Source organism: Acinonyx jubatus, chromosome C1 (genome assembly GCF_027475565.1).
Source record: "Acinonyx jubatus isolate Ajub_Pintada_27869175 chromosome C1, VMU_Ajub_asm_v1.0, whole genome shotgun sequence".
NCBI classification, from domain to species: Eukaryota; Metazoa; Chordata; class Mammalia; order Carnivora; family Felidae; genus Acinonyx; species Acinonyx jubatus.
This window is the reverse complement of record NC_069381.1, coordinates 202,553,258-202,689,903: the sequence shown is the minus strand read 5'-3', so window position 1 is coordinate 202,689,903 and position 136,646 is coordinate 202,553,258. Positions and strand designations below refer to the sequence as shown.

General features: G+C 44.8%; 1 protein-coding gene and 1 long non-coding RNA gene across 2 annotated transcripts; one reads left to right on the top strand and one right to left on the bottom strand.

Annotated features, from left to right (window-relative positions):
• The first annotated feature begins 17,660 nt into the window (after nt 1–17,660).
• On the top strand, nt 17,661–113,903 carry PAX3 (paired box 3). The gene is made up of 9 exons (XM_027049566.2): nt 17,661–18,161; nt 19,450–19,685; nt 20,999–21,128; nt 22,277–22,411; nt 82,489–82,694; nt 92,070–92,235; nt 93,330–93,544; nt 111,538–111,784; nt 112,284–113,903. The coding sequence occupies exons 1-9, from the start codon at nt 18,077–18,079 to the stop codon at nt 112,316–112,318; spliced, it is 1,455 nt and encodes a 484-aa protein (XP_026905367.1). The 5' UTR covers nt 17,661–18,076; the 3' UTR covers nt 112,319–113,903.
• Nucleotides 68,245–74,586, bottom strand: LOC113596414 (uncharacterized). Its single transcript, XR_003417149.2, has 3 exons — nt 74,167–74,586; nt 72,057–72,112; nt 68,245–68,340 (listed from the first exon to the last, which is right to left on the bottom strand). It is a non-coding gene; the product is annotated as an uncharacterized LOC113596414 (long non-coding RNA).
• Nucleotides 113,904–136,646: the final 22,743 nt, after the last annotated feature.

Sequence of the window (136,646 nt, the reverse complement as noted above, 5' to 3'; positions counted from 1 at the left end):
CTCTCTCTCTCTCTCTCTCTCTCTCTCTCTCTCTCTCTCTCTCAAAATAAATAAACTTAAAAAGGCAGTCCTTCTCTGGCTTGCACACCTGCTCAAGAACTTATGGTTTCCATGGTCCAGGTTCTGCTTAGGTTCTGGAGCATCAGGTTAGAGTTACCATCATGATTCTGTAAAGCCTACATTTCAAGCAAAAGAAACTCATCTTGCAGGTCATAGATTAAATACTCAGCCTCTGAATGCAATACGATTTGTTGAACGGTATCCATATCTAGAAAGAACATTGGTGTGGGATCTAAAGACTATGAACAGCACCCAGGAGATGTGAGTCCATACAGGCTCTCTCTTTTCTTTGAAAGACCTGGTGATTAATTTAACCTCTTTGAGCCTTGGGCTCCCTCTGCTACAAGATGGGAACACCACATATCAGCCCTGCTTACTTTATAAGACTGGCTTAAGGACTTGTATACAACACGAGGGCATATGAGTGAAAATGCTTTGGAAACTGAAGCCCTACCTATTGGGATGAGCATTAGGTGTTGTATGGAAACCAATTTGACAATAAATTTAATATAAAAAAAAAAAAAGGAAACGGAAGCCCTGTGTGGATCTATGGCCTTGTTTTCACTCAGATTTCCTAGGGTCTAATATCATCTCTCCAGAGAGGTCTGCTGTGATCACTCCATGCCAAGGGAATATCTACCAAAATTTTTTTTTTTCTTAGCACTTATTACTGTCTCCAGTGGTCTTATTTAATGGTTACATGTTTTATCTAAAACTCCAGGGCAGATCTTGCCCTCAATTTCTAAGCGCAGGATCCTTGTCTGGTCACACACTTTACCCACAAAACCTTAGTCAGCCCTCAGCATATGGTAAGTGGCAGAGTTTTTTAAGTTGGCCGAATGGGACCCCCTGGACTGAATGTTAAGCAGCTTGATTCCCCTTAATAACTCCTGAGACCCTGGGGGGCTTAGGTAAACAGTTGCTTTTCCTGATTTCATAAGAATTTTTGAAAGGTGAAAAAATATACTGGAAAACCACTTTGATTTTTCAGAGCAATCAGTTCATTGCAGTGAAAATCCTAAGTGTGTTATATTCAGTGACAGTGGAGAGGTTGAAGGACATTTGGCCTCCATTTCGATCATTTTCTGCATTGTGAGATTTCAAGGTATGCCTCCTTTTGGCTTCCTTCTTTTACGACCATGACTGCTCAATCTCCTCCAAAGCTAATAGCACCTGCATTGGTGGGACATGTTTACTGGGCAGTGAAATTTCCTCACAACACTGAATTTAAATTTCTCATTGTTCGTTATGTGCCTTTTTAATTCTTTCATCTTTGCTATTTTAAAAATGTACCCTTCATAGATCGGCTAAATTTAAAATCTTAATAGCTGAGTAACCCCCCCCCCCATGATTCCGTGACCCAACTCAACCTCTTTAATCATTTATTTCCCATTAGCTAATATTTGTGTTTTACATTTCTGCCATGATACACAGTTGATTAAATTCATGTATTAGGCAATGAATTGCATCCCTGCTATGTATGCATTTACGTTTCTTTCCCTTTGAAACAATATGTTTTTATTGTATGCATTACAGTGTAATTTTGAGGAATATCTAGTATTTACTACAGTAACTATTTCTAAAATAAAGGTTAAAACTGACTGCAGCCAGATCTTAATTTGAAATTATATGAATGGGGAAAGTGTGAGAGAGATTTTATCTATCTTTTGCTAGATCTCTTTTGATTGTCCATTTAAGAAAAGCTTGGTAATGTATACCATAAACATGTTTGTCTCCATCAATCAAACTTGAGGCTTCTGTCCTCTTAGGGAAAACTAAAATGTGCTCAAGAGAAGCAAGTTTGTTTCTGTGATACATTTACCATCATTCCTGATTATAAATCAGGAAGAAAGAGTGTTTAATATTTACATTTGGGGAAAGCAAAAGTGTTCCATATCCAATTTCCAAGAATATTCCTAGGAGCTCAAGAAGAATGTGTACACTTCCTTTAGAAAAAAAAATGTCTTTCATGTAAAATTGGATTTTCTTTGGTTTAGAAATACCACATCTCCATGGGGTGGAGTAAGGGAATGTTGAAGGCAGAAGAAAGAAGGTAGAAAAGATGCAAAAAGCTTCTCCCCGCTCCTAATATTTAAAAAACACATTTCAAAATAAAGAGGAGAGAAAGTGTTTAATCACTTCAAGAACAGAACACTAGGTATGATCTTGACCAATTAATATTTTTTAAAAAACCATGGCAATCCAAGGGCGGCTCAACTATCTCCCACCACAATGACAGACTTATCTGCATCGTGTAGAAATAACACATTTATAAGTCTACTGTGTGTGGGTTTAACAATAATTTATTGTCAAACTTGAGTGGTAGAGAACAATTACACCTGACTTGTAGTTTGGGGGAAGAATTGACTCCAAGTGAGAAATAAACAGTTACTGCCCAGGAAGAATGTTTGGGACCAATCTCTGCACAGCAACTGATTTGTTCATTGAGACCATTTCTTGTTAAATTCACCCGCAGCAAACTTATCACCCGATGCGAACCTTAGCAGAAGTTCTCAACGCTGACAGCAGGTTAGAATTACCTGGAGCTTTAAAAAAAAAAAAAAAAAAAAGGCACGCGTCTGTCCCCAGAGACACATAGTTAATTGCAGGAGGGGAGGCGCATCAGTATTTTTAAAAAGGCGCCCCAGGTGATTATATTGTGCAGCGAGATTTGAAAGCCATTGTATTTCACAACGTTTTTATTGAAATACGACCTTCTCCTTAATCTCACTTTAATGAACTAAACGCCACCAGGTCTCTTAGAAACTGGGAGACTGTGGAAAAATGCTTGGATTTTGCAAGTGGTCAAAATTTAGCTAACTGGTTTGGGTGACTATGTAATCGTTGGTTTTGGTCTCTCTCTTTCTCTCGGTCTCACACACACACACACACACACACACACACACACACTCTTGTTGACTTTGTGTTCCCAGGAAAGTTAAGCAAATATTTGCATCTCCATTTGACGTGCTGTGATCTTTCCTAATGCAGGGCGGGTGCCGCTGCGACTCAGGGCCCCATAAGACTCCCCTGTTCCTGCAAAATGGGTGAGTGCTCTCCAGGACCCCTGAGTCATCAAAATTCAGTGACAGTGTGAGGATTTGAGGGAGGATTATGTGGATAACCAGGAAAGTCTCGAGGTTAAATTAACAAAACCTTGCCAGTGACAGCTGTGAGTGTCATCGCCAGTGACAGCTGAAGGAATCTGCTGGTCGCCAATAGGATGGTTGTGGAGCAGATCTAGTGGTGTCATGTTTTAAAACATTCACTAGGAGAACTATTAAATGCTTTGAAAAGACCCTTCGGAGCAGTCATTCAGCGTGCAAATTAATTCCACGCTGTTGGATCCAGGTGTAAATGGATTTGCTCTGAGACCCAGTTTGCTGCCCGGTGGGTGGGAGGGTGGGGATTACCTCGATTTCTCTCCTTCTGGACTCGGACGCCCGTGGTGGCTCCCAGTTGAGCCGAAGGGCTCTGAGGCGGGGGAGGGGAAACAGGGCTGTTGGAAAGCAGTTGGCAGTCCCTGGTTATTCCCAGGGACCGCCCACCCCGGGGGGCCGCCACCTGGACAGGTTCCCTGGGGACAGGTCCTAGGGCGGCAGGGGGAATCCCGCATCCTGGGGCTGGCCTGAGTCCCTCATCTCCAGTAGCCTCCTGGGCTGGAGAGAATCTGAGGCAGCTTGGGGTGACAGGCTGATCCCCACAAGGCTGGGGCCAGCCACTGGAGCCTGTCCTGTTCTCAGTCCCTTGCTCCAATCCTCTGCCTCGCGCCCCGCGCGCACTTGTGATCCAGAAAGGCAGACAAGAGAAGCCGGGATGAAAGGCACAAGGACGCTCTCAAGTGACGGCTGGTTTCGCGCAGTTTGGTGGTGGTGGGGACCAGTTTGCACTGTATCTTGTCGACCCCAGCATCCAAAACCTCCGCTCAGTTTGTTTGTTTGCGTTTGTATGGAACCTGGTCTTCAGCCCAGCCCTAACGCCCTGGATTTTGTGACTGCTCCTCCCGCATTGCGGGGCTGAAAGTCTGTTATTTGTGATCCAATGATGTATTTACCATCCCTGAATGCCCACATGACCTTCCCAGGGCCCTAGTCAAAGCTCTGAGTTCGCACCTGTTCTTAAAAATAGCGGAGAAGCTCAAAATATGGAGATAAAGAAGAAAAGAGACGCAGAGTGGGATGGCCGTCGCAGCCTGCGAAGGACTTGGAGTGGTGTTAGCTCAGTCCTTCCTTCCTCCTGTGCTTTCTGGACTGTCCAATACCCCCATTCCCCCACAGCTTTCAAAGACACAAAAGGTGTCCAGACCAACACTGCCTTTGTCCGGGACAGGCCAGCTTGTCGCGAACGTGAAGGGTGGGGGCTTGGAAGTACCTGAAGAGTCCTTGGGTTTCCTCTAGTCAATTCCTTGGAGTTCCCCCCCCCCCCCGCCCACCGCCACCACACACACACACACACACACACACACACACACACACACACACACAGATGCCGCACCAGCTTCCCACCAGACTTTACAGGACCACCTGTCGGTCCAGCAGAAGGCGAGGTTCGCCCCTGGGCTGGGAGCCTAGGAGGACTTCATAAGCCCCAGTGACGACACGTTCCAGATTTATAGCCAGTCTTCAGGGAGTCAGGAAGACTTGGATTCTTTCTGCAAATATTCAGCCCGCCTACCACATGTCTGGCCCGAATTAGAGGCGGGTGGATGATACCAACCTGTCTCAGGTTCTTCTCCGCATGGAATATAGGCTAATAATTTCTCCCTGGGAGTAAGAAAAAGGGTTGGTTAACATAAGCAAAAATTTTCAGTGGGATTGTATCATTCAGTACGTTTTAAAGGGGGAGTGAGATGGAGTAGATTACCACATTCTTTTCAAGAGAGAAAAGATAGGGCGGTGCCTCCCAGAAACATTAAAGGTAACTTTAGTTGAAATTTATTTACAACCAGAACAAAGCAAACAAAGGAGAGGTTAAGTATTGGGCAGCCCCCAGATCTCATCCCTTTGGGGTTTAATCAGAGTGGTGAAAACCTAGGGCTTTCTTTTTTTTTTTTTAATTAATTTTTTAAATTTTATTTTTTTAAGCAAACTCTCCTCCCAATGTGGAGCTCAAAGTCACCACTACTCTGAAATCAACAGTAGCATTCTCTACCCACTGAGCCAGCCAGGCAACCCAGAAACCTATGGCTTTCTAACTGATCAGGACTGTCAACAAAATGCCCTGGGTTCAAATCTTAGCTTTGCCACTTCCTAGCTCTGTGGCTAGGGCAAGTTAATTAACCTCTCTGTGCCCTCTTTCCCTCATTTTAACTAGATATGATCTGGTTATTTGGAGAAGTCGTAAAACTGTAAAGTGCTTTGAACAATGCCAGCACCTTCAAAGTGTTCAATACTATTATGTAATACATATATAGCATTATATAACATATAATAGTACTATAATATTATAGTAACATAATAAGCATAACATAGTAATATAATGTGATTATGTAGTATTACTATTATATATTTATGTGATGTTAATGTATCATTGTCATCGAGGACTGTTGTCACCGCATAACGGACTTACGTTCTCCCGAAATATGTTCGAATTCTTCCAAAACAGCTTATTCAAGATTGGGAATCCAAGAAGCTGGTTCAAGATACACTAGGCCTTCCAAGGTCTCATGCTGCCAACCCCAGGCCACTGGTCCTCAGAGAAGTCTCCTGGAAAGTGTGGTCCAAATCCTGGGAGGGAGGCTGAGAGAAGGCAGAGCAGTCTTTTGTGGTAGACAGTGGATGAGGGAATCCCTTTCCTTGGTTCCTCCCTGGCAACTTCCGTAACTGATACTTTAAAAAGGTTTGTTTCAAGGGTTGATTTTATTTATATCCATCCTTTCTCCCATCACCCTGCCCTTCGTCAATGTGTAAGCTGGCAAAACTCCAACCTGCATTTCATTTATTTTTGACATAAATGAATTTGAAAACCTTGGGAGCAAGCCACATGGAATTATTCTTAAGTCAATATTAAGCAAGGGTATATGTGACATGTCTGGCACATAGTAGGGTTACAACTATTGTACTCCCCTTCCTAATGTCCTTTTCTCCGTCTCACTCCCCTATATCCCGCTATCCCCAATATACAAGTGTGCCCTTCATGCTCACGTATTCTGGAATAGTGAAATGGGGATTCTGGTTACTTCCAGTGCAAATGTGTCCTTCATATCAGAAACAGTCCTTCATCATTGTCTGGTATGAACCCACCTTGATCGACACCAATTGGGATTCATTGTATCAGAAATATCTTGGAGCGCCTCTGTAGCTCAGTCGGTTAAGCATTGGACTTTTGATTCCGGCTCAGGTCCTGATCTCACCGTTAGTGAGTTCAGGTTAGTGAGTTCGAGCCTTGCATAGGGCTCCATACTGACACTGCAGAGCTTGCTTGGGATTCTCTCTCCCTTTCTCTCTCTGCTCCTCCCCACTCTCTCAAACTAAATAAAACTTAAAAAGTGATTTTTTTAAAAAAAGCAGTATCTTAGTCATACTGTTTCTTCTGCAGTCATACTCTTTCTCCTTCCCTTCCTCTCTCCCTCTTTCCTTTCTCTTTCTCACCTTCCCTCTCTCTCTCCCTCCTTCCTCTCCCCTTTTCTGTTTAAAAAATGTTTAATGTTTATTTATTTGTGACAGAGAGAGTCGGAGCATGAGCAGGGGAGGGGCAGAGAGAGAGGGAGACACAGAATCCGAAGCATGACGCAGGGCTCGAACTCACAGATCTTGAGATGGTGACCATGATGCTCAACTGACTGAGCCACCCAGGTGCCCCACCCCTTTTCTGTTTTAAAGCAATCTTCTCCCTTTCCGGGAGTTTTTTTTCCCCCCTATCCCAAGCCTTCCATTCTGGTGGTACTTCCTTCTTTTTGAGCCCCCAAAGCTTCTTTCATTTCTCCTTCCCAGGGTGACCTGCCACTCTGGTCCTGAATGCCCCAGGGTCTGGCTCCTGCCTTCCTGGGTCACCCCCTCCCCCCCCCCCCCCATGAAACCACACTGTTGGCTCTTTTAAAACTGGGGCTTCCTCACCAATCAGACGAGTAGAGTGCAGCCCCTGCCCCCAACCCCAGGGAAATGTGACCTTGTTCTGAGGGACCTGAAAGTATCATTTCTATTCCAGGGGTGACTCTTACCACCCCATTGCGACAGGGCAGCCTGGGCTTTCTGAGACCCTCTTCAAACAGCTTTGGAGATTGAGAACTTAGGTCTGGAGATGCCATAGGGATTCCCTTTCCACGTAAGCCTGCTCAGCTTCTCCTAGTTACACAGTTTCTGTTTTTCTTCTCTGCTAGGTAGCTCCAAAGTTTTGTTTCATTAGTAGTTTTTGTGGTAAGAACTGCTCCCTTTAGCTGGGCGGTATATCTGCACCCTTCTGAGAGAGCTGTGGCCTCTTTTCCAGCCCCCGCTTCAGGGCTCCAGTCTGTTGCCTCCACTTTATCTGTTGGGTCCCTCGGTCCCAAATCTCCGCAGGGAAAAATGTTTTCCAAGCCTTTCTATCAGTAATTTGTGGAGCCTTGTGAAGACACTCTCTCCTGAATGTTCCTGTTTTCCATGTATCTCAGAAGACCACCAGCTGGAGAATGATAACTGGTTCTCTAGGATATTGGGTTTCTCTGGAGATTTCCCTCTCCCATTCCCCAAGAGGTGGGGGCAGCTGCCCAAATCACCCAGGAGACACATACATGTCTGTCCCTACGGTGTGAAACAGGGCACTTCTAGCTCTTCCAACATTTCCCCTGCCTGGAAGGAATTTCCTCCTGTTTGGGGATGGGAGTGACAGGTCCAGTGACGGGGAGTCAGCCGGAGGGCCTAGACAGGAAGAAGCCGGGCCTTCGTTTTCTTTCAAATAAAAATACAATTTGCAGACAATGGGGGCCAAGCTGAGGGCCCCCAAACCCGTGGATTTTTGAGCCACAACTATGGGCTCAAGCTGTGGGAAGGGAGGAGACCAGGAAGTCCCAGTCTCCGGACCTCCAGAGGTGACATCTGGCTTCCTCCCGGAGGCAGAGAGAGGGTTGGTCCTAGGAAGCTTCCACCTGTTTGTGAGAAGATTCAATCCTCCCTGTCACTACTTTGGTAGCCTGAAGGAAGTGTCTTCTCAGAAAGAGGACATCTGCAGGTTTGGCTGGCCAGAGCTTGCCCGAGTTTTCCACGGCTTCAGAATGCCCAGTCACTCTGTCACTCACTACTGTAGTCAGTGTACATGGTTCCTTCACTCCATCCCTTTGGCCTTATCCTTCCCCAGATGCTCCTTCCTGCCCTCCCTTCTCTTCAGCAAGCTACCTCAGAGTATCTGCTCAGGCTTCTGTGGCTGAAATAACAAGGCCCCCCACCCTACTCCAGCGGTTTATGCCCACCCCTCCTCCCCCAAGTCCTTCAGCACCTCCAGACTGAGCCACATTCTTGCAACCAATCTCCTGACCTGTGGCATTTTTATTCTTTTTAAAAAAATTTTTTTTTAATGTTTATTTATTTTTGAGACAGAGAGAGACAGAGCATGAACAGGGGAGGGGCAGAGAGAGAGGGAGACGCAGAATCCGAAACAGGCTCCAGGCTCTGAGCTGTCAGCACAGAGCCCGACGCGGGGCTCAAACTCACGTGACCGTGAGATCATGACCTGAGCCGAAGTCGGCCGCTTAACCGACGGAGCCGCCCAGGCGCCCCTTTATTCTTTTTAGTTATTTTCTGGACGGTCAGCTCTGCTGGGAGAAGGATGACTTTGGTCTGTTTCCAGGAGGAGTGTAGCCCCAGCGCTTGGAACAGCACGCCGTAGAAGCTGAATAAGTATGTGTGGAATGAATGAAAGTTCTTGCGTGCGCCCTGTGATCTGCTCTGAGAACCCAGCTGACCATTCAGTGGGAGATCAGGGGTAGAATAAAATAATCAAAACCACACCAGGGAAAGGCTTCAAGGGCCAGTTTTGCACGTGTCTTGGGCCCTGGAGATGACCAGGGAACAAAGGAGCCTGAGCATTTAATGAGAACTTTCTGAGGGGCTCGTGAATGATTGAATGGGAGAATGTCAGACACCAGAGTGTGCCAGGTCTGGGCACGAAGGAGGCAGTGGGGAAGAGGGCAGTGCTCCGGGCCCCGCTAAAGCTGGGGAGGGTGTTGTTAGCAGGCCACTGGCTCTCATACCTATTGGCTCCCCCAGTGCGGGCTTCTCTTCAGGCCAGTGGGTCCCAGGGCTGTGAGCCAGGGCTCTGCGGTTCCAGGGACCCTGCTCAGATGACTGCGAGGTGCGACTTTCCACTTCCGGGGGACCCTTCCTTGGGCCAAGATCGCCCAAAGACGCAAGGGCGAGCAGGCCAGTCCTTTGGAGGGCGGAATCGACTGAGGGCCCGACCTCTGACGCCAGGCTTGACACAGCATTAATAACTGGGCGGCAAAACCAAGAAAGGGAACTAGGAATGGACCCAGTGTCCCTCGGGGTCGGATCCTCGCCATCAGAACGCAGAGAGCCCAAGAAGAGAGCTTGCACAGTTTCTACCTCATCTGTTAAGGCCTCTTCAGAAGTCACTGTCCTGTTAGATTTGTGTCCCCAAATCCTTTTTTAATCCAGCAGAATCTCTTTAAGGGGAAGAATCTCAGCCCCAATGGTCCAGGCTCAAGGTACAGAGAGGACAGGACCAGCAAGATGGAGTTGGAAAGATGGGGGTGACAGGGGCTCTGGCTCAAACCAACCCCTGGCCACGTAGAGAGAGGTGGTTGCACAAGACACGCCTTCCCAGGGCACTCTCCGGAGTGAGCATTGGGTCCTTGCCCTCAGAGTCCAGCAGGGCTGCGGGGAACCTGAATTTGTCGACCTCCATCTCCAGCCAGCTTTCCCACGCGCGACCTGGAGGCTCCGACCTTTCCGGATTTCTCTGCCAAGAACTGGAGCCTCGATACCCCACCCTCATCCCACGTACCCAAAGCAGGCGTCTTCTGACCCCCTCCGTGCCCAGTAGTGGGCCACCTGGGCAGCTTCTAAGATCTTCCCAGTTCCATCCTCTGGGCAGCTTTCCGGGCATCCTTGGGGCCTCTGGACTGGGTTTTCTGTCCCCCAGGCCTGTCTCCTCCACCCGGGGGTAAACTGAGCGCCCCCAGGATTGTTGCTGAGCGCGGATTTGGGGTCCGCAGAATCGAGTTTTCTCCGGCTCCGCCAATGAGCGTCGGAGGCCAGAGGGTAGGGAACCGGTGTGCACCGGGCTAGGGAACGGAGGGTGAGGGAGGAGGAAACGGGCCGTGAGTGTGTTGACGCCACTGTGTGTCGGTTTCTGTGAGTGTGCACGAGTGCGTGCCCGGATGGGAGCGGGACTGGAGTGGGGGGACGGTCGGGCAGGTCCGGCCTCGCGCGCAGAGGGCTCTGTGGGGTGCGAAAAGACCTCCTCGCGGGGATCCGTGGGACGCCACCGCCCCACGGAAGGTGGACGGAAGGGAGGAAACGCCAGCTTCTGGCTCCTTCTCCAAAAGCGCTCTGGGAAGGGATTAGGCGCCCCCTGTACTTTCGCTTTGGGCGTGATTGATGCGAACGGCTCTCCGAGGGCCGCGCAATTAATAAAGATTACGCTCGTTTAGTCGAAACGTCCCTCTTAATTAATGGAGAGAAGGGCGCGAAGGGTGATTTATTTGCATTTGCAACACGCTTTCGGCCTCACGGGATTTGCGGCGAGGGCGGCCGCTGGGGCCCAGGACTAATTGGCTACCACCCGGTTGAGGCCGACTTGTTCCGGACCGAAGTGTCCCCCATCCTGTTCCACTCACGTCGCCGCCTACGGGACCTACTCCCCGGGCCTTACACCTCCATCCCCCTAACTCCGTCTGAAACCACCCCAGATGCAGGTGGGCTTCCCTCCCTCGAGAGCACTAGCCCGGCCCTGGCGGGCACTCCCTGCCCCGCACACTCCCCGTTGCGCCTCATTACCGCCCCCCTCAACGCGCTGGAGGGGATCTCCGGGAGGCCTGATCACCGATCCCCGCCGGGCCCCAGCTTCCGACGGTGCCGTCAGGGAGGGGTTGAGGGATGGAAAGGAGCGCTAGCTTCGAGTCCCCCAGGCCAAAGGGGCTCTGGGAACCTACCCGCTACGTATGAATGTGTGATCGTGTGTCTGAATGTGTGTGGGTGAACGTACGTGACTGTTATGTCTGTGTTTCTAAGTATCTGAGTGGTGCGTTTTCCCTAAAACACCACTCTCTCTCCCGCCTTGCTGTCCACCTGCTACAGCCCCGGCGGGAGAGGGGAAGTGCAAACTTTCCCCGAAGCTAGCCGCGTGAAAACACTCTGGCTTTAGCCGGAGACTTTCTGCCCCTGGGTGGGGGGAGCAAGCGCTTCCCACCCAGCAGGGGCGGGGGGGGGGGGGGGCGGAGAGTTGGGGGGAGCTGCATGGCCGCGTGGAGGGCGCAGGAGTCAGGAAGAGGCTTCAAAGGTTTCGGTAACGACTCTTCGGCCTTTATTTATGCCCCTATTAATACAATATCCATCATGGAGATATCGATCTTTATCCTTTAAACTGATACGCTAGGAATCAATTAGCCATGCAGATTACATTTCCTACATATCCAAATGTTAATCTTTCAGTCTCTGGGCCAGTGATATATATTTTTGCAGCCAGATAGTATTAGATTTCGTTTAGAAATGGGAAGAAGAAAAAAGGCTCTCTGAAGCGCATTTCTCTTGGGGCTACTTGTCTTAACTCTTGGCCCCCACTGGGCCCTGGGGGTCTGGGGGCCAGGATACTTCTTGGAGTTTCCCGGGGCAAAGAAGCAAGACCGCGACGGCGACCAGCGCGCAGGGCCACCGCGGGGACGCGGGACAGCTTTCTGTGACAGGACTCTGGGCCGCCGGTTAGCGTCAGGTCTACACTTCTGGTGGGGGCTCCTTCCAGCTAAACCACCCTGTCTGGCAGGCCCCTTTCGATCGCTTGTGGCGTTCTGGATGGTCAGTTTTCATCTTTTCAGTTTCCCCTCCAGGGTTCTCCCATCTCCAGGCTTCTAAAATCAAAATTATTCTTCTACTCCTCACCCCCCAAACCCAAGGCTAGTTTAAAGGTCCATCTCCAGAAAGAGAAACCTAATTTAAAACACGAAATCAGTGTTTTCCTGGGGGAAGGGAGATGGAGAGAAACTTTAAGGTCTACGAAGGAACGTAATGGGATTCTTGATGTTTAAGAAATTGGAAGGGTTGAGGCAACCTGTTTAGCTTGTGGTGATTTCTCTCCTCTCCTCTCCTCTCCTCTCCTCTCCTCTCCTCTCCTCTCCTCTCCTCTCCTCTTCTCCTTTCTTTTTTCCCCTTCCTTTTCTTTTTTTTCCTTTTCATTTCTCTCTTCTTTTCTTTCTCGTTCTGTCTTTTTCTCCTCCTCCCTACGAAAGGCTGGTGGAGTCAGGAACGGATGCATCCCGGGGCGGGGGTCCCCTCCTCTGTGCACGGTGAGCTCCCACGGGCCACAAGGAGGCAGGGTGCATGCTGCATGCTTCCTACTATTTTCCTCCAGTCCCTGGCCCCAGCCGGCGTGGCTCTGGGAGCCTCGGCCTCTTCCACCTCCCCCCACCTGTTGCGCTCACTGCTGGGAGTTGGCTGCACAGTCTCTCTCGCTCCAGGCGAGATTTTAATCCCTGCGGACTGTGGGTCCTGGGTTTACTCACAGCTCTGCTGCCTTAGGCTCCCGTGCCCTCACTATCCAGTGCATCCTGGTTCAACTAGACACCCAGGTCTGAACATTCTTCTCGCAGATCTCTCTTTTCTTGCTCCTTGCATCCGCTCCGTCCCCACCCCCTGAAATCCTTGTCGGGGAGAAATTTCCCGCGGGGCTAAAGATACGCAGGCTGAGGAGCTGTGGCAGATCTGAGCTTTGGCTCAGGCAGTGGGGCCGCACAGAGTCAGACCTGGCCTGATCCAAGTGAAAGGCCTGTTAGCTTTCCCCCACCTCCTCCACTCCCCTCCCTCCTCCCACCTTCGTTTCCCACATCCCATCCCCCCCACTCCAGGAGTTCCTGGAATGGTCATTTGCCTTGCCGGTTTTTTTTTTTTTTTTTTTTTTGGCCTCAGGCGTCAAAGAAACCCTACAGACCCTCCAGCCTCCCGCAGCCCTCCTATCAAGTTCTCCAGCTCTACTCCCCCACGTCAGATCATCTGCCTCTTTCCCTGGGCACATCCAAAGATGCCCTGCCAAGACCCCTCAGTCCTTACCCCCAGGCAAACACCGTGCTTGCTCACAAGCTGAGCAATTGTCCAATTAATCAACCCCCCTCCCTGAGCCATGGATTCTCACCGAGTTGGGCAGAGCATTTTTGAAGATTAGAGAGGACATATTCTATTTTTTTTTTTTACAAGACGCTTCCCCCCACCCCCAGAGAATTGGGCTCTGGCATCTTGTCTTCCTTATTTGCATAAAAATAATTTTTGTAGAGCCAAACAAACGTCTGTAGGAGACAATTTGCCGAGAGATTCATTCTCTCCCTCCCTCGCTGCCGTTAAACTTTTTTTTTTCCTTTTACATCTCTCTTCTTCCCCTCCTTTCCTTTTCCTTTCCTCGTTCTCCTTCTTGTCTTCCCACAAACCATATGTTCTTTATTGAGAATCCGCTCACACGTTCCCGGCCGCTCCCCCAGCCGCAGCGGCACCGCAGGGGCAAAATCACTGTGGTTGGCGCACATCACATTTCAGTGCGGCGCCCAGATCCCCATCCAGTCCCTAAATCCGACCTCATCCCGACTGATTTTCCAGTGGGGGAGAAGAGCGGCGCCAAAGTTTTTGACAAACAACTGCGGGGGGCCCAATGATGGTCGCCTCGCCTGGCGCTGCGCGGGACGGCGGGTTTAACCCAAGCATTCACCAACCCCGGATCCTCGCATCCGGCCAAGACGCGCGTGGTCCAGGACTCAGTGCTTTGCATTTCCCTCGCGTGAACGCGGGGCAGCCTTTCTGCGAAATTGAGGGCTTCGTGGTGTTTGCTCAAACCACAGACTGCAACCCCGGGTGGTGCCTGGGACCCGGCGAGCGGACAGGCGCGGCCCCGCGGGGCTACCACGCCAGGCTGCAGATCCCGTGGCCCTCCCGTTGGGGCAAAAAAGGCCTGGGTGGCTGCGTGGCAGACGTCCCCGCCCGCGCCACTCAAGAACAGTGTTTTACACAGATCATAATTTTCTTAAGGCCTTTGTCTGGCTAGAATGAGGTCGCCTCTTCGAGGCCAACAGAAGTCCGAGGTTCATGAAAGGCTGGGTCCACAAATGCGAGAGCTGCGCGCTGAAGGGCGTCCTGCGGCCCAAAGCAGATGGCACCGGACCGCGACTGGACTGTTGATCCACACATCCAAACCCGGGAGCGGGAGAAGCTTGTTCAAGTGAATGCGGCACGCTCGCCCCAGGCTTGGACAGGCAGCCAGCTGTCTATTTCACCTGACGTTCCTCTGAAACTCGGGGCAGAGGAGGCATTGGCGAGTTATCCTTCTCCCCTGCCTCCCACCATTATCTTCCTATTGCCCTCAAGGCTTCAGTGGCATTTTGCACGTGCACAGATAGCACGGGTGGACACCACGTTCGTTCTTGAAACTGTCGTAGAGACTTTCCTGCCTGCTTTCTGGGTAATTTGTCAGCCTGGGGAAATGATGCTGCCTTCCAAACCTGCGTTCAGTGCCGCAGGGCGAGGGCGCTTGCCTTCCAAGACCCACTTTGGGGCCACTTCTTTGTCAATTGGCGACTGTATCGCGTCCAGAGGCGGCGCGGTGACTCTGGCTCAGAGGCTTGGGAACGGGGACCGGGCCTGGGTGGACACTCCCTTCCTGCTCCGGGGAATGGGGGGGCGGGGGTAACTTCTGCTTCCGGAGAGACTTCTGAAAGAAGGGAGGCACGAGCTTCGGAGATAGGGAAGGAGTGGCTGAAGTGTAGAACCGGGGTTCGTTCTCGAAACCAATCTGGAAAGCCGGGAACCACCCCACCCTTCCGCGACCTGTTGCGCTCGTCTATGTCCAGGCTCCGGCTCCGGGCCTGGTCTAGTTTGGCTGCGAGTGGGCGCCACGGGCCCGAGAGCTTCAGCCAACGTCGCTGTCCCGGCCTTCCCTGGTCGGAAATCAGGGATACCAAGTTCAAGGAACTTGGACTCCCGAGGTCTTTGGATCCAAAGTGGCCCCGCAGCCCTAATGACCCAGCTGCCGGGAGACTGAGGGTGCCCTCTCACCCACCTCTGAGTCTCCCGGGTCCTCTGACCGCCACCCGCTGGAGAGGGTATGAGTTAATCAGGCTACAGAAGAAGAGCTCTCCCGCAGGGGAAGGCCGGGGAGTAGAGATCCTGGAGCTTGAGGCCCCCAACCCCGCCCACACACACCCTCGTGGCCTCCATTTGTACATTTTTATAGCAAGTGGTGGTCGGTTTATGGATGCGCACATACTGGACTGGCTTCCATGGGTACTTCCAGATCCAGTTCAACCCGCAGTACCTCCGTTCCACGATGCCCCTGGCCCTGCCGTTCAGGGTTGCTGGACGCGCAACCCGGGAGAACGAGTCTGCAGCCCACGCACCTTCCCTGATCTGCAAGATTTGGGGAAGGAGAACATCCAGCCGGAGCGCGCCGGGTCAGCGCCGCGAGGGTTTGGAGACACAGCCCTCGGCTCAGATACAAATGAGACTCAGTCCCGGATGTTCCTGGGTTCCTTTCAGTGGCGAGTTGAGTCCGCATTTGCCCTCTTAAAATACACCTTGGGTACCTCCCTCTTCCAACTACCGCTGACCCTAGAAAGTGCCCTATCGGCTCCACTCAACTTTTTAAAGACGGAAAACTAAAAAAAAAAAAAAAAAAAAAAAAAAAAGAATTTCTAGCTCGGGGGTTGCAATCCCTGAGAAGTGGCTTAGGAAGAAACAAGGACACGGATTTTGGTGATCCCCAAAAAGGAAATGAGAACGTTTTCCCCTTGACAAATTGAATCATCTTGTGTAATATCAGGTTAAATAGGGCTTCATTTTAAGCGGTGACTGTCCTTTGTACTATGAATGCACGTCAGCCCCCCCCCCACTTTGGGGAGTGAGGAGATGTCCAGACTTTTTTCCGTGTTTCCAGAGGCCTGTCTCCACAGCTCGGAAGGTCAGTCAAGCCTTTTAATGTTGAAGCCCAGCCAGCCGAAAACTGCCTGCTTTTCCCACTTGCGAGTGGATTTTTAAAGAACCAACTCCCAGAAGGTTGAGCAGTTATAAGCTACCCACCCCCCCACCCCATCTTCCCTTTTGAGTTTGCCTTAATTAGGGGGTGGGGAAGTGGGGTTGGGGGCCGCCTTCACGTAAAAACTGTCAAAGGAGTTGGGGGATGGGGGACCTAGAGAGAGGGGTGGAGAACACCCGCGCAGGAAAAATTCAAAAATCGTAAAAGGAAAAGGGGGAACATGAAGCCCAGAAGTCATTGTTTCCTTTATTTCAAAGGGAAAAACCTGCCCGATTCTCATCCTTTTGATTGATTAAGGCCCTGAATACCTCGCAGCCCCAGAGTGACAGTCCTTGAATAGACTTCAGCGAATAAAGCGCAGGCAGAGCGCGGGGCTGGCACTCGGGGTGTAAAGGAGGCGAGTTCGCTGGCACTTACCAAGTTATAAATAAAGGGCTATGCACAATGGTACCTTCTCTAAGGACAGACAGCCTTTACAACACTCCTGGCGTCATATCCTGCTGGGGACACTTCAGCTCCTAGCCAAGACTTCGCTCCTTTTATTTTTCCAGCAGTTTAGTCTGAATACCATAATAAATTCCTGAGAACAAACGCAGCAGCCGGGCAAAACTTTAACATATAGACACATCTCTGCTGCCGCATTGGGGATCCATACCTCGAGATTTAGAGCTGGGGCTTCCCAGAGTGGGTTTTTCAATCAAAAGGTGGTTTTCTTCTCCCTCCCCGCCCCAGACTTCAACTAGCGAGTCCTAGGGCCTCCCCAATGGCTGCCGAAGCTCCTCACCACTCCTGCTCCCAGACCGAGAAGACAAAAGAACTTTATCAGCACACTCTGGACTCCTCCTGGGAGGAACCCCACCGGGAGGACCCCTATAACAAACCTAGGCCAAAGGGGCATTGACCAGAAGACGGAAAGCTAAACAAGGAGGGGGGGCAGGCGGAGGGTCCCAATGCCTTCTTATTGGAATTGCGCCCCTCCAGTGGTTGTAAAACAAAAACAAAAACAAAAAAAATTAGAAAAAAGAGTCACAGAAAAATAGAGACATAGAGAGACAAGGAGACGGAACGGGAAGAATAGAGTCAGAGACGGAGAAAGCCACACAGAGATACACAGAGGGAGACAGAGACAAAGAGAGCAATAGAAAGTCAAGGAGAGAGGGACACACGTGAAGTGAAAAAAAGAAACAGGGACTCCTCTCCTCTGAGCAGCTGCCACCTCCCTCGGGCTGTCTCTCCCAGGTTCCACGGCTCTGCCCTTCTCTTCCGGGGAAGGGGAGCAGCGTGGGTCCCTCTCCGGGCCGGCCAAGGCCTTGGCACCGCCGGGGATGGGAAGAGAAAGTGGCCGCTGTCGCCCAATCAGCGCGTGTCTCCGCCACCCGGGACGGTCTCCCCGTCGGCCAATCGCAGCTCAGGGCTCTTGACCAAGCTTTGGGTGAAAGAACTAATAAATGCTCCCGAGCCCGGATCCCCGCACTCGGTGTCACGACGGGAGGAGATTCAGGCCGGCCGCGCTCCCACCCCCACCCCCCCCTCCCTGGCTCGTCGCGGCGCTCGCAGCCCCCTCCCCAGCGCCCCCCGCCGCAGGGCCACTCGCTCAGACTCAAACCAAACTTCTCCGCCCTGGGCTCGCGATCCCGGACTCTGGGGCCTCCCTGCCCGCCCCTTTCCCCGGTTCCTTCCCGAGCCGCTCTCTGGACGACGAGCGAGCAGCCCTCCTGCCCACGTCCCTCCCTCTCTTTCCAGCCTTTTTGGGGAGGGGCTCCCCACGCTCGGGGGCAGTTCCCGAGAGCCGCCAGCACCGCGCTCGCCTTTCTCTTTCGCCTTCACCTGGATATAATTTCCCAGCGAAGCTGCCCCCAGGATGACCACGCTGGCCGGAGCCGTGCCCAGGATGATGCGGCCGGGCCCGGGGCAGAACTACCCGCGCAGCGGCTTCCCTCTGGAAGGTAAGGGTGAGGGGGCGCCTCAGCGCCGCGCGGAGCCCGGGGCCCGAGCCGGGCTGCTCCAGCGTCTCCACAGGCTTCCTCGGCGTGCCCTGGGAGCCCCATTCCCTGGGTGCCCCGACCGCCCCCCCCCCCCCCCCGAGCTAACAAGTCGGGGAGAGATCTCCGCTCGATTTTCTCCCTGCAAACAGAGCGCAGTTCTTTCTGCAAACCCTCGCGAAGCTCGGCGGCCAGGCCTGCTCCGGGCCGGTCCACTTTCCTCTGCTGTTTTGCAAGTGGGGCGGCGGCGGCGGGGAAGGGATGGACCGGCTTCTGAGCGCCAGAAAGCACCATCTCCGCACTTTGCCCACTCCAGGGCCTTTCAAAATTGTCGCGGCTGCGCGGACATTTGCTAAGCTCTTGTTAGTTCCGAAAGAATTTTCTCGCCGGCCTCAAAGTGCAGTGGCAGGAGCCCGGTGGCTTCGTGCTTGGAATTTTTAGTATTAACCGATTAATTAATTAGAGTTCCATTCATCTCAAGTGGCATTTCGAAGTTTCCATAAACCCTTTTGGGGGAACTGCCTTGCAGTCATCCAGAAGGGAATCCCAAGGCAGGAAGACTTTGGATAGTCGAAGAGGTTGGGGCAGCAAGAGCAGGAAGCTGATCCAGAGGTGTCCCCCCTTCAGGCTGGGTCTGGAGTAGAATGTCATACCTAGAGCATGGATGGAGGTGAAGGGGGCTGCCTGCAGACCCTGCTGTTGTCTGGGTCCCCAGGTGTAACAGGTGACTCGCTACCACCTTTGGGGACCCTCTTTGACCTTTGGCTGCTGCACTCTCAGCCAGAAACCCCAAGGGCTGTCAGCTCCTCTGAGTCCCTTAGAAAAGGAGTGGTTCCAATTGAACGGGTTTCGGAGGAGTGGAGTTCAGGAGGCTAGCGTCTGGGTAACCTTCTCTCTGCCTGGATGCTGTTTCTCGAGCAAGCTTCAAGATACTGGCCCGAGGGTCTTCCCTTCCAAGGATGCCACTTTCTCCGGGCCCAAAAGGAAGACAGTTTCTCTGGGGCAAGTTAGTTTGCTGTCGTTGCTCCCCCTTCACACAAGATTATGTGCCCCCGAATTGCTTAATACTTTGAACAGATGTGATTGGAAGAGGGGCTGGGGCTGGGAGCCGGCTGTCTTGCATTTTCAGCTGTGGCTGTAACACGCGGATGGTCCCCAAGCGTCAGGAATTAGGTGGGCTCATCTTCCCGGCTGCTCTCTGTTCTCCAGAAGTGACTTTTCCTTTGCCTCTCTTTTCGCCTTCCGCTCCCAGTGTCCACTCCCCTCGGCCAGGGCCGCGTCAACCAGCTCGGTGGTGTATTTATCAACGGCAGGCCACTACCCAACCACATCCGCCACAAGATCGTGGAGATGGCCCACCACGGAATCCGGCCCTGCGTCATCTCCCGCCAGTTGCGCGTGTCCCACGGCTGCGTCTCTAAGATCCTGTGCAGGTACCAGGAGACCGGCTCCATCCGTCCCGGTGCCATTGGTGGCAGCAAACCCAAGGTGAGTGCTGGGGCCTGGCCCCGGAGGCCTCCAGGCCTGTGGTCTCCCCGGTTAGGGAGGATCGGGGCAGGGGGCAAGGACGCTCATCTGGGGCTTTCCAAGGAGTTATTTTTCAAGACTAGAAAGAGGTGTGTGGGGGGTGGGGTGGGGGGGGGAGAACAAGGTTGCTGCCTGGGCGCTGCTCCTTGGTAAACACTAAGGGAAAACTCCAGCCTTTTTGCAAAGGAGATACAGCATTTTTAAGAATGTCCCGGAACCCTAGAATACTCATCAAATTATTTTAATAGGCAAACACATGAAGCATGCAACTGTGCGTGCCCACCTGTTGCTGGTTTCCCAAGAATCTTCCCAGCTCCGACCCACTTTTGCCAGATCTAAAGAGCCACTTTTGGTTTTCTAAATGGTTTCTCTCCCACCTTCTGTCCCCAATCTCCTCCAGTCCAAATTGTCTCCAGGGAGTCAAAAGCTAGGGTGATTTGTTTCCTTTGTAATGGGCAGATTACTTGGCATTAAAAAAGCAGTTTGGTACTATCCTCAAATTATTTTGGTTCCTTTTAAAAAATGAAGGAGTCACACTGGCTAAGACTCAGTGGGAGGGGATTGCAGTGGGTCTGCCTTTTCTTCTGGATGTGGGGAAAATCCAATATAATTTTCTAGTTGCCACGGGGCAAAATTGAAAGGAGGATTCTGGCAAACCGAAGACTTCCAAACACCCTCCTTCCTCCCACTCCTAGCTCCCTTTCCAACCTCTCCGATAATCTCTAGAAACAACTTTTATTGAGAGAGAAAAAAAAAAAAGACCCAGTGTTTCAAATTATCCGTATTTGTTTATCCACTCTGATTTTTTAAAAGCCATATAATCACCTTTTACATTGCATTCTGCTCTTGAGGGTAGCTAAAATCTTGTGCTTATTTTTGGAGAGGTGCGAGTTGTAGCTGTAACTTGATTTTCCTGCTTCTCCTTCAGACATTCCCCTTTTTAGTTTCGTTTTCATGTTTCTGTGTAAGAAGTTGACTTTATTTTCAGGGATCAGAAAGTAAACCCCTCTCCCCCAAGATGTTATAAGTCTTCTTAATTTATCCTAAGTGCCCAAGCTTACCTAGGGAGGAACAGGGTCGACAGGGGTGAGGTGATCTCATTTCTACCCCTTCCTAAAAGTAAATTGCTCCAGAGAATGAGGTCCTTTTGCTAACAAGGGGGACCTTCCCAGGGGATTCAGGAAGGAGCATCCCACCGGGCCTGGAGGCGATGGGGCCACCACATTTGGCCCAGAGTCCTGGGTACCAACGCCTGCCTGCCTGTTCTCTTAAAGCAGGTGACAACGCCTGACGTGGAGAAGAAAATTGAGGAATACAAAAGAGAGAACCCGGGCATGTTCAGCTGGGAAATTCGAGACAAATTACTCAAGGATGCTGTCTGTGATCGAAACACTGTGCCCTCAGGTACGAGGCCCATTAACATCTTCCCCAGGCGCCAACGTCAGTCGCTATTCCCCGGGCGGGTCATCCAAGCCACAATCACCCCAGAGATCCATCCGGGCGATCGGGAGGCAGCCCCTCCCAGGGCCCTGAAACATTCACGAGCCAGACGCGCTCTGGGTGTTTTACCCGGGGAGGGCACAGCTGCTGGTCCTGGGGTTGAGAGACCGCCAACGGCTCCCCAAAGAGGATTTCTGTCGAGGACGAAAGCAGGAAACGCGAGGCGGAGGCCAACTGTTTATTAATATTGATGTTCCCTTTTAAAGAGAAACAAATGTTTTGGTAACCCCAACCGAAGGGAGATGGGGCCGCGCCAGCCCAGGCTCTGCCTAGTGCGCAAAGGAGGGGAGGCTTCGGCAACGGCCCGGCTTTTTCCCCGAGAGTCCCAGGGACCATCCGGCGCCCCCGGCAGCCGGGGGAAGGCGGAGAGAGGGGCGAACGCAGGGCGAGCGCGCGGGAGCGCGGGAGAGTTTGTTTTTAATTATAAGGAAACTCCCTCCCCCCCCCCCCACTACCCCTGCGAGAACGAGATATTTCAGAGTATGGATTTGTTTACCAGACTGGAATCTGGAAAAAATAAATGGGGGAGAGTGCATTTTCTTTTGATTTTTTACAATAGGAAACGATTCTGCAGTTGAAATTTAAACCCTTTATAGCCTCAAAAAAACGTTGAATTGCAGGGGACGGGTCCGCTGTGGTTCTTCCTCCCTTAACGCGAACCGAGGGGGTCCAATACCCAGGTGGTGGTAGGGGTGGTGGGCTGGCCGGAGAATTCTCTTGGATTGGAGATCCAGAGCCCCGTCTATAGGGTCAAAAAGGGGAATGCTTTCTGCCAAGAGGGACACAGACGGCGGTTCCCGGCCCTAACTTGGGAGGTGCGGGCTTCCCAGGCTTCGGGCTCCCAGTAGCTCCGCGTAGATAGGTGCAGACTGTGTGGTGGGGGGATTGGAGTGGGCGGGTGAATGGGGTGGTAGAACCACGAAGACACAGGCGAGGAAACAGGCGAGTTGTGCAAGGCAGCCTCTCTACGGCTCGGGTCGGGGGTTCGGGGCTCCTACGGCCCGGCCTGGCACGGCTCAGTCGTCCGCGCTCCCTCCCCCCCCCGCCTCCAGTGAGTTCCATCAGCCGCATTCTGAGGAGTAAATTCGGGAAAGGCGAAGAGGAGGAGGCTGACCTGGAGAGGAAGGAGACAGAGGAGAGCGAGAAGAAGGCGAAACACAGCATCGACGGCATCCTGAGCGAGCGAGGTAAGCGGCGGCGCGCTCGGGCGGCGCACGGAGGCCCGCGCCTCGGCCACGTCCGCGCTCTGACGTCGGCGCCCAGAGCGCCGGCCAGCTCCCGCTCGTGTCAAGGTCTCTCCCTTGGTACCCACTGCACCGGCGTACGGAGCATTCACATGAAAGACCAGAGACGCACTTGAAATTAAAACAAAAATCTCTGGTCTTTTTTTTTTTCTTCTACTTTGTAAGCCTTTCTTCTGTACCAGCCTCAGCCCCTTGGAGTCTGGAACCGCGAGCTGCGGTTTGGTGAAGGGCTTCCCACTTGCCCTCAGGTATACAGGACCAGGCGTGGGGGGTTGAGGGGCTGGGGACAGTCTGTGAGTCCCCGGAGGCTGAAGGAACTTTTGCGCCCTCAGGGAAGGCCCAGATTTCCAGAGTTTCCCATTATCAGAGGAAGGGCGGGGAGAGAAGGATTCAAAACTCTTTGGCGCAGCGGGGAGGGGGGGGGGCCAAATTCCACGCCATCGGTTGCCTTCTACATACATACATACATGTAAGTTGGCTGTTTTGTGCTTTAAATTGTTTTTCAAATGCGACAGGGTTGGATTTCTGTGTGTGTCTAGGAAGTAAAACCAGCCTAAGATGTGGGCTCTTGGGCCCGCCGGTTTGGCACCCAGTCTCCACGGGAAGGTACAGGCCACCTGCTCCCTGTTGGCTGTGACCTGGCATCATCAAGAGAAAGTCTCTCCTTTGGAGCCATAAGTGCGGCTTCCTTCTCATATACCTGCAGCACCTGGTCTGGAGAGCCTAAAGGTGTCCCGCCCCCGCCCAAGGAAAGGCAGCCCCCCAGGGGAGGCAGAAGTTGAACCAGAAAGGGGTCACTGCAGCAGTTTTCCCGTGAGCAGCTTTGGCCTTGGGGATGGTTGCACCTCTTCAAAGGCATGGACGGTCGGGAGGCACCTGGAGTCCCAGCCATGCCTAGAGTTCCTGCTTCTGGGCCTGGACTTTGGTGGGTAGAGATGAGTTTTGACTTGCCTTAGAAGGGCAGGCGGCTCTCCAGATGGGCTTGAGCACCCACTGTGACTTCCAGAGTCAGGACTGTGGCTTCCAGAGTCAGGACTGCGGGTAGAAAGCTGGTTATTGCTTTTGCCTTCATTGCCCAACCTGGCGGATGGCAGCAGCTTTGCGAACCGAGGCAAGCTCTGTACACAACCTTGAAGGGACACTCAGATTTAGATGTTACAAACCCAAACAGCAGATTTCAGGGATACACAGAAGCCTAGATGCTCCGGTACACACGGACAACCAAGAAAAGACACCCCCAACCACGGCAGGGCGATACACATGCTGTTGTTTCCCTCCCTTTAAAGCCGGGGACTCACAAGGTCTTAGTCTAAGCCTCTCCTCTGGGAGGGGTGATTTTCTGCTGTAGTCTCTGAGGAGACACCCCAGCTTTTATTCCAGACCTAGATGGAGCAGAGAGGTACTGGTGAGGGAGGAAGGAGAGGAACCAGCTAATCCCAAACCCAATGGCCCCTGCGGGCACAGGGGCAAGAAGCCCAGAGCTATCAGAGAGGCTCAGGAAGGGGGGGGGGGGCACGGCTTTGCTACTTGTTGCTGGAGGCACCGGCGGCCGAGCGGCCGCTCCCTCACAGCACAGGCAACCGAGGCCCAGGAGACAAAACGCCCCAAATGAGCTGGTCAAACATTTGTACAACTTTTCCAGCTTTTACAAAGAAGGCCTTCTCTACACAATCTACACTTGGAGATGAACTTGGGAGACAAAGCCTGGAGAGTCCATTGAAACTCACACTTTAGCTCGGCCCAGACAAAGCTCCAGCTCGAAGCAGCTTGATGTGAACAAAGGAAGGCAACCTTTTTATAATTCAAGGAGAAAAGAAGAGAAAACAGCCCCACAAAGGGCTGAGAATAGACATTATGGGCTTGCAATGAGGGATGAATTATTCAATGAGCTCCAATAGTTGCTGCGCCAGGAAGTTTTATGGACTCTCCAGCGTGGAAAAAGTGGCTATTTCACCTACAAAATGTTTCTAGTCTTTTGGGCCGTCTAGCTGGGCCGGCTGCCATTCAAGGGCGATTGCTACCAGTTTTAAAATCAGAGTATTCTCCCCAGCGGGGGCTGTGCCGTTGAAAACACACACACTCCGCGGAGGCTGAAGCCTAATTTAATTTGGGGTTGTCAGAGAGGATACAGCGACCGTTTCTTTAGCGGCTCTAGCTCCCTTTCCAGATAAGCCCTGGAGGGCATATGGGGCCCAGAGAAAGGACAAGTGTAGGAGTGAAGTATAGTTTAAAGGGAAATCTAGGAACCTAAAAAAATTACCTCTGTTCTTTGGGCACCAAAAGTCATCGACTGCCCCCGCGTGTAAAACGGGATGAATGTTGATAAAGGGGTCTGAGTTCTCTGGGGGAGGGGGAGGAGGCTGGCCTAGAAAGGACCTTTGGGTGCTCTGAGCAGGGGACGCGCTCTCTCTGGAGGTTCCAGCTTCCTTGCGGGGCCGGGAAGGGGGGCGACGGAAGCTGAGACTGGCTTTCCAGGAGACGTCTTTCCGCTTGTCAGACTCGAGGGCACAGGAAGAGAGGCACCCTGAAAGAGGTCAGAACTGCCTTCGTTTTTCTCCAGCGTTTGGCCTTTCTTCTAGGTGACCCCCTTTACCTTCTCAACTTTCCCTCGTCCCTTGCCCAATCCAAGGGCGGCGCGGCGTGCTGACTCGGCTCGCTCAGGCCCTTGCGCCCTGGAGCGCACTAGACGCTGTGCAGCCCTCCTCCGTCCGTCCTTCCAGCTCCTTTGCCCGGGTGAAAGGAGAAAGCTGGGAGGCCGGGGGACAGCAAACCGCCCCCCATCCCCACCCCCACCCCGCTTGGTCCCGGCCCTCCGGCCAGCACCGTGATCGGAACAGGCGCAGTCGCAGGAGCCAAGCCCCGGTCGCAGCATCGGGGGCTGTGGGCACAGCCTCCGCCGCGGCCACTCAATGGGCGCCTCTGTTCCTCCCCCAGCGCGGCGGAGCGGGCCCGCGGGCGCCGTCACAATGGGTCGGCCCCCACTCCTGCGCCCTGCGCCAAAGCGCCGCGCCGCGCCGCCCCCTCCCTTGCGCTCCGGCCGGCTCGAAGCTTAGCTCGCCGGGCTGCAGCCGACTCAATTGCCTCCTTTATGTCCTTCTCACTTTCATCTAGACACAGCCCGCCTCCCCCCCTTCTTCTCCTTTTTTCCCCCCTCTCTTGCCTGAGGCTCACATTAGTGAAATTTCTGCAGCCTCCCCCCATTTTTTTCTTATTTTAAAGAAAGCCCTTAACACAAAAGCAGTGACTAATCAATAGAAAGTGCTCCTTCATCATCTCCTCCTCCTCCTCCTCCTCCTCCTCCTCCTCCTCCTCCTCCTCCTCCTCCCTCCCTCCCTCCCCCCTCCTCCTCCTCCAGCAGGGTGACGCTTTTCCTGTTTGTGAGTTTTGGGAAACATTTTTGCTTTGTGCCGTAATGGAATTAGAGGACAGATGAGGACTGTAAATGGACACGCGACGGCAAGACTCTCGCTTAAATATTTAGTTGCAACATTACAATTACCGACTTGTTGCAGAGGCTTTGATGTGGCAGTTCGGGAGTGCGGGGGGGGGGGGGGGGGGGAGAGGCCAGATTGCCCAATTGATGTTTTGATTGAGGCTGGAGATACACTTTCCTAGGACTTTCCTTTCCCGCTTTAAAAATCACTAGTGAGTGTGGGAGGTTTGCAACAGTTTCAAAGATTGAGCTCAGAGACCGCAAGCATAGGTCGGTTGGGGCTTATACTCCATTCATATCTCTCCCTTCCTATTTGACATTTATGAAAAGCAGGTCTGTGTGGTTTTGTTTGTTTGTTTGTTTGTTTGTTTGAGAAAGTAAAAGTGACCAAAGTTTTGCTCGTGTCCCTTTTTGTTTGAAACCTTGTGAGCTTTTCTGAAATAACTAGGACGCTGTCAGTTTTTCGGCGGGGCAGAAGCTAAAGCAAGTAAAAACGCACAGAAGTTTTAAAGGCCCTTGAAATATTTCGTTTCCAATGGAATCATGAAAAGAACACTTTATCATTGACGGGGGCGCTACTGAAGTCGAGAGGAACGAAGGCCATTTCTTCCCCCCGACTTAGCAAGGGAAGGACGTTTTGGCGCGAGTCAAAGCGGGGGAGGGGGGGAGGAACTTTCCCACAGACTGAAATCCCGGGGTATAAGATCTTAGGTTTGTGGCATCGGAACCTTTATTAAAGTGGACAGGCCACTCTCCAAGTCCGTTTGTCAGAATCCTCAATTTGACCCCAATGTCGCCTTCTAGTCTTTTGAGTGAAGTTTATGTTTTCTGAAGTCCTTAAAATACGCAACAAGGAAATAGCACCCATGTAAAAGTGTATTGGAAATATCAGCACTTGAATTAAATTAAAACACCAGGCTGGGTCCTTTTCAGGGACGTAATGGTAGCGATTTTCCTGTTGGAACGATGAGAGAGAGAGAGAGAGAGGGAGAGGGAGAGGGAGGGGGAGAGAAAGAAAGAAAGAAAACAAAAGAGGAAAGAAAAAAGAAAACCACCAGAGTTCAGATCTTTGAAGGTTTTTCTTTTTTGCTTGTTTGTTTGTTTGGCTGCTGTATGCTTACTTTCTGGCCTTATTGAAAACATGCAGATTTTCTAATTAATGCTTGAAATCGTATGTTTATTTTGGGGCTTGATTTGATTGTTGATAGCACCGGAACGGGGACTAGGGGCTTCAAGTGCGTAATAATTACTGAAGGGTCATTTAAGAGTCCCCAGGGCTTCGCAATAAAACCCACCGGGGCGGTGAGGCGGAACCAGCAAGTGCCCCGCGGTTCAGGAGAGTGGGATATGTGGAAATCAATCAGGTGAATAGGAGCGTTGCCACTGAACTCAATTTCCATGAATAAATATGTTTTCAAGACAAAAAAAAAAAAAAAACCCTCCTAACCATAAGGTTAAATGTTTAAGCTGCGCATAAGTAAATAGCCAATGAAAGTTAAAAGTCGCAACATCAGCCCTAAACAAAGAGTGAGACAAAGTTTGTTCAGGACTGAGGACAGAGAAGGTTCAGTTCGGTGGGGTTCTAGACAGGTAACTTATTTATGTGGGTAAATAAAGATTAAAGAACCATTAAGAATGTACATATATAACTAACAAGACACTAACAGGCAATTAAGCAGTCAGTTTAATGCCTTATCTCACTGGCTGCTCTGGGGTTGTTTTACAACTAGGAATTAAAATCTGAAAAGGAAGTTTTCAGCAGCTCTGGCCAAATATTGATTAAGTAGCTGTTTGTTGATAGCATTGTTACGCATTAAAAGGCCGGGATCGCGGCCCCTCAGTGGCCATCTTCTATTGTGAGGGATTCTTAACCACAGAGATCAAAGCGGGATCATTTCAACTTATCTGTCTTGGAAAATCCTCCTTTTCCTCTGAAATCTCTAAGGAGGATTGGCCAAATTCTCTTTAAGAAATAGGAACCCAAACCAGTTACACGTCGTAGGTTTGTAGAGAAGAGATTCATGGGGTGTTTTTAATTATCCTATGGTGATTTCTTGTGTAGAGCTTAGGCTAAGATGGTGAATTTATCATCAAATAGATTCTCATTTTTGGAGGGTGGCCGGAGGCATGGCACCTACCATTCTCTCATCCCTAAATTTCTAAATGTGGAACTTGCTTTCGCCGAAGTTGCCCTCAAAGCTGGAAGGATGGAAAGGAAAGAGGTCAGATTTTTATGTAAAACTAGGTGAGGACTAGTTAAATACCCAGGAATCTGGGAGTTACACTAAGTATGTTTCTCGACATGTGCTTCTATATTTTTTGTTTACATGAGTCTCATGCATATTTTTAACCCTCTATAATGTAGGAGTCGATACGTATTTGTGTATAGTTTGTGCATCGTTGGAGTTTATTTATAAGTTGCTCACTATGAATTATGCTGGCAGTAAACTATATCCAGTTGCGCAAAGTAAAGACTTATTTGTCCAATGGATTACACTTTCTAGAGTCATCAGAATTTGAGATAATAGCACAACCTCCCAATTCTTATTCAGCCCTTCTGTTTAATGCTAGGAAAAAAATTTCCCTGAATGATTTTATGACTTTTTGGCTGTTGATGTTTAGATGAACTATTAGACTTTTTTTTTTAAGTTTAAGAATTCAACATATCTAGATAAATTTTTCTTTTATTATGAGAGTTAAAATTCCTGCAAGACCTTTTTTAGAAATACCATCTCTGTGCTTAATTTGCAAATTCCAACAAATCACTCTGAGGTTGTGAAATTTATGCCAGACTCAGGCTTTGGCTATTCAAATATGCATCATGGATCTGTCTTTCTGAATCTTCTTCTCTGGTTGTGTTCATTGAAGTCCTAAATAATTGTGCATAGGGCTTTATTTTATTTTATTTTGTTTTTATTCTTTCTTACTCACTCTTGAACAAGATGAGTCTTGATGTACAGAATTACTAGTGGATATTTTCTATTCTATTATCATCTCCCAATTAATTAATAACCTACCTGTGCTCAAATGTTCTTTGATGTAGTCCCAATCATTCAGTGTAGAGCAACTGCCTGAAATAGATTAAGCTGGAAGTGTGAGTCAGCTCAGATCTGTTATGGTTACCCTGTCCTGGGTCCAGATGCAGCATTAGGGCGTTCTTTGTTGCATACGTCATATGTGCATGTATATGAAATATACATATGGAGCTTAAGTGACTGTTCCCTCTTGGGTATCAGGCTATGTATTCCTATACTGTGAAGGCGGGGGGCAGCAGAATCGAGCTCCAAACTGGGTCTGATCTCAGTACCAAGGCAGAATTCCTGATATGAGAATTGGCTTGTGTCAATTATATCTCAATCAAGTTGGGGGGAAAAATACATTTTTATATTATTGTAAAAAAAAAAAAAAAAAAAAGGATGGGTTGCCTTTCACCGAGGAACTATGATCAGAGAAAGTGGAAGGGAATTTCAGAAGTTGTCTTTCTCTTGGAAGATGCACAGCAAATCAGGAACAGAGGACCATCTTCTGCTCTATTGGGAAAGATTTTCTTGCCCTGTACCTGCCAGTCTCTGGTGGAGAGGGTCACAGTGCACCTTTCAGCTCTGCCTTGTGGTGTCGGGCCAAACACTGAGCCTCAAAAGCATGGAACTTTTGCTGGAATCAAGACCTCTGTCTTCTAAGAAATCTTTCTCTCAAATTATCTGTATTAGGATTATGCTCCCCAAACATATAATTTCCAGTTTGTTACTGGAACACGCACAGTTATCAAAATGCCCATTAATATTATAAAACATATGTTCAGGGGAGAGGAGTTAGAAACGTCATCATTGTCAGAAGCAGATATGAAAACCATGCAAAGCAGTTGCTGAGGACACTTGAGGAAAGGTTTTATGAATTCGTATCTTCAATGTTGGTTTTCCTTCCTTCCTGATAAAAACTAAGACTAACAGACTTCTGCTATGGAAGTGACCACTTCTCTTTAAGGTAGAAGAAAGTGCCTCATCATAAAGGGTGATGCAATGCACATTTCTCCTAAGAAGGGCAATCTTGAGAAAGAGTTTTATCCTGCACATTGCATGTAGCAAAGTTTGTAGCATTTTGATTTTTGTTGCAGGACTTTAAGTAAACAACAACAAAGAAACTCTTCTCGTTGGGGTGAAGCAACTTGATCAAAGTAGTCTTGAGTTTTTATGTCCTCCTTACTGCAGTGATTGAGGAATCAATCTCCCTCAGTAAAACAAGTTAGAAGACATGACAGGCAACAAGAAGCTAGCTGTATATTTGTCTCCTTCAACTATATTTTGGGATTTTGTGACTATATGTACTTTCTTTGGCCAGATTCAATGCATCTACAACAGTATATTAACATAAAATCTCAGTTCTAGGGGGGTAATCAATGGATTCCATTTAAAAATAGCTGTTCAAAACGCTTTGTGACGAGGATAGGAGAGACTTTTCTTGGCTGAGGGAGAGGAAATACCACTAATTTTCAGCATTAACAAATGTCCAGGGTCATATTGGGAATTCAAATAGTATAGTTTTACGGAGGCTTAAATGTAAATTTTCAGAATTTTTATGATCGGCTGGTAGGCATATTTCTGGAAACTGCCGCAGAATTAAATGTCCTTGCTTTTATGTCGTTAGATGGAAATAATAAGTAAGTTAGGGTAGAATAGTTAAGAAGAGAAAGTTAATTGCTGTGCAATTAAACCAATGGGATTGGTTTGGTTTTTAATGTACTTTTATAGTAAATATTTACATGGTCACGCACAAATTTGCATTTTTAATAGAAAGCTTGCATTTGTAGGCTGGTGATTTTATAGGTACACAGCAATGCTAATAGTACAGTCAATATATACCCTTCTTATCTATGTTTTTTGGCAAACCCTAATATAGACATGACTTATCCAGTCGACAGGCACTTGGGCATTGTATGGGGATATTAATATCTTCCTTATTTTCCTTATAGGGCTTATCTTTTTTAAAAAAACATTTTTTAAATGTTTATTTTTGAGAGAGAGAGAGAGAGAGAGAGAGAGCGAGCACAAGCAAGGGAGGGGAAGAGAGAGAGAGAGGGAGACACAGAATCTGAAGCAGGCTCCAGGCTCTGAGCTGTTATCGCAGAGCCTGAGGCAAGGCTCAAACCCACAAACTGTGAGATCATGACCTGAGCGAAAGTCAGATGCTTAACCAACTGAGTCACCCAGGCACCCCCAAAAGCATTTTATTTTTAAATAACTGTAGACTTATGGAGTCTGTCTTCAAACATATTAAAGTTTGGCCAGTTTTCAAATATATTACCATGATTAAGAAAATCTTGGCTAATGTGTGTGTGTGTGTGTGTGTGCGTGCGAGAGTGCGCGCGCGCGCGTGTGTGTGTGTGTGTGTGTGTCTCAGTTACCATGGTTGAGCTTAACCTGAACTAAAGAAAATTAATTGGTCCAATTCATTTTGTTATAAGAAAAGCAACAGGTTTCTTCTTTTTGAATTCCTACTTGGCCAGTTTCCTGATTGTTTCTTGTATGTTCTGACTTAATCACACCCAAAGTCCTCTTTCCTGCCTTTGCTTGCATTGTAAGAGCCCAGTACCCAAGGTAAAAAGGGTTCTTGCCTCCCTTATTTTACTCTAAAATTGAGACCAACCACACTTCAGGTGTGATCCTCTTGAACTTCGGCTTTGAAGTCTATAAGATGGGGCACATCATACTACTTTCCCAGGGTGATATGAGAAGAAAATGAGAAAATGCAAGTTATGTGCAAATTACACGTATGATAGGAACACTCAAAATCTTGGGGGAGAAAACCTTCTGAATGTGCAGAAAATGACCAGCCTGCTGGCAGATGGGCTCTGCCCAAAGGCAGATAAAAGCTTAATTCAGGGCTTAGGAGCAACAATGAAGAAACACACACACACACACACACACACACACACACACACGCACGCACACAGAGTCCACTTTCACTGAGTCAAAAAGATTGAGTTTGTAAGCCACTATTTAATGTAACAGATTTTATTGTCTTAATAGATAACAAAAATAACAAAATTCTAAAGCCATTCACTGAGATGTCAAAAGATATTTCTAAATTATGTTTTTCTCCTAGTTCTACAAAGATTACTTTTCTCTCTTAGATTCACTTGGCTCTTTAAGAGTCCTCCATATCAAACTTTTCTTCGATTTTTTTTTTTTTTTGCACAAGTTCCTTTCTCTCCAGAGATTGACAAACAAGTTGTTGTTTGAAAATCAGTCTCATACATGCATTCTTACTTGTGAAATTCTGTTGCAATGCTGCATTTTCCGGAATTGGTCTTGCATCATCTCTCATTCTGTCTGTCCCCTCTTCAGCCCCCTCCGTGTTCTTAAATATCTCCTTAGCTCTGCACGTGAGATTTTGTGCATTCTTCTTTCTTTGTGCATCATTCTTCTTAACCCCTCTCCTATCAAATTCGAGTTCAGAAATATTAACGAAACTTTCCAAAATAGCATTCGTGAAGTTGGAGGATACATTTCGGTGACCTTTCTATTCGATTTCCCTCCATCCAGTTCCCCGAGCTCGGGAACTTGTGTGTTGTGTTTTCCTGGGTGCGGGGTGCCGTTTGGAGAGTTGAAAACAAAGTAGCCTGGCTTGTGAGGCTTGGGGGGAGGGGGCTGGAGAGCTCCTGGCCTGCGTTTCCCCTGCTGGAGCGCCTTGCTGGTGCAGCCACTGCAGAAAAGGAAGGTTGTTTTCTTATCCCCGCATGCACTGGTCTGACCTGTCTCCGAAATAGGTCAGGCTGGGGCACAGCCAGTTTATGCAGCTGTTGGGGCTTAGGCGTCCCGGCAGGCGGCCCCCAGTGAACTGATAAAAATTCGCTGGCCAGCCATTGGGCCTTCCTTCTGGACTGTGCTGCACCCCTGCGCCCCCCCCCCCCCGAAGGCTTTTAGATGCAAGAAGACTCCTGGATTATGGGGGCCAGCTCTCAGCCTCAAAAGGGAAGCGTTCTTTTATTCTGGGGATTGTACTCTTGTTGATGCAAACATTCAAAAGAAATATATACTTTGTCAGATTTCATTTTTAAATCGTCCCATTTACTTTGACTGAGTAAAGCATTCACTCTGTGCCTAATTCCAAAGATACAGAAGGATTTACAGGAACAGGTGTTAATAGGTTTTCTTCCCATCTATGTCCCTCAGTATCTTGGTCACCCCTCTAGAGAGTCTACACATAAATAATTACATTGCTCTCTCTCTTTAAAAAATATTCTCCCTCCTTTTGCACAAATGGTAGCTCACGATAGAAAGTATTCTGTGCCTTGCTTTTTTTTTCTTTCCATTTGAGACTATATCTCAGCAATTACTCCACATCAGGGTCTGATGGTCTCCACAGCCTTTTGTATAGCTGTATAATATTCCATTGCGATGGCAAAAGGTGATTTATTTAGCATTAGATAGTTTCCAATCTAACATGTGTGAGTTTATTTATAAAATAATTCCTCCATGGTAGGGACAAAGAGAAAGTGTTTGCAACTTTGGTGGCTTTGGTGGAATTTTAGTACTGTGTCGAGAACAAATCATGGGATACTTAGCGTGGAACAGGAGCATGCTGGCTACGTGCACGAGAGAAATGAAACAGTTTTCTCTACCACTGTATGTTTATAGGAGCCGAGATTTTGAAATTTCTGCTTAGGAAGTTGGTCTTCCAATAGCGACTACACTCTGGAAATTTCCTCTACTCTCTTTTTGTTCCAAATGGAGAAATCTCTAAATCCCAGGAAAGCTGTTTTCTTTGACTTTTTGGTTCCTCTTTTTTTTTCTTTTAAAAAAAAATTTTTTTTAACGTTTATTTACTTTTGAGACAGAGACAGAGCATGAACGGGGGAGGGTCAGAGAGAGAGAGGGAGACACTGAATCTGAAACAGGCTCCAGGCTCTGAGCTGTCAGCACAGAGCCCGACACGGGGCTCAAACTCACGGACTGCGAGATCATGGCCTGAGCCGAAGTCAGACACTTAACTGACTGAGCCACCCAGGTGCCCCTCCTCTTTTTTTCTTATCTACTGTTCGCTTCACTCCCCACCCCCGTCATTTATTAACATATTTATGTTAAGCCTTCTTAGTTATTTTTCCTTCTGGGCTGGAAAAACTATGGATAATTTTATAACAATTTAGTGGCAACTTATCCTGATGGTTTAGTTACGAAAGAGAAGTTGTCTTTCAGGGTCACCAAATTCGGTTTGAACTAGTAAGAGAGCAGGTCATGAATAGTAAAACACGTCTTGTATTTCTGATTCTTGAGACGGGCTGGCCCGGTGCTCTCGGGGGTTTCTCGAGTTTGGGAAAGGCTGATTTTTAATTTTGCAAACTCTTAAGGGGCATGTATCCATTCCCTCCTATGCACAAAGGACTTTTTATGTTTTTGCACATACCTCGCCTCCCTCAAATCATTTCAGCCTATTTTCCCTTCAATCTGATGCCCAGGAATTCAGTTGTTGATGCTGTTAAGTACCTGGCTTACCTAAGCTGGAAGTCCGAGTCTGTGAAATGAGCCAGAGAGAGCTGTGTTCCAACCCTATGAGAAAAACAACCCGCTGCAAACCCTCTTGGGAAAACTGAAGATGTGAGCGCCAATAAATGTTATGAAGTGAAGGTTTCGAGTCATTCCTTTTTAGGAATGGGCCTTGCAGAAATGGGAGAATAAGCTAGGAGCTAGGATTTGCTTTTGAGAATCAAAATCTTGATTTGGTTAAAAAAACAAACATTACCGAGAAACAGAACCCGTCTTCTTTCTTGACCGTTCTTGCCGCCCGTCCCCAGAGCACGGTTGTGCCAGGCAGTGGCAGGAAGGTGAGTTCTCCTGCTAGAACTTTTGTGTGTGCTTCGACAGAACGCAGCTAGGGGGATCCTCTCGGTCCTCTCCCTGCTTCCTCTCTGACTTGCTTATGGAAATCTAAAGGAGTCAGTTTGAACATGCAAACAGGCCTGGTGTCCAGAGTATCTGTGAAGAGCTGAGAAGAATCAGAAGCAGCTTTTTTTCCCCTGCCCTCTCCCAGCTCGGTGCGTAATTTGGATCGAATCAGGCCCATAATTTGTGACATCTGATTACTCCCGGCAAAAGTAGGCAACTCTCCACATAGGATGGGTGCTGGGGGGTGGGGGTGGGGGTGGCTAGGGAGGGGTTAAGTTTGAAGAAATGTTGATTTGTTTGTCAGATTGCTGTGACGTTCCCAACAGAAATTTAGACCCCAGGAAAGATGCGGTTTTCAGAGCTGTGTCGGCAGAGTAACCGAACTTGAGATACTTGACGCGTCTTTACACGGTTCTCATCCGCACAGGTACGGGGAGAACATTCTCCAGCGGGCTGGCTCAGGGTCAGCGAGCAGGGATTTTGGTGGGAGAGCAGCTCCCTCTTCTGATTTGTACGTTTGCCATTTTTTTTTTTTCAATAAAAAGGGACCCATGAATTCATTAGGGGAAATACTTCAACTTTCCATTTCGTGATTCCCAAGTCAATGGGACCTCAGGGTCCGGAATCATTGGTTCAATCTGAAAAATGTTGGAACTTCTAACATCTTCTCAGACCATTTCTAAAAGGGGCTGGGAGTCCATTTCAGGAAGTCCAGCAAATAAATGGGGTCTCCTCACGGTGCCTCCGGCAGACTAGCAACATGCCAGAGAGGAATATGACTTGGGAAGCCATCCAGTGTGGAAACTTTCCAGGCGGTAGGCTTGCTTGGCTTTTGTGCAGACAGGGCACATCCGGGGTTTGTGTGCGCGCGACACACGTTTGTCAGAGGGCGGCAGAAAGGCAACTTCTATGGTTTCTTCCTGGAAGCCAATGTCTGCTTGTGGTCACTGGCCCTGCCAAGCTCTGAATACTTGCTGAATTTTTGTCTGAAAAAAAGATGGCAAACGGAAGACTGGGATCTCAGCATCAGGTCAGACACTACAAAGAGCCAGGCTGAAGAGTCCAGGGCTTAGGGGGGATGCTGGGTATTGGCACCCCCCCCCCCCAAACACACACTGGGGGTTGGGTTCCAAGATGGAGGCCAGGCTGGAAAGTCAACTGGCCTACTTGGGATTTAGCTTCTGGGCTCTTCTCGGGGAACTTTCTGGGCCCTGAATCCTCAGTGTCTTTTTCTTCCCTGTGGAAAGTTGTCAGCTGGTGTGTCTCAGGCCATTCCTGAGCCGAAAGCCAGTTGGTGGCTGGGAAGGCCGCCTCACCTTGTGTCCCTCAGAGGCTCATGTGGTGGTCAGTAGAGGGTGGGGACATACAACTCTTGTGCAGATGGGAGCAAGTCCTCATTACCTGGTGCACTTGTGTCATGGGGTCTGTCCTTTTTTAGGGAAGTTGAAACTAAGTCCCTGAACAGGCTTTTCTTTCTTTTCTTTTAATGTTTATTTTTGACAGAGACAGAGCATGAGCAGGGGAGGGGCAGAGAGAGAGGGAGACACAGAATCTGAACCAGGCTCCAGGCTCCGAGCTGGCAGCACAGAGCCCGACGCGGGGCTCGAACCCACGAACCATGAGATCATGACCTGAGCCGAAGTCGGACGCTCAACCGACTGAGCCACACAGGCGCCCCTAACGGGCTTTTATTTCTAATGGGGTATTAGCATATCCTTGGGCAGATAAGGAGAGGAACAATTTCCCTATTACAAAATACAAATGACACAGAGCACCAAATTTGGTCTGAATTTGGTTTGCTAACTTTATCATTTTATTGAATTACTATAATTTAATGTTACTAGTTTAACAATTTTCCCCCGGAAATGAATCCTTTTTATTTTTTCCTTTAGTTGAAGACCCAAATTAAATTCATTAGGAAGGACAATGACAATCTTTCACGTTGCAATTCCTGGTACTTGGAAAATCCTTTTGGAAAAGCTTCAGGAAAAATAGAACTGTCACTCAAACTGTAGTGTATAAGAAATGATATTACCGGAACAAGTTTGGGCCTTTTACAGGGATGTTTGGAAATCTCCCTACCCCAATGCTCTGCCTTTCAAATCTTTTGAAAATGTTTCCCCCCATTTTCCTTTCACAAAGGGCTCTCTGGGCTGACCAGGGGTAAAAAGAGGGAGGTCGGTCTTGGATGTCGTCTCCTCTCCTTCCCTGTGTCCCCCACCCCTTGTCCTATTTCCACCAACTCTTCCTCGTTCACATCGAGACTTCAACCCATTACCTCTTCCTGGGATGTTGGTAGTTTCCAGAAGGACCCTGGGAGCTGATAACCTAGCGTGGAAGAAAGAAACTCTAGTGGTAGAATTCCAGGTGTCCGAGTAGGAAGGACATTTTTGTGGGGGTTGGGGGCAAGGGATGGGTTTCTGGTGCCCCTCAGTCACACCCCTGTGGATCCTCTCTTCACTGTGAGTGGTGAGACTCGTTCTGAAATGAGGGAGCTTCTTGCTGGTGAGTATGGCCTGCCCGGGTGTGGTACACCACTGAGCTATCCAGGAGGAGGCAGGTCCAGGTAGGGCCGAGAGCATTCTCCATCGCAGGTAGATTTTCCACACTTCCTGGGTGCCAGGGAAGGGCCTTGGCTTGTGTCCTTTGGACTTCCTGAAGAACAGAAAGGGTCTGTTCTGGCCTAGAGCCACAGGCGTGGAGGGCACTGAGGGGCCTATCTTGCCTCAGAGCTCAAAACCCTCCTAAGGAACAGACATCTGACCTGAGCTCTTACGCTTTTAGTGCCACCTGGACAGATGGCAGAGGTCAGAAGAAGTGAGGCTCCCTCCTCTAGAGGACTAGGGCCCAAGGGGCAGCCATGATGGATCCACTGGCTGGGAAAGCTTCCGGCAAGTGCACTGAAGCACTTCTAGGAATCTTCTGGATGGCCAGAGACTCCTAGACTCTCAGTACTGGAGTCCTGGAGAGCCTCAGCAACACGTTGCTTTGGAGAACGTATGCTGTGAGCGCCTCAGGGGAACAGCTGGGATTTATTGCATCCATGAAATATGGGGTTCAGAAATAGCCTGTCATGTTTGTGGACTATTAACTGACGACCCTGGATTCCTGCTGAGCCCCCAAAGTGGGGGCTTGATCACTCAGACTTGATCGACCTTTTACAAGTGTTAGGTAATGACAGCAGGCACAAGCACGTAGAAACAGTCTACGTCTTCCCCAGGCCTCCTCAGGTGGAGGATAAAAGACGAGTCCTTGTCAGAGAGGTGAGCTTATCATACAGTGAATGAACCTTGAGTTCCGGGGCTCCTCACCTGCGTGGGCCCTTGCAGGCTCTGGAAGGGTACCTACAGCGTCTTCATGCCATTAGGTTTTTGGCAAATGGTGCAAAATTAAGGTCTGTTCGTATTTACTGCTCAGAAGGGGCTCCCTCAACTATAAAAGCTTCAGATCCCTCAAAGCTGTGTTTATCCTTGTGCTTGCTTAGTTTCAGGTGGGAAAGGTAGAAGTGAGCAGAGATGGTCCCTGAGCATGGAGACGGCCTGGTACACCTGTGTGAGAGCAAAATAGTAGTAGTAGTAGTAGTAATAATAATAATAATAATAATACTCAATTTCCCTCCACTGTGTCTTAGGCCTTAGAGTTGGCCGGGATGCTTCCTCATTTCTCATGCCTTATCCTGTTTACTTAGGGGACCAAAGTCTGAGCTACTGAGAGTTTACCTATGTGGCCCTGATATCGCACAGCATCTTAGGTCCTTGCAGGGAGCCCCTTAGAGGGATCCTGGACAGATTCCTTACCAGAAGATGAGGAACATCCATCTACTCCCTGGACACAGGGAGGTGGGCAAGAGCCCCAGTTTTGGGGGGGGGGAGGGCTTTGATTTCCTCAGCTGTAGAAGTTGGATTAGGCAGTTTTTAGATGTTTCTTGTAGGTCTCCAAAACCATTGCTATGACCAGGTCGCTTTCCCTCTCTGGGCCTCATTCTCCTTTCCTCCGAGCACAGAGGCATTGGCGAGGTGAAGGGTATGGTCTGTCCCAGCTCTGGCAGGACGTGGTGGCTCCGGCCACGTGTCACGTCTGTTCTCAGCAGACTCTGCCGGGAGCCCCAGGCAGCTGTTTGAAGAAACAGTGGGGCCTCTGGGCAGCCGGAGAATCAGGGCAAGGATGTCTTAGAAGGCGAGGAACTCCTATCTGTCTCATCTGTGGAAAGAAGGATTCCAGGTGCTGGAACGGTGAGGGTGGGAACAGAAGCTTGCTGTACTGTTGAACAGGTGGACCCACTGGCTCTTCCCCATCCACGTGGGGCAGTGCACGGTTTCTTGTACCTCCTGTCAAAACTGTGGCTTCCAGAAGCGTCTGGAAACCCCTGGGGATATTATTTGGAGAGCTTCCCTTTAAGCTAGAGTTGCTGAAGCAGGACAGTAACATTCCCCCTTTCAAATCGTCTGTGTCTGGACATATTTTCCTGTGACCAGAGAGGGACACGTGAGATTTCTGGTAGCTGACCAAGTCAGAGCTGGAAACTGGACTTGAGGAGAGAGAATCAGACAATGGTGCGTTCACTTCATCTGATTCTGCTGTCGTATTTTAAACATAAATTAACTCCCCCATCAGTAGTTGTCAAAAAGTAAATCAGATAAAGTGGCTTTTTTTTGCCTTGGGTTAAAAGACACGCATAGACACTCGTGAATTAAAAAAAAATCATATTTGAATCAATTAAATTTTTTCATGCATAGTAGAGTTTGAGAGAAAACTCAAAGATTAAACAGTATATAATTTCAAATCCGAAAACTTTTGTTGTTTTTGCAAGGCCTTTGCAATTAAGCGTTTTAGAAATTTGAAAAGAATGTAAGAAATAATTTTCTTGCATTGAAAACAATTCAAGGCAAGATGTCATAGCCTATCAAGACGAGATTTGAATTTTTTTTTTCTCTTCAATGTTTTATTCTTTTATTTTTGCGGAAGAAAATTATTTGAGGAGTCAACATCTACCTATTGACTTTATAGGTCTATATTCTGAAAATAGACAATGAATCATTCAAATATGGTGAACCTTCACTGCAGAGGCAAAATGACAAAGCTAACAATGTAAAATGCATTGTGAAAATTTATTTTTTGAAGAATTTTTAGAGCATGAAAATATCCAGACTAATCTCTGCATGCATCATTTTTCTTACGTATCTGATAATCTATGGCTCAAGGTTTGTTGAGGCTTTCCTTATCTTAAACAAATAGGTTTGTGGAAACACGTGTGAGCAAATAGTGCTACAAAATATCAACTAATCTTCTGAAATAGAAGCTGAACGTTATAAAATGAGAACATCAGGAAGGGGAACTCTACCCCTTTATACATTCAGAATAATAAGAACTACTGTTTACCATACGAAAGAGTTTGTTTCTATTTTTCTTAGTCATTATCCTGTAGTCGGATCCAATGTATTGCGATTTTGAACTTTGAATCGCAAATGAAAATTTTTATGTGATAAGAGAGAAAGTCACCACTTGACCTGCAGATTAAAGAAGAAATCTGATCTTAGCTACTCTTGGCCAACATTAGAATTTTTGTTGAGTAACTCCATACAAATCAAAACAATTCAGGTTGTCGACTCCCCTTTCCGTATCCATAAGCCAACCTCTGACTTACGCTGCCCACGAACTGCACTCCCAGCAGGTTTGAAGAAGTTGATTTGGTGAGTTATGGCATATATTTGTTTAATATAGTTTGAATAGTAAGATAACCACATAACTTTTAGAACGGCAGGCATTTATAATGCGTTGCCAAGTTTGGGGTGGTGAGCAGTGCTCGATCTAGTATTTGATTTCCTCCACTTACTTTCTTTCATGTTTTCTTAGGGAAGTGCTAGCAAGATTCGAGATTCGGAGACGAGTTGCCATTCTATTTAACTGTATGAAAACATTAAAGCATTTTAGGGAATGCAGGAATACATATGCTTCAGGTTAAAATATTGAGACATCTTGGATATTTTAATAATATTTCCACTATAAAGTAGCAAGAGCAGACTTATTTTTTAACTTCCTTTAGACAGGAGGTTACATTCGTTGATTAAAGTAATTTGAACACTTTGGAAGAACACTTCAACTTTCTTGTGGTGAGGCATTTACTGTTTTCTGCTGTGCTATTAAAAGAGGTGTTTTGTTTGTTTGTTTGTTTGTTTCTCAGTAGAGTGCTATTATGGTTGTTTTGTGATTGCTCAGAGGGATTTTAAAGTCAGTGTGAATACAGATTGATATTCACTGAAGAAATGAAATCAAATGCTACAGCTAACCGTAGAGTGACAGTCTATAACATACAAGGTAGGGATGCATTTCGCTGAAATTATTTATGTTACCGAGGCTGAAAGACTTTGTTGTACAGTTCATGTTGGGTGCTTGAGATTAAAAATATCCGTTTAGGATTTGGAGAAAATGAAAGTGTTGCCGTGTGCAAGGAGAGGGGCTAGCTGAGCAGAAAACGTTCTAGAGAGAACTTATTCTGAACGTTCTTCAAACGCTGCGGATACCGTCTATTTCATTTCTCAAGGTCCTTTGTGAAGTTGATTTCTCGCATTAGGATTAAAAAAGTAATTTCCCTAGAAAGCAAATAAACGCCAAAGTCCAAATGCGCTAGCAGGGCAGATTACAATTTAGGCTCGCTTTTATTCAAACGATGGGAATTTTCTAACAAAGGGAATGAGTTGACGAACAAATTGAAGAAATTATAACACCTACTTTGTCGTATTGTGGTTGAACTTTTATTCTCTCATAGTCCCAAGGGCTGCCAGATTACCTAAAAAGAACAATGAGTTTCTCAACAGAAAATTTAAAAAAAGAAAGAAAGGAAAAGAAATTACCGAGGGATGCTGTAACTTACAAAACAATTGTTCTTGCTAAGCTTTGTGCAGCTTTAAATACAACTGGATATTAATTCTATCAGACCCAGTTGACTTAAAAGCTACGATGGATCAGGAGCTGATTTTTGGCATTCCTTCATTTTTCCACTCTTTTGTTCACTTGACACACAGCTTTTGTACACTGGCTTTGCGGGAACCACTGGCGTGATCTCCGAACAATCTGTTCGAGGAGGAAAGGGCTCGTCCAACCAGCAGCCAGGGTTTTAATTAAATACTGTTCATCCTGCCTATCTCAAACAGCTGAAGAAATAGCTGTTGGCATAAAGGTATCAATGAACTTATGTTCTCTGGTGTTAATGGGGCCAAGAACCTTCTTGGCGCTTAAAAAGCAAGACGGAACAAAACGCACACAACGCACACACCCCACAGTCGTGTCATTATTATTTTTTAAGTTGAGAAGAATCACACCGAAGCAACAGTCCCGTTCTGCGGCGCTAGACTCTGTATCGTGTTGTAAGGGACGTGCAGGTTGAAAAATTATTTTGTTTATTAATTCAGGTTACACGTCCTGCCAGGCTGGCTGGACGAGAAAGGCAAGAGAGGTGTAAGTTTCAGCAGACACTGATTTGTGCTTATTACATCACAAAAGTCTATTTCTTTATCATGTTATCATTCGGTTAATAAAAATTAGCTACAATAACAGCATCAACTTAAAAACCCCTCAAAGTCCGGGGGATTTTCTTTCGCAATGAACACGAATACTGTTCAGAAATACAAACAGTCAAAGGATAACTTTAGGTCTGAAAGGGAAACCTGGCAAGGGTAATTGAATAAGCCTGGGTCCCTTGACTTTGTCATGGTGAGGGCAGTCAACATGTCATAATTAGGTTTATTGAGGGCCATTCCAACAATCTGCTCCTTTTCTTCCTGCCTTATTGTCCACAGCTAGGCAAATAGCCAGGGGACAAAAGGAATCAAGTGCTGACAAAACATGAAAGAGGAAAAAGATTTAGCTGCTTTTATCAAAGAAACTGAGAAGGACTTTGTGTAAATAAAATAAGCGACGGGCCATCCTGCATTTAGGCAATGCCGTTTTCATTAGAATTAATTCTTGACATATTGGAAGAGTTCCAAGGGAAGGATTTCTACTTCTGACAAGTTTAATTTGTAAATTAAAAACAGTTGGTTAAACATGAGCCTCCATCAACAAAACTTAACCAAAGCCATACACGGCCAAGGCCTAAGCAGGTGAAAAAGAAGATGACTTTGAAAACAGTCTTCCCCCAAATTATGCAAATTCTTATTACTTCATGACAACTGTTTCCCATTGAAGGCCTACAGCAGGATGTCTGCTCCTAGAGGTTTGTTTGGATCACATTTTCTTCCCCTCTAAGCCCCTTTAGTTGACATAACACTCACTCCGGGCTGGTTCTTGGGAAAAGTGGCGAGAGCGGAAGAGGTAGACTTCACGTGTGCTAAGAAGCCGAGCGAATGCGACTTTTGTAAGTCTGCAAATTGCAGGACGGGCTGCTCTGTTTGTTCTTCCCTGAAGGTGAGAGTTTCTTGCGAGCACGCTTCTGATTCCTAACGGGGGATAAAGGGTAGGAGCTGTGGCTGCTGTGTCTTCGGCACTAAATATTCATCAGATCTCCCGGGCCAGGTTGTCCGTGTGGAGGGTGGTGCGCAAAGCCAGCAAGCAGCTCAGCCCTGTGGTCATGAGTTGGTGAGAGAGGCAAAGTGCGAACCTTCAGGACAGAGGCCCAGCTGGCCTCTGGACAAGACTCCCGTTTACGTTTAGGAGAGCCCTTTAACAAAATAGCTATCTGTGACGTTGGGTGCGTTCCTGTTCCCGTGTTGGCACGTTGCAGGTTAAGCTTCAGAGAGGGGTGGTTCCCCCGGACCTGAGTTTCGGAAACTTCTTTTGTCAGCTGTGAATGGAAAGGTGGCTAGAGAAGAGAATGCTGGCATGAACCATCTGTCCCTTGGGAACACCGATTCTGCTGGAGTATCAAATGCCCCTGAGTTTGATGGAGAGTCACAGAGGAAATAAGAAACCCGTTACTCGGGCAGCGTTAAGGAGAAGACTGTTTAGATGTGAAAACTTCCCGATGCTTTCCTTCACCTGACACCAGGGCATATTCGAGATTCACACTGCTTCGTTCCTAGGGGCTTGACATGAAAGTGAAAACGTATTTTTCCCCCCATCTGAAAAAATAGAACGACATCAGGTAGTGGGTGTGAAAACACTTGTACGCGTAAAGCCCTGGATGCCTGTGAAGTATAATCATTACTATTGGCACTGCTATTATTGCTTCGTTTGAATGGAGCCAATCGATGGTTGCATCTGTATGAGGAAATTGAAATACATGGTCCAAACATTTCTCTTGTGGCCCATTAAGCTGGATTTGCAGTGTGTTGAAGTTTATTCCACTTGTGGCTGTCGGTAAAGAAACCAGAGCACGTTGGGCTGCCAAAATCTATTTCTGCACCAGATGTAACTGAGATTTCATGAAAGACATCGGAGTTAAATGACTGTACTTTCTGAGCCGGTCTACTCTCTTTACTAGCTGTGTGATCGAGGGAAACTCACTCGCCACCCTGAGCTGGGTTCTTCTGAGGTGGGACTGATGATATTTGCTCCACCAGCTCCAAGCATGGGAGGGAGGTATTAACGCCCTGAACACATTGGGAGTTCTGAACAGATATGAAGCATTATTTACTCCTAATCTGCTCCTTGCTTTTGTGCTTATTGAAACAAGATTTGGGAGCTGATTGAGTTGCCTTAATGCTTTCTGAGTACGGCCTAATAAGAATTAAGTGGATCTTCCTGTGGTCAGCCCAAAACAGAATTCCGTCCCTACGCGGGACTGAAGGGACCTAGTTGTTGAGATCACACTGCTTTACTGCAGAGCAGCACCCTGGTGCATTTCTGGTTGAAAAGCAGGATGGGAGAAAGTGCTGTTAGGGGTTTGGATCTGGGCAAAATAAGGCTTTGGATTTCCACATTGTTCTGATGCCTCTTGGCTCATGTCACAAGATTAGAAGGCCCAGCAGGCCAGGAAGGAGTTTCTCTGGAAGGAGTTGGAGATTTATGCAGATTGACTGCCTCTCTGACATTTATTTGCTGCCCTTTTCTCCCTCTGTTCTGGCAACTATGAACCAGAGGGACAAGCTCATGGAAAATAAGGCCAGTGAAGAGAAGGTGCTTTTGATTTCTTCAAAGATAAGCTCTCTCTCTCTCTTTCTCTTGACCTAGCAGTGGCAATTTTCTAAATTTTCTTAAATGTTTTTATTTATTTCTGAGACAGAGAGAGACAGAGCACAAGTGGGGGAGGGGCAGAGAGAGAGGGAGACACGGAATCCGAAGCAGGCTCCAGGCTCCGAGCTGTCGGCACAGAGCCCGACCGGGGCTCGAACTCACAGACTGTGAGATCATGACCTGACCCGAAGTCGGACGCGCAACCGACTGAGCCACCCCGGCGCCCCCGCAGTGGCAATTTTCTGCGCACGAATTCAAAATTGGCATCTCCCTTTCAGAGGCCGTTTGAACCATTTGAACAAGGACCTTCCTTGTTACGTCATGGAGAGTAAACTGAACTCTGTTTATCAGGCATCCGCGGGGGGGGGGGAGGGGGAGGAAAGTCCAGGGGATGGTCCAATGTTGCGTCTGCCAGAGGCCAGCCATCCATCCACTTTGTAGCCGGGCACCAAGGATGTTGTCTGAGCTTTAGTTAAGATGATAATTCACTGAGACTGAAATCCTTCCTTCAATCACCAGCCTCTCCAAAAGAAGAATGATGGAGAGGAGAAGCAAGGCTTACTCTTTCTCTATGATCACTTACGATTTGAGCAGTATTTTACCTTCTGTTGACCTCCGGTGCTGCTGATAGACTGAGTCTATTGTTGCAGCTACAGTATCACAAGGGGACAAATGAAGGCACCACCACATAGTGATTTCCCTGGGACAGATCTTGTCTACATCTAGAGATGACTGATAGAAGCGTTTTACTATTTTAGACTCAAACTAAATTCTCTGCGCTGGAAGGGTTAGTGAAGCATCAATCATTTCAACACAAATGTTCACATCCAAAGTAATTATGTCCGGAGCACTGGGACTTTTTTTTTTCTTTTTTTTTTTTCTTTTTTTGCGAAGGGTACGTGTTTTCCCCCCTACGTTTTAAAGTCTTAACATTTTACCTCGGTGTTACCAATGGCACAAAGCGAAAATACTTTATCTCCGGCCTGTTGTTAAGTCCCGCCCTTGGAATTTCAGTGTTGAAATATGGGATTAAAAATGGTGAATGGATTTGCTAACTACATACAGGGGTTTTTTTTTTTGCTGTTTTTTTTTTTTTAACGGATGTTTGGGAGGGGATGTGCGGCTCACGAATTTAGCCTTATTATTTATTTTATGTTGTCGCTGTTTGTAGACTTTTTTTTTGTATTTGTTTACTCTTGTTTGTTTGAACTAATCACTACTTAAGGTCTTTTCCTCCCCTTCCCCAAGCCTTTAGCTGCGGTGACCATTCAGGCATAAAAACGTGCTTATCTGCAAATGAATGGCAGCTCTTCGCTTCATTAAAGCCCCTTTCTCTTTTGGCACTCGCATTGTGACCCTTTGATATTAATTCAAAGGGCAATTAAAGAATGCGGCCCATCTTTGAAGTAAGGCATTCGGGGCAAGGGTAGGGATGAACCTGGGCCTCTGATGGACTGTGTGTATTCAACAGGCCTTTTCAAGGCAGTTTGAAGTGAGTCAAAGAAAATGGGCAGGAGAAGGTCAAAGAGAAAAAAGGGGCTAAAGAAACAGTCTGTATTTGTTCGGAGTATTAGCCAAGCAAACTGCAAATAGCAACAAAATGAAACAGTTAATAGAGCAGCCAGACAGAGCCATGTCAATCACTTAACTTGGACAGCATTAGGCCTACGGAGGCTCCCTCCGCTGTGTTACCTAATTATCTTGGGAAAGGCAGTAACTGGAAGTAATGGTATTGTATTTCTTTCTGCTTACTGCCCAGAAAAGGTGATAAATACTCACTGCTCCATAATTATGCAACATATATACATAAAGGAGGAGGAGGGGGTAGGAGGAGGCTGGAGGGGGGGCGGGGGCTGCATTGAAGTCGAGTTCCTAGTAAAAAGTCCGAATATGGCACAAATATGGGATTTTCAAACATTAGCATGCTGGAGAGTCACTTAACTCGATTCATCTGGAGCTGGCTGAAATATGCGGGATTTCTTCTTCAACAACCCTTAAAGACAAACATGTTTACCCATCTAGGAAAGTTCTTTAGGAAAAAAAAAAAAAAATTAGCCAGCAAAAGCTGTGCTTAAATAATGTGAAGGATTTGGCTAACACTCCACTCTGCCCCCGTGGAGAAGAGGAGATTCGGAGCGAAGGGGGATTCCTGTCTTAGCTTTCCCCATCGTGGCTGGCTGTTGACACACCCTTGGGGGGAAGCGGCTGGAAAGCCTTCCTGGGTAACCGCCGAGCTGAGCTGGGGGTTTGTAGACGTCACCTAGAGGGGTGAGGTGGGGTGGCAGGGCTGGGGGGTCTGATTGGAGGCTGGATCGGTTTCTATCAGTGTGTTGAGCGGGGATAATTTTGGATTCCACTTTTTATGGGTCATTTTGAAAGACCAAAAACATTAACCGAGCACTTCTTTGCAAGTGTGAGCAAACTGATTTTAAAAAAAGATTTCAAGGCTTCCCCAGGGGTGGATAGGTAAGAGAGGGAGAAAACCCCAAACACCTGTATAAATGTCTGCAGATAGGTCGAACCAAAGGTGTCTCTAAATTACAAAACACAGAGGCTGGCTTGTAAAGAGGTCCCTGAGGACGCTATTCGGATTTTTTGAAACATGGGCTGTTGCACATTGTCGTTTGATGTCGCGTTTTGTGCATAATGGACTTTGTTTGGAGGGACAGTAATACATCTGAAGGATCTGTTATGCAGCTTTTTGACATACTGTTCCAGAATGTAGCTATTAATATAAAAGTTTCTGCCTTTGTAAAAAGTCCATTATTGAAGTAAATACTCCATCACTCTGCCTTTTAACGCACCAATCATACCCTGGTGCTTGAAAACTTTCCTTGTTTTAAAAAAAAAAACCCTGATTTGGGGGGTCACCAATGATGATCGGTATACAAAACTAGAAAAACAAATTATATGGTTAATTTTTGAATCTAGTAGTGACTTTAGCTATATAGTAGAGTCAACCTACACATTCTCCCTCCTTGTCCTGTTTAAGGCTATGACAGAACAATATTTGAGGGGGTAAGAGGTGTTTTCTACCACAGAAACAGTCAACAGAACAGTAGCAGCTTAACTAGCAGGAATCAACTATGTGATTTTGTAAATTCCCTTAGGTGTCTTGGGAGGAAAGTACCTCCAAATACCCCAAATAATAATAAAACCTAAGTAAACAATAATTGTAAAATAAGGAAAAACATAGGCAAAAATAGAAGTAGAATAAATGGGCTAGGACATTTCACCAGTAGTAACCACGGAAACTTTTCTACTTCTAGAAGGAGGGCGTTTCTTTTATCAAAGGACTCCTTTGGATGTCCTTTTTCAGGGTGATTAAAAATCATAGTATCTGGAACTATTAGGAAATGTCCATGATCCTAGAATACTGAAAATGCTGGTGTACCTTTCAGATCAAAATCAGCTCTCGTGGGAAAACTGGGGGCCTTTGCTGTCACCATGCTCTCCCCACTTCTGGGTGATTTCCAGATTTCCAGCAACTTTTACCCTTCTAGCTTCTGTTTTCTTACTCCTTTTCCCACACGAACCCCCAGTTTCTGTTTCAGTGAGTGAAGGCTGGGGACCAGTGAAGAGCAATTTATGATCCTGTTTTCCTCCCATTTTAAATTTGCCCACCGGCCTGAACTATCAGAATCACATGCCCCTTTGGGTGAGACTGTGGTTCGGAGGTCCAGATAGATTATTTCATGTGCTCCGCCTATCCCGTGGTGCATTTCAGATTGAAAGGGCTGAATCTAGCTTACAGAGCAAGGTTATAGTAATTACACTTGCAGCTCCTGCTGTAAACAGGTTCGATGTCATATGCTTTCTCAGGTTTACGATGCTACCAACCTAGTTCTGTCATTCCAAAGCTGCATCCTAGAAGCACATAGGGAATTCCTGGAATCTGGATGATCTTTGGGATCTATTGGTGTTAATGGTTCCCCCCAATTAGAATTTATCCTTGAATTTACAGTTGGCCCTTTAGGGGCCAGACAGATAACAACAAAGCAATAATGAGAATGGACGTCCTATCTGATAGCTAAGGATGTGAAAGTTTAGAGAGGTTGGGTAATGCATCTTGTCGAGGTGGTTCTGGGCTCAGAGTCCAGGTTTGCCTGACTCCAGAACTTGTATCCCAACTGGCACGCTGCTTAACTGGGTCGTGGCTCCTGGGAGACAAGCCGCATTGAGCGAGTATTGAAGAGTGGGTCTGTTTTCAGGGAGTGTACTTAAGTGCTTCTGCAGCTGGTAGGTTTATGAAAAGGGGCCACTAATAGTACTTGCCATATAGAATCGTGACTGAAAATTATATGAGAGAGTACACAGGGACACTTTGTGCCCCGCAGTAAGCACCAGACTTTATGTTTGTTCATCTTATTCGTGGGGTGTGGCTCAGAGGCGGGATTCCCAGGAACTTACTTGAACCCCTGAGCGTGTTGGCTGTTTGCTGGGTGTTGTAAGGTGTTCTAGGTGGGGAGGGGAAGTCAGGATGCAGTCACGAATTGTTTCTGTGTAGTCGTTCCTAGCAAATCGCCTGGACAGAGACGCACCAGAGGGAGCCCCTAACTTATGGTGATTTTTCTCCCCATTCTAAGGATTTTGTATTTGTAAATCTATTTTATTTTTATTTTTATTTATTTTATTCTATTCTATTTTATTTTTTTATTTTAAGTTTTTAAAATCCCTGCAGTTAACACAGAGTAACGTTAGTTTCAGGTGTAACGCCTAGTGACCCACCACTTACACACAACACCTGGTGCTCATCACAAGTGTTCTCCTTTAAGACCCACCACTCATTTAACCTGTCCCCCTGCCCACCTCTCCTCCAGTAACTCTCAGTTCTCTGTAGTTAAGAGTCTGTTTTCTGGTTTCATCTCTCTCTCTCTTTTTTTTCCCCTTATGTTCATCTGTTTTGTTTCTTAAATTCCACATATGAGTGAAATCACATGGTATTTGTCTTTCTCTGACTGATTAATTTTACTTAGCATAATACTCTCTAGTTCCATCCCTGTTGTGGCAAATGGCAAACTTTCATTTTTTTTTATGGCCGAGTAATAGTCTATTGTATATATATGCCGCATATCCTCTATCCATTCATCTGTCAATGGATATTTGGGCTCTCTCCAAAACTTGGCTACTTTTGATACGCTGCTATAAACATCGGGGTGCATGTATCCCTTTAAATCAGTAATTTTGGTATGCTTTGGATAAATACCTCGTAGTGCAATTGCTGGATAATAGGGTAGCTCTGTTTTTAACTTTCTGAGGACCCTCCATACTGTTTTCCAGGGTGGCTGCACCAGTTTGCATTCCCACCAATAGTGTAAGAGGGTTTCCCTTTCTCTGCATCCTTGCCAACACCTGTTGTTTCCTGTGTTTGTAAATCTATTTAAAAAAGAGAATCTTTCGAAGAGGCGTCTGGGTGGCTCAGTCGATTGAGTGTCTGATTCTTGATTTTGGCTCAGGTCATGATCCCAGGGTCATGGGATCGAGCCCTACGTCGGGCTCTGCACTGAGCATGGAGCCTGCTTGAGACTCTCTCTCCCTCTCTCTCTCTCTCCTCCACCCCCTCCCCCCACTTGTGCACGTGCTCTCTCTCTAAAAAATAAAATTTTAAGAAGAAAAAAAAAGAGAGTCCTTCAAAACCTAGGTTAGCTACTGGATACTTCCGGAACTGTTGTGTTTGTCCTGCCTTTAAACCCTTGGAGAGAAACCCTCTGTAGGCACGGGGAGCCAGGTGATGGCAGGAGGTAGGAGATGGCTTACTTTACTGATTTGTTGATTGAGTTTGATTCATTCACAGGCATTAACTGAGAATTCTAGCTGTGCTGTCAGATTCTATGCATGTGTATGTGAGCTAAAGAAGTCAAAACCATCATCCTGTTCTGGAATTGTTTGAAGTCTGGCTTGCCAAATGTCCCAACTTCTGGTATTCTGAAAGAGCAGAAAAACCTTGTTCCAGATATTAGAAGTCCACACGAAACTAACTTAGAACCACTGGGAAAATATAGAACCTGGAGAATCAGAATTGATCACAAAGCAAGAGTAACAACCTGTGTGAATGAGGAGAGACTAGAACTTATTCAGACACCAATTCAGATTGTTTTATGAGAAACATACAACAATCCACACAAACCAACCACACTTATTGAATGTCTACTCTACAGTAGGTACTGGAAAGAATAATGATGAGCAAAATATGCCCTCTCCTCTTGAGAAGCCTATCGCCTGGGGGAAAGATGGTCACGTGAGCAGATCACTGCCAATCACTCGTTGAAGGGCTTGTAAAGCCCAGGGCACTGTGGGAATGCAGGGGGAAATTGTTTGGCCATCCCCAGCCTCAGGGATGCTTCCTGGACAAGATCTCAGAGCTGAGTTTTAGAAGATGACTAGGAGTTGGCCAGAGCAAAAAGCACTGAAGAGGAAAGGTATTAAAGGCAGAGGGAACAGCATGGGCAAAGACACGGAGCGGCCAAAACACAGTGTAGGTGGGAATTGGCAAGCAGCTGAACACAAAAAGGGGTCCTGTCACCAGAATTCCTCAGTCTTAAATGGCAAAATAAGGGGCGTCTGGGTGGCTCAATCGGTTAAGCGTCCAACTTCAGCTCCGGTCGTGATCTCGCTGTCAGTGAGCTCGAGTCTCGCGTCGGGCTCTGTGCCGACCGCTCAGAGCCTGGAATGTGCTTTAGATTCTGTGTCTCCCTCTCTCTCTTCCCCTCCCCTGCTCATGCTCTGTCTCTCTCACTCTCAAAAATAAATATATATTAAAAAAAAAAAAGCAAAATAAACTTCCCCCTTTTCATCTCTCTTCTGTTAAAAATTAACAGGCAGTATGCTCTAAACACAGCCACATTTTCCAAAGGCTAAGTGGGTTGCTTCCCCCCCACCCCAGCTTTATTAAGATATAATTGACAGATAACACTGTGTGAGTTTTAAGTATCTACCATGATGGTTTGATACACATTTATGTATTGCAAAATGATTACCACCGTAGCTGAGCTAACACCTGCGTCACGTCTCGTAGTCACTATTTCTCGTCCCTTCCCTCATCCTCCAGCCCCTAGGAACCACCATTTGGTCTCTGTTTCTATGAATTTGACTTTTTTAGATCCAAGGTAAAAGTGAGATCATCAAGTATTTGTCTTTGTCTGACTTAGTTCACTCAGGATAATGTCTTCAAGGTCCATCTATGTTGTCCCCATAGGTAGGTCAGTTTAACATGGTCATTAAGGAAGTGTTTGAAAAGAAAATGACTTTCAGACAGCTGAGGCTTTTTTTTTTTTTTAATTGGACACAACATTCTCCTCCTGTGAGTGACCGTCTTGCAGGAGCAGTTTCAGGAAGACCAGAGCCTAATGGACACAAACGGGAAGTCTTCTAGAATGTAACATCTTTACTTTTATGCTCTGTTCAAGGAGGTAATTGGAGCCTGGAGTTATCAACTCATTGCATTTTTATAATTTTCTCTTTTTTTTTTTTTTACTTTAAATTTATTGTTACAAAATTGTCCCAAATAGACTTTCTTGAATTTCTTGTATTTGTGAATTTCAAAAAAAACACGGAACAATTCGGTGGCGTTTAGTACGTCCGTGATGTAGTGCAACCATCAGATCTGTCTACGTCTAAAACATTTCCATCACCCCAAAAGGAAAGCCTGCACCTTTAAGGAAATGCTCCCTAATCCCTAGTAACCACTAATCTGTGTTCTGTCTCAATGTCCTTAACTCTTCTGGGATAGTTTTTATTTTATATAAATGGAATCATAGGATATTTTATATAAATGGAATCATAGGGTATATGATGTGTGGTTGGCTTTTTTCATTTAGCATAATGTTTTAAAGGTTTGTCCATGTTGTAGTATATATCAGTACCTCATTCTTCTTTATGGCTGAATAATACTCCATTGTGTGCACATACCACAATTTGTTTACCCATTCTTCCATTGGTGGACATTTGGACTGTTTCCACCTTTTGACTCTTATGGATGGTGCAGCTATGAACATGTGTGCTTGTTCTTTTTTGGAATTTTAACACATATATAAATTCATGTAACTGCCTCACAATCAGGACAGGGAATAGTTCTGTCACCCCAAAACTCTCTCTGCTGTCCCATTCAAATCATACCCTCCTCCCACCCCTAACTCCTGGAAACCACTGATCTGTTGTCCATCAGTGTCGTTTTGTTCTTTTAAGAATATCCTAGGGGCGCCTGGGTAGCTCGGTCGGTTAAGCATCCGACTTCAGCTCAGGTCACGATCTCACGGTCCGTGAGTTCGAGCCCCGCGTCGGGCTCTGTGCTGACCGCTCAGAGCCTGGAGCCTGTTTCCGATTCTGTGTCTCCCTCTCTCTCTGCCCCTCCCCTGTTCATGCTCTGTCTCTCTCTCTCTCAAAAATAAATAAACATTAAAAAAAATAATATCCTATAAATTGGGCTGCCTGGGTGACACAGTCAGTTGAACATTGGACTCCTGATTTTGGCTCACGTCATGATGCCAGGATTGTGGGATCGAGCCCTGCATTGGGCTCTGCACTGAATGAGGAGCCTGCTTGGGATTTTCTCTCCCTCCCTTTCCCTCTCCCTCCACCGCTCCTCCTGCTTGTATGTGCACCTGCTGTCTCTCTCAAATTAAAAAAAATAAAAAAGAATAGCCTATAAATCGAACCATATAATATGTAGCTTTTTAAGATTGGCTTTTTTCACTTAGTATAATTATTTTGAGATTCCCTGAAGTCATTGCATGTGTCAACATTTGATTCCTTTTTATTGCTGAATAATATTCAATTGAATGGATGTGTCATAGTTTGTTTATCCATTCACCTGTTGAACATTTCAGTTACTTCCAGTTTTTGTTCATTGTGAATAGAATTGCTATAAACATTTGTGTAAAGATATCGTGTGAACACAAGTTTCATTTATCTTTGCCCCAGGTTGTGGAATTGTCAGGTCACATGTTAAGTGTATGTTTAACTTTCTAACTTTGTAAGAAAGTGCCCAACTGTTTTCCACAGTAGCTATATCGGTCTGCCAGCAACATGTGAACATTCTTTTTTTTTTTTTTTAATTTTTAATCTTTATTTTTGAGAGAGAGAGAGAGAGACAGAGTGTGAGCGGGGGAGGAACAGAGAGAGAGGGAGACACAGAATCCGAAGCAGGCTTCAGGCGCTGAGCTGTCAGCACAGTCCCGACACGGGGCTCGAATTCACCAACCACGAGATCATGACCTGAGCCGAAGTCGGATGCTCAACCGACTGAGCCACCCAGGCGCCCCACAACACATGAACATTCTAGGTGCTCTATATCTGTGCCAGGCCTTTGTATTATCAGTATTTTTTTCTTTTTTAAATTTTAGCTATTCTAACAGATGTGCAGTGAAACCTAATCATGGTTTTAATTCACATTTTCCTAATGGCTAATGATATAGAACATCTTTTCATACGCTTTTTTTGCCACCCATATGTCCTCTTTGGTGAGTGTCTATTCAACTCTTTTGCTCATTTCTAAATTGCTATTTTGTTTTCTCATTGTTAAGTTCTGAGAGTTCTTTATATATTCTGGATACAAGTCCTTTGTCAAATATATGATTTGCTAATGTTTTCTCTCTGTCTCTAGCTTGGTTTTTGTTTGTTTGTTTGTTTGTTTCGAATTCTTCCAAGTGTCTTTTGCAGCACAAAAGTTTTGCTTTCAATGTAGTTCAGTTTGTCAATTTTTAATTTTATGGTTGTGCTTTTTAGCGTCACATCTAAGAACTTTTTGCCTAGCCTCTGGTCATGAAGATTTTCTCGTATTAAATACAGATTTTACGTTTAGGTCTGTAATCCATTTTTAGTCAATTCTTGCTTGTGGTTTTATGTGTAGGGCAAGGTTTGTTTGTTTATTTTTTTCATTTGTCCAATTGTTGCCACACCGTTTGTTGAAAAGACTGCCCTTTCTTCACCAAATTGCATTTGCTTTGTTGTCAAAATCAACTGGCCATATTTGTATAGGTCTCTTTCTGTACTTTATTCTGTTCCATTGATTTATGTGCCTTTCCTTTTCCTAATCCCACAATGTCTTGACCACTATAGTTTTGTCGTAATTCTTAAGATCCACTAATGTGATTCCTTCAACCTTTCTTCCTTTTCAAAATTGTTTGTATCCATTTTGTTGCTTTTCCATATACATTTGTCTGTATCTACTAACAATTTCTGCTGGGAAGAATTCATTTATTGAAAGCTATTTTGTTTTGGTCTTTAAACATTTTAGCAATCAGAGGGTGATAATAAAATGAATCTGTTTCTATTCCATGTAAAATTAATAACGTTATCTACCAAATGGGGGATGTCGTTCTATTACCAATTCTTCCTCTGTGTAAGTGCTTGATTTTAGTGAAATGTTTGGCTGTAAGTCAGAGAGGTTGAGGAAAGTCATGTCTATCCCAGAGATGAACTTTGAATCACCATGCGTTTCACCTGCTTCCTGCATTTGTCATGCAACATTTAAAATCGATCTCGGAGAACAAGGAAGGTATTTGATGTATGTTCATGAAGACCAGGTCAATCTACCCGTGGCTTTTTTTTTTTTTATCATTTATTAAATGTATATGGTTTGAAGTCTTTGGGTCCTTTCAAAAACATTTGTAAATGTGCAATATTATAGGGTTTCCAGGTCAATGGTCTAGCCCATGAGTTAAATGCTAAGATATCAGAAACTCAGGGAGGGGAGTAGGTGGCAGGAGGCTTTGCTTTTTTTTTTTCTTTTTTTTTTTTTAACGTTTATTCATTTTTTGCGAGACAGAGAGAGAGAGTGTGTGAGCAGGGGAGGGGCAGAGAGAGAGAGGGAGACACAGTATCCCAGGCAGGCTCCAGGCTCTGAGCTGTCAGCACAGAGCCCGATGCGGGGCTCGAACCCACGGTTGTGAGATCATGACCTGAGCCAAAGTCGGCCGCTTAACTGACTGAGCCACCCAGGCACCCCCTTTTTTTCTTTCTTGTTTTGAGTGAAGAAAGAAAACCACCCCTGCTCTGCTTCAGAAAGGAATAATGAGAGAGGTTATAATCTTGGTATCCTTTCCTCCGAGTCTAGAATTTCTTTGCCAAATTCCAGTGAACTTTGAATGCTCTGTCCTAATGTTTTATAGAAATTGACACATATGCCAGGTATTTAACATGGTTTTTTTTCCTCCCCACTTTCTAACATGTAGAGCAGAATTCACAGTGAACACTTAACCAATGATTCAACACGTGAATCTCAAACGTAATCAAGGATCCAACATGTGGCTCTCAGATTGGCAGAGATGGCTGTCAAACTCCTGGATTTTCTAGGGAGGTTGCTAAAACCGATCATCCTGGGCAACTTGGCAGCTTGTCATGGGCACTCCAGGTCTGCCAGAATAGTTCAGTGTGTCGGCCTGATTTTGGAAACTTTGGACCAGATAAGTCCGCTGAATTCAGGTTACTCCGTAAAAACCGTACGTTGAAATGAATATCCAAGGTTAATCAGTTAAGTAGCTTCAGGAATTTCGCCTTGAGACTGTGCTGCACTGAAGGATTCGGTGCTCCACGTTTGTGGCTACTTGAGTTCATTTCCGTGATTTATGCAAAGTCTAGGTGATTCTTTAGTGATTCTAAGCATTACTCTTAAATTTTATGTTGCCAGAAATACTTCTAGTTTTGTTCCTCAGCTAAGACCATATGGTGTTGAAATATAGCCACCTGTAAATGAAAAGTAGTTATTGCATTTCTGAGTTAAAGAAAAAAAATAGAAATCTAGCTCAGTAAAACTGTCACAATCCAGCCATGATAATTATAATGTGTCATTTGGCTATAGTTCCTTTACATGTAGTTTTTAAAAAAAAATTTTTTTTTTAACATTTATTTATTTTTGAGAGACAGAGACAAAGCGTGAGTGGGGGAGGGGCAGAGAGAGACAGGGAGACACAGAATCCGAAACAGGCTCCAGGTTCTGAGCTGTCGGCACAGAGCCCCATGTGGGGCTCAAACTCATGGACCGTGAGATCGTGACCTGAGCCGAAGTCGGACGCTTAACCGACTGAGCCACCCAGGCACCCTTACCTGTAGTTTTTATTAGCCATTTCAGTGTTGTGATGGGCTGTAAAAAGGCATTTTGTTGCCCACCGCAGAGATGAAGAAAGCAAGGCTCAGAGAAGTTAAGTGACTGATCCAAGGCCACTGATAAACTTCTGATTCGAAGGCACAAGCTATGAGATTCCCTGTCTTCCCTCCCCGCCCCCCCCCCCCCCCCCCATTAAAACAAAAAGGAAAAAGGCAAAAGTGTTGAATTCTGTGGCACCAGCTCTGGTTTGGAACTATTTAAACAATATGGGCACTTGCATTTTCTTTCTCTAAACACAGTGTTATTTCCCAGTGTCATTTCTCTGTTTGGACTCGGAGTTATAAATCCCTTTTATTTTGATGTTCTTAATAGATGTTGATTGGTAGAATGCCATGCCTAGTCTTTATATTCGATATATCATGTATTACCTGCAAAGTTCTTCTTTGCTTTGTACAATCTTTTGGTTTTACCTTTTGATCTAAGATAAAACAGGCAGAAGCAATGTGATTCCTGTCTTTAATGTAATAGGATTCCAGACATTAGGAATTTGCACTTCAGAATGCAGCCGGAAGTGGGGAATGGGTTTATTCAACAATGATGTTTTGTTGGATGAATTGTGTTGGTTGCTTACAAGTATGTGTGTGTTCGTTTAGAAGCAGTAAGAGCAGGTTTTTGCTTTCCAACAAATCATTCTTGGAAAGTGGTTCTCAGCTGCTGTAGATAAGGTAAAATATAGAATACATTTGGTTTAGGAAAATTTTACATTTTAATTTTTTTTTTTTTCTTTTGAGGAAGCCATGGGACTTCCAATCTGCGGGGAAAAAGTTTCCTCATTCCAGTTTTCTTGTCGAGGTCAGCTTAGCGGCTCACTTATGCCTCAGGGGTTGAGATTTTTATAGTGTGTGTTAAATCAGTGCCATGATTTGTCCCAAGAGAATAAGACTTAGGGAAAAGAAAAGAAAAGAAAAAAAAATCTCAGCATTGCCAGTAAGATACTTTTTTTTTTTAAGAACCGAATTTCAGATCCACACTTTAGAAAGATATAGTCAGCAACCCAATGAAATTTAGAATGAGGCAAATTCTCCGTCTGCCCCCGAATATTCTCTCACTGCAAACAATACACAAGGTTTAGGAATCAAGCCTAAAGGTTAAAGGTTCTTGCTGTCAAGCCAAAAAGGGAGGAAAGAGGTATACTGAAGCATGTCAGTTTCCAGATTCTGGGGCCAAGCTGCTGTTCTTGAAAGGAACAAGGCATCTTCAGAAAAATGTGGTTATCAAACAAGGGGTCAAAGTTTATCTCTAGGTCAATGAAAAGGAGGGGGGGGGAGGGCCATCCTTCAGGCTCTGAATATAAGCTTTGTATTTAAATAAATTTGTGGCAAAATATTCAGTTCTTAAAAAATTACCCTATAAGGTTTATTAAAGGTTATTTACTAATGGAATAAAAATTGTTCTCACTTATAATTCATATGGAGTAATAATACTAATAATAGGTGTAGGAAAATAAATCTTCACATACGTAATTTAATCGTCAAAACAATGCCGTGAGGGACATACGCCCACTCTGTGGATGAAATACTAGAGGCTTAGATGCATGAGCATCTCTTCTAAAATTATAGATAGGGGCACATAAATACACTGTTCCTTCCACCCCTCTTCCTCCAAAAACAAACAATAAAAGGATGGTGACGATGTGAATTAGTCCTCATTTGATTTAACATAAAATACAAATGTGCCCCAGAGCGTTCCAGAAAACCAAGTGGGTTTTAGGATGGAAGGACGTCTCTCGAATATTCCTCTTCCTTGAAGCGGTCCTTTTTTTTCTCCCCTTTCCCCCAGAAGGGTCTGCGGTTCTGTCCCCGCCTGGGTTCCCACAGCCCTCCGGTGTGGGAACGCCTCGAGGGGGGCGCCACCACGGCCAGGCGGCGCAGGCGACCCCCGCGGGCCCCAAAGCCCCAAAGCGCAAGGTCCCTGCGCGGCCGGGAGCCTTCCAGCCCCGGAGGCCCTGGGCTCCGCGGGGCTCTCAGATGCCAAGGGCCCCAGAGTCCCCAGGACTCCTCATTGTTTCCTGGAAAAATATCCCAGTGGGACTTTGGGATCGGTGGCCACGGGCATGCATGCCCCTGGGCCTTCTAAACAGACCAATGAGCAGGTAGTTCATTTGGTGACCTTTCCTACACAGAATCACGAGTGACTTTGCAACAATGTCTGGAAAATAGGCAGTGAGTTGCTTCGTGGAGATCACAGGCAACAGGAGTCTCCGGAACGAGTGTGATAAAGCCTCAAAGAATTATTTAAAAGTTCACTGGTGATGCAGGTTTTAACTTCTCTGGTAGCTGTTGGGGCAGAAAAATAATTGTCCTAGGCTTGTATGAGTGCCCAAAACATGAAAGTGTAGTATTAATTGGCCCTTTATGTTTGGCTGCATGAGTTAAAAGCGAAGGAAAACAAAATCCATCTTGAATTACGATGATGTGCAAAATTCCAATAGGCAGACAAAAAGGGTGAAGAGTTAGAAATTCTGAAGGTCTGAACATGCGGAGCCATTTATTGAAGAAATATTGATTGGGTCCCTGTTGGGAGAAGGCACCCGGAGACATTTAAACGAAGTGTAGACAGTTTAAAGTGTGTATCTATGTGGAACCTGCTCCCCCCGCCCCCCATTTAGTACTGTTTTTCCTCACCCAAAAAAATGGCCTGTGGACTGTTGCCCCTGTTGTGTGCTCATTCTGTGAATATTTTCCAGATTTTACTAGCGGGTTATACAACATGTTGTAACTATTGCTAGTTGTATTTCACTGTCTCCAACTTGCCTTATTAAACAAGTTATCTCACAGCTCCAGGAGTCACTTCCGTGCTGCAGTTTGAGCTTTAGAGTTTAGGGTCCGGTGGCCGCATCTGTGCTTTGAGGGAGAGTCAGTCTAGGGACAGTGTAAAATTTCAAAATGGAGAGCCAGTTCATCAAATTCAATGCCGGCTTTCTGGGATGGAGTCAGGTTACTTTCCCCAACACAAGTTGTGTCCTGGGAGCATCGCATTAAAAGTACCCTATTGGCACTCACGTCCTGAGTTTCAGGAAAAGGAAATGTGAAAGACTGTCCGTTTCAACATCGCTGTTAGATACAGTATTTTGTTTTTGTATTTATGAGAAATTGAGACTTCCAGGCTACTAGGGAAGAAAAGTTAATTCCTTGCAGTAGAGAAATCAAAGAGCAGTTTCCGAGTCTCCTGGGCTGAGCCTGGAGGAGGTTAGGGGGTCTTTGTGCCTGGGGGATTGTCTCAGTGGGAGTGGAGAGAGGGAGCAGGAGGGATCAGGAAGTGCCTTCCTCGGTGTGAGCCCAGGGATCAAGGAGGGATGGGGGAGGAGAGGGGGGAGCGGGCTGAGAGGGAGGGGTGGCGGGGATCAGCGAACCTTCCAGGGATGGTGAGCACAGTCCTTGTGGCTGGTTGGAGGGAAGAATGGTTTTCTGTGCGCAGAAAAAGTCCCTCATGGGAACTGTGAAAACACTGAAGAGGATGTGCCTGTCGGGCCACTTTGCCCCCTTGGAATGTGATTGGTTCTGGTACAGCCCCAATCCCAGAAGGAAGGAAAGAGTCCGTGGGCTCTGATGCTTCCAATGACAGGACCTGGCACAAGCCATAGGGAGGTGATAGCTCATCTTCAAGGAGGCTCTTGAACTGTGGGTAAGGAATATGACTGGGCATATATATCATCACTGCCCAGTTAGGGACGTTTTCTCAAATGCACCTGAGCTCTCGTGGTAGGAAGGGTGTGCCTCTGTCAGTTCACGGAGGAGTTTTGGAGCACATCTCTTTTGAGTTTAATGTGTAACAGATATGCTATCCTCCCCCCCCCCCCCAAGAAAAGGAAAAAAAGAAAAGAAAGGCCATCATCACAACACCATGCAAATTAGGAATGATCACCCTTGTTTTACACATGAGTTCCTTGGGGTTGGAGGAGATCAAGTAGCCTTTTGAGGGCCATAGTGGCAGAAAAATGACAGATCTAGGATTTGACTCTCCACGCGTTAGGCGAAAACCTAGCCCAGTGGTACGCCAACTTCCGGAATCTACCAGTCACACATAAGAGAACCTGAGTTAGTGTATGTAAGGTGCTCAGAACATTGACTGACGCGGTAAACGCCAGACAAATGTTGTCATTATTACACTTAATTTCTGGGTTCCTTGCTAAAAGACTATTTCTAGGATCAATTTCAGGTGATTTGGATTTTGCAGAACAGGGGTCGGGCTTAGATAATCATCATTTTCCTCAAACACCTCGGGTGATTCTGATGCAGATGTTGGTAGATGATTTGCACAATATTCCCATGTAATAGTGATGCTAAGATTTTATCACCCAGTGAGGACGCTCCAGCAAGAAGGATACCCCTTTCTCCATCTCCTTGAGACTTTGACCACATTTAGGCAGGGCAGGCATTTCCTACCATACGCCTGACTCATTCTCAGTATTAAAATCAGATCCCATGGCTCACGGTTTTGAAGACTATATACATTCCCTCTTTCTCCGGTGAAATCTGTAAATGTGTTTGGCTATTGAACCAGGCAAAACCTCCATTTCTATTGATATCGCAACGTGCTCAACCGAATTGAGAATAGAACGTTTAATTGTAAGCCTTAAGCATAGGACACTGTGATACATGCGTTTTGACATTAACTGAGGTGTTTGATATCCTCATGCCCTAGAGCGATAGGAAAATACTATGAAAAGAAGATCTCGAAGAGGTCTTTGGGCGTTCTCAGCCAGCCACGATACTCTCTTGCATCCTAAGTAATCATGGCATTGGTGTCTCCATCAGTGGAGGGGCAGACCCAGAGGTGGGTCTCAGAGGTGCCTTTGTGGTAAAATAATACCCAGAGACTCTGGGAAACCTAGATTTCCAAAGGTCTTTCTGGACATGGAAGAGTCCTTGAATTTCAGACCTCCAGGGTAACCTTGTATGTTTAAAGCATCGATGGTTCTTATTGTAGGAGGAAGCATGTCATAACAGACCAGCATACTTGGATCCAACAAACCCAATCTAAGTGTAAGGGTGGGACAAGACTGTGACGGCCACCCCCTCCCATCCCCTGGCAAAGAATGTATCTACCGAACACATACTGGGATTGGGAGCCCAACTGTCTTGTGAATAAATGAATGTAAAATTAGAGAAAAATGTTGTGACGAAGTTATTAAAAACTTTGACCTTTTTTTTTTTTCCTCCCTGGGAAAGAGAGCATGTGTCTCAATGTATTTATCTTTGACAACTTGTTTTATTGCCGTTTCTGGTGGTGCACCATCTCGATTGATTGGTATCGACATCCGGAGTCTTCCTTAGCATGAAGTGTTGAATCCTTGAATCACACCCCAACGTGTCTTCAGTGTTCGAGAAAGTTAGCACACTAATGTCAAACCAGGATATACATTTTATACTTCAACACCGTGGCTTACCTTTAGTTTGCCTTTCTCTAGTACTCTGCATTTTTCAGAGACTATTCATACCCCTGTAAATTGGTTCCTCATAATCACCTCTGGCTTGTTATTACTCCTTTACAAATGGGGAATGTGAGAGCGATACAGTTGAGGCAACGTGCCCAACAGACCATCTGGGTTGAGAACAGGATCCTGGGAATAGAATATGTCTCTCTTCTGTGCTGCTTCTAGCTTCCTTGTTTAGCGGATTGGTAAATTTGCTGCCCCGGTGGTGGCAATTTGGATAAACAGGGTGAGAGTGGTGTATGGGGCATCAGGGGCATAGGATTAGGGAGTGAGGGGACAACTGCGTTTCTACCATTTCTGTGGGTGTAACCAGCAGTTCATGGCAGAGGTCATCGAGTGTATAACATAGAGATCCAAGATATCCAAGAGTCCGAAGATATCCAAGATAATCCAAGATATCCAAGATAATCCAAGAGTCCGAAGTCAAAGCAAGCGTCAACATGAAACTTAAGTAACCACAACAGCAAGACTCACATCCCCTGGGAAACTGTTGTCCAATCAGAAGAGTTTCCTCATTCTCTCTCTTCTTGTGAGCTGAGCAATAGCGTGGTTCTTGGGTGTAATTAGCCCATGAATTACATGTGGCACCGGCTGTATGAGGTTGAGTAACAACACAGGGACCTGGATTCTTGTGGGAAAAAGTCCCCCACAATTCTGGCTTCATTCATGCCTGGACACGAGGGAATGACAGCAGCAGGAGATGGGGCCAGGCATCCCCTCCTACACACCACAGGAGGATTGGGACTTGAGACATGCTAGGGAAAAGTGAGAGTTTTGGCTCTGTATTTTGCATGCCCTCGGATGGTGGTAGTGATGATGGGCTTTGGGGATGAAGCTTGGCCCAGAATCAATAAACATGAATCTCCGTATACATTACATCAGACCCCCCCCCCCCTCCACGCCATACTAGCTACCTGACTGTTTCTGTGCCTCAGCATTTCATCTGCAAAACAAGGGATGATCATAGTGTTCATTTGCTTTAGATGAATGAAAGCAAGTAAAGGTGCTTGACATGGTACCTGGTGCAAATTGAGTCCCCATAAAATGTTGGTTGTTGTATAGGCCAGGCCATTTTTTTTTCTTGCAAAGGGCTATAGAGTGAGTATTTTTGGTTTTGCAGACGATTGGTCTCTGTCAGCTTGCCTTTGTACACGTGATCACAAAAAATACATAAGCGTGTGGCTATGTCCTAATAATCTGTATTTATAGACGCGAAGATTTCCTTTAGTCTTTCTGTGCTGATGTTATTCTTAACAATTTTTAAATGTTTTTATTTATTTTTGAGAGAGAGAGAGCAAGCAGGGGAGGGGCAGAGAGAGAGAGAGGGAGACACAGAATCCGAAGCAGGCTCCAGGCTCTGAGCTGTCAGCACAGAGCCTGATGCGGGATTCGAACTCACGAACTGCAAGATCATGACCTGAGCTGAAGTCAGACACTTAACGGACTGAGCCACCCAGTTGCTCTTGATGTTCTGCTTCCTTTGGATTTTCCCCCCAACCATTTAAGAGTGTAAAAACCATCCTTGGATCACAGGACATGCAGATATCGACAGTGGTTTGTGTTTGGCTGCTCCCTGGTGTAGACCTTCACGTCTTTAATTTGGAAGAAATTATGTTATTTCCTAGCGCCACATCTTTGTTTGTGGTGATTCTCATGCTTAGGGTTCTTTCTGTTGGCATCTTCTGGTTATGCAGCAAAGCACGTGACAGTGGGAGGGGTGGGGGGTGGCGAGGGGGGTTGACAGTCTTACTCACCCCAAATTGGCTATCCAAATGGAACACTTCTAGAAGACCATTGAAGTGATAGGGTAGATGGTCCATAGGTGCAAATGTACATTTTTAATTTTGTGGAGTCTTAGCAAGGTTGGCTCAAAATTTCATATGTAATAAATCTTTCTCACGTGATGCGGTAGAATTGCTCTGAGATAAGCGGAAAGTAGTGTCTGATGTATTTACAAGTGCGAGGAAATGTAAAGGAATCTAGTCCCCAGTGAGTCATTTGGGGTAAAGCTATGTGACATCCTATACCCTATTCAGGATTTAAGAAATCTCAGATGAGAATAAAGCCACATCTTCAGATGCAAGTAAAGAAGAAATGCAGGGGAGCCTGGGTGGCTCAGTTGGTTAAGCGTCCGACTTCTGCTCATGGTTTGTGGGTTTGAGCCCCGCGTGGGGCTCTGCGCTGACGGCTCAGAGCCTGCTTGTTGGGATTCTTTGCAACTTCTCATAAGAAGACCCAGGCTTTTTTGAGGGTACTTCTCAACACTGGAACTGTTTCCATTATTATAAAAGTCATACGTATTTATTGCAGAAAACATCTTAAAGTAGACTTTCCCCAAACATTTCAATTGCATTCCGTTTGAGGCCCTAATGGGTATAAGCAACATGCACGTGGAAGGCACCACACTCGTGGCAGTGATTTCGCGAGGGTGTCACCAGGCTCATGAGATCCCTACCTAGGATATGTTCCAGGTTCCAGGATACTTCCTGAAGGTTAGAAGACAAAGCAAAATGGCTTCCCATATTTATCATGAGGTTCTCTGAACGATCTGTGAAGGGCATGCCTCCACTGTTATAGTTTATAGGATAAGCTTTACTCACAGGCTGTGGAAGTGGCTACGTCCAAGAGTTGATTTCAGCAGAATTGGGCAAGAAACGCCATGCCCCTGTGAAAGATTCTAGGTAGCTTATAATTATGACTACTGGTTGACTTGTCTGTCCCTGCTACTTGTGGTAGGATGGGTTGTCATTGCCGCTGTTGATGGGTGTTTAGACCTTTCGTGGAGGGACGTGTGGATGTAGAAGGCAAGCATCTTTCTCTTGTGCATTGCATTTAGGGGCTTTCTGGCTTTAGCAGCAATTCATGAGTGGTAGTGGGTTTACAACAAAGCCAACTTCAGAACCTTCACTGATAAGGATGCCTTTCAAATTCCTGCAAAGGCCTCAACAGTGTGTCCCATGGTCATGTAATTTTGTAAAACATGCAAAATTAAGCTAGTTTTATGTCATTTAAAAATATTTATGTATTTGTTATTTATTTATTTTTGAGAAAGAGTGTGCACACGCACAAGCGAGTGGGGGAGGGGCAGAGGGAGGGTGGGGGGAGAGAGAGAGAATTTTAAGCAGGCTCCCCACCCAATGTGGAGCCCAATGCAGGGCTCAGTTTCACAACCCTGAGATCATGACCTGAGCTGAAATCAAGAGTTGGACGCTTAACCGACTGAGCCACCCAGGTGCCCCTGTTCTTTGTTTAAAAGCAGCATTCCCAGCCACCAAATTGTAGAAACTTCAGGCTCCACAAAACATCGATCTGCTTCTGGCTCTATATTTTCAGGGTGGGACTTACTCAAACCTTTTTGGAAGGGAAGAAGAACGTCTTTGTTGAAAGATAAGTAGGATCCTGGAAGTTGAGGGTTAATCTTCCATAAGGCCTACAGCTGAAGAAGAAATTGTGAAAGGGAAAGATCTTCTCTGGGAAAGAAGCACGTAGACGCTGTTGGTGTCCTCCTGTATTCAAAGAAATTTGAGAAGTTTGGGAAAAAGAGGGGCACGTGTCTTTAGCTGATCAAAGAAGAACCTCTTATACACTCATCTTTTTCTTTTCCAGAGAAAGTGAAAGCCTTAATGTAATGCCATTTTAATTTGACATTGGCTAATACATTTTGTATAATTGGTGCTGCATCATCTCCTACAATAATAGTGACAATATGGCGGTGATGGTGATGAGAAAAACATGCATGTTATGCGACCGTTACAGTTTACTGAGCACTTTGCCGTATTTTTTTTCTCATTGGTAATAACCGAAACCAAGAGAAAGTCTCTTTACCTATGGCCTGTGGATGCCTTCCAAATTAACTGGAGTTCTATGAAAGATTGAGGTAGAATGGGGTCTCTGTGCTTCTTTCAATATTCTTTCCTTATTTTGTGACGGAGCCGTGACACCATCAGTCAGCTTCTCTTTTGCAAATTCTTCAGCATCATGGCAGTCAAAATAACCATTGAACTTTGACACACAAAGCCAGTGCTCTTAGAATGGCCTCTAAGTTTTTGCTTGCAAAACTACTCATCTGGCAAGCACAGAACCAAGATCCCTCAAAACCTGCTCTCGGTGGTGTTTGCATTCATTAGATTTGTCTGTATGGACTTACTAGTTGCTCTGCTGACCTCTGACTGTTTGACCCATTAAATGAAAAAGCACCATTGGGACGCACAACTAAATTTATAGTAATTCAAGGAAGTGGTCAGAGAAATGTATGGTTGCAAAAGAGCTGACCTCAAAGTTTAGTCAATAGTTCAGTTAAGAAGCACAAGTGCTGAATGTATGGAAATTATGAAGTGCTCTTGCAGTCCAGAGAAAGGAGGGGTATTGATGGGTGGGGGGTTCCTGGGAAGTTTGGGGACCTATGAGGACATCACGTTAAGATGGGCAGAAAGGGCACGCTAGGTTCAGTTAGTTTAAGGGTGGGAAAATCAAGATAGGACCAGTCCTTGGTCCCTTTTGGCAAGCTCATGGGATTCTGGAAAAGTATGTTTGTTCCAGTCCAGTGAAAATAGTTCCATACAGTGAACCCTTAGCAGATTTTTGCATATGTGTTCAACTTCGTGTTAATTATTAGTGTTCAGGATGCCTGGGTGGCTCAGCTGGTTAAGCATCTGACTTTGGCTCAGGTCATGATCTCACGGTTCATAGGTTTGAGCCCTGCGTCTGGCTCTGTGCTGACAGCTCAGAGCCTGGAGCCTGCTTCGGATTCTGTGTCTCCCTCATTCTCTGCCCCTTCCTGGCTTACGCTCTCTCTGTCTCTTTCAAAAATACATAAACATTAAAAAATTTAAAAAAATTAATAGGTTTCTACATTTTAAAGCGGATTTACTCAGAAATACACTAATCATTACTTCTTATAAAAATGGTTATTAGTCATCTATATTTGAATATATATGTTACTTGAGCAAAGAAATTTGCTAATGGTAGTAAGATGATAGAAATTATTTGCATGCATTTTAAGAGAGAAGGCCTGATGATTATCTTCTCAACACTTATTTGGCTAATGCCTAGCTGGCTTATTGAGACTTTGGGCAAATCCTTTTAAACACTCCGAGTGTCAACTTTATTTTTTTAAAAAGGATAATACTGTCTAACTCACAGAATTGTTAAAAAGATATAATAAAGAGGAACAAAAACAGCATCATTTAATGGTTAGATGTACATGGAATGGTTGAGAGGCTAAATGTTTACTTTTTTTCCCCCCAAGGCCCAATTTGAGTCTAAAGTCCATCTCATTTTGTTCATATTTATTTAAAAGTGTTTGTTTGTTTGTTTGTTTCAAATAAGCTCTACACTCAACGTGGGGCTTGAACTCACAACCTCAAGATCAAGAATTGCCAGCCAGGCGCCCCTGATTCATCTTCAGATTCAGTGGTTCTGGGAGGGGGACTTTAGCTACCAGAGCTGACTAGAATATAGAAGTCAATTCAGCCACAGAGCCACAGAAAATTATGCGTTGACACTGTGATAAAAAGGAAAGAACCAAAATTTAGAATTCAAAGATGTAAGTTTGAGATTTAACTCTGCCACTAACAGGCCAGGTGATGATAGAAGTATCATTTCATCTGTTTGAAACTCAGTCTTGTTTTGTTTTGAATCTGTAAGGTAAAGTACAGTCTGATGATCTTTAAAATGATTTCTAGCTTTTAAAGTTCCAATGCTAAGCAGCATGTTTAACATAAAGCATGACCACTAGTAAGTAGCGGTAAAAAAGATTTTAAACAGTGATGTATTCATATCCCCGTCCCCCCCACCCCCCCGTAATTTACATTGTTATTTACCTGGATGTCATCTTGCTGTGCTTCTGCTGGTTTTCTTCTCCAGCCGGTGTCCCGCTCTGTGCACATACTGATCCTGTTCTGGCTTCTATCAGGGAGAAGGAAGCATTTTAGGGGCCCCCTCTTACTTAGTGATAGCCTAGTTAGAAATGGGGATAAGGATTGGGAGGAATGGTCAGTAAAGACAACCACCTTGGATGCTTCAGGCCTTTGAGAAGCTTTTAAACAAGACTGGCTTATTTATAGTGAGATGTATGGGAACAGCTTCTGTGCTCGTTGGACTGAATTATATGCTGGCGTCCTGTGAATGCAGTGCGAGTACATGTCATTTATCTTGGTCCGTGTATAGAGAGATGGGCACATGCTTATATTTGCACCTTCAAATGTATCTGCAGGTGTATATGAGTAAACAGGAAGGAATAGTGCTACAGAATTTCAGAACTCAAGTTAAATTTGCACATAATAATACTATCAACTCAATTTGTTGTTATTACCAAAACGACAAAGATAAATTCATTTGAATGCTTGCTGGAGGGAAGAGTTTTATTTACCTTTTTAAGGTGTAATTAATCAAGAAAGAGTTTTTAAAAACTTACATTTCGTTAATAATATACACAGAACAAAAGAATGGAAAGAAACAAGTAAAGAAGTTTGGTCAATCTAGATCTAACTCTTGCTCTGTCCATCCATTCAGCCAGCCAGCCAGCCAGCCAGCCAAACGTCCATTTATAGAATCTAACTCCTTAATTTAAAATCAATAGTGATTGTTTTGGATTCTGGGGTTATCTTTTTTTTTTTTTGCACTGCCCAAATTTTATTTTTTACTGTAATGTACATTTACCGTGTGAAAACAAAAGTGCCCCAAAAATAGAAAATATATTTTGTCCATGAAACTCTTCTTAGGAATAAACTTATCGTTGGGTAGTGAAGAGTAGGACTTGAGTTTGAATTGGATTAAATATTAGCACTATCCTGACATGCTGATGGGGTGATTCCCAGTTAAAATCACTGGCTGGCGTGAGTGGAAAACATGAGTAGGACTATCTTTGGTTTCCATCCAAGAGGGTCTGTAATTTATTCAAAGCTGCCAAGGATCAGGACATGTTTTCAGACCCTCACTCTCCCACTCTCGTCCCTCAGAGCAGGCTTTCCCAACTCAAAAGGACTTGTCATCAGTCTTTTGGGAAAGGAGTGCCTGGGGTCAACCCACTGACTCTAAAATCACTTACTGCATTATTACTCGTCTTTGCTAGGATGGACAGCTAACCCTCTTCTCTTCTTTCTTCTCTCCCTCCATTGCTCCCTTCTACCTGGCATTTCCTTATTAATTTCCCTTCAGTTCTGAAAGATTATTCCTGAAAAGGCAACGTAAAGGGGCAAGGCAGTTGTCTAGTAATTCACATAGAAGCCGGCTACCGAAGACATCCTTGTATTTTTTTTTTTTTTTCTTCTTCTGAGACTGGGTGCCTGAGCTGTTCACACTGGCTGGGGACACTAATCAACACGATCAGAGAGTGAATTGCTTAAAACTATATTTCAATTTTGTTTTTTAGACGTGTATCAGTAGACATAAAAGCAGATGCGAATTTGCCTCCGAGCAAACATATTCAAAGCTCTTTCCCATGGAAACCAAAATGAATGTTGGCATAGAGGGGAGGCCAAGTATATTTAATTTCTTTTAGGCTAGTTGCCTGATTTTTGATCCATCAGCCTTCTTGTTCAGGCCCTGAGGTACTTGGGAGCACAGAATTTATTTACTTTCAGAGCTACCTTAAACATTGACACACAGCACAGACACGTGTCCTGGGTCAGCCTGGCCAACATTTTGGGTTTCTAAGGGAATTAGATATGGAGCAAGAGTTGAATACCCTTTTTAATTGGATACATGTATACTGGCTGATTATAGACAGGATCTTTGGAAGAGGTAGCAGATGAGACATTGGACGAGGCTCTTATTTCACAAATTTGGAAATTTCTACAAGGCTTCAGTGGCCACTTTTCCCTCAGTCTTAACCTAGAGAGAGCATTTTCCTCATGCTAGTCCTTTATGCCTGGTGAGCTTGGACAATATGGTGGTGAAGGGAGGCAGAGGGGGGCCATATTTGCTGAGGATATATTGTTCGTCGGGAACTGTTCTGTGCTTTACAAACGCTTGCCTTTCCTTTAAATCCGCCTTTGAGGCAGGTGTATGGAGCCACACTTACTAATGAAAGAACCGGTTTCAAGGGTTAAGCAGCTTTCCCCATATCAGAGAGGAAGTGGCCCATTGGGCATTTGGAATCGACTGGCCTGTCTCCAGGGCTGGAGGTCTTCTGCCAGACGGCCAGCTTTGTGTGCCCAGACCTCTGGAATCACTTCTGAGTTCAATGGTGACTGTCGCTCAGATGCAAAGAGAAGAAAACAACATTTCAAAAAGCGGGGAGGTTGATAAATAGTTCATACCCTCTACTTAGTCATCTTGACCGGTTGGCCAACTTCCCAGACCTGAGCCTCATACCTCTGCAGGCTGAAGGGGCGAAATCACTGTCTCTTCCTCGTTTTCCCTTCCCTCCCAGCCTCGACTGAAGTTTCTTGCGCAGTAGGTATTCCGTGAATGATTTCTGATGGTGACCTTGATGTTGCCACTAATTCCTGTGCCAGCGAGAATTACGCTCAGCCTCCTCTCTTGCCTCCAGGAAAAGTTTCCTCTTTCGCTTATGTTCAGTTATTACCTCTTTCTCTCTTCCAAGAAGCCATAATTGGCCCAGGTAAGATTTGGATTTTCAAAACAAGCTTCCTGTGCTGCCCCTTTTCTGAAACCCTCATGGAATCCCGTAGGAGACAAAAAGCGAAGAAACAATCTTGAAATGCCATATGGGAGGTGTCAGTGAAAGCATCTATGTATGAATTTGATCTCTATATTAAAGATCACAGGCTCACAGAATCTATGGCTCCGTTATTTGGTAAATAATGTATCTAGGTGTTTCAGCCTTGAGAGGCTGTTTAATCCCCCTGTTGCTGCAGGACACGGCTGGATTATCTTCTGTGTGTACCCAGGCTTGGCCTCCGTGGAGAGAGCACTGCGGTGGGAGCCAGGTGATGCGACTTTTGCTTTCTGACTTTAAGTCCACACATCATTCATCTTTGCATCCTTGGTGCCGAGGACAACATCAGCCGCTGTTTCCTGAAGCATGTGTGTGATTCTGGACAACCCTGCTTGCTCTCTGGGCTTCGGCTCTGAGATGAAGGGACTGGCCTAGGGTTTCTGATGGTTCAGCAATTGCAGGAATGCTTTCCCCTGGTCTGTCCAGGCTGTCAGGCGTCTATCTCTTTATGTAGGTTTCTGGCACAAAAGGTGTCGTATTTAACTTTCTTCTTAAATCTGCCTTTCTTGTGTTTGGTTTCCCCCCCGCCCCGAATATCTCCCGCCATGCTAATCCTGACAAAATTTAAAACAGCGTGGGTCGCGTGTGTCTTTGCTAGTCCTGTCTCAATAAGGGTGGCAAAAGCGTTCTTTTGTTTTTCTACCCCCTGAAAGGCTCTTTGTGCAACTTGTTATCTCTTTTATATATTCTGCTTTGGATTTATTTGTCGATGTGAAAGTGACTGATGCGCACAATGGCAAAAATATCCAGTCGTGGGAAATAAAGGTGAAGGCCAGGTGGTTCTTTGTCTTTGTCCACTGTGTCACGAATCAGGTGGTGTCTTATTTTAAAGCTCTGTATACATAGCTAGGGTTTCTGTTTCATAGCCAGCGATCTCTGTTAGTAACTGTGCATAACATAATTTTCACACACACCAACCACCACTGAGAATACCACTCACCTTTTATAGTCGTGTTTTCACAACTGATTTGCAGAGTTGACTGTGACATCTGAGTCCTGGCAGTGTAGACCAGGAAGAAAAAAAATGTGATGATATTGGCTACAGTTTTTCTTCCAGCCCACATCAGTCTTCCTCCTCAAATGGCAATGCTAATTAGATCTTATATTTGATATATACGATCTTATATTTGGATAACCTCTCTGCGTTCTCATGGATCAGGTAGGTTACATTACTCCCCAGACCTCATATTTTCCCCCCTCTCATCTATAAGATGGGGGTGACAACACTCCTCCAATAGGGTTTTGGGAAAAATGAAAGAACGTGTACATGAAGGAGGAAGGAAGCAGGAGTTGACTATACCAGGCAGTCAGTGAGTCAGAATAGCAGCCTTTCATATAGCACTGTTGCTACTGTTGACTCAATTTTGCCCAGAATGTTGAAGGGATCATCACAAGAAGGGCTTTGAGGGACCCATGTTCTGTCTCTGGGTAACCAGTTTACAAAGACATGATTTCAGAGGTAAGCTGTCCTGCATGGCAGTGGATGAACCACACTTGGACCGGGGGTAAAAAAATGTGGTTTCAATTCAGATGCAGTAACAAGAACATTAGCCAAATCTTCTCAGAAAGCAAGTCTTTTGCAACATGGTGTCCCCCACCCCCCACCATAGTAAAGAGATATGGAAGAAAGATACCTAATTACCACATGGAACATCATCTTGTGGTCCATTTCACAGGTTCCCGCCCCCCCCCCATTTGTAACATCTTAGAAATGCAGACTTAATCATGAGAGATTAAAAATGCCTATTGTTCTTTCAAAGGGTTTGCAGTGTTCTGATTCCTCCCCCTGCCCCAACTCCCTTCTGTTGAAAATCCAGGAGTTGTCCCATTTTTAGCAAGTAATAACTGTGTCAAGCTGTGCCGGCAAAAATGTCCCAACACAACTGTTAATAAGCATTGTCATTTTAAGCATGAAACAGTTTAGCTAATGATTTATCTCTTATAATGTAGCACTCGGGGCAGCTGTATGATTGGCCTCTTTAGCAAGTCAAGTAATTTCTTTAACAAAATGTTAAGCACAGATGGGCCAGAAGCTGTCAGTTAACTATTATTGTGTCTACATCTGCTTGCTCTCAATGCACTGTTTTATGTATTCAGTCAGTAACTTAGCCGCAGCTCCGTGAAAAGGCGAACCTACTCTGATTGGCAAATAAAATGTTCATTTGTCTCCTCTTCCTATTGTTTTGTTTTGGTAACACATGTCAGCAGCTCAATTACCCAGTTCATTAACAGCTCCCAAAGGACATGATGGCCAGCCCGTGATAAGAGGGCCATTGTGGCACATATGGTCAATAATGGCCTCTCTCTTGGCAATTGTAAATAAAAGTCACTTGGCTCTTTTCCTTCCACGAGAACTACCGTTTTCCTGTTCCCCTTCAGTGTGCAAATTACCTTTCTTTGCTCCATGCAGCCCAATCCCCGGGAAACCAGAACCTAGCTTGCCTGCTTTTAGGGCCATGGGGACCTAACACGGAGAGAGCGAGCTCTGGTTCTTAATTTTAATTATGAGTGACTTTTAAGCTCTTGAGGGGGGAAATTCGTATCGTGGGAGACTATTCTTAGAAAGCTGTTAACTGATTAATTAGTCAACTAATCAGTTTTCCTAATTGAATAGCAACACATTTTCTGGGGGCTTTCCTCTGTTCCTCTTTGAAATGCTCCAGTGGCAGTGACCGCGGCGTTTTTAAAAAGCCGTTAGACAACTGCAAATAAAAATCGTTTGCAGGGGTGGGGTAGGGAAGTGTCACTTCATCTTTTCCCTCGGCGAGAGAGATTCATGTTGTTGAGAGCAATTCTCGTCACGCGCACCTCCAGGTCGTAAACCAGAGGGTTCAAGAAGCCACCGAGGTAATCTGGGTCAGCGTCAGGGTCTCTAAGCAAGTAAGGATGCGTCCTGCACTTGAAGCCTGGGGAGGGAGGTGCTGAAACACTTTGGTCACGATTTTGCGGCTCCCCCAGACGAGATGCTGCTGTATCGCGGGAAGAAAAAGGGCCCAGGCAGGTTTTTCCTTAAATGTATCAAGTGCATATAGCTGTTACAGGCCACTTACTGGCGGGGCTGTGACGAACAAGGAAGCATAAGCCTTTCTTTCTGGCTTTGTTGTTACAAAGGAGGCCTTTGCGGTGACCGATGATCAGGCGAGGCCGTTGGGAGGAACTCCACTCCGAGGTAAGGTGTCTCAGCGTAACCTAGCTGCAGGTGCGCCGCGCACCTGACATTGCGCCGAGATGGAACCTTAGGCTCTGGGGGGTCTTTGGGGCCGTGCTGCTCATCGCCTAGGAGGCAGCTTGGCCGCTCTGGCGGCTCCATAGCTCTTATCTTAAGTAAACACCCAACGGTCCATGTCGTGCACTTGCGAGAACTCCGGGGCGGGTGTGCAGCACGCGCGGCTGGCCGGATTCATAACCAATCTGTACTCTCCTCCCGGGGCGGCAGGCACTCGGGGAGTTGTTGAGTGTCAGGGTTTATTTGTGCTATTTTGATTAGCACCAACCTGGCAGGAGCTTATTTTCCTTCTAATGACCCCGTGCTGGGAGAAGGCGGCTTCCGAGGGAAGGACCTGGGGGCGGGGGGAGGGGAATAGCGTTACATCTCTGCAACCCCCAAATGGGGACTGCGAGGCAGGGGCCGCAGTGGGGAAGTGGCTGCGGGTCTTAATTAGATGGAGTGTTCTGAAAAGAACCTTTCTTGGAGAAAGCCCAGAATATTCTTGCCACAGATCGTCCTACCTCCTTTTATTTTATTCTTATTCTTTTTTTGAGGGGGGGGGTACTTGTTAAAGATTCTTGGCTGGCACCTTTGGAGAAGTTGTAGAGGCGACAAAAAGCAAAACAGGACCCCCTCCCCTCCACATGGACCACCGATGAGGTGACGGGCCATTTCTCCCTGTTTATTCACCAGCAAAATAACAGCTCCTCAAATCGTCCCTGAGTCAGGAATTCTGGGAAGTTCTCTTGAATGCTTGATCCTTTGTTAGGTCACTCGCGCACTTTCTACGTCCACCTTTGGATTTGGTCGTCAGTCTTCCCGTGTGTTCCTTTCAGGCAGGTATCTCTTTTCCTTTCTGTATCTCTTTTCTTTTCTTGACCTAGATAGGATTTAAACACACTTAAAAAAATAATGTCGCCGATTACTTCTCAGCTTGTGAATTAATGTGGAAGAGAAGGTTCCAGGTGCTGAAGTCTCTAGACTGGCTTGGATTAACCCCTACTGTGCATCCATTTCAACCTCCCCCCGCCCCTGGAAGAAAAAAAAAAAAAAACAACCAACCTCCCCTTTCTCATCCACTCCCGGCTTTCTTTGTGTCTGCTGCTCCCTGCCAGGCAGGTGTCAGACCCCTGAATGAGGGTAAAATGCCCCGTTGATGGATTCCACAGATGGAGCGTGGAAATCGGTAGAATAGGCCTCAGCCACAGGCCATTTCTTGGGATCCAACAAAAGCCTCCAAATAAGTCAACAAAAATCCCAAAGATCACAAAGGGAAAATGTCATTTGTCATTTACTCTGGGTCTGTGAGGGAATATCAGTCTTGCCTCACTCCTGGCTTTCACCCGAGTAAACACGAGAGAGGTCATTCACATCTCTCTCAGTGAAGGGCCACTTCACGTCAGAAAACAGTTAGCTGTCCCATCGTCCCCTTCATGCTGGATGGCAACACTCACAAACGCAGGAGACATTCTGCAGTTAGCCAAGCGGGTGCCTCAAACTTTGAGCTGACCCGTGAAAGACCTTGTGGAATATACCTGCGAGGTCCCCTAAGACCCTCGGATATGGGAGGAAGTGATCTCAGGGAGCTCTCAGGCACGATTCTTACTTTAATTTGTGTTGTATTCTTGTTATTTTTTAATCAGCAAGACACAGCTTTGAGTACAAATGCTGATAGGTCGAGCTTGCAAAGATTAGTACAGACGAAAAGACCGTCTGATGTGGTCTGGGGCCATCTTAGAGTGAATGACTGATGATGACGTTCAGCCTCAGAGCCCGCAGAGAGAGATCCTCCCCACCTCCTCTGTGTCTGTAAATTGCATCGTATTATATCTGGGACAAACATAGAGTTTAAATGGTTGTCATGTTTTGATTCTTTAATTATTCAAATGAAAGGTCTTGCTGAGAAGAAAGACAGTGTGCCAAATTCATGCTTGTGAATTATTTTGTTTCTCCATTTTTTGCCTGTCTCCCATCCCTGAATTATATTGGTCTGGAAACCAATAATTATAGAAGTCCACGTGACTAAATCCCTATAAAATTGAGGTAAGATCTCATGTATAATAGCGTTAACTAGGATGAAATATTTCTTCAGGCTACAGAAGAGGTCACAAGGGGTTAACGGACAAAGACATACTCTCTAATTCTGTAATTCCTTCTTTAATTAAACTTCATGGTTGGTCCGCTGGTGGTAAATACTTCTGCCTTCTCCTCCCAGTTTGATTTGTTTCCGAAGGAAGAATTTGTAATCCTGTGGGGGTAATGATTGTTGCCTATGCTTGACCTCTCTCTCTCTCTCTCTCTCTCTCTCTCTCTCTCTTTTTTAAACTGATGATGTCCACGTTCCCAAGGTTAATCTTGGGAGTTAATGTGAAATCATTGGGGTCACTAAAAATTTGGCTCCTGAGACCTAAAATTAGCTTGAGAGGGAAAAGGAAGAAATGACCTTTCATACAAAGCACGGAACTGAAACACTGAGGCACCTGGGGAGAGGTGACTGTTTGCCTGGGATCACTGTGGGGCATCTACTGAATAACTTGTGAATACCCCAACAGATTTCAAGTTATTTATTCCTGCACTTTTGTCTGAAAACAGTTTGAGGTTACTTTACAGGGCTTGAGATCCTTTCACTAAGATGTTTTTAATAGCAAAAAAGAAGGATTTAGTAAAGCTGTAAAATGAGTGATCAGTTCAACTGCTTTTGACCAATAGTATCTTCTAGATTGACGCTGGATCTTATGACCAGGGCTCTGCAATGATTCTTAAGGGAGACTTCAAATGGTCAGACTATTTTGTTTTCTTAAATAAATTCATTCAGCATCTTGGCAAATGGATTAGTTTCTTAGGGCTTTACCCTTGTTTAATGACTACACTTGAATATACAAAGAATTCAATAAATGTTCATTGAATGGAGTTAAATTCGATCAGGAAATTGATTTGGTGTATAATATTAACCGGTTGTGTTTTCATAAATTTCATTTGATTCTAGGAGGTTTTTGAAAACCTGGGACAAATGAGTCATTGGTGGCAATCAGCTAAATAACTTGTATTAGAATTCCTGTTTGGATTTGTTTCTGGTATTTCTCTTCAAAAGGACCGTGTGTGTGTGTGTGCGCACGCACGTGTGCATGTGAGCACACACACGTGAGAGAGAGAGAGAGGGAGAGAGAGAGAGAGAGAGAGAGAGAGAAAGGAAGGAACTGAGCACCTATTTAGAACATACCAGGCTAGAAGAAAGAAAGTATGTCCTCCGAAGCCCCATACACCTGGGTCAAATCGTAGCTTCCTTAGTCACGTGATCTGAATAATGTTGTCTCTGAGTCTCAGTTTCCTTTTTTTGTACAAAGGGGTATTTATTTCACAGGGTTTTTGTGTACTTACATTGGTAAGAGAGAGGTTTGCTCCAGGCTCATTGGAGACATTGAATTACACTAATGTATAAGTCAGAAAATGGATTGTGAGGGGGTTTTGAAAATAGAGTCAAAACTTTCAAGGTCTGATAAGAATATGGATTGGGGTAAAATTGGAGAATTATGCAATTTAGAGCAATACAATCTCCGCTCAAAAAGTCATGTATCATATGTTGGTGTGGGTTTCTTATGAGAGCGGTTCTGGAATTTCAAGTTGGGGAACAATATCTCTATTTAATGAATAATAAAGCAAACTTTGTGAAGGCGTGTGTAGAATATGACTGAGTCACTTAAATGCCATTGAAAATCTCCTCTTAATATTAAGGCTAGACAGAAGAAGTAATCCAAAGAGATTATATTACCGAAGAGATTATATTTAATCTAGTTGTTATATCCCAGCAGTCTATTTTAGAGAACTGTCTTGTGGGGTCCAAGTCACAGCATTAGAAAAACTGTAATTTCTTTGTGTTGAGTTGTCTGAAAAAAAAAAAAGCCTTGTTTTTACTTTGCTGTAATATTTAGGAGGATTAGGTATTTTGTATCAAGTATCTAGAGGAAAGTTGAATATGTGAAATAGATGAACTTCAAAATATTTTTTCTTGTGCTGTTAAAATGTAAGTGTCAGACTTGTTTTTGGTAAAAACGGAATGATTCACATTCATGACATTATTGTGATTCGTGTTCTGCACAAATAATGAATCTTATTTCTATTGGTGATACAAGACACGGTAGTGTTTCCATCTTTAGAAGTAGCTAGTATCTCCTGGCTGGTAGATTAGTCTTGGGTGGCTGACTTAACATATCTTCAAGCCCACATCCTTTTGGGCTGTACAGATGGGGACAAGGTAGAATTAACTGGTACAACTGTGGCTTCATGTTGCCAGAAAGGATCCATTGGTTCGGATAATTTTCCCGCAGAGAAATCAGGCAAGTCATTTCCTCAGTGTCTTTTGAAATGGTGCTTTATGGAGGTTTTCCTAGTTAGGCACAACCATTGGACTGCTCTTGAATAAGCAGTCTAGAAATACAAGTAGCGACTTATTAGCTTGTCAAAGAAAATTTTATTTTTGGTGGCAAAGCCTGTATTGTTGAACTCCTAGACATTCTGAGTCTTTTTAATTTTTTTTTATGCTCATTTATTTTTGAGAGAGAGAGATACAGTGTGAGTGGGTGAGGGGCAGAGAGAGAGGGAGAGAGAGAATCTAAAGCAGTCTCCACGCTCTGAGCTGTCAGCACAGAGCCCGATGCGGGGCTCAAACTTGGTGAACCGCGAGGTCATGACCTGAGCTGAAGTTTGACGCTTAACCGAGTCACTCAGGCGTCCCGTTCTGAGTCTTTTTAATTACTAGCTGTTGGCGATCAACTTGTTTTTAAAAAAAAATCACAATCCTCAGAAAAAATTGATAATTATTTCCCAGAAAAATACAGTTACGCAAATACTTGCAAAAACTTCCAAATAATGTTTGAGGATTTGTGGACTCCTGAACCTCATTTCAGTCCATGCTGGGAGACTCAGAAGGGCAGCATTTCCATTTAAAGGTGCAAAATAGTGGCAGAGAAATCAGTGTTGGTCCAAAACTTAAATTCTACCTGGTGTTTCCATTCAGTCATCATGTGTTTATTGAGCACCTACGGTGTTCCAAGGCTTCCAACAGTGAACAAGATGGAGAGAGGCTCACAAAGCTTATATTCAGGGGGATATGGATTGTTCAGGTGGAACACGGTGGCCTTGACCCTCAGAATTAACTCTCACTGGTACTCGCAAATGTAAGCAGCCCCCTTTCTTCAGAAACTAGAGGTGATGTTGATTAATTGACCTGACAGTGCATGGCACATCATATTTACTTGGGAGGATTTAATAACCCTAGAGACTCCCAGAGGAAACATGAAAATTTCCACATACTATTATCCTAATGGGATCATAGTCAGAGAAAGGGGAAGCAAAGATTTAAGGTTCTCACAGGCAGAGGAAGCTGTTGGTCAGCCCTTAAATGCTGTTGGGGTTTGCACCTGAATTTACAGAAGACAGAAAAGTCAGGGCAACAGAAACTGGAAACAGGGAAGGGAAACATTTTATGGTACGCAATGGTCTTAGGAGAACAACTAATCCATTTCTTGAAAAGTGTATTATGTATGTGGAAGTGTTGCTTTGATAAATTACAGCAGGAAAAATATTATATACTGGGGAATTTGGGGAGAGAAAATGAGAGTCTGGAATATTCTGTAGAGGTGGTTCTCAAAGTATCGTTTAGGATCAGTAAAGTTGGCATACCACCTGTGAACGCAGAAAACTCTGGAACGAGGTGGGGGCAGCAATCTGTGTTTTCACAAGCTTTTCAAGTGATTCTGATGCTCCAACAGCTCAAGATCCACTGCCCTACAATGATGCACAAATTACCGCTCTTTTAATTGGACTCACATTTATCAAACACATACACACATAAGTTGTATTGGGAGCGTTTGAAGTTTATAATGCAACGTATGGCACATTTCTTAGCGTGTTACTGCTCCTTTGAAACATTCCCACACTTAAAGAAAGTCTGGTTTTATTTCCTAAGTATCCTAAAACAAGATTTATATCAAATTAGACCATTTTAGGGGCGCCTGGGTGGCTCAGTCGGTTGAGCATCCAACTCTTGATCTCGGCTCATTTCATGATCTTCTGGCTCGTGAGTTCAAGCTCTATTGGGCTCTGTGCTGACAGTGTGGAGCCTGATTGGGATTCTCTCTCTCTCTCTCTCTCTGTCTCTCTCTCAAAATAAATAAATAAACTAAGAAAATGAAACCATTTTATGTTAAATTAGACAACATAATTGAAAAACCAAGCCTCATGGCTAACATATAGCAGAGCATTATATATGATGCTTCCATTTTGCTTTTACGTACAGGAACTTGTTTTTCTTTAATTTGTCATATAGATTATTAATTCGCTCTCTTAATTTTCAAGTTTGAGTGTGAGTAAATTACAAAAGTATTAAATATTAAAAAATTAAAATTATATTTATGGGTTATGTTGGACGTGTACCCCTTTTGGGCAGCTTATAATTGATACTGAAGTCGAATGACATTTTTGATTTCTGTAGGGCAGAGTTGTTGGAGTTTAAGATAAATGAGAATTGGTACTTTTTTGCATTTTGTCATCGCTTCTGGCACCACCTGTTTCCTCGGGTCCTACAGCCTGGGTGTGCAAAGGAGTTACCTTGACAATGACATTAATGATCTACAATTCCTTCCTCATTTGCAGATAGCACACTTCAGCCCCTTCCCCAGAGGATCCCTCAGCTATTTGGGGAGTTTTCAGAGTGCATTTGGATATGCTCAGGAGCAAGGCCCTTGGGTGTCCTGAGCTCTGCTCAGAGTGTGTGGCCTGAGAGCCCTCTGATGGCCCCCTGCTACTGCCCTGATGTCCAGGGCCTCCGGGAGATGGCTGTGCTACTGCCCAGAGCCCTGTGTCTGCTGTGCCCACAAACCTCAGAACACTCTCCAGGCTGACAGTTACTGTGTTATTGCCAGAACTCACGGATGCCATATTGCATCATTAATGCAAATTCCTATCTAATTTCCCAGTTCCTTCCTCTCTTTCGGAGATGCTCACACACTAACTATGGAAAATCTCCTTCCCTGATGTCTGCTAACACAGACAAACTCAAACTTGCTGGGAAGGGGCCTGCAACGGGCCTGGCTTCAGGGACATGTGACCTGTGCAGTCGCTCACTCACGGCCCCATGCTCAGAAGGGCTCTGTGTTTGCTTTTTATGCTCTGTTGTGGCCATCTCACAACTGCGATAATTTTTGAACACAGGCACTCGTATTTTAATTTTTCACTGTGTTCCTCAAATGAGGCGACAGCCTCTGGGCAGCTGCTTGCCATTCAGCAGAGACCCAGACTTTGAACTTTTGGTGTAGGGACAGGTCACTAGACTATGCCTGCTTTTTCTGGAGTCAGTTCAGGAGGTTTACATCAACAGTATCTAAACTCTTCTTAAATATTTCTCAGTATCTGGTAATAAGATACTAACTATAAGTATGATTTCTTCTGTAGGAGCGGTAGAGTCTGTAAATTTGTTGGGATCCTGTAACAGTTCACTATTATTGGCTTTTTAGATACTACATTAGTTTTGGAATTTTTTTCTTTTTAAAAAAATTTTTTTAACGTTTATTTATTTTTGAGACAGAGAGAGACAGAGCACGAACGGGGGAGGGGCAGAGAGAGAGGGAGACACAGAATCGGAAGTAGGCTCCAGGCTCTGAGCCGTCAGCCCAGAGCCCGACGCGGGGCTCGAACTCACGGACCGCGAGATCGTGACCTGAGCTGAAGTCGGCCGCTTAACCGACTGCGCCACCCAGGCACCACTGGAGTTTTTTTCTAAAGAACCACCGTTTTAAACAGATTTCCTCATGTAAAAGTTGGAGAAAGTTAATTTGGAACCAAATTAAATGATTCATTCATCAAACACAGATGGAGTACCCATTAAGTGTTAAGGACAAGGGCCATAAAAGTGAAAGAATGCCGTCCCTGTTTGCTAAGATCTCATAATGGACCACGACTGACAGATGCAGAGAACAATGATTTCTGCCTGGGGGGCCTGGAGACAAAATAGGGGAGGAGATATCATTTAATAATATAATACTGCAGAGAGGGGCTTGGTGTCCCAGGGAAGACATTGGGGATGGACGTTAGGATTTGAATCATTAAGGCTTGGTCGCCCTTGTTTTTTGACCCCCATTTTATCACCTTCTCTCTCTTGTGCCTTTAGCCTCAGCACCCCAATCGGATGAAGGCTCCGACATTGACTCCGAACCAGATTTGCCCCTGAAGAGAAAACAACGCAGGAGCCGAACCACCTTCACAGCAGAACAGCTTGAAGAGCTGGAACGAGCTTTCGAGAGAACCCACTACCCTGACATTTATACCAGGGAGGAGCTGGCACAGAGGGCGAAGCTCACGGAGGCCCGAGTACAGGTACTGACTCCAGACAGCCACGTCCTGATTAAATCCGGACAGGAAACGAAAAAGTGTCCTCTCATCTAAAGCAGATTTGAAACCAAGAAAATAAATATGTTAGCGAAGGCACTTCATTGTGAACTGTAGCCTTTCGTAGTATAAAGGTCCCACCTTTCTCTCTAGTGCCTTTTTGAAAAGGTTTATTTATTTATTTTGAGAGGAGGGAGAGAGAGCAGGGAAGGGGCAGAGAGAGAGGGAGAGAGAGAATCGCCAGTAGGCTCTGTGCGGTCAGCAGAGAGGCTTGAACTCAGAAACCGTGAGACCACGAGCTGAACCAAAACCGAGAGCCAGATGCTTAACCGACTGAGCCACCCAGGCACCCCTCTCTCTGGTTAAGTTGCCTCATCTGGAAATGCTGTGTTCTTCCCGGCGGCTTGACTTTCATAGTCCAAGTGAGGTTGGAGACTCAGCAGTGAACTGCTCAGTTGACCTGGTCTCTAGATTGATCAGTGCGTCTCATATGCAGCTGATTACCTCTCCTGTTATAGCCTTTTTCAGAAATAGTCTCTTCCAGGTTACAAAGCCTCATCAGAAGAACTCTCATTCAACTTGGCTTTCCGTGTATCATAGTGCTAACAAAGTGAAGGAACGCTAAGAGGGATTAAGAGAAATCTCTCAAGGAGCTGCAGTGTAATATGGTTAATGAAGTCAGCACAAATAATAATAACAATAAACCAGATATAACAAGTACCCTAAGGCAGAAACAGAGTGCGGTGAGAGTTAAGAAGAGGAAAGAATGAGATCTTGCTGGAGTAACAGGAGAGGCTCATGAAGAAGGCCGATTGAAGATGAACTTTCGAAGCCAAAGAGAAATTCACTGGTCAGGGAGGGTGGGGTGAGTACAATGTGAGTCAACACATGAGTTACAGACCTGGTGACATTTCATTTCCATTCATGTTGAAGGCACAGTGAATTGTTCAATTTGGCTGGAGGCTAGGGAGAGGTAAGAGGGGGCAGGGAGGAATAGAGTTGGCCATCTAGGCTGAGCACATCCTGTGGAGGGCTTGGGTTTCAGGGGAAGGCTCTCACAGTTGATGTGATAGGCAGTGGAAGCCGTGGGCATGAAACGGGTCAGTGGCCATGGGAGTGGAAGGGAAAGGACGGTGGCCAAAGGTATCCAGAGCTGGAATGTAGGCAACCGATTGTGTAAGCAGGACGTGGATGGAAGGGTGAGTGAAGAGAAGGGCCACAGATCTGGGGAGGTGTTATGGTGCAAATGTTTTACAGCTGGAACTATTGAATCTCTCTACCTGTTACATTGGGATACGGTGTTCCTCTCCAGAAATGACCACCACTAACCACAAATTATGATACTATGTGTACATAAATACTGTATTATATATGTAGTGTACGTATTCTGTTATTACATATCACAGTGTTACAAATATGATATACCTCAAATCTAATTGTTTTATCATAGTTCTGTGATGACCTGATTTAAATCTGAAGTCAGATCCATTCCAATCTCTATTCTTCCAGCAAACTTTTATTGAGTGCCCACTAGATTCCAGGATTTGGTCCCTATACTCCCTGTTGGTCAAGCCCACATCCCGAGTCTGTCCTTTAGACAGACAGAAGACAGCTCTGAACTCGGAGTCAAAAAATAAGCACGGATTTTAAAGAAATCAAACAAAGAGAGTGACGGGAAACTAAAAGAATGTTCAGTGTTGTTGCACCTCGTTCCTGCCTTTGCCAAAAACAAGGACAGGGGACAGAATAAATCTCAAGCCCTTGCAATTTGCGCAGTGCCCCGCATTCACATCTGGCTCCGTGAATGTCAGAGGAGAATGAGAAAGGCCCATGAGCTTGCAGAGGACATGGGATCAAACCAATAAAGAGTGGTTCATATTTTTCTATACAGTGACCTCCTCTCCAAAGCAGGGCCCTCATTAACCTAACAGCTGTCCTAATGTGGCTTTAACCCGGTGACTCTTTACATTCCTTATAGCTTCATTAGTTCCCTTGAGACACATCATGTCTTGCACCACAGCTATGATCTACAGCCTAACAAATTCCCTACAACACCTGGCATATGGATCTTTTACTTAACACAGCAGGAAAAAGAAGGGAGTAGTTAATCACTGATTAAAATGCCAGAACAAAATCCTTTAGTTTTTAGAAGGATCTGGGAAAGCAGTAACAAAGTCAACTCAGTTTGAGTGATAGCCAGAAAGTGTGAGTTAGTTTAATTTGGGGCACCTGGGAAAACCAAACACCAAACGAAGCACCCCCCCCCCCCGCACCCCAAACAAGTCTACATTCTATTTTTTCCCCCTGAGTAAAATATTTCTAAAGTCTTCTGGGTACAGATGGCATTAACGTATAGTAACTTAGGCGTTTGTCAGGATTTCATAAAAATTTGTTTAGACAGTAGCTACGTCGTGTTTATCACAACCGAATCTGAGTACACAATCTAAGAATTACACCAAAGACTGATGTGCCCAGTTCCCCTCCTGGGTATTATTATGCAAATAATGGGAAGCATTCGTTTTGTGGGGAAGAATGCAAATATTTATGATGTGCAAAAGTTTTGGTAAATATTCCATCTGAGAACTCCACAAAGCAGAGAAGTATCACTTTTCCTGCCAGGATAATGGAAGACAGCAAAGGAAGCTGTTGGAGGAAACAGCATTTAATTAGGAGTCACAAGATGTGGGTTTTGGTCTCAGCTTGCCAAACGTGTTTTGTTGAGGAAGTCACTTGATTCTGCTGTAATCCTGCTGGCTTCAGTTTTTTGTTGTCGTTGTTGTTTTGTTTTGTTTTGCTTTCAAATATGGGATAGGTTAGATCAGATGATCTCAGTTTGGGTCCACAGATGACCAGGATAATCATGGAAGAACTTCAAGAAATCTAGGGGACTTGAGATCTGTACACACAATTTTGTGCCTTTGCCTCTGCCTCTGTGCGTGTGTGTGCGTATGTATGTGTATACACAAGCGTTAACCAGAGAGGGGTCCCTGACTTTGTCATATTCTCAAATGTCATCTTCCCCTCTCCCATCCCCCGATTAAAAATAACTAAGGGGCACCTGAGTGGCTCAGTTAATTGAGCAACCGACTTGATTTGGGCTCAGTTCACGATCCTGGGATCGTGGGATCAAGCCCTGTGTTGGACTCCACACTGCGCATGAAGCCTGCTTTAGATTCACTCTCTTGTCTCCCTCTGCCCCTCTCCCCTGCCCTCTCTCTCTTTCTAAAACAAAATAAGTAAATAACTAAATATCTAGGATGCATGATTTCTCATCAGTAATGTGAGATTCTCAGGGAAATCCAATAGGGACTGAGTGATTGATTGATTGATTTTAATTTCAGTATAGTTAACACACAATGATGTATTAGTTTCAGGTGTACAATATAGTGAACTTCAACATTTTTATACATTATTCAGTGCTCATCACAATAAGTGTCCTCATAATCCCTTTCACCTATTTCATCCATCCGCCACTCACCTCCCCTCTGGTAACCATCAGTTTGTTCTCTATTGTTAAGAGTTATTTTATTTCTCAGTTTTCACATGAGTGAAATCATATGGTATTTGTCTTTCTCTGATTTCACTTAGCATTATAACTTCTAGATCCATCCATGTTGTTGCAAATGGAAAGATTGCATTTGTTTTTATGGCTGAGTCCATTGTATGTATGTATGTATGTATGTATGTATGTATGTATATATGTATATGTATATGTATATGTATATGTATATATATATCACATCTTCTTTATCCATTCATCTATCGATGGACATGTAGGCTGCTTCCATAATTTGGCTATGGTAAATAATGCTGCAGTAAACGTAAAGGTGAATATAGCTTTTTGAATTAGTGTTTTCATATTCTTTGGGTAAATATCCAGTAGTAGAATTACTGGATCATATGATAGTTTTATTTTTAAGTTTTTACCGAATCTCCATAGTGTTTTCCACAGTGGCCGTACCAGTTTGCATTCCCACCAATAGTGCATGAGGGCTCCTTTTTCTCTACATTCTCGCCAAACACGTGTTTTCTTGTATTTTTGATCCAATGGGAGTTTGAAGCCATCCAGCAAATCTGTGTCATTCAGAAGTTAAGATAGGTATGGAACATTTGGGCCTGAATTCCGTAATGATGCAAAAATATCATCACCCTGAAATTCTCAGCAGGAGTTTGCTCTCGGGGTGAATGAAGATGCATGCAGTTGAATTTGCCTTTCTGTGTGTTCACGGTCCTCTGACATTCCTCAGAGCCTGGTGCTTCTCCTTGTCAACCTTACCCATTCTTCCCCCCGCCCCCGACCTGTTCTCTGTACAGTGGTCACAGCTGGAAAGCAGCACTGGGAGAGTGGGATGTGGAAAGAGAGGGGGTGTGGAGTGAATGAGAAGGTCCAGGGATATTGCAGCTTATCCTGAATTTACCTACTTGGAAAGTACTATGTTGGCCTTGTCACATTACACATCGCTGAATGTTGTGTTTAATCAAGCATTTTAAATGTTGTGAATTCCCTTTCTAAGCATTAAGTATTATATCCTCTCCCCATTTTTCCAATTACATTTGAAATAACCCATCTGGAATAATGTAGGTTAGCTTGCCTTTGAGAACCACACCAAAAATCTGAACCAGTAATTTCTTGATGGGCAAAATTAGACTTACACCATGGGATAATTAGCACTAATCCATGAAACTTGGAAGCAAATTTAACCCAAGTCTCCATTCAAGCCAAACTGGCTTTCAATTATTTGAGGTGTTATTTGGGCACTTTCCTGTTTGCTCATGGGCACAAAAGGCTTTGGCTGTAGACCACAGAGCTGGGAAGACAAAGCAAGGGTTTAATTCTTGGGTGTCTAAGATAGTGACGGCATGATGTTTATACTTCATAGCTAACTTTTTTTTATTATTATTTTTTTTACATTTGTTTATTTTTGAGAGACAGAGAGAGACAGAGCATGAGCAGGGAAGGGGCAGAGAGAGAGGGAGACACAGAATCAGAAGCAGGCTCCAGGCTCTGGGCTGTCCGCACAGAGCCCAAGATGGGGCTCGAACTCACGAACCGTGAGATCATGACCTGAGCCAAAGTCGGACGCTTAACCAACTGAGCCACCCAGGCACCCCAATAGCTAACTTTTATTAAACGCTAAATACTTCCTAGGTGTTCTTTCAAGGGCTTTAATTGTAGTGTCTTATTTAATTGTCACAACAATCTTGTGAAGTAGCTTTTTGTTTCTCCCATTTAGAAGATGAGAAAGCAGAGGCCCACAGATAGTCAACAATTTGTTCAGGGTCACAGAGGTAGCAAGGTGGGGGGCATGGGATTCAATTTTTGCCCGGTCTGCATTGTACCTGGGCGAATAAAAGGTATTATTGTATCTTTTAAAGCACAAAGCTTTCTTCAACTTGTATTGTTGAAAGTCTGGACAAATTGGTTATGACCCAAGAAGAGAAAAGTTTAAGAAAACCTTATTCTCTTTTTGTGGATCATTATCTTTTTTTCCCACAGTTATCATGATGTGATGAGGATCTTTCAATCAATTTAAATTTTGCTTCAAAAATTCATTGGATATTACAGTACCTCAGAAATGGGTCTGAAGATCATTTCCAAAGGCAGGAATACAGCTTTGTGGAAGGGGTCTGTAGAGGGACCAGTAGGGAAAGATCCGGGGGCAGATGAAAATGAACCAGGTGGCAGTTCATCAGATGAATTAAAAACTTGCTTTGAGGGAGGGTTTTGATGCCCTGTGGTATTATACAAGTTAATTATCAGCGTTTAGCTGTAGCTGATATCGTTATCAACCAACGTGTGCCTCCTGCCCCACTTCCTTACCATGTTAGGTGTTATGTGGGAGGCCAGGTAATGTGTGGGGAGGGTGAGATTACATTGAATTATAGATCATAGACTTACATTTAACACGTAGGTAGCCAACTTTGTAAAACTTGTTCTTTCTGCCCTACTGGCTAAGAAATTGATGCAAGACCCATATTCTCCTTTGGAACATCAGAGGCCAGTTTGTTTCTGTTGCCCATGCTATTCTTTTCAGAACAAAGAGCAGTTTCTAGTAATTGTAACAACTGAGTCATAAATGCATTCCACCCGTTTCAGATGAAGTTATTCAGTGTGGTGCACTCACCCAGCTCATTTAGTAGATGAATCATTGATGTTTAGGAATTAGTGATACAATATTGAATACAATGTTAGTGATACAACATAAGACCTCTGAACGCTAAGAGAATGTCTTTCAGTCAAAGATGGGGTCATAACAGTACCCCAGGATCCCTGTGCTTGGTCAGTTTAGATATTGAAAATGAAGGTTATTTCAAGGACACTTTTTTCCTATTAAAAACAGTAGCTATGTCTTTTATGAGTTTCAAAGTAGAAAGAAGGCAAGGACTACTTTCTTAAATATATATATACACACACACACACACACATATATGTAATTATAAAATTATATATAAAATATATATAAAATTATATATATTATTGTTAATATATATATTAATGTTTCTTTTGGCAGATACAGCTGGTTCTAGGAAATGCAATGGCAAGATAATAAAAAATCTGGTTAAATGGCTAGAGACAGGAAGGACAGTCCTTAGTAATCTCTGGTTCTCTCAGGAATAGCCCTCTGGATTTATTTAGCCTAAATTTAAACATCATTTAAATTCCTTCCACTGGCAAACTCTTGAACCTCCTGTCGAAGGTTTGTTTTGCAGTAAAGATTTGCTTCCCCCAACGATTTCTCGTCATCTTTTGTTGTAGGTATAATAGAAATCGCATTGTAAATACTTTAAGAACTTTTAAATACAACTCCTGGTAGGTTTACTCAGTGTCTTCAGTATTTGTATCATTTTGGAAAAATGAAAAGAAAACCCCCCAAAACCATACATCCCTAGTCTTTCGGATGCCTGAAGATATTTGTAGGAAGTCGTGATGTTTCTTATTACTTCTTGTTTGAGCAAAGACATTTTTCATGTAAAAAAAAAAAAGTGGGTTATGGAGGAGTTAGAGTGATCTTGGATCAAAAGTAGGTTGAGACTGAAGGAGTGATCAGGCATCACCACCCACTGGATAAATCAAACTTGGTCTACTTATCTAAAGGTTACAGAAGGAAGTTGGCACAGAGAGGTCGGGAGCATGTTCTGATAACGATGGAAGTACGGACTCAGTTCTTCATAAACGATCTCAACAGAAGAAGGGAGGATAGCTAGTCCGAATGAGTGAACTTTTGAAAATTCAGCTCTCTTCCCAGCCTACAGTGCACATAGGTGTCAGAGATCACTTCACCTGGGCCGAGTGTGACTCATTAATCTGAAGGGTTTATAATATAAAATACGACCACGGTGTGTGGGATAGTACAATACACTCAGGCTTGAACACAGCCCACATTCCTTACTCTCAGCCTCCTTCAGCCCCAAACAGCTTGTGCTAAGCACTTCTGGGAGTCATGATAACAGATGCTTAGCTTTGCGGTGAGAAAACACAGTTGATACAAACCTGAAATTGACTGCTTGCTGTTCATGGTTCTATTATCCCAGGTGGCAATTTATTAAGTTAAGTAAAACTCTAATTCAATTATGTATCAACATGGGAAAATATTGACTTCCCTTCTTTTCCTGTTGGAAACTTAAGGAGCATTAAATGCTAGTATTTTGAGGAAGTTCAAACAGCTTTCCTTACCAGTGTCTTACAACAAGCCAGGAGAACACCAGACTGCTTTCCAGGCAAACGCTTGGGTGAATCACAAAAGTTTAAGCAGATACCTTGGCAAGGTATTTGTTAAACTGGGTTTTCTTGCTCCAAGATGGAGAAAGTCTTCCCCCCACTCTGTTAAAAGTTTCCATGACTTAAAAACAAAACAATGAAGTTGTCTAGTTGTTAACCTTGCTCTGTAAGGAAATCAGGTCTTACCTTTTCTTGGACACTCTGGTCTCCTGTATTATCACCTCCATCAGGAGTGACCTTTTGTTAAAATCATATCCATATTCTAACATGAATTCAAATTCCGTCTCCACTCCAAACGCTCCCTGATTCTCTGCATTTCCAAATATGGAGCTTCTGCTTCCAGGGAGCGATTATTTTGGTTTCCTTAAGGGCTCTGTGCATTCCAGAGGACAAGTCTGAAAGCTGCTGGAGTGCAGGGAATTCTGGCTTATTCTGACATTTTATTCATCCCTTTTTCCCTCTGACCCGCAAGCACAGTACTTTATCCATGTGAAGTTTTCAACGAACTTCTGATATAGGACTTAGACTATCTTTAGTTGGTAGAAATACTCTCTAATTTTAAGGGAAACGTCACATACACGCTGTCTCAAATCATCCCAAGTTCCACATTTAAGGGGTGCCTGGTTGGCGCAGTTGGTTAAGTGACTTCAGCTCCGGTCATGATCTCATGGTTCGCGAGTTGGAACCCTGTGTCAGGTCCGTGCTGACAGCGCAGAGCCTGCTTGGGATTTTCTCTCTCCTTCTCTCTCGGCCCCTTCCTGCCCTCAAAAATAAATAAACAAACTTTAAAAAAAGGTTCCACTTTGAAGCTGCAGCTGTAAGAATTGAGCAAGATGATGGGTCCCATTAAAAGCCTTATATCACAGTTGCTTAACATTTGGGTGTAAAGTTACATTTCTCACCCCTATGGTTGCCATCTCTCCGGCTACTTACTTTGAATTCTTTCAAGGCATTTTACTATATTATACCAAAGTTTTTCTGAGTATATGTGGTTATCATAGTGCTTGGCATAGCGTAGATTAGGTGCTTTAAGCTGTTGTTGAGAGAAATAATAAACTAATTATTTAAAGGATCTTCTTAAATAAAATGCTTTCATTTCTTGAAATACTTACCTCTTTGGCATTTATTTCCATTAAGACCAGAACAATGTGTCAGCTTTGAAAGAGATGGTAAGATGGCTTCATTTAACCAATTATCACGACACGGGAGCTATGCTTATAACATAGAAATGCTAAGTCAGACTGATGAAAATATTAAATACAAAGTTAGCGTGATAGGCAAGCCCTAATTAGGATATATGTCACGTATGGGTCCGAGAGGTGCTTGTGTCCTCGCTTCGATGTGGAAAGAGATCGAGGTGGGTAGATGTTGGTGATGGGGACAGTGGAGAGCTCCTGTGGTTCCCAGTCATGCTCAGCCATCCCTGCCCATGGTCGCCATGGGGCTTGTGGGGGCTCCACGGGCCCATGGTCGGTCCTGGAAACCCCTCTCCCGACCCCTGACATTTAACTCTCCTTTCTCCCCTGACAATACAACACAGAAGGTCCGTAAGGGGCCTTTCATCTGTTTTAGCATGAAAAATTCTTTAAGAATGTACTATTATTTCATCAGTGAAATCCTCAAATTTTAAATTAAATCCATAGGTTTGGTTTAGCAACCGCCGTGCAAGATGGAGGAAGCAAGCTGGGGCCAATCAACTGATGGCCTTCAACCATCTCATTCCGGGGGGGTTCCCTCCCACCGCCATGCCGACTCTGCCAACATACCAGCTGTCGGAGACATCTTACCAGCCCACAGCTATTCCGCAAGGTATGGGGGAAGGGGGAGTCCAGGGGTTGAAGCGTAACTCCCAAGGCTTTCTCTGCTGCTTGTTTTACACAGCCAGGGGAACCCGGGGCGATGCTGACGTTGTTGCTACTTGTAGGTTGATTGCATGGTATCAGGTGATCCTACATGTACCTGTCACATTTCAGAAACATAGTTGGCTCTATGACATTATTTGGATCTCTCTAGATGAACCGTGCTATAATGTAATACGATTTCATTATTTTAAAACAAAAACAATGAGACCAAACAAAACAGCTCTCCTAAATCAATATGGGATTAGCTATGGCTTTATTAAAATTTTACTTCGTTTGTACTCCAGTCTGCAGTTAACTAAAGTCCTGTGATGGTTACTAACAATAGTAATCGAGCGAAGGTAAGCTTTGATAAAGTCACTGCTGGATGGCATACAGAGGTAAATGGGATAAGTGATAAATTACTTGGGATTACGAAAGATAGCACTGCAGACGTTCCACACGAATATTTAGGTGCTTTGAAAAGTACGTTTGACCGGGGGCACCTGGGTGGCTCGGTCGGTAAGCGTCTGACTCTTGATCTTGGCTTGACCTTGGCTCACCGTTGGTGAGTTCAAGCCCTGCGTTGGGCTCCGAGCTGGTAGCAAAGACCTTGCTTGGGATGCTCTTTCTCTCCCTCTCTCTCTGCCCCTCCTCTGCTGGTCCTCTCTCTCTTTCTCTCTCTCTCAAAAATAAATAAACATGAAAAAAAAAAGAAAGAATATTTGACAAGAAATGTAAGCCTTGCGATTCTGACACTGGTTAATCCTTACCCTGATTAATAACATTCGCTACCAAAATAGGCTCGTTATCATTGTTAACGTGATTTCTGCTCTCATTTTCTGGGTGAGTATGCCAGGGAAGTATGGACGTCAGTTACGTACTTGCGCGTAAGTGCAGGGATGTGGCTGTGGCTGTTATGAGTGGCTCTATACGCATGTTATGGAATGCAGTTTGAAATTACTGTTTGGTCTGAGCGGTAGATACCGCCGGTGGCTCGGTGATGTGACCGTCTTCTGCTGGCCTGCACCGGTGCCTCCGAGCTGACAGTCTTCTCCCTTGCAGCCGTGTCGGATCCCAGCAGCACCGTTCACAGACCTCAGCCTCTTCCTCCGAGCACAGTACACCAAAGCACTCTTCCTTCGAACCCAGACGGCAACACTGCCTACTGCCTCCCCAGCACCAGGCATGGATTTTCCAGCTATACAGACAGCTTTGTGCCTCCGTCTGGGCCCTCCAACCCCATGAACCCCGCCATTGGCAATGGCCTTTCACCTCAGGTCAGTCCCGTGTTTCCAGACAGACGATTTGCTGTATACTAGAACCGAACAGTCAATTCCCCGAGGCGGTCGTATAATGAATTGCCAAATTTAAACCATAATGTATTCTTTCTACAAGCCACATGATTTCAGTTTTCTGGTTTCCTTTCTCTCCACCCTTCCTACGGGCGCGTATCAAAAGTTGGAGCTTGGACTTAAAACCCAAGTGATTTTTAAGGTCATCGTGGATATTCTTTGTTTACCCCGAATTGTCAAGGCAGTGGTTGGCTCCACCCCTAGGTCTGAGCTTTGGGTCAGAAGCTCACGCACCTTTGTTGCTGTTGTTGTTGTTGTTGTTTTCAAAAAGGTACTTGATCAGCTGATACGGTTGTGAACAAAAGCACCCAATATGAAAACACCAAAGCTTTTATAAAGCGATCGGAGGGGAAGCAAACAAATTGCGTGGGGAGAGATCAGCTGAGGACTACAGAACTCTGGGATAAATGAGTTATAAATGCACAGATTAGGCGAATTACTGCTACTTTGGGAATATATAGATATTTGAATGTTGTAATTGTTTTTCTAATTTGCATTGGACTGTGAGCCTTTCTTCAGAGATCATATTAATAAATTGCCTTGGTAATTGCATGTTGGAGGGTTGGATAAATTTCCTACATGTGGCATCTGTGTGAGGTTGACATTATTAGCACTAGTTTAAATACAGATCGCTTGATTTTATTAAGAGAGCTCTTGGCCCAGGTGGTGAGGATAGCTGCCCACTAAATTTGGAGAAATGTCACAAAGGGGTTGCAATCTATAATTGCAATCGAGAATCTCTTCAGGGCGGAGAGTGAGAGTTTTAACAGCTTTATCTTTTCTTAACCCCCTTTTTCCTCTTGGTGGTGAGAAAAACAGAGAGAAGCTCAGAATGACAGAAATGAAAAGTGAAAAGACAATTATACTCAATTACACACTAATCACCGACTATCACCGCTGCCTAAGCACCAAGAGGGCATTCTAATAGGCAGAAAATGAGATTTTAATGGCACAAAGGGTGGCCAAAATAACGACTCATATATCTTCGCCTTCTTCGTTTTCTTCAACTTGTGGTTTGTGTGTTGGGAGTGCAGTTCCTGGGCTCTGCACGAGGGTGATAACTCTGAGCAGCTGAAAAGTTCAAAGCCGTCGGAGTTGAAAAGAATGAATAGCAAAGGCAATGAAATAAACATTTCTGCCTAAAGGCAAAAGTTCATAAATCCTTTTTTGTAACAGTCAATGTAATTAAGTTTCATAGATTCCTATAGCACATCCTGGGATAAGAAATAAGAGGTGGCTTTAAACCTCGGCTGAAAAATAACAACATGAAAACAATGAACGTGCTTCTTACAGGACTCTAATACATTTAATTTCCAAGTGCTGGCATTTGTAAATGTGCTTTTGCATGAAAACCATAGACTTCGATTAGTAGATTCCTCTTTAAAATGCCCAGATTTAGAGGGTATAAGCTTCTTCCACAGTTTAGAAGTTACATCAGAAGTAGTTATCTCTGCGGTTTTTAGCATCAGTAGTCTGGGGCCATAGCAGAGCTGTTTTGAACACGGTTTGGTTGAATGTTTTAATAAAAGTAACCCTCAATAACCCTAACTGCTTCTGTAAGGTGAGACCCAGCACTCCCTTGGCATTTCTTTCCTGTTCAGCGGCAACCAGAAGAATGACACAAATCTGTATTCTAGAAGTGAAACTCATGGCTTCGTGTAAGCGTATGAGCTTGTATGTTATAATCAGTATATTATATTATATGTTTTATAGTATATAATTGGAGCTATTAGCACTTAGTCTTGAAACTGTTAATCTTTCATTTTATGATTCCAGAGTTGACAGTAGAGTGGGAATCATTCCAATATCAAGCAATGGAAAATTCCACAGGCAACTCCTCTAGTATTTCTTTTCTATGCTCTTCCATATTCTGTTAATTTTCTCACCTATTACTTCATACATATTCAGGATATTTTGCATTTCAGCCAGACATTTCCCCCTCAAACTACCACGAGGAATCCATGTTGTTTTAGTCCTCACAACATCCCCAGTGAGTTGGAAAAGGGACAAATAATGCATGATGAAATTCCTCCTTCTTTCTTCAGGCAGAGCTGGGGAGTGAAAGATGGCGAGTGGATCAGAATCATGCCAAACATTTAAAAAACAACAGAGTAGGAGAATTGGAAATTAGAACTTGGATTTCTATAGCTTTGGGATTCATCACTTCTCAGGATCGCCTCTATTTAAGCAAGGGGGGAGGACCAAGCCTTGGTTGTTTGGCTTTGTTAGGAATATTGTAAAGACAACTTGAAGACGAGGCCACTTTGAACAGCCCGGTTTACCTATTAACCAAAGAAGAGAGTAAAGAAAGGGTCTTTAGGGGCACCTGGTTGGCTCAGTCAGTTAGGCATCCGACTCTTGGTTTTAGTTCAGGTCACGATCTCATGGTTCACGAGTTCGAACCCTGCGTCAGGCTCTGCGCCGACAGCGTGGAGCCCGCTTGGGGTTCTCTCTCTCCCCCCCCCCCACCTCTCTCTCTTTCTGCCCCTCCCCTGCTCACTCTGTCTCTCTTTCAAAAATAAATAAACAAAGAGGAAGGGTCTTCAGCCTTATGACTTATTATATAGAAGTGCTTATTAACATGTTAGATCATATGATATTCAAAATGGAACTAATCCTTCCATGTCTCCTCTTCCTCTCCTACTCCTCCATTTCCCCTGCTTCTCTCTGGACCATCTGATATGCAGACAAATCAACCGAGGCTCAGAGAGCTTGCTTGAGGCCTGCTGAAGACCACCAGATAGAGAGATTTGAGGGTGGAAGCTGGGAGGCTTGGCCCGTAGTAGGATCTCCCCCATGAAAGTACACAGTTGGGCAAAGAGGAAACAGTTTTCATGAAAAATAGCGGCGGGTCGGGGGGGGGGCTTTTGTCATATTTTAAAATCATTTAGTAGAGACAAATTTTCTAAACTTTTGGTTCAGGTTAACTGATACTCTTGCTAATACATTTTTTACATGCTTTTTCAGCTTCACTCAGTTTGTCTACCAATCTTTTAACTTCCCGCAATAATAAAGGTACTACATGGTTATTGTAGAAAATGGAAAACATTTTTTTAAGAGTGTCTTCAGAGTGGAAAAAAAAACTCCCCTGGGCAATACTGTTAATATTTTTGCATATTGCCTTCCAGCTTTTTTGAGTCTTATGCCTTTAAAGAAACACATAACTGGGGCACCTGGGTGGCTCAGTCAGTTGCACATCTGACTTTGGCTCAGGGCATGATCCCGCGGTTGGTGAGTTCGAGCCCTGCGTTGGGCTCTGTGCTGTCAGCACGGAGCGCGCTTTGGATCCTCTCTCCCCCTCACTCTGCTCCTCCGCTGCTTACACTCTCTCAGAAATAAATAAACTTTGAAATATATATATATATATATAAATATAATATATATATATATATCTCAGATATATATATATATCTGAGATACTAGTGTATATAGCTTTCTTCTTTCTATCGTTACATTTCATCAGAGGCCTTTCCCTACCTACTAACTTAAATGGAATTGGGCCTAATGGTTTTGGAGTTATTATGGTCAATTCATTGTAGATCTTTCCAGTGGAGGCTGGTTGACATGTTGAAAATAATTTGCCCATTTTATTTGACTCTTTTTCTAGTGGTGTTGGCCATTCACACTTGGAACTCACGAACTAGAATGTGTGTGAACTGTGATGGCGTGGGCTTTCTAGTTTCCTGTCAAGAAATTAATAGACACCACCATAAAGAAGGGCAGATTGTTTCTCTGTGTGTGCGTGCGTTTCTTTTGGAGCCTCCAACACGTCTGCTCCCTCAAGCAAAGATTCCTCTGAAGCTTGGAATCGGAGCCATTAGCCAAATGGTATTTCTTAAATGTCCTCAGTGCTTTTCTCAGGGAGGGTCTCAGCCTCATGAGGGACAGGTGTGAAGCAGTGACTCAGGAAGGTCACACTTGTCCAGCTGGCCAGATTTGAGCAGCAATGGACTGACACGTATCTGAACAAAATATCAGAATATTGACAAAAACTGTTAGGAACTTTGGGCATAGCCTTCCTCGAGTTGCTGAAAGGGTCTGTGCACCACCTAATCGTTGGCGAGTTTATCTTGTTCTGAGGAAATCAGTAACTATATCTGAGGAACACGGCCATTTTTCTTATGGAAAAACTGAGGCCAGTGCAACGCGGTCATCTAAATGACAGGGTGCGTTACCGGCGGACTTAAGAGCCAAATCTCTCTCTTCCAATTGTTATTCTTGTATAAACACAAAGTACACACATTTCGCTTGCTGAAGAAGCGTCATAGCCTAGCAAGTTTTCCATAGGCTCTGGCACTGACGATATTTGACCTGATTTCCCTGCAGGCGTGGCCAAAAGCTTCACAAATGGAGGGTTTGCCTTCATATTCCCCTAAAGACTGGATCTGTCAGGGGGACCTGAGGCAAGAGTCTCAGCGATGGGTGACAGAGGGGATAGGCTATGGCCCGAACCTTTTCTGCCGTCTCTGAATTGCATTTTGTTTGAACTACATAACGCCTTTAGGAGATGGGGCTTGTATCATGAATGACACTCTAGCGAGGGCTTTCCCCCGCCCCGCCCTGGTAGCAGCCTTCTTTCGAAAAGTTGTGTTCTCTTGGTGTGGGGACAATGCAGACAGAACGCAGGGAAATAGAGACCACGCGTTTCCCCCTGCAGACCCGGATGGCATGTTACCAGCACCTTGCTGCACATGCAGGAGAGAAAAAGGAATGTCGACTTGGAGTATGAAGTGCCGAGGAAATACTACCAGATGCTTAAGACATGAGACTAATTAACATTTGGCCCATGTTCTTCCAATTAACTTTCCTTTGCAAGAAACACTCCCCTCACTGCCCCCCCCCCAGAACACACATAGCCAAACCCCCAAAACAAGGCCAATTAATTTCACAAACTTCTGTCATTTCGTGCCCCACCCCCATCCCACGTCTACAGTCACCACAGTTTTTGGTCACAGCTTCTAATGATTTCTTGAGTAAAATACAGTATCGGTGGGGTTACATGGTTTCTAGAAAGCTCTCTCTCTCTCTTTTTTTTTTTTTTTTTACTGTTATGTTGTATACAAAAATGGGCCAACTTGGCTGCATTTAGGGTTCATCAACCATTGCAAATGATTCTTCAAATGTTTTGGGTTTGGTAAAACCTAAAACACATTTTGCCAAGCACTTTTCCTCCTTAATTTTTCAAACTGTGTATTTTAGGGAAAATTTGATCCATATGGTTTTGATTCATTTACTCTTATATCATGGACCTTTTTTTTTTCTTTTTTTTTTCCTACGGAGTCATTTGATATCCAAGAAGCTTTCTGAGCCTTTCCTATGTTCATTTTAAGCATTTTCCTCCTTAAAAAAGAGGAAATCCTCTTTGCAACCTCAGAGGCCATAAATTTTTAGTGCTCTCTCAATTCAGCAATACTCAAAAATACATTTGGTATAAATCTGGATTATTATGAACACATTTTATGTGTAGAGCAGATGGGCAGATTTTCGTTTCTGGTTTATGAGTGAAACCAACGACAAAATAAGAAAATAGGCTTAAATTACAAAAAAAAAAGTTTTGTGTTAAGCAACCTATAACTGTTATTAATAAATCCCCACGGTAAGAACTATGCTCCGAGGCCTCATCTCAAATTTTCGTCCCGGTCTTGGATAAGATGTAACTGAGTAACCAGTACACCTGTCCTATTTCATGGATAATCTGCTGAGGAAAGAAAAAAATTCTCCTGCAGACTCGTTGTGTACAAGGCTTAAAAATGCTCGAATGTTTGCTCGCCGCTCGTCACCCAAGGAACAAAGCACAGGTCTGCACGTCTCATCAAGGCTGTCGACCACTCATCTGTGAGGTCTGGTTGTATCCTCGCAGCTCAGAGGGGATGGGGCAGACCCAAGAAAGAGCCAATAGCTCCTCACAGTAATGAGATCGTGGTTAACGGCAGAGGACAACCAGGATCAACTTTTGTTCTTAGTCGCATTTTACAAAAGAAAACCTTTAGCTCCGCCACCCATCCAGTCGCTTTTAAAGAATAATATTAAAATTGAGATTATTAGTGTGTAATGTATGTAAATTGCATATTTGGTGGCAGCCGTGCCTGTTAGCGAGTGTCCTCATTTCATGCATATATGTATTAGACCGTCGTGGTTCCATTTTAAATTAGACTTCAATTGCTCAGCGCAGTTTCTTTTGACAAACATTTGTTAATCCCGAAACTTATTAGGGAGAAGCATTTGAGTGTTAATATGTGTACACAAAACTCAAGACTGCTTTTGATTTTGCTTGTCATTTTTTTTTTTTTTTTTTTTTTTGCACCACGGTGTTCGCATTATCTCAGATTCCTTAGCTGCAAGGCCAGTTGATGGTTCTTTGTCCAGCGAAGGAATAAGGGCTAGCTTACCGCGGATCAGCTTGTTACGTGGATGAGGTGTAGTCATTAAAAACGGTTGCAAGGGGTGATTTTCTGTTTCACGCAAGGAGCAATCTTCTTCACTGTGGCGTGGTAATTCCTTGACCTTTTCTTGTGCCGCTGATCCATGGAAAAGCAGTACGATTCACCCTGGTGGCGGGGCCGGCTCCTGTTTCAGGAGAGGGATTTTTCTGGACGTTTTCGGGCGTACACGCAGAAGCCGCTTCATGCCAGGCCATTTGTTTTCGGTTGCAGGATCTGTGCCCTCCGCCCTTTTTTATCATTGCAAAGAGCCAGCCCAGCAGCCCATGTCCCAAAGAGGCGCTTCCCTCTGTCTACACTTTCTAGAAAGTCACCTGTGGAGCAAAGAGGAGGGATTTTGATTAAAGAGATTGGTCCAAACAAAGCTCGGACGGACGGAGAGACAGACATGCCATGCAAAAGCAGCAGCCCTTCCGAGGCTCGAGTCTCATTGTTTCATTTCTGAAGCAGGCCGTGAGCTCAAATCCAAGGCTGCCAAAGTCTCCCGTGTTGAGGAAGGCTCCAGGATGTTTATGACCATAAATGAGCCCATTTCAGCCACACCAGGATCACTGTTGACTGTGTGCATGTTTCTGTCCTCCCCCCCCCCCCCCCCCCACCTAGGTTTTCAGATGTTCTCCGTGGTGAAAACATCGTTGCTAATCCATCTGTTGAATTCAGTGCAGGCTGTAATTGACCTGGTGCCTTTGGTTTTTCTCCGAAGGCTGTGGTTGCTACCCTTACAGAATATGAGGAAAGCCCTGGTTTGTGTCAGCTCTGGCCACAGCCTCTTGAGTTAGTTACAGATTGGGAGAATTTTGAAAGAAACAGCTACTTGGCCAAAATCTCCTTTTGAAAGAAGGGCGGGAGCAGCATCAATGACTGAATCTTACATCATCTCACTGAAATGAGCCACAAGCAAACCTTTCTCGCTGAATTAAATTTTTTGTGTGTCTGCTGAGTTGATTTAAATAGAAACTCCATCAGCTGCTTTCTCCTGTACATTGCACAAATCAAACGCAACACGCCCATGGTTTTTAGGCCCATTTGGATTTTTTTAGCTGTGGGGGAGAAAAAAATTGTGTGTGGTTGCTGGGTCTATAACGAAGCTACTAGAATAAAAAGTTTTTCTTTGTCGTCGGTAAAACACAGGAAGACCGTGCTGGGTCCTAGTGTGAGGCCACTGGTCTGAATCAACCCTTTATATGTGGTTGGAATGCAACGTAAAGCTTTTAATTTATTACTGCATTTGCAAAATGGCAATATCTACAGAAATCTGAATACTTGCATATTTATTCAATTAGGGGCTGAATGTGTGCTTTGTAGTGCAGACGCAGAAGACTGGCTTTAGTCATTAGTTGTGTACTATTTTTTGTTTTCTTTTTTTTTCTAAAGAAATCTGTTTTTGCGAAACAGTCTGGGTTTCATCAGAGGTGTGTATTTTTCAATGTACTGTATGATATTTAAAAATTACACTTGACATTTAGCTGGAGTTTGGTAAACCAGAGTTGCTGAGATGAGCGACAGCACTGTTCCTGCTGATTGTCCCTATGAGAACGATGGGAGATTGTGAGACAGTGCATTTTGTAGACTCACAGCGTAGTGTTTCCACCTGGAAGGGGGTATTTCCTCCTGGTGAGAGAACCTCAACCCTGAACAATGAAGGAGGCAGGCGTTCTTGAAAGAAATATCTTTTTATCTTACAACAAAACAAAACAAAACAAAACAAAACTGATGTCTCATTTTGGACAGTTTGCATTAAAAAAATTTAACTGAACTTCTGATTTAAGAACGCTCCGTAGTGGTGAGCCTCTATTTATGTGTGACTCCACAGGAAAATTTCTAGTTCAGTGTCAGCCCGTCCATGACTCTCGCAGGCAGAATTTTTTCTTTCAGCCTCTGTTGATGTACATCGGTGTGTTTGCACCTTGTTAAAACACGTACCAGGCTGTATTACATAACAAAGCACCCATTCCCCCTTTTACTGTGAGCTTCTAGAGGAGTGGTGCTAGGTCATAATCATCTTTGAACACCCAGAAACCAAACAGTGCCTCATAATCCAGGCTCATTCCCCATAGTGGGCTCCCTGAAACAGTGGTTTGGGGAAAAGGGATTCTGAGTCAACAATTTGATAAGTGTTATCTTTCAAAATCCCAGGGCCCATGAGACTACTAAAGGCTCTGACAAGGCTTGCAGTATGGAAGCACGTTTGTCTAATTCAGTGTTTTCTAATTCAACTGTGGAGCCCTTTTGTTGAGTATTAAACTACCAGGTTTTGTGGAACACTTCCTAGGAAGTGCTAAATGAGAGAAAACATGGGTGGAGATCTGCTCATGAGTTGTCCATTTCTAAAACGCCTCCCTTGGTTTTTTTCCGCAAGTGAATTTTCTTTCTATTTAATGTCTGATGTTATCTTTTACTTGGACACATTGTCCACACCATCCCCACCACCCGAATAATAATAACGTAGCATGCAAAAGAGTAATTTTAAGGAAGAAGCTATTAACTGCTTAATAATGTTTAGATAAGGCAGAGAAGGGTGTAAAGAGAGGCAAGAGAATTCTAGTGACTAGATTGCAGTGTGGATGTAACCCATTGATCTCAAGAAGGAGGCCTCAAGGTCAAAAGCAACTAGATTCCAAAACTGATCAGCTGTGTGTCTTCAGGCACGTTGCTTAAACTGTCTTCACTTCTGTTCCATCTTCTTGTTAAACTGGTACAGAAGTAAGGACTCCTTTTGATGTCCGCTTAGAATGCAGTAATTGTCATGTGCCTGAGACAGGAGAGTCCCCAGAAATACAATGTACAACACTTAGTTTTGTTTGAGAGATTCAGATCACGGGGTGCCTGGGTGGCTCAGTCGGTTAAGCGTCTGACTCTTGATCTCAGCTCAGGTCCTGATCTTACCCTTTGTGAATTTGACCCCATGTCAGAGCTGTCAGTGCAGAGCCTGCTTGGGATTCTCTCTCGCCCTCTCTCTGCTCCTTCCCTGCTTGCTCTCTCTCTCAAAAATAGATAAACTTCAAAAAAAATTTTTTTTAATGTTTTTATTTATTTTTGAGACAGAGAGAGACAGAGCATGAGCAGGGGACGGGCAGAGAGACAGGGAGACACAGAATCCGAAACAGGCTCCGCTCGGAGCCCGACGCAGGGCTCGAACCCACGGACCGCAAGATCATGACCTGAGCTGAAGTCGGACGCTCAACCGACTGAGCCACCCAGGCGCCCCTAGATAAACTTTTTTTTAAAGAGAAATTCAGATCGCAAGAATGTAAGAACACTCACTCCAGCAAGAATAAGGGCCATGATCCATCATTCCATGGGCCTTAGAGTGGGGAGGGGCAGGGTTATCCTAATGGTTCCTTTTCTCATCCTCATTTTGATTTATTGAAATACAATATTGACATGAACACGTTTTGAAAAATCTATGGTTCAGCTCCGATGGGACTGGAAAGATAAGCGAATCCGATGAACGCTATGCTTCTCTCTCATCAGTAGAAGATAAAGGTAGCTAAAATAACAGGTACAGTGGAAGGATCTTTGAAAGTAAGGGACAATCTGAGTAGTTGAGTTACTAATTGGGGAATAGTCTTTTAGTCAGTAAATTACAAAGACTCTCTTTAGTCAAGATCGGGAGGTGCAAGTTTAGTTTCTGTAGCTCAGAGAACCATGTAAGTGGTTTCACTGTGGGCCCCATAAGTTCCCAGCATCTATCAAGTTGCCTGTGCAATAGGAGACATAGCCACTGTCCAATTGATGATCGCAAAGTACACAAGCACATTTCAGGTAGATGAGCAACACAACATCTTTGTGTTGGCTCGGTGTCCCTGGAGTTGGGTAAGAAAGAGAATTAAGGTACATAGGATTTTAGCTTAGTGGGGTAGTAGCTTCTGGTTCTTGGAAGACTGTCTTCTCAGACGTCCCATATTGATGGCCTTGCTGCAAGTGTCCATGCATCTCGGAAATCCTGTGAAATAGGCAGGAACACATTTCTTAAAAGGTATATTCTTTGACGTTTGCAAGGCTGCCTTCTGCTTTCCCATGGTTAATAGAAATCGCCTTCCTGAGATCTACTCATTAAATTAGTATGACTTGGTCTTTTCAGTTGGCTCTTTTCTCTACCCTGAGAACATACCTTCTTTCACTTGAAGAGAAGGGTAGGGAAGCTTCTCTTCTGTAATTTTAGGCATTTAGTAGATGGAGCCTTAGGACTCCATCTTAGGACTTGGGCAGCCATAGAAATATTTGCCTACATCACACATGGTCTGGAAGGAAGAAGAGATTTCCTTGTTGAGATGGGCCACTGTTTTTCTCCCTTGGTAGGCTGGAATGTCTGTCCTCCATGTTGTTAGAGCACCGGGGGGAAGGGAAAATCTCGGGGGAAAGAGAATACAGTGTAGCCCAACATCCATGGTTTCAGAGGGGCAGAGTTGAAGCCCTTCTTTCTAAAAGCCAACGTGGACTTCAAGTTTATTATAAGTTTGTGTGTGTGTGTGTGTGTGTGTGTGTGTGTGTGTGTGTGAACCGTGTGCAGCAAGATTTGCATTTATGAATGGTTATGAAGGTGAATCAGCCCTCCAGTTCCTGGAATGCAGGTTTAGTTTATGGGCAATTAGAGATGAAGTTTTAATCCCTGAAGTACTGTGAGATACCCAAGTGTAGAGCTTTTCGCTTTCGTGATTTGGAATCCTAGATCCCAAAGGGTCAGTGAATATTTAGCAAACATGTCCTGAAGTGGTCATGAAAGTAAACCCAGATATGTGTTTGATTTTCTACAGTCATGTGCTCAGGCAGGTTTTTGAAGCGGTGATGGGTTTGAGTACTTACCTTGGAGAGGACTGTGGTGGTGATGGGAAGAGTTAACAGCAGGTAATGCCATTCCTTCCAGAGAGAGTTTGAGACTCTCTGTGGTAAGTGATGAATGAGGGTATCTGACCCACATCTGTTTTCCATTAGAATGGAACATTGCCCTGACATCGTTAGGAGCATTTGTCAAGATTCCCTGGACAGAGCTTCTGTAAATTACATGCTGCAAATGTGTCAGGGTCAGATAAGAGGATATCATTAACTCCCTCAAGTTTACTCAGGGCTCTGTCAGTCCCTCTTAATATGCTAACAGCCAACGATTTTCCTTGAGCCGTTTTGTTATATTTTTCATTCATAGAAGAAAAAAAGTCTACGCTATACTCTCCCCCCCCCAATATTGCACATGTTCTTTTCCCATAAATCATATTAATTGTAGACATGGTCACAAAGCATATTAAATGCAGGCATGCGTAAATGAATTAAAACATATGAGAATTTTATTATGACCCATGGTGGGTCTAACATAGTCAAATACCAACTGTTATTAACTGGCATACTTTTTCATTTAGGTGGAATAAGCGTTTTCTTAATGGGCTTTATTTTGTTGGTACTAGATGGACGTGCTCATCATTGGCCAGAAGTAAACACTGTATACGTGCATGTGTGTATGTGTGTGTGAATGCGTGTGCACATACACGTCATTACCGCAAACCATTTCTGTGCTGAGTCTTTGCCTGGTTTTAAGTGTTAGTCGGCAGGGCCCAAAGAGTATTGCTATCAATTTAACAGCTTAGCTCTATTGAGAAATAGGTGCCCTGGAGAACTTATGAAACAAAAGTTATTCTGTGATTGGCCAGAGGGCTGGAGATGAAAGGGCATCTAGAACTTAGGGTTTATCCGAGACAATACTTCCTGTGCTCTTTTCAAAAAAATCTTAGAAATACGCGCAGCGTATGAACCACCCTTGTCCGGCACTCATACTTTTGAATCATGCATTGAACATAGCTCCTTGCAAAATGTAAGCTAAGGATTAAAATTAAAAATAAGGATGTGGTAGCTGTTTTATAAGCACTGGTGTTCTATCTGGTTAGGTAAAGGTCGGCCATGCCCTTCCCATAACTGTGGGTGTGGGTGAGAAGGTCACCATACTTACCTTAAAGAAACTCTGCCCTCAGGCTACTTCCCTCTTACAGCTTTTAAACGGACAGGGCCAAAAATCTAATTATTTCGATACTAATCAACTGCAGGATAACTCCTAAGGCATTTGAATCTGAAGGCAATGTTCTGGTTCTCCCTTGTCCAAATTTAGGCTTTTAAGCCTCAAAGGTACAGTCACTGAAATATAACCATCAGATGACTCCCAGAGCAGCCGTGTTAGCAAAACACACACACACACACACACACACACACACACACACACACACTCTTAAACGTTTGAGTATTTTTGTTTCATTTTGAAAATAAATTAGAGCCAAATTCAATATATATACAACCAGTATATAGAGTTTGGGAGGGGGGTAGAAGCTAAAAAAAAAAAAAAAAAACCCAAACTAAAAAAAACCCCTTTATATCCTACATAGCTATATTTCACGACAGTTTTCTAAAATGTAAATAAATGTGCATGATTAAATGTGAAATCACAAGATTAGTTTGGCACAAACAAGAAAACAAAGACATGAACCAGGATTCCCACTAAGGAAAAAAGATGCACCGAGATATACACCATAATTTGCTAAATCATTTGAGATTTTTGATGAGCTCTGAGCCCTTTCAGCTGATGGCAAAAACCGTAACCCGCGAAGACAAATATTTTCCAGACACGTTGTTTTCAATGTAAATCTTCAATTGGCCCATGGTTTTTATCTTTTATATTTCATCTTACAATAGGAAAATTAATTCAAGAGAAAGATGTCGTGGAACAATTGTCAAGAGTTAGTTTTTCCTGAACCGTATAATCTTCCAGTCAAGATAGGAACACCCTGGTCGGAATTCTGAACCTGGAGAATGACTTTAAGGAGATCTTCAGAAAATGTCTCTGATCATTCGAATAACTGAGGCATCAGCATTAGCGTCGGCACATGATTCTAAGGCTTTGAATTTTTTTTTTAAAAAGCTTATCCTTAAAACAATCTAGAAACAGTGTCTGGGAAGTGTTTTTGGAGGTAACAGTTTAGAAATATACTTAATAGGCCTTTTCAGACTCCTCACCTGGGAGCTGTACTCAGACTCAAAGGAGTTGTATGTCCCAGGGGGACACGACAGTGATCTCGGTCATTGTATCTTCTGGGCTTCTGTGGCATTTAGTAAGAATGTGGTCAGTGTTCCGTAGACAGAACTGAATAGTTCCAAGTGCACTTATTTTCCTCTGAAATTGTGAAAACTGGGCAATTATTCCTCCCTTGACTCCAAATTAAAAAAAAAAAAATTAGCAAAAATGCCAGTCCTGTAGTAGAAATAGCTCACTAATGGTTTATGAGGGGGCAACATGCCCCACTTTGCAACAAATGGAGATTTTATTTTAGGCTTCAAATGACAAATTACTGTAGGAAAAACATGTATAAAAGAAATCGTGACAATATTCTTAGAAAGAAAATATGGCTAGAAGACATTCCATAGCCATATTGGGGGAGCTCTAAGAAGTTCGTTTACCAACTTCTTTGTGGAGCACAAAAAGAAATTTCCATAGCTTCTCTTGAACCACATGAAATACAAAATAGCTTTTAAAGAAATGTACATGAAAGTGTAATGGGACCCTTCCATAGAGATTTGAGGTTTTAAATTATGTTAGGGGAAAGTAATGCATGTTGCCTTGATATATTCACTATTTTACTTCCTGACACAGAGATCCTCTTCGGTTTTCAAATGAGAAGTTATTTGAAAAGATGTACATTTCTCAAGTTTTCTCCATGTGAAATCCTGAAATCAATCATGTTAGTTTAGAATTATTTGTTAGTGTCCATTTTGGGCCAGTGCCTCTTGCCCATCCTTAAATAATGCTGGAGAAAGAAATGATGGCAATATGTGACCATCACAGTGGAAAGAACTGGTAGGAAAATGTATATGTCTCTTAGGCTCTATCAGGGAAGACCAAAGTTGGGCTCTGGTCCTTTTAAGTGTTTCACATTGGCCGCCACAAGTCCTGGACTGCTGAGCGAAGGGCTCTTGCTCAAGCAGAAGCTGTCACTTGCTTTCTGTGTGTGACATTGGCAATACTGATAGGAAGACCCAGCGCGGATTCCTTCCTGTTCCGTCTACGCAGCGGCCATCCCTCCTGACCGGGTCCTGCTCTGCAACATCTTAAGGACGCTGTGCCTGGAACCTTAAGGAACTATCTTTCCAATGGCCCTGGAAAACGGCTCTGGCAGATACGGCTGGATCTTCTCCATCCTCCTGCAGATATACTTCTAGGTCTTAGATTTAAGTCTTGTCCTAAAGTATTTCATAAATTCAGAACTGCAAAAAGTTTCTCCCTGAACAACGTAAGCTGAATTTTGCTTACAGGAAGGACTCATTTCTTCTCTTTTCGGATCTTCAAGGTTTTCTCCAATGGACAACATTATTACCGCTTTCAAAGTTATGCAGACTAAGAAATATATGGCAGAGGATGAAAAAAAAGTTTATCACAAAAATGTACAGGATACCTCATGGGCGAGTGTGCATGTTTTGAATAACATTTCACTCTCACTCCTCAACCTTCATTGTGTATAGAGTACTCCTTTTCTCCCTTGAAGTGACATAATATTAACTATTTATTAATATTAATATATTATAATTACATAACATAATTATAATATACTATAATTACATAACATAATTATAATATACTAATATTATATATTTTATAATATACTAATATATAATATATATTATATTTGTAATTCTAATAATATAATATTATAACATAATATTAACTACAAGTAAGTATTTTCACAAGGGATGCTATTTTAGTTTAAAATGTATTTCCTTTTTACCCAGTGCCATTGGCCATTTTTCTTCTCTGGATTCATGTAATTACCAAACGGCTTTTTCTAAGTACTTGTTTTTACTCAGCACAGTTTATTTGCAGTAAAGTATTTGTGCCCTGTGTCCTTACCCCCCTTTCACTGAAATAGTTACATTTTTCATATCGTTATTTTCTCCATCCAGGTACCCATGATTTGAAGGGATGTGCTTGGCACTGAAAGACTTCCGTTTTAGATCCTTTTCTTCTAAGAGACACGAATGGATAATTTGGGCTGAAAGAAAATACTTAATAAACTAGACTGTCAATAGCATTTTTATGAATGTTCCAAACATATACTGTAAAATCATCTACACCAACTCAAAGGCAAAAAAAGAAAAAAAAAAACCCCATGCAGGTGGAAGAACATTCAGGAAATAACTCAAATGCATTCTGGGTTATGTTCACAGTTTTTAGAAGGAGAAAATGAAGCAATCAACTGACCGTAAACGGCGTCGGGTAGGGCCCATGAGAACCCCATGTTCTAGAGACCTCTGTCGTACTGCAGCTCTGAATCCGACTGATTCTTTATTTTGTGACTTTCGTTTTCTCCAAATGCCCAGTAAAATAAAGCTATCCTCTGTCACATATGATTATTTTTTAAAATATATGTAGTTTTTAAAGCTTTTTAAAAAGCTATTCTGCTACATAACTCAAGGAAATTTAGAGCCCCTGGAACATCTTTAAAAATTTGGGTATTGCTGTGTCCCTTTCTGCACACTGGCCCCCCTTTCTCACATGCTCACACACACAAGTCAAATGAAAGGCAGACAAGGAAACAGAGAATAGCTCTTAAGGGAAAAGGTGAGGGAAATCGGTGATTTGTTAAAATACAGGAAGAAAGGGTAATCCATAGAAGGTGGTAAGCAGACCCCCCCCCCCCTTTTGTCTCATGGGGCTAATTGAAGATAGATCTGTTTAAAGCTGCATTTCAAGAAGATTTTGTTTGGCTATGAGGATTATGCAGACCTCTCCCAAAGGGGATTGTGGCATCCTCCGTTTTGAAATCTAATTTAGGATGCCTTTTCTGGGATGCAAGAGTAGTCCCTTGCTGGAACTCCTACATCCAGGATTTTGTGGTCTGAATTACCTCGGGGGACAGCACGAGGCCAGAGATGGGGCTTGGGGTTCATTGCTACCCTCTCCTCCTGCCCTTATTTGTACTTTTAATTTCTTCCTCAGATACAACAGGAATATTTTTTAAATAATTTTTTAAAGCGTTTTTATTTATTTGAGAGAGAGAGAGAGAGAGAGAGAGAGCGAGCATGAGCAGGGGAGGGGCAGAGAGAGGGAGACAGAATCTGAAGCAGGATCCAGGCTCTGAGCAGAGCACAGAGCCCGATGAGGGGCTCGAACTCATGAACAGCGAGATCATGACCTGGGCCGAGGTCAGATGCTCAACTGACTGAACCACCCGGGCGCCCTGACACAACAGGACTATAATGGCATTGCCTGCAGTTGTGGGCTCCTACACTAAAATACTTGGGAAACAGGTAATATTTTGGGGGGGGGGGCTCTACACACAGTACCGGATTTCTTCTGCAACTGCTTCTTGACCCCGGCTGCTAGATCAGAGCAGCCGAGAAAAATCCCTCCCTCTCTCGGGTGGCAGTTTTCCAGCTGCCAAATTAATTAGCCACTTAACTTCCATCACAAGGGGCTGTAAGGGTCAGCGAGCTTGAGTTTGCGAAACGCTTCCCCATGCGCATCTGAAAGTCATTCTGTTACCACAAGGTGGTTTTGCTTTCTTTTCTTTTCTTTTCTTTTTAAATTTCTCTTGCTCTCCAAGGTTATTTACAACACCGAATGGACTTTTTAGAACATGTTTGCATTTCCACCTTTTCTTTCCTGTTAACACTTCTTATATATGAAATGTTTAGAGAAGAAGTGAAAAGGCAGATAATGGAGGCAGTTGGTTACTACTCCCTTCCTTCCTTCCATTCATCCATCCTTCCCCGCCTCCCTCCTTCCCTCAGTACCTAATATGTGACAAGTACCAAGTTAGGTTCTAGGACTATAAAGGTAACTCTCATAATTCAAAGTAGGTGAGCAAAGTCATGATCGCGTAGTGGGAGGGATGAATAAAACGCTTGGGAACATCGGGGAGGGAGTAATTATTTCTAATTACTGAAAGATGGCCGCGTTAGGGAGAGGAACCTTCTGGAGAGGGAACGCTATGAAAGTAGACCTAGACATCTGAAAATACACAACGAGGATTTCATTTGACTCCACTGAGCTTTTTAAAAAACATAAGCAAACGTGTGTTTAAAAATCACATGTGAAACTTCCAGATGTAATCTATGATTAGCCAGTGCTCTACATGAACAGATATAATGTCTCCCTCTGTCCTTCTGTCCCTCCTTCCTTTCCCCTTCTTTGAAATTCTAGTCCGATTTTATCACGAGAGGCATGGTGAGTCTCTCTTTCCACCTCTTTTTCTTTTCCCTCCCCGCTCCCCCCTACACCTTCCCCCCCCCCTTCCTTTTTTCTGAAACTGCAGTCAGATGTTATCACTGCGCACGAGGCGGTGTCCACGCCCCTTTGCCTTGCAGTCATCGTCTTCTGGAAGGCCCTATAACAGCAGATTTCTGAAGAAATAAAAAGGGGACCTTTCCGGTGATGCTTTCAGCTTTCGGCTCTGATCTGGTCTGCCCTGCATTCTTACTTCCTCCCAATCTGCCTGTCTACTTTAGGTAATGGGACTCCTGACCAACCACGGTGGTGTGCCCCATCAGCCCCAGACCGATTATGCTCTCTCCCCTCTCACCGGGGGCCTGGAACCTACCACCACGGTGTCGGCCAGCTGCAGTCAGAGACTAGACCATATGAAGAGCTTGGACAGTCTGCCAACGTCTCAGTCCTACTGTCCACCCACCTACAGCACCACGGGCTACAGTATGGACCCCGTCACCGGCTACCAATATGGGCAGTATGGACAAAGTAAGCCTTGGTCTTTCTGGGGGGGGAATTCCTCCTGAAAGGGCGAAAAGTCCCCACCCTTCCTTAAGAAAGAGGGGGGGAGCAGAGGCACCATTAGGTCTTACATCCCAGTATCAATGTTGCGGCAAAGCCAGCCGATTGTCCCGGCAAGGGCTCCCTTGTCTAATTATTTTCTTAACTGATGTCAACAACATCTTGCGGTTATTAATTGCTGAGATGTGAAACCTGATTGCCACTAGGTAAAACACGAGGGTTGGCCAAAATGAAATAACCCCTGGCATTAGAAACACATGTTCTTAATGGGGTCAGCTCAAGGATCACATGGGGTATAATCCCAAGGACACAGACTTGTGTCAAACTTGTCCCGGGAATAAAAATATTGGTCTCGATCCTTTGATACCATGGTATGAAATATGACATCGTCAGCCTGTAGCTGATTTTGCCTCTTGCTGTGAATTGTCCCAACGTGACCTAAAGAGCTGTGTGTGTTTCCTTACAGGTGCCTTTCATTATCTCAAGCCTGATATCGCGTAAGTGAACTGTCCACTTGGAGCTTGAACTGGCCTTGTTTCGGTCTCCCCAGCCTACACATGAAGAATCTCCTCAGAAAACAAAAACAGCTTTTTGGGGGGCAGTCTCGACAGGAGACCAAGAAGAGTGGTTTTTTTTCTTTTTTTCCCCCCTCCGGTAGTTGGTCTCAAATTCTTTTGAACATGTTGGACAAACGCGATGGAAGAAAGGAAGGCCTGGAACCGTAAAAAGGCAAACACAACATTTGAAGGCAATGATTTAACATGGCTACATATCAAATACCCCAACTCTTCCGTGCTGATGATCAAGGAGCTAAAACATTCCATTTGTGTGTGCGTGTGTGTGTGTGTGTGTGTGTGTGTGTGTGTGTGTATGTGTGCGTGAGATTTATCTGGACTGGTTCAGGCAAGCAGAATGTTTCTAAAGTCAAGTCAGAAAGTGCTCTAAAGTATGACATGTTTGATGTTTCAATGCTGACACTTCTACGATCTTAAAACTGCTCACGTAACGAAGCAGGAACGGAGGAATCCTTGACCTTTACACACTGGAAATCGATATAAAAATAAGTGGCACCATTTTTAGGAAGCTAGACTAGATGTAAAGGACCTCCCAAATAAATTATTTGTGATCTCACCCTCCTTTGTAACCCAGTTGTCAATAAATAATGTCCCGGGTGGGCAGCCTTGCTAACAGGATATGGGGTAACAGGAAGAAAAGCTTGTTTTCTTTCTCGGTGTGGGGAGAAGTATGTGACATCTTCCCAGTTCGTTTTCATTTGGAAGCCAACCTGGCCAACCTGGGGGGAGGGCGCGGTGGAGAAGGAGTGACGTGCGTTCCCACAGCTGCTTATCGGTGTGCAATACTGTGTACCTCACGGATGCTCTGGCAGTGGCCAGGGCCGTAGAAACAGAATCAGAACTCTATTTTTGCAGGTGCTTTATTTTCGCAGCCCATGATTCATTGCGGTAGAATGCATGATGTTCGCCATTTAATGGACAACCAACACCCGGCTTGCTCCTTTTGACTAGAGACCGTGTTCGAGAATAATGCTTTTAACATGACGACGTTTACATTCTTCTCTTTTCTATGAAAGGCAGGGCAAGAACAGAAATGTCCACGTGGCTCTCATGTACTTTTAAATTATACAAGGATACCCAACGTTAAAAGACCAGAGGAACTGAGGTTTACATACGTTTGTGTGGTGACATTTTAGAATGTCAATAAATTTGTTTTTTGAGATGTTACGAGGAACGAGAAGGTGGAAGGCAGTGTTATTTATTTCTTTCTATTCTTGGAACCATGAGCGAGGTAGGCACAGATACATTCCCTTTAGAGTTAAGGATGATGACGTAGTCGGTTAGTGAGATTAGGCATAGTTCCAGAGTAGTTCATACGTTGGTCCTAGAAGGCGATGGGCTTTGTGCCACAGCCTCAACCAACAACGATGTGTTGTAAAAATGTCTTTCATGTAAAAAGTGCAGTAAATATTTACTATTTATAATGAATAAACAGTTATGAAAACTTGCCCAATACTGCTTTTTTGGGGAATTGGTGACTGTAGGGTTAATAAAAATGCGGGTATGGGAAGTCCACACAACACACACTTCACTGACAATGGTGACTTTTGGATTAGACTATACCATGAACAGATAGGGTCACATACCTGACAATTGTATTGTCTTGAACAAGCTTGGTTGAGCACACTTTTTAAATGACGGAAGGTTTCTTTTTTTTTTTTTTTTAATGTTTATTTATTTATTTTGAGAGAGAGGGAGAGGGAGAATCCCAAGCAGGCTTCTTGCTGTCAGTGCAGAGCCCAATACGGGGCTCGAGCTCATGACGCATGAGATCGTGATCTGAGTGGAGATCAAGAGTCGGATGCATAACCTCCTGAGCCCCCCAGGCGCCCCTGAAGGTTTTATTTTTGTATATGTGGTGTTTAAGTAGACCCCTTTGCCCTCTTTTCTCTCTCTGTGGTTCTCCAAGTGATCGAATTCCTCAACTACCACTTGGGAGCGTGTCTTCCTCCAGACTACATTCTCTGTCTTCATCTTCAGTGGTCACCCTGCTGAAATTTTTATTGAGAGCTTTCATATTGTGTCATTTATTTTATTTTAGAAGTTGTCTTCACTCTTCATGAAAAACCTTACTGCCTACTTCATTCACTCTTCTGTCCTCCTTCATCCCCGCCCCCCGCCTTGAGAGAGAGAGAGAGAGAGAGAGAGAGAGAGAGACAGAGAGAAAGAGATTTCTAAGCAGGTTCCATGCTGTCAGTACAGAGCCTGATGTGGGGCTCGATCTCACAAACTGTGAGATTATGACCTGAGCCCAAATCAAGAGTTGGACGCTCAACCACCTGAGCCACCCAGGTGCCCCATGAGCACTGTTAGTATCGAGTAAATGGGTCATAATACCCTTGGAGACTCTTACTTGCATCAATCTATTTATTCCTCCCAATACCTTATATGAGGCAGGCATCATTAGCATTACTCTTTCACAATTGCAGAAACTGAGGCATAAGGCACTTTTGTGAGATCCCCCAGTGGCAGAGCTGGGATTTGATTCCAGGCACACTGCTTCCAGAGCCTGTGAGCTTAAAGTCACTCTTCTGGCTCCTCAAGTCCAGTGTGAGAGAAAGTTCTAGAAAAATCTAAAGGAGCGCCATCTAATTCCATAAGCAGCTAGCCACGTATGACTGTTTACATTTATAATAGAAGGAAATAAAACTAAAAAGTCCCTCAGTTGCACTAGCTACGTCCCGAGTGTACAATAGCCACATGTAGGCAGAAGCCACTATATCAGGCAGTGTAGACATGGAACATTTCCATCATTGCAGAAGGTTCTGTTGGTCAGCTCTGATCTAAGGCATGTCTTTTTAATTTTATTTATTTATTTTTTTAACTTTTTTTTTAATTTATTTTTGAGACAGAGAGAGACAGAGCATGAACGGGGGAGGGGCAGAGAGACAGAATCTGAAACAGGCTCCAGGCTCTGAGCTGTCAGCCCAGAGCCCGACGCGGGGCTCGAACCCACGGACCGCAAGATCGTGACCTGAGCTGAAGTCGGACGCTTAACCGACTGAGCCACCCAGGCGCCCCAAGGCATGTCTTTTTATTTCAACATTTATTTATTTTTGGGACAGAGAGAGACAGAGCATGAACGGGGGAGGGCCAGAGAGAGAGGGAGACACAGAATCGGAAGCAGGCTCCAGGCTCTGAGCCATCAGCCCAGAGCCCGACGCGGGGCTCGAACCCACGGACCGCAAGATCATGACCTGGCTGAAGTCAGACGCTTAACTGACTGCGCCACCCAGGCGCCCCAAGGCATGTCTTTTTAAAACCCCCAGGGGTTGAAGTGCAGGAGGTAAAACTTCCAAATTCTTTAAATGTGTCAGGTGTTCTTAGCTCACTTGTTTCCAGTCAAGTATGTTGCTCTTTTTTTTTGACAGTTATCTTTTCCAGGGGCACCTGGGTGGCTCAGTCAGCTGAGCATCTGACCCTTGATTTTGGCTCAGGTCATGATCTCAGGGTTTGTGAGAGCTGCGCTGATGGCGTGGAGCCTGCTTAGGATTCTCTCTCTCTCTCTCTCTCTCTCTCTCTCTCTGTGCCCCTCCCCCACTTGCCTACACATTCTCTCCCTCTCGCTCTCTCAAAAAAATAAACCTTAGAAAAAAAGAGACAATGATCTATTGCAAGAAATTTTTTTTAAATGTTTATTTATTAAAAAAATTTTTTTAATGTTTATTTATTTTTGAGACAGAGAAAGACAGAGCATGAACGAGGGAGGGTCAGAGAAAGGGAGACACAGAATCCAAAGCAGGCTCCAGGCTCTGAGCTGTCCGCACAGAGCCCGACGCGGGGCTCGAACTCACGCACTGTGAGATCACGGCCTGAGCCGAAGTCGGATGCCTAACGGACTGAGCCACCCAGGCGCCCCTATTTATTTTTGAGAGAGAAAGAGAGCAGGGGAGGGGCAGAGAGAGGGGAAGACAGAGAATCCCAAGCAGGCTCCTCACCGTCGGCGCGGAGACCCATGCGGAGCTCGAACTCACGAATCGTGAGACCATGACCTGAGCCAGAACCAAGAGTCAGACACTTAACCCGTTGAGCCACCCAGCGCCCCCCCCCCCCCCACAAATGTTTCAAGAACAGGGTAGGAAGGTCATCTTTACCACTTTTGTTATCCTGTTTAATCTTCATGCAATCCCGTGAGGTGGGCATCATTAGCCCCAAATTATAAATAAAACTGAGGCCTCGAGCTGTTTATCAGTTGGGCCGAGGTCATACACAGTCAGAAGTAGTAGAAGCAGGCTTTGACTTCTGCTCAGCCTGGTGGCAGAACCTGTCTTCATTTTACCTTTCCAAATCCTGCTTGCAGTCCTCACTTCCTTACGTCAACCTACCCTCGGGCCAAACTCAAGCTGAAAGCAGGTATTAAAAAAAATAATAATGATTCACTCCCAGGACATGAGAGCAGAAGTTCCAGGAGGTGGGATTACACGACAGAACCTGATCGTTCACATCACTTTCCCTTCCCTCCCAATCTCAGAACTTGGCGTGTGTCGCTCACGTCTCTTGCTGATACGCTTCTTGACGCCCTTATTTCTGCGTGTCTCTGAGATCTCTTGCTCGGCTCATGTTCCTCATGTTGAAAGTCTCTGTGAAATCATTTTTTTCCCTGACGTATTTATGTGTTTTTGTTTGTACCCAATCCATCTCCAGAGGAGCAAGGACTTGACTCCCCTCGGTCCTGACCACTCGTTGGAGTCCCTGCTCCTGTAGTTCGTATAGTAATACAGTTTAGCTTGAAAACTTACAAGGAAAAACTGAACATTAGAACCTCAAATTATTAAATAACGGATGTAGGAATGTCAGTTGCTGAGTCATTCCTTCCTTGGCAGCAATGTTCCTAGGAATAGCTATCATATTTCACATCTGCGATGGGAACAAACTTAATTGTTTTAGTCCAGTTTGGAAAGGGGTTTTCACACGCGCTGGGTATTTGGGGGAACATCCTATGTTCGGAGGGATCTTCTCAGTCCTGGCAATAGAACCAGTGGGAGGGACAAGGTCACTAGCTCGTGGGTGTGAGTTTAGAAAGAGTCTGAAATGGGGGGAGGGGATAGACTTATTGATGCCCTTTGTGCAGACATATGATGGACGACTCAATCCTCCAAATACATAATTACTCTATGGAGCTAGAACCAAGATGTCTATGGAAAGGAAATCTATTTGGGGACGCAGGCTTGGGCCTCATCCTGAGTAAATGATTTTTGGTGTTTAATTATTTATGGATAAGGAGAGCTGGTGTCGAACACTGAGGAGCAGAGCAAGTGACAAGGAGCAGGGTTTATGCAAAGAGATCTACAAGGCCGACCTCAGCCCCAGACAAGCACTCATGGGTCTGGAATCAGTGTTGGATAATATGTGAGAGAGAAGAAAGAAACAGAACTAGGCTCAGCCTTCTTGTCAATGCTGGTGATACAAACTAGTCTGTTTCTCATAGATCCACTCTTTGGTATCACCGGCCGTTGAATCCCAAGAGCCTAGCACCATGTCTGGCCCATAATGAGTACTCAGTACCTGCCGGTTGAGTAAATGAATAAACGAATAAATGAATGAATGAAGAGCGATTCTCTTGTACTGTACTCCTGACATGATCTGAAGAAGAAGCTCAATCTTGAGGGTGTGTGAAGTGGGGTGACCAAGTCTGATATTGCAATAATCCTTCGGGCGGGACCAGCTAGGTGGCTAATGTAAGACCAAAAAGGCACACAGATTATCTTGGATTGGATTAGTAGAAAAGCTTAGGGAAGGAGCGGGAGTCAGGGGTCTAACAAGTCACTCGAGAGTCATCTTTCTGGTGTTTCTGACCGAGGCAGATGGCACAAGGCAGTGAAAGAGCCAGTTGGTTGATGGCTGATGGCACTGGTTCTCACACCTACCTGTACCATAACCTAATTATTAAAAAGTAGTGCTGGGTCTACCCAGCCTTGTGACTCAGAATCCACGGAGATGGGCAGAGAGAGGGTCGATGAAGCAAGAGCTCAGAGAGAAGCCTTTGGCTGGATTGAAGTCTTGGCCACACTTGACCAGGGAACTGGCTGATGGGCTTTCTGGGGCTCAGAGCTACGGTCAGGGTCATTCTTCACAGCGCAGTCGAGGGAGGTCACTTTGGCATATGAGGTCACCTTAGCCTTATATTCCCCCTGTTCTTGAACCAGAGGGAAAAATGTAGAGAGGCGACAGTTGGGTGACATAAATGAGGGTGAAACGTGTGGAATCACTGATTGGCATTGTGTTATGACCCCATCACCTCTCCAGCTGGACATCACCACACAACAATCGGTAGCGGTGGGGCTTTTCCCCAAGTGGTGCATTGACATCTTGTGCCCCAGGCTCTTGTGATCCTGTGGCATTCGGGAGAGTTTGAATCATGGGACCGAAAACATGACTGTCGTTTGGTCCCGCTCATCTGGGACGCTGAGCTCCTGAGCTCCTGAGCATTGAACAGAAACCCACAAATGCCGGTTCTTTTCACTACTTGTAGAGTGACGGAGGGAGGTAGTGTTTTTTATTTCCTAATTAAATGATTTGTTGGATACTTACCGAGCTCCTCCTGTATGTTGGGCAGTGGGGTTTTAATGGAAAATAAGACAGTCCCTGCTTCCAGAGGACCCCAGCTCCGAATTAGCTGGCTCAGTACATAACGTGTTGGGACACAAAGCGATACGTAAGGGAAAGTGAGTGTGGGAACACCAGGAGACAGGGCATCACTCCGTCTGGCATTGTATACTTTTCAGAGGAAGGGACCCTGGGGCAGAATATCTAAGGAGAAATAGGAAGTTACTGGGCAGATGCAGTGTCAAAGGGCATGTCAGTGCCATTTATTTTTATTTTTTTAATGTTTATTTATTTTTGAGAGAGAGAGAGAGAGAGAGAGAGAGAGAGAGAGAGAGAGAATGAGTGGGGGAGGGGCAGAGAGGGAGGGAGACACAGACTCTGAAACAGCTGTCAGCACAGAGCCTGACACGGGGCTCAAACTCACGAACTGTGAGAACATGACCTGAGCCAAAGTCAGATACCTAACTGACTGAGCCACCCAGGCACCCCTAGTTTCATTTTTATATGATGTTAGCTGTGGGGGCTCCAGACAAAAGAAGCCAGAGCCTTCTGGGAGTCCCTAGTTTATAGAGTTCAAAGGATAGGAGATTAGGCTAAATGAGCAATTACTTTTTTTCCTTAATAATGGATTGAGAGACTTTCTACCTAGGGAGCCTGATAAGAAACTTGGGGGAGAAGGAACACATATCTATGATCATTGCCTTTTTTTTTTTTTTTTAAGTAGGCGTCACGTCCAACACGGAATCCAACACAGGGCTTGAACTCACAACCCTGAGATCAAGACCTGAGCTGAGATCAAGAGTTAGTTGCTTAACCGACTGAGCCACCCAGGCACCCCCCGATTATTGCCTTTCTAAACGGATCCTCAAAAGCTTGGGAGGGGTGTAATGCCAACTCTTGTGGTCCAGCTGCATTTTCATCAGTGGAAAGTTCTTTGTCGCACGTCTGGAACTTGCAGTACCTTTCATTACAGGCTGACTGAGACGATCCACTGTGACTGATTATCCAAATGTGTGTAATGGGGTGCTCCGCTGAGTTTGGGCCCCAAGATCTCTTTGCTCAACCTTGATGGGCAAAGATGGGAAGCAATACTTTTCTTCCTTTTTAAGCTCCACGTTTAAATTCTCTTTTTGGACAAATTGTACCCATTCCCCCTTCCCAAATGCACCCTATTGGGTTTCTTGGTCACATAGAAGGGAGCAAATATCCTCTCTGCGATGGGGAATAAAGAACATACAGGTGGAGGTACAGATGTCGGGAAACTAGGCAGCTTTGCGTGTTATATTTACTTGTAGGGGACCAGTTATTTCTTTCTGGGCTGACAGCAGCAGAGGCCTGCTTGAGAGAAGTCAACTGTTCCCAAAAGCACAGTGGCACGCTGAGAGTCCTTCTGGAAACGTTTGGGTCTTGGGTGGTGGGGAGGGGGCTGTGCTCTCAGGCAACCATGGTTTTGTCTCAGTCAACAGAAACAGATGCCACACTTGAATTGGAAATTTAGAGAAGGATTCCTAATAAGGAGATTATCTATAAAGTTGGAGGGTGTAGGGCAATCACAAGGGATTATGTGGAAACCTGGGGAGAGGAGGAGAGCTGCTATGGGACGGGAAGGGAGAACTTACTGGAACCTGGAAAGAGAGCGTCACGTAGAACGGTTGGCTCTGAGAGCGATGGCTCTTGAAAGGACACAGACATCCAGAGGCAACTGCGAGGGAGAGGGAGCCAAGGGGAAAATATCCTGGCTTCATTTTCCTCCTCTCTCCCAACTCCTCCTGGGGGTCCCATTGGCCGAACCCAGTTAGACGCCAGAGGGTGCAGGAGCCACGCATGTGGGCCCGGATAGCAGCCTGCTACGTGGAGAGCAGGGTGGGAAGGACGGAGAGGGATCTGGGAGGGTCCACAAATTGCACCTAGGTTTGAGTGCTCTGTTTTGTCGTCTTTTCCCGTTGTTCCCAGCTCTCCACAGAAGTCAGGCCTTAGCTGTCATCCTAAGGAATTAAGGGAAGGGTCCATGCCCAAGTTGGGGCTAAGGGTACACACAAGCAAATACTGTTTGCTGATATGGGGAGGGTAAGGGGCGTCATGCACAGCACCTTCCCAAAGTCAGAGGGTTGACTGAGGTGGCAGGTCAGATTTACAGGAGAGGTAGTCATCTGCCAAGAGTTTCCGGGGACACACGGGTGAGAGGAATCTAGTCACAGGATCGACTTCTTGGGGTTAAGCAGGATGGTCGTGTGCACTCTAAAAAGCTGGACATAAAAGGGGTGCCTGGGTCAGTCGGTTAAGCGGCCGACTTCGCCTCAGGTCATGATCTCGCAGTTTGTGAGTTTGAGCCCCATGTCGGGCTCTGTGCTGACAGCTCAGAGCCTGGAGCCTGTTTCAGATTCTGTGTCTCCCTCTCTCTGACCCTCCCCCGTTCATGCTCTGTCTCTCTCTGTCTCAAAAATAAATAAACGGTAAAAAAAAAAAAAAATTAAAAAAAAAAAGCTGGACATAAAAAAGAAAGGGACCATGTTCTTTTATAGTTATCATAGCAAGAAACCTGGAATATAAGCCTTGCCCATATAATTTTATAACTGTTTTAAACTTGTCTATCTCCTCCACAATTTAAGTTTCTGGAAGACAAGGCCAGCGGCTCGGTTATTTTTGCGTTTCCAGCTTTATTTTGTTCGCTGTCAACCTGCTTGACGCGTTTATTGAACGGAACCAAATCGTCACTTACTATTTATGCTTGGTTGTTATGAAGCATTCGAACAGTTCTTTGCGCCTTGAATACAAGAGATTCACTTGTTTTCAGCTGTAATTGAGTTCAGCACTAAATTCTACAGCATTTTATAGAATTTTATGTAGTATTTTAGTGCTTATAGTTTGCTGATAATATAACGTGCACGGTGTCTTATGAGTGGAAAAATATTGAGAGTGTGTAGGGCTTCAGGGAATTCACCGAATCTACTCTAGTTCCCAGGACTAGGGAGCTTGAAAAGACAAAACAAACCATGATTCCTGCTTAAAGAAGCTCATAAATACATCTATGGATGAATTTATGATGTAGTTTGTAAGACTATTTGATGAAAGCTAAGTTTTAGTATACCTTTGTGTTAAAACCGAGGAAAACATTTGCCAAAAAAAAAAAAGTTATGGTGTAAATATGCTTATACCGATGTGATCAGCCTACTTAAAAAGCTCAGGTCTTGGAGATCAGAACAGGAATCATTAAAGAAAGAACAAAGTTAAGGGCGCCTGAGTGGCTCAGTCGGTTAAGCGTCCGACTTCGGCTCAGGTCATGATCTCGAGGTTTGTGAGTTCGAGCCCCACATCGGGCTCTGTGCTGACAGCTCAGAGCCTGGAACCTGCTTCGGATTCTGTGTCTCCCTGTCTCTCTGCCTCTCCCCTGCTCACGCCCTGTCTCTCAATGATAAATAAACATTAAAAAAAAAAAAGAATGAACAAAGTTATATGGTAGTTATTATTCAGAGGAACGTGTCTTTTGTTTTTAAAAGACTGATAGAAATTTATACCTGGCAACGTTTTATTTGTTGGTAATTGAAGTTACTATACATATTTGACAGTAATAAAACTGTTCTATAATAAAACAAGTTCTATCAGTTCAATTTGGTTCCAATTCTGAAACAAAAAAGACCATAGTCCAACTCTGGAGAACGTTTGACAAATATGTTGTTCCACCAACATAAGAGACATTTTCAGCTTTGCATATTCTTTTCAGTCTTTTTTTTTTTTTAATGTTTTATTTTTGAGAGAAGGAGCATGAGCAGGGGAGGGGCGGAGAGAGAGGGGGAGAGAGGATCCCAAGCAGGGAAGCAGGCTCTGCGCTGAGCAGCAGCAAACCCCATTCAGGGCTCAAACTCACAAACTGTGAGATCATGACCTGAGCCGAAGTCGGATGCTCAACCGACTGAGCCACCCAGGTGCCCCTGTCTTCAGTCTTTAACTAAGTGTACCGATATATTTTCATGATCATTCAATTACACTGAGAGTGAGTTTGAGCCGCTACAACAGAATAGCAAAGACTGGGCATCTTATAAACAACAACCATGTACTTCTCACAGGTCTGGAGTCTCACAGGTCAAGATCAAGGCACTGGCAGTTTCCGTGTCTGGTGATGGCTCACTTCCTCGTTCGTGGGTGGCTGTCTTCTGGCTGTGTCCTGACCTGGCAGAAGAGGGAAGGGATCCTCTGGTACCCTTTTCACAAGATCACTAATCCCATTTATGAGGGCTTCACCCTCATGACCCAATCACCTCCAAAAGGCCCCAAGGCCCCACCTTCTAATACCATCACATTGGGGGATTAGATGTCATCATCTAAGTGTTGAGAGGACACATTCAGTCTATAGCAACATTTAAAACTATTCTTTCAATTTTTTTTAATGTTTATTTATTTTTGAAGGAGAGAGAGAGAGCATGAGCAGGGGAGGGGCGGAGAGAGAGGGAGATGCAGAATCCGAAGCGGGCTCCAGGCTCTGAGCCGTGGCTCGAACTCACGAGCCGTGAGATCATGACCTAAGCTGAAGTCAGACACCCAACCGAGTGACCCAGCCAGGGGCCACAAAAACTGTTCTTTAAAAGCAGTAAAGTGGAATCATGGAAAGAAAAATAAATCATTTATATCAATCTCTACATCATAGTTGTCTCTTTCTCCATGTATGCACTGTAATTTTCAAGAAATGTAGTTACCCTCATGATTTAGTCTGATACAGGGCTTTTTATGAGTTCTGTTTCTTTTTTGTGTTCAGACTTCTGCTCTACCTACAGTGTACAATAAAGAAAATATAAATAAAAAAATAAATTCCTTAAATCTGTTTTTTTTTTTTTTTTTCCAAAATCCAAAAGCTTTTTTCTTTTGGGTTCTGTTTGGTTGGGCTTCTTACCTGACTTGAGTTCTTTTCCTTTCTCCTTTGTCTTTACTTTCAAATTTAACACTGGAAAAAGACATCACCTTGAGAATTGATTGTAAGAAAACGTCTCCATGTACTTGCAGACTTTGTCTTTCATCATAAATATCAAAGAGTTTGAGGAGTAGTATTTATGTACCCGCAATGGTCTGTATGACACTTGAGAATTTCAAGGAAGGTTCACACACATCATATTGATCTTCCCAGTATCTTCATGAAGAAGGCAGGTCAGGAATACAATCCTCAGTCTTTGGCAAGAATGTCAAGCAACAGGATGGTGAAATGATCATCCACAGTTTCACACTCAGCCGTTAATGGTAGAGTTAGGAATACAATCCAGATGTTCTGATTCTCAGCTTCTGATTCTCTACAAGACCATGCATCCAGCAGAGCATGTCCTCAGTGGGTTTTCAAACACAAACTCAACATTGTTGTCTGTCTCTGCTTACATGATTTAAACTTATAAGAGAAAGTAGCTTTCTGAGTTTTATGAGGCAGTAGGAATCATTGCTTTTTCCTATACTATAATACAGAGCCAGATAGTGCCAGCTGGCTGATACAAAGAGGAATGAATGTAGTCACTCAACTTTACAATATTGACGGCTCCAGAATTGCTGTGTAAATGCAGGTTGAGTTTCTCAAGATTCCGTATGAGTGAAAACATAGGATATCTGTCTTTCTAAGACCATGGGGGAAGGGAAAGGGCAAAAAAATAGTTACAAACAGAGGGGGAGGGAAGCAAATCATAAGAGACTCTTAAATACAGAGAACAAACTGAGGGTTGATGGGGGGGTGGGGGAGAGGGGAAAATGGGTGATGGGCATGGAGGAGGGCACTTGTTGGGATGAGCACTGGGTGTTGTATGGAAGTGATGAACCACGGGAATCTACCCTAGGACCAAGAGCACACTTTATACACTGTATATTAGCCAATTTGACAATAAATTATATTCAAAAAATAATAAATGCAGGTTGAGGGGGAGTGGGAGAGAAGAGCAAGGAGAATGGGACAAAGAGACCTAAGTTGCCTTTGAGACTTAATGATAAATATAACATCCGTTGTCCATACGACACAATGATGAGCTTGGAGAGGTGGTCTGGGTCCAGTCCAGAATGCCTTATATCATACCATGTTCATGGATTTCTATTTTATTTTATTTTATTTTATTTTATTTTATTTTATTTTATTTCCTGTGATGACTTTTTTTAAATATTTATTTTTGACAGACAGGGGAGACAGAGCATGACCAGGAAAGGGGCAGAGAGAGAGATAGAGATGGAGACACAGAATCCGAAGCAGGCTCCAGGCTCTGAGCTGTCAGCACAGAGCCCCATGTGGAGCTCGAACTTACTGACCGTGAGATCATGACCTGAGCCGAAGTCAGACGCCCAATCAACTGAGCCACCCAGGTGCCCCAAGGATTTGTATTTGATTTTAAAAGTGAAGGAGAGAGGGGGCACTTGGGCGGCCCAATCAGTTGAGCATCTGACTCTTTGATTTCGGCTCAGGTCATGATCCAAGGGTCGCGGGATTGAGCTCCGTGTCAGGCTCTGCACTGAGTGTGAAGCCTGTTTAGGATTCTCGCTCTCGCTCTCTCTCTCTCTCTCTCTCAGCCCCTCCCCCACTCACTCTCTCTCAAAATAAATAAACTTTAAAAAATGCAAAAAAAAAAAAAGTGAAGGGATGCCATTGAAGAACTCTTAACTAGAAGACTGACAACATAGATTCGTGACTTAGGACATTACTCTCTAATTCCAATAGTTATATTTTATTGAGCTTTTGCAGAAATGTATTGTCTAAAAACCTTCACAGCAACTCAACAATGTGGTAACATTATCTGATACTCAGAAAGCGTAAGCACCTTTTTTAAAGCCACATGGTAAGCTTTGTTGCCCAGTGAGAGGCTGGAGGTGTAAAAAAAGGAGGTGAGTGACGGTCAATGAGGGAAGCAAGTAGGCCCGGCAAAGTAGGAACGGATTGAGTGAGATGCAGTGCAGTTTTAGACAGACTGGCTTTATCCCGGATAGAGAGCATCATTTTAAACCTTTCCTGCTTAAGTAAGGGCAGTAGGGAAGAACACAGACGTGTGTGCCGGCCGAGAGGGAGGTCGTGGAATTGCGGGAGTTCACTTGTGCTGCCTGTTGTCTCCGAGGCTAAGGGCGGCGGGGAAGGCACAAGCATCTCCAGTGGTCTCAGTGGAGCGGTGCGGGCTCTGTCTTGGGACACGGAGGTCGTGGAACAGCCCTGAGGCCCGGGTGAGGGTGGAGTGCTTTTCTTTAGCTGTGCTTTGTGGCTCAGATATAAGGGACTGAGTGGCCCGGAGACCAGATTGGTTCTTTGAGGGGGATTTGCAGGATAGTGAGCAAGGTGTGAATGGCAGAAATGGCATCGGAGGAGGTGGCAGGGGCCTGGGTCTTGCTGGGCCTTTGAGGGCCATTGAGGCCATTGGAAGGTTTGCTCCTTAGTACATGTGAGGCTGCTATGCTATGGTTTGAAAGCAGAGAGAAACCACCTACAATACATTGTTGGAAAGATCACTAAGAGAGCTGCTTTTGGGGACAATATAACCAAGATGGGCTCCATGGCATGCCAGAGAAGAGACGAACTCACGTCTCGCTATGGATCCCCCAGACACCTCAAGAGGCTGGACTCGATAAGGTTCCAGAGCATCCGAGACAACCCTACCTCTTTAAATCTTCTAAGTCCTTAAAAATGGCGCGCCATCGTAAGAATAGTAGAGGACTGTGTAGCCTAATGCTACAGACCTCCGGGGACTCAAAACCTTGGTTTGAAATTCTGGATTGGCAACTCAAACATTTGTACTAGCTGTGTGATTTTGGATACGTTATCTGATTTCTTTTAAACTAATTTCAAATTCTATAAGGGGTGCCTGGGTGGCTCAGTCAGTTGAGCGTCCAACTTTCGCTCAGGCCGTGATCTCACGGTTCATGAGTCCAAGCCCAGCACCAGGCTTCCTGCTGTCAACGCAGAGGCCGCTCTGGGTCTCCTGTCCCCTTCTCTCTCTGCCTCTCTCCCTCTCTCTCTCAAAAAAGAATAAAACATAAACAAATATTCTCTAATAAAAGAAAAATGATGGTTTCTTCAATGGGTTCTGTTGAGGGTCAAATGTTACCTTGCATATGCCTGACTGATGGTGAGCTACTGGTAAGTGTTAGCAATGAATAGTGTTACTTTTTTTTTTTTAAATGTTTATTTATTTTTGAGACAGAGAGAGAGCATGAACAGGGGAGGGTCAGAGAAAGAGGGAGACACAGAATCTGAAACAGGCTCCAGGCTCTGAGCTGTCAGCACAGAGCCCGACGCGGGGCTTGAACTCACGGACCGCGAGATCATGACCTGAGCTGAAGTCGGACGCTTAACCAACTGAGCCACCCAGGTGTCCCAATAGTGTTACTTAATCACATTAATTATGATATGCAGATTGTACATGTTCCTGAGCTCTTAAACTTACTCATTCACTTATCTAAGTTACTAAAATAACTGAGAGATTATTTTTAATGACTGTGAATGGAAAAGTCACAAAAAAATGGCTTTTATGTGAATATAATTTATTGAGAAGATGTATTCATAGTTTCTTCTTCTTCTTCTTTTTTTTTTTTCCATGTGTGGTCATAATTTTTAAACGACTCCCTCTAACCACTGAGAGTTCCCAAAATAATGGGACTGAAGATACAAAGAAGAAAATAATGAGCTGCCCTCTGCTCCAAAGAATCTTTGCCAATGGTGGCTCATTTACCATTGCAACTTTAGTCATGAAAACAGGTATGTGTCTAAGACCCAGTGAAAGAACAGCAAGGATCAGTCTGAAGCTATAGTCTTCAGGGTTTCTCACCCCCTGGGCTTATACACTGGGGACTATCCCACTGCAAGACCGATTTCTAACAGTGAGGGTGGCACTGGGGTAACAGTTTTGGGGGGACTTCAGGAATCTCTTGGAGGGACGGCTCTTTTTGGTTTGGCTTTTACAGAATTCTGTCTTTGGCAGTGGGTGGGGGGCGGGGGAAAGGTGAGTAGATTTTACAGGCACAAGTCTGTGGGCAGGAGGTGGTCATTCCATCTGTCTTCTTCTTTGCTGAAAGAGCCCCAACTTTGTCCAGTTCCATGGCAGGTGGATGCTCAGGTCAGATGGACCTACTGGAATCCAGGGCAAGGGTTGGAGGTAAGGAAGGATTGTGTTCCGATAATTCCACTGACACACTCTTGTAGACGAGAGGAAGGCACATGTGATTGATTGATGACACAGTGGGACCCAGGCAGGCCAAATGACCTGGAAGTGAAGTAGAATGTGAACTGGGAGTCACCGGGACTTGAGCCTTTTATGCGTTTATTTGGCAAATACGTTGTGAGAATCTTCTGTCAGCCGGGAATCACTGAATGTCTTTGATGTTTTGGTCAATATGGTTCCTGGCAGATGCTGAACCTCACATAGGGAAGACAGACAAAAACGAGTAAAGAAGCGAACCTATAATTAGGCATCGTGCTGAGTGTGGGGAAGGAAAAGAGGATCGAAAGGGTGAAACATGGGGCCTTCTTACACCGAATCGTCAGGGAGGGCCTGGCAGGTATGATGAGCCTGGGGAAGTGAGCAGAGAGGTTTTCTAAACAGAGGGAGCAGCATGTGAGGTGGTCTAAATCTGAGAAAGAGCTTTGCCTGTTTGAGGTGCTGAAATTAGGTCCTTGTGTCTGGTATGCAGAGGGGGAGTGCGGCATGGGATGAGGCCAGCCTGGGCTGGGCCAGTGCAGCCACAATAAGGAGCTTGGATTAAATTCCATTTGCAATGGGAAGTGACTGGCGGCCTCCAAGCAGAGGAGGCACATTAGCTAATGCCCCTCCTCCATGGAGGATGTATTGGAAGGAGGCAGGATGGAAATACTGAACTCGTAGCATGACAAGGATGGCCCGCGTGTGTCGTACTGGAGAGTGTTGGCTGCGAAATCGGTCACGCGGGGGCTTGAATCCTGATTTGTTCTCCTGTTGCTCGTTTACTAATGTCCCTAAGGTGGTAGTTTCTCTGAGCTGCCACTTTCCAGATCACGTGAGTAAATACTTACAGCTCCCAAGATAGAGAGATTAACTGGGTGAATTTTATGCATCTTATTTCAGTTCCCGTGCACACGGGCAACTACTAAGAAATGCTAATTTTCTTTTCCTCCCTACCGGGTGTAGATAAAGAACGTTATCTACTTTTTGTTTTGTTTGTTTGTTTTAAGTTTATTTATTTATTTTGAGAGACGGAGAGAGAAAGAGAGAGAGAGAGAGCGCGCGCGCGCGCGCATAGGAGGAGTAGAGAAAAAGGGAGAGAGAGAATCCCAAGCTGACAGCAGGGAGCCTTACGTGGGGATCAATCTCAGGACCCCATGAGACCGTGACCTGAACTGAAATCAAGAGTCGGACGCTCAATTGACTGAGCCACCCAGGTGCCCCAAGAATGTTATGTACTTAATGAAGAAGAGGGTGCAGCCTAGAGGGCCCTGGGCTGGTGATAGTAACACAGAGAAAAGACATGAATCTTTGCCTTACAGGGTCTACTGCAGGGATAGCAGGGTTTGTTTGCATTTGCCTCACAACATTAAAAATTTGTTGTAAAGGAGCACCTGGGTGGCTCAGTCGGTTAAGCATCTGACTCAGCTCAGGTCACGATCTCTCCGCTGGTGGGTTCGAGCCCCGCGTCGGGCCCTGTGCTGACAGCTCAGAGCCTGGAGCCTGCTTCCGATTCTGTGTCCCCCTCTCTCTCTCTTCCCCTCCTCCACTCGTGCTCTGTCTCTGTCTCTCTCTCAAAAAGTAAATAAACATTGAAAACAACTATAAAATGTGTTGTAAAATGATAAAGGCCCATTAAAGAACAATAGAAAACGCAGCCAAGCAGAGAGATGAAAACAACCCTCGTCTGAGGAGCCACAACTCAAACAGAAGCACTGATAACATTTAGTGTGGTTTCCTTTGCCTCTCCGCTTCGGGGGTAACAACGCCAGATAGGTGCCTACTTGGTAGGGGTGCCGAAAGCAAAATGACATATTTGTGAGAAGTTTTGAAAGTTCTGGACAGAAGATAACAACGAGGGAACACCAATGTAGCACACTGCAGTCTTACTGTCACTTTCAAAATGGTCATAACGGTGAAGCAATGGCAAATGTGAGTCCTGGGGCCCTCTCGGATGGGTCAGGCTTTCAGAGCCTCGAGCCTTGCCCCATCCTTCGGGAAGAGAAGGCATCTTCACTAAGAGAACTTTGTATCTCATGGATTATTCTGCGAGCCGCGAAACGGATTTTCAATCTTTTGAATGCTTTATTTGATTTAAGAAAAAGTGTTGCCGTTGGCCCCCTGGGAGGTCACACCTTGTCGCTGTAGGTGTGAACGGGGAACTAGTCGCTTTTCCTAAAGATAAGCAGGTAAACTGTGTTTCTGACAGCTGCTGAGTGGAAGATTCTCAGGCACCGAGAAAGGAATTGGCTGAGTTGGGTACATATGCTGCGTCGTATAAAACCCCATTGTCTAAATGACTAATATCACATGACAGGAAGTCAGCGCTCAGGCGTAAATGTCTTCCAGTCTTCGGAAATACAGTGTATATTATCCAGTTACTCAGTCTGTGTCATGAAATATGAAAATAGTCTAGGAAAGACACATCCCACTTGACCTTTGCAGAATGATTTAATAAAGTTCGCTTGATACAAACATATGAAAGAATAATTGCTGATAAAAGAGGAATTGTGGCTTCCTCCTCTCACTTCCTCCTTTCTTTGGAAACACTTCACAGGCTTTATTAACTCTTTAATGTTTTTGTAATTGGTGGCATTTGTCCCTGAGGCCATGTTCCCAGCCCTGGTTGGGTTCCATTAAGGCAGAGATTCCACATCTTCGAGGTTCTCAGCTCCTTTCAACACTCATCCTGATATCTTTGTCTGTATAATTAGGCAAATATGTTTCCAATTGTTTTTATGTGTGTACACATTTCACCCCTTTTACTGCTATCTTGATGGATGTTTTACGGGATACATTTTCAATTCGTGGCCTCCTCCGCTGAGAGAGGTGCCAACGTTTGCTTCTGTATCCACTTACGACTCTATCGGTTCCATCTGCAGGTGTAACTGAATATGTTCTCCACTTTCCGGGGTTTTCTAAGTAAAGACTCCCTTACTCCCTCATTTTATCCACTGTTATCTATTTATTTTACGGTGTTATTCTGGTTTGAAATGAAATATAGACCTACCGAGAAACTTTGGAGACTACAGAGAAATTGAAAGAAACTTCTTTGTGGTTTTAGAACTCTCATCATAATTGCAACCATCAGCTGAAGACGTTGCTTCCCAGAGGTCTCTCTGACCTCCCGAACCAGTCACCGGGTCCCTCCCCAAAGCTTCAGGCGGCTTTATTTTCATTGGAGCACACCTGATGTGTGATGGGTATAATGTGACCTGATAGCTTCTTGCTCATTTATTTGTTTGTGTTAATTGTGGACGTGAGGATCCTGTCAGTCTTATTTGATGGAACTTCCCTGTGCCTCGGACATATTTGGTCCTTGATAAATATTTACTTAACTAACGAACGACCCAACTTATTATTTTAACACAAATCTTTTCCCTTACCATTTAAAAATATGAAACTGTTCCGGGACGCCTGGGTGGCTCAGTCGGTTAAGCATCCAACTCTAGATTTCGGCTCAGCTCACGATCTCATGTTTCTCGAGACTGAGCCCTGAGTTGGGCTCTGCACTGACAGCATGGAGCCTGCTTGGGATTCTCTCTCTCCCTCTCTCTCTGCCCCTCCCCACCCCCCCCCCCCAAATAAAGAAATAAACTTAAAAAAAATACTGAGAAGTTCTAATGTAATTGCCAGGGTTATGTTTTTCTATACACGAGCCTTTCTTTTCTATGTCGTATCATCCAGGAGAGGCTGGAGGAGTACTCCCCTCATCCCAGGCACTCAGGGACCCTGGCTCATGAAGGGTTTGATTCTGCTTTCTCCTTTCCGTGTGGCTAGGATGGCAGAAGGCGACGGATGCATTGGGCGCTGGCTCTTAGGACTTCTGTCTAGATGTGACACCTTTTATAGTTGCCCACATTTTATTGACCAAAGCATGACACATGGCCTAGTCTCAAAAAGGGTGGGGGAAATGCCTTCCCACTGTGTGCCTGGAAACAGATTTGGAATTATTTTAACTATAGTGCTCATGATGACCATGTAAGTTAATAATGCACTTGGTTAACAATACAAAGTAATTTAATTTCTTACTCTAGACCCCCCTGTCCTTCTCTCCAGTAGTAGCCCCTATTAACAGGCTCTGGTATATCTTGCTCCAAATAGTCTCTTCATATGCAAACATATGTGGTGTGTATTTGGATATATGTATGTATCCCCTTTTTTGGTACTCAAATAAGAATATATTTAATAAATACTATTTAATTTTAATTTTATTTATTAGATTTTTTTAAAATATTTATTTTTGAGAGAGAGAGAGAGAGAGAGAGAGAGAGCATGAGCAGGGAGGGGCAGAGACAGAGAGGGAGACACAGAATCGGAAGCAGGCTCCAGGCTCTGAGCTGTCAGCACAGAGCCTGGTGTGGGGCTCGAACTCATGAACTGTGAGATCATGACCTCAGCCAAAGTCGGACGCCCAACCGACTGAGCCACCCAGGCGCCCCTATTTAATTTTAATTTTAATTTTAATAAACACATTCTGTCTTTTTCTTCCACCTTGGTTGTCACATGGTTTTTTTCCTACGTAATATATGTTGAAAACCTTTCTCCATATAGTTTTTCCTCCATTACGTTCATCGTCAAATATACCATAATTCACCGCTCCCTTTTTGGTGGACAAGTAGGGTGTTTCTAACCTCTTCTTTCGACAACAGTGCTACCAGTACACCTAGGTAAAGCTGCTGTGGTGTCGCGTAACAAGAACCAACTTGGCTTGGCTTCAGAAAGACCTGGTTTGTAATCCCAAATCCCACTTACTCGCTGAACAGGCAACTCCTTAAACCTCAGGAGTCCTGGTTTCCTCGGTGATCGAATAGAGATATAAGCTTGTCTCTCACAGGGTTGTCATAAGAAATACACAAGATAGTTTTCCTGCAACCTAACGGCTGTTCCATAAATCTCTGAGAGCAAGCGTATGGGCACCCTCGAGATTCTCCCATCCTTTTTTCTATTCTTAAGTAGAAACCCTGAATTAAAAAATTTTTTTAACGTTTATTTATTTTTGAAAGGAGGAAGACAGACAGAGAACGAGCAGGGAAGGGACAGAGAGAGAGAGAGACACACACAGACTCTGAAGCAGGCTCCAGGCTCTAGGCACAGAGCCTGATGCTGGGCTCGAACTCACAAACTGCGAGCTCATGACCTGAGCCGAAGTCGGAGGCTTAACCCTGCAACCCTGAACTTTAAAGATGAGAAAGGAGACTGGGATTTATTAATTTTATGATCTTTCACTTCCAAGGCACACACGTTTGAGTAGAGGCTTGGACGTGGATGGGTAAAATGACACCATCATCAAGATCCTTGAGTACACGCAGAAATAAGCGTGGGAGGGGTGGTCATGACTGGGCCCTTCAGTCCTTTTAATATTATGTATCCCATATGAGTTATAAATGGCTGTAAAGAAAAAGAACAAGGCAACAGAGGGTCAGTGGGAGAAGAGTTGGCATTAGGTTGTGGCCTGGGGATTTTCTCCACCGATGTACTTTCATGTCCTGTGTCCTAACTAAAAATGAGTATCCTGTTATGGTAAACCATCACCTACTGGAAAGTTAAGTGAGATGCATTTGGGCCAAATCTACAGTAGTGTTTGTCAACCCATGGATTCGTGACATCACCCTCACTAACTGCCTTTCACACAGCTCCCCAGAGTGGCCGCGGTTTTTGTCAAGGACACATGCGGTACTTTTCACGTTTTCTATTTTACTCTATTCAATACAGTCAGATTCTTTTCTTTCCTTTTTATTTTATTAAAAAAATTTTTTTTGATATTTATTTATTTTTAAGACAGAGAGAGACAGAGCATGAACAGGGGAGGGGCAGAGAGAGAGGGAGACACAGAATCTGAAACAGGTTCCAGGCTCTGAGCTGTCAGCACAGAGCCCGACGTGGGGCTCGAACTCACGGACCGTGAGATCATGACCTGAGCCGAAGTCGGACGCTTAACCAACTGAGTCACCCAGGCGCCCCTTTTTCTTTCCTTTAAAAAAAAATTTTTTTTAATGCTTATTTATTTTTGAAAGAGAGAGAGAGAGAGAGACAGAGCACCAGTGGGGGAGGAGCAGAGAGAGAGAGAGGGAGACACAGAATCTGAAGCAGGCTCCAGGCTCCGAGCCGTCAACACTGAGCCTGACGCGGGGCTCGAACCCACAAACCGTGAGATCATGATCTGAGCCCAAGTCGGACACTCAACTGACTGAGCCACCCAGGTGCCCCACTCAGATTCCTTTCTACTCAGTTTTATCTAATCCAATATCATTAATTTCATTTTGGTAAAAGACTCCTGGTCACAGCCCCTGTACTCATTTCATGATTCTTCATTTCATGGCCAAGCTGCACAGTTTGAAAACTCCCGCCCTCAAAGATTTCCTTTTGTTCTATGGCTTTGCTAGCCGGCCATCTAGTGAGGTCACCCAGATTTGTGTCTTCACCAGGCTGGCGCACTTCACTACTGCCCATGTGCCATCAGCCAAAGCAGGCACGTGGTCATGTTGACTTCGAATTTATGTATCCGGAGCAGATTTCAGTATTCCCCCTCCGTCACCATCTCATTCTGTCCCGTTGCTCTTTATTTAAGTCAACGATGTCACCATTCATCCAGTCGGTCATGCCTGGAAATGGGGTGTCGTTCTGAGCCTTCTTTTTCTTTCCTGCTGCACATCCAAACGGTCACGCCTTCTGGAGCAGCTTTGCATTAGAAATATATCCTAAATTCAAAACCTCTTATGACTTCTGCTGCTAACGGTCTAGTGTCCTCGTCATCCTCTCTTACCTAGACCACTACCGCAACACCCCCCAAATGGAATCTTTGCTCCCACTCTTGCCGCGTGGCCCCCCAAGTCTGTTTTCCACACAGCAGCCACAGGGATTCTTTTCGATGTAGCTCACATCTTCTAGTGACTTTTTCTCACCGTTAGAATACAATCCGATCGGTGGTTTTCAAACTGTTGTTTGTGATCCCTATGTCTAGTCGTGCTTGCATGTGCGCGTGCGCGCGCACACACACACACGTTTTATAATCTGTCCCTGGATCTCTTTAAAAACTCTTTTCTTCCCATCTTGTTTATTCAGCCCTAACCACACTGGCCCTGCTATTTCTTAATGCTCCAAACATCAGCTACCTCAGGGCCTTTGCACTTGATGTTTCTTCCTCCTGAAAGCTTCATTCTCCAGGTATTTGCAACTTCTGTTTCTTTTACCTGCTTAGAAATCCTCCCCTCATTCTTCTTTGCCATCTTCAGAGGCCTAAAGGTTGGTTCAAACAATTAGATTCTATAACAAAGATTCCTACCCCCAGGAAAGATTCCTATCCCCCAGATAGCGGAAAAAACTTGTGTATTTTAAAATGATTCTTTATTTGAATACGTATGTAAAATTGAAATCACACTTTGTGTAACCATACCAGAGAGAGGCACATAAATAAAAAGCTGAAAGTGTGACTCATCTTTCTCTAGTCTCCCCAAATTAATAGTATTCTTTCACTAATTCTTTATGCTCATATAAACAAATACAACCTTCATTTGCACACGCGGAGTTGTTTTTTTGTTTTGTTTTGTCTTTAGTACCCTCTGCTTTAGTTTTTAACCTAACAGATGCTATCATGGACATCTGCTACATAATACTGCGGGGGAGGGGGGGGATCAGTCATAATTCATGACACCATTTCCTGATGGATAGATGGATGGACATCCAGATTTTTTTCTGCCAGTAAATATACTGTGGTAAACTTTCTCTCCTTCTCTCTCTCTCTCTCTCATGTAGATAGATGGATAGATAGATAGAATGGAGATATCAATATAGATATAGATATAGATGATATAGATATCTAATTCCATGTTGGCACTTTTGCTTCTATGAGATGGATTCCAGAAGCAGGCTTGCTGCGGTAAGGGCTCTATTTTCAATTTCCCACCCCTTCAGTAACCTGTCATCCTTCTTGCTCCAGCTGGGGTCACAGTTGCCACCTCCAACCATCTCACCAAAGTGCGCACAAGATGGCGACAGCGGGAGGTAAAGTAACTTCTGTGGCTCCTGACCTAAGTTGTTTGTTTATAGTGACACGCCTCAGAAGCGGCAGTCTGTTCCTTTTGACCACTGACAAAGGGAGCAATTAATACAAAATTCATTCACTTTTCTGGATTGTTGTCTGTGCGATTTGCCCTTAAGGGTATTTGAAGAAAACTAAAAGCATGGGGACTTAGGTAAAATTTACATAGTTTACCTGTGAGAGAGACTATATTAAATATACATACCTGAATGCCAAAAACATTTTTTATACAGTTCCACCACATAATTTAGAATTTAAATCTGTATTTTTATTAGAATTCATTTGATATTAATGTCCCATAACTACGTTTTGATTTCTCCCCTTTCATTTGTGCTTCTCTTTCATGATTTACTGTTTGTCTGCTGTGTCTTTTGGAGCACGGAAGTTGTTTGATTTTCTTATTTTTGAAGCAATTAATATTTGGCAATTAAACAGTTCTGTGGTTAAAAAAAGCCACCACAACAAAACCGAACATCTTAAAAGCCAAACCCAAAAGGAAATATGTGGGCCCGAAAAAGTGTAATGAGAAACTGCTA

Bases quoted from the DNA above. Each gene is read 5' to 3' on its own strand.
- PAX3 (XM_027049566.2), top strand. From the start codon at position 18,077: ATGACCACGCTGGCCGGAGCCGTGCCCAGGATGATGCGGCCGGGCCCG. The intron at 18,162-19,449 runs GTAAGGGTGAGG...TTCCGCTCCCAG, and splicing joins CAGCGGCTTCCCTCTGGAAG to TGTCCACTCCCCTCGGCCAG. The intron at 92,236-93,329 runs GTATGGGGGAAG...TCTCCCTTGCAG, and splicing joins GCCCACAGCTATTCCGCAAG to CCGTGTCGGATCCCAGCAGC.